The 108,000-nt window shown below is 36.2% G+C and overlaps 3 protein-coding genes, 1 long non-coding RNA gene and 9 pseudogenes across 4 annotated transcripts; 4 read left to right on the plus strand and 9 right to left on the minus strand.

Annotated features, from left to right (window-relative positions):
• Positions 1–1,072: 1,072 nt before the first annotated feature.
• LOC125199703 lies at positions 1,073–3,978 on the plus strand (annotated as a pseudogene).
• A 3,777-nt stretch (positions 3,979–7,755) lies between these two features.
• On the plus strand, positions 7,756–12,765 carry LOC125199694 (annotated as a pseudogene).
• Positions 12,766–13,685: 920 nt separating this feature from the next.
• LOC125199695 lies at positions 13,686–16,168 on the minus strand (annotated as a pseudogene).
• Positions 16,169–18,244: 2,076 nt separating this feature from the next.
• Positions 18,245–21,805, minus strand: LOC125199698. Its single transcript, XM_048097630.1, has 5 exons — positions 21,733–21,805; positions 20,127–20,362; positions 18,759–18,854; positions 18,624–18,672; positions 18,245–18,340 (listed from the first exon to the last, which is right to left on the minus strand). The coding sequence occupies exons 1-5, from the start codon at positions 21,803–21,805 to the stop codon at positions 18,258–18,260; spliced, it is 537 nt and encodes a 178-aa protein (XP_047953587.1). The 3' UTR covers positions 18,245–18,257.
• An 8,918-nt stretch (positions 21,806–30,723) lies between these two features.
• On the plus strand, positions 30,724–31,192 carry LOC125199701. The gene is made up of 2 exons (XR_007172618.1): positions 30,724–30,856; positions 30,990–31,192. It is a non-coding gene; the product is annotated as an uncharacterized LOC125199701 (long non-coding RNA).
• A 269-nt stretch (positions 31,193–31,461) lies between these two features.
• LOC125199697 lies at positions 31,462–32,333 on the minus strand (annotated as a pseudogene).
• Positions 32,334–37,796: 5,463 nt separating this feature from the next.
• On the plus strand, positions 37,797–46,013 carry LOC125199690 (annotated as a pseudogene).
• A 4,116-nt stretch (positions 46,014–50,129) lies between these two features.
• LOC125199702 lies at positions 50,130–51,810 on the minus strand (annotated as a pseudogene).
• A 1,476-nt stretch (positions 51,811–53,286) lies between these two features.
• Positions 53,287–59,824, minus strand: LOC125199691 (annotated as a pseudogene).
• A 10,974-nt stretch (positions 59,825–70,798) lies between these two features.
• On the minus strand, positions 70,799–74,276 carry LOC125199692 (annotated as a pseudogene).
• Positions 74,277–74,849: 573 nt separating this feature from the next.
• Positions 74,850–90,463, minus strand: LOC125199693 (annotated as a pseudogene).
• Positions 82,859–83,663, minus strand: LOC125199700 (G-type lectin S-receptor-like serine/threonine-protein kinase At4g03230). Its single transcript, XM_048097634.1, has 3 exons — positions 83,653–83,663; positions 83,428–83,599; positions 82,859–83,353 (listed from the first exon to the last, which is right to left on the minus strand). The coding sequence occupies exons 2-3, from the start codon at positions 83,587–83,589 to the stop codon at positions 83,048–83,050; spliced, it is 468 nt and encodes a 155-aa protein (XP_047953591.1). The 5' UTR covers positions 83,590–83,599; positions 83,653–83,663; the 3' UTR covers positions 82,859–83,047.
• A 12,379-nt stretch (positions 90,464–102,842) lies between the features above and the next one.
• Positions 102,843–106,376, minus strand: LOC125199699 (G-type lectin S-receptor-like serine/threonine-protein kinase At1g11330). The gene is made up of 8 exons (XM_048097631.1): positions 105,700–106,376; positions 104,586–105,218; positions 104,420–104,518; positions 104,145–104,332; positions 103,850–104,060; positions 103,537–103,774; positions 103,305–103,455; positions 102,843–103,230 (listed from the first exon to the last, which is right to left on the minus strand). The coding sequence occupies exons 1-8, from the start codon at positions 106,280–106,282 to the stop codon at positions 102,925–102,927; spliced, it is 2,409 nt and encodes an 802-aa protein (XP_047953588.1). The 5' UTR covers positions 106,283–106,376; the 3' UTR covers positions 102,843–102,924.
• Between the last annotated feature and the right edge of the window lie 1,624 nt (positions 106,377–108,000).

Genomic DNA, 108,000 nt, shown 5'->3' on the forward strand with positions numbered 1-108,000 from the left:
TAATAAATAGTTAAAGTGGAGAAATAATAAAATAAAAAAGAGAATAATGTAGATAAGACTTTTCTCTATATTATTCTCTTTTTTACTTTATTATTTCTCCATTTTAACTATTTATTATATTTTTATAAAAATAAGTGCAGAAAAGTCAATGGAACTGCTAAAGCGGGACGATGGGAGTATAAAATTTGACGCAGAAATGCGCAACGATTTAACTGATCGGCTAATAAATGGGATATGTGGCGGGTCCCATCCAATATACGTATATTTCAGCAAAAAAGCCTACCGACGGCGCAATCCCAATCCATTTGAACAGTTCTATTTCAACGCTTACGCCACGTGGAATCCTCTCACTGGACCAATTTCACCCTCACTAACAGTAAATACGAAAATTCCACCCAAAATCAGCAGCAAAGCCCCGGATAAAATTACGGCAAGAAAATCATCAAGGCGACGACGGAGAAAGACATTGGTAGAAACTAGAAACACTTTCCAAGCTAGATACAGAGAATGTAATGTTCACATGCATCTTATTAACTGTTTTGTTGTGATGCTGTGAGCCCACATCCATACCTCATCCTCTTCACTTCACTGCTCTCTCCCTCTCTCTCACTACCTATTTAGACACCTCCCTTTTCTCAATTGAGCAAACTTTTTTTCGCAATTCCTTTCTGTATTTTTGTTGATTTGGGAAAATACTAGCCTACATTGCACCACCAGATCTGAGGTGGGCACTGCACTTTTTGGTGAATCTGAAGTGAAAGATTTGTTAATTATATGTAAAGATTGAATCTTTTTAGGGGATTTCCGTTATCAGTAGGGTGTGATTAACTAATTCGCCCTTCTCAATCGGGTTTGTTTTTGTCACTTAGTTCTGCTTTTGGTTGGCTGAGAGTGATCCTTGACAACAGAAAAACTCAACTTTAGCTGTTTCTACTTCTTTTCATCACTCACTTTCTCTCCTTTGATTTTGTATGTTCATGTTCACACAGTTAGGTGAGATTGATGGATTTTGTTCCTTTTCTGAATTAGTGGTGGAGGGGTCCCTTGTTAAGTTGGCTGAATTCATAAAGCTTTTGGGCCCAATATCATGTGCAAAGTAGAAAATCATGCACATAAAAGTCTAAAGCGTCTCCATTGCTTTCAAATATTCTTGTTTTTTTATTCATGGCTTAAAGTCAGTTCATAAACTAATGGCTTCTCTTTGACCATTGTTGGATCAGCAAAAATTTTCTTGTTTCTCTCTGACATTGGATTTTGTTTGAGAAGGTATTACATGTTAAAGATCCATAGCATAGATGAGGTGTTGCTTATTAGTTTTATCATAATAATGTCATCTTTTTGCATATATTATGATTCAGAGGATTCAGTGATGATGCTGATTTTGATTTCTCAGATCATTGATTTCGTTTACTCATGCAGTGTGTAGAAAATTCTCGAGGTAATGAAGCACAAGGATGGGAAGCCGATTCATCAGCATGATAAGGTTTCTAGGAAAGTTCCCATGGCAATAATGTTTGTGGTGCTGTGTGGATTTTCATTCTACTTGGGTGGGATATTCTGTTCGGAGAAGGACAAGTATGCAACTAACGAGGTTGCTAAGGCGGCCGAAATCCAAGGAAAAGCCTGTGATTCCAGCTGCAGGGGCATTGCAAATCAAAGCTGTGAAGTTCGACGAATGCCCTGCTGATTTCCAAGATTACACCCCTTGCACGGATCCTAGGGTGATTTTCATTTTCTATTTTGTGAGATTTTGATAATTCATAATTGGGAATGCCATTGTGAAATTGTGAAGGTTTTTTTGCAGAGGTGGAAGAAGTTCAGCCTCCATCGGCTACATTCATGGAGCGACATTGCCCTCCTGTGTTTGAGAAGAAGGAGTGCTTAGTCCCGCCTCCGGATGGTTATAAGTTGCCTATTAGATGGCCGAAGAGCAAGGACGAATGTTGGTACAGGTATTATTTAGCAACAAAATTTTGTTTTCAGAGCTGTTTATGATGTTGTATCTGTAGGAAACTTGATACGTTTGATATTTGGATCGTTCTCAGGAATGTGCCATATGACTGGATCAACAAACAAAAGTCGAACCAGCATTGGTTGAAGAAGGAAGGGAGAAGTTCCCTTTCTGGCGGTGGCACTATGTTCCCAATGGTGTCAGTGAATATGTTGATCATATGCAGGCCTTGATCCCAGGAATGAAAGATGGGACAGTTCGGACAGCCATTGATACCGGATGTGGGGTGAGTTCGACTTTTATATGCTTCAAAAGCATCCATGCCATAGTATGTAGCGTAAGTCTGGTTTATCAATCTTCTTGCTTAGTTAGTTGCTTAAGATTGTTGTAATTATATCTCAATTCTGCCTTTCAGAATCAACAAATTGATCTTCATAAAGTCTTTTCGTGTCATTCATAAATGTAACAAGATGCAAGTCTTTCTGTTTCATTCAGTTAGTGTTCCCCATTATAGCAATCACACCAGCAAGATCAGGAAATGTGGATGATTTGTGCTTGAGAAATTGTCTAACTATTCTTGCTTGATTCGGTTAGGTGGCTAGCTGGGGTGGTGATTTACTAGACCGAGGTATTCTCACAGTTTCTCTGGCCCCTAGAGATAACCACGAAGCCCAAGTTCAGTTTGCCTCGAACGTGGAATTCCTGCAGTGCTGGGCATCATATCAACACAGAGACTTCCCTTCCCTCAAGCTCTTTGACATGGCACACTGCTCTCGGTGCCTCATTCCATGGACTGAATTTGAATTACCATTTCCTTCTTTTCCATTGCCCCATCCTTTAAATGCATCCATTTTTCTGTTGTTTAGCTGAACATAGTGAGGAACACTGCACCTACTATCATTCTTAGGGGGAATCTACCTCTTGGAGGTGAAACGATCCTCCGGCCTGGTGGTTTCTGGGTGTTTTCCCGGGCCCACCAGTAAACTACGAAACCACTGGAGAGGAGGAATCCCCTATCAAGACCAGAAAACAAATTACGGAAAGTTAAGAGCTGCAAACATAAATGTGTTCAAATTGTACAAAAAAAAGATGACATTGCTGTCTGGCAGAAGTTATCAGACAGTAGTTTACAAGAAGCTCGAAACCCCGGATACATACCCCCTGTGACAGGTACGAACCGGATTTCCGGCTTGGACACCCCATCCGGCCCTGTGTCGTTTTCCTGACCAGAAGAAAAGAAGATAGCACGAACCCTTCCCAAAATGGCCCGAGCGGGCAACTGCCCCGAGCGTGTCCTAGTCCGGGGGGAGCGAGGGCCCCTTAAAGCACGAGACAGAAAAGGGGAAGACGAAAAGCACAAAAGAAGTTGGTCCCCAATAGGAACTGATAAGAAAAATGATGGACATGAACACTCTTTATGGAGGCTTCGCTGCTGCCTTGATCGATGCTCCATTGTGGGTGATAATCCTTTCCCCCCTTCCAACACACTTGGCGTCGCACACAGAGGACTGATCGGAACTTATCACGACTGGTAAAGATACCATTCACATTCTACAATCATAATACTCATCTTTTTAAACCCTGAAAGATGATCTGCCCCTTTTTTTAGGGTGAAGCTTTCGACTTATCCCGTACGACATCTTCTTCACCTCGATGGCCTTTTACTGCTGAGAGCCATAGGTATGCAAAGTCGAACGGGGGGAATTTCATCATTTTTTAGCATTAGTGTTAAACTTGTTTCTTCTATATAGGTGTGAGATGAAGTATGTTTTGCTTGGGTGGACCGGGTTCTGCCCAACGGGGATGCTATCATCCGGGGAAACGAGCATTTTTTGGGTGCTGTGGAAACACTGGCTAAAGGGAGAAAAGGGGTTGTCGGGAAAGGGGGAAACGGGAAAAAGGATCGGGAAAAGGAGAAGATCTGATTTGCCAGAAGAAGCTGTGGTATTCATCTAAGCAGAGCTCAAGGTGATATTTTGGGATCAAAGGAAGCATATTTACATACAGAGATTGGGGGCATTATATTTATCCACAAAGACGAGTTCTACACGCCATTTTGATCATAACTTTAACCCCAAAGGGGGAGGAGAACTAGTCATTCAATAACAAGTTCTAATATTTTAGTTTTTTTTTTAAAATATACGTATATTCTTTTTCAAGGTGGGTTGTATCTCTTTTCTTCCTTCCTTTTCATCTATTTCTACACCCTTAAACTGGGAAATGTGGGGGTGTTGGAAGGGGGAAACGGTAGACAAACTTTTTTTAGTATCTTTAAAGAGATTTTGGGAAATCTTAATTCTAGTGTTTCTAATAACCCAAACCTTTTTTCCATCTAGTTTCCAAAATTTAATTTAATCGTTATTTGGGAGTCTATTGTTTGTGTCGATTATGAGAAATGGTGGTCCATACCGTTTACCTATTTATATTTTAAGTAAAATTATGATATAAATTAATATATTAGAGTTAATTAATTTTTATTATTAACTAATTTTTTATTATTTTAAAATCTTTTAATTATATAAAATAATGATCTAAAATGAAAGAAAAAATATGAATAGAAGTATCTAATATCTATTCAATTTTTTTTAAAAAAATATTATCAAAAAATAAAAAATATACAGGGAAATATTAAACTTTAATCTAAAATTTTTGGGAATCAAACCCTTGTTATATGACACTAAAAAACCACCAAATTAACCCCCCAAGTTAATCTAGTCATGCTTTTCAGCATGTATGATTTAATAAAATTGTATTTAATGAATTAATTGAAGTAAAAAAAAAAACTCATTTAATCTAACTAATACGAATGTTCTGAGACATAAAAAATCTATACACGTTAGGCTGCCTCCTCCAAGTAAAGTTTTTGATAGCTAACAATTTAGGATAGGAGTATTACTTACGAATTTTGGGTTTTTTAAATTTTTAAAACTAGTACTAGTGAACATGAGAAGTGGTCCTTATAAAAAAAACTTTTCAAAAGATTGAAATATTCTAGAATGTAACATTTCCCCCTTGCAAGTTTCAACTTATAAAAAAGGGGCCCAATTTACGGAATGATGTTAATATTTTTTTTTTATGCATTAATATCTGAACTTATTGTGGTAACATTTAATGAATGAATTAAATTTGGTATCTTTTTTCAAAAAGAATAACATGTGGGGGAAAAAAAATTTAGGTAAGCTTGGTTCCGGGTTTAAAAAAATTTGAGCGCTTTAAATAAGGAATTAAAATTGAACACTTTCCCATAAATCTTTTTCCAAACCAAAATTTAGCAAAACGCGCAACCGATACATTGGTTTTGGGTACGTATATCTCTTATTTTTGGTAATTGGTATACAACTCAAATGATTTTGTCCCTTCCAATTATATAATTCACCTTTTCTTTTAAAACAAAACTTTTGCCATTTTAAAGTAAGGGAACTTCTGAAAAAAAACACAAAATGTGATCAAATTCTGCTCTAATTCTATAACTTTTAATTATAGTATAGTTTTGACATTGTTCTTAATTTTTTTCATTGATTTAGATTTTTTTAAAAAATTTTTATGACGGGAAGCCAAAATCTATGACTTAAGCATATTTGTACACCACTCACCAAAATCATAGATTTAAGTCTGAAAAATATAAATTAGACTAATGTATTTTGGCCTTCAAATCATACCCAATTTCTCATAATTCAAGTCAATGGATAATTAAGAAAAATGTCAACATTATGATATACTCCTAATTAGCTATATTTTAAAGTTGTGAGATTGATAATAAATTGGCCAAACTTTATGATATTTCCGACAGTTTAGCCTTTAAGTTTTAAGTTGTATTCTAGTATTACCTCATATGAATTGAATCACATTGTTGCACAAACAATATTTGTATTGTAGTGTCCTCTCAATCTGTTTTCTTTTTAATAGATCTTATATTTTATTTTTATTTCTTCGTGAGCAGATTCTTGTGGATTTTAAAAAATTCTTCTTTTCTCTTACTATTTTAGTTAGTATTTTTTTTAATTTTCCTTCATTTTTTCCATGTCTGACTGCTAAATATATAGTTTTTATTTTATTTTTGGTACATTCAGTCTCCTAGCTATTTAGTGTGGCTACGGTGACTGCTACCAATTAGCCATATATATATACGAAGAAAGATGTGGGAAAATTAGTTAAATTTCATTATAGATTCAGAAAGTGCAAATACGAGAAATTAAATGCAAACTTTGAGAGATTGGTTTCATTACTTTAGTTAAAACTTTGAAAGATTCGACTTCTTTTTCTTTTTCTGGAATTTGGACAAAATAATAGAAGAAGGATTAATTAGAGTATGCGGAGCATCCTCATATTCCTATATATTTATTGGGAAAATATCTAAACTACCAAAATATTGCATGCATTCTAAAATATCACATAAAATCCAAATAGTAATACCTAAAAATTCAAGTCGATGAAACTTTACTTTTTCCTTACTTGGCTGTTTATTTGTGACTTTGTGCTGACTTCATAAAATCAGTTCACTATAATTAAACATCCAAAAAATATCCACATTTATCCTTTTCTTATAATAAAGAAAAACTCAATAAATATTTTGTTCATTTTATTTAGTTAAAATAGATATATTCAGCAAAAACTAACGATTTAATTTTTCAACATTTAAGAGAGATAAAGTATTAAAATACAAAATAAAAAATTTGGATACTATTTGAAGGGCAAATTGCACAAAAACCATGAAGTTGGACAAATTTCAATCAATTATGTAACTTTTAAAAATAAGCGGTTAGTATTATAATTTTAACATTTTTTTATACCAAAAATCAATTTATTTTTATGAGTGATATCTAAACTTTAAAAAAAACATGGATTTCGGCTTTTCTTGTTATACGCACTTTCCATCAATTAAAAGATGAGAATTGAGAAAAATGTCCAATTTAATACTCTTCTCATCTCTCATCTCTCAGTTATTTGTCTAGTTTTTCATTTTATTTTATCCCTTATTAATTATCTCACTTTATTTTTACTGTTTTTGACAGTGAATCTTATATTATACTCTCTCCGTCTCATGAAGATGACTCACTTTCCTTTTAGTTTTTCCCAATTAAGATGATTCATTACTTAAAATGAAACAACTTTATCTCTACTTTATTCTCTTTCTCTTACTTTACTCTTCATCTTAACACACAAAATAAATTTACATAAAATCAGTATCGCAAGAAAGGTCATCTTCCTTGGAACGGATGGAGTACTAATTTAGTTTTACTCACATTTATTATAAGTAACTACTAATATATAAAACTATAATCCACACTCTCCCCTAACTTTTTCCACCCATTCTTTTTCGCATTTCTTAAAACTCATGCAGTCAAATTGGAACATATATTAGGAGATAGATAGAGTAATACTTTTGACTAGTATTTTCCAAAGTTGTAGACTTACCAGAATTTTACCAAGTATCATGATTTTTATAGTAATTTTCCATTATTTACTATTCCATCTAATCCATAAAGTATGTACTCTTTTGGTTTGACATGGATTTTAGTACACAAATGGTAAAGTAAGAGAAATGTAAAAATAAAAATAATTAAAGTATTGTTAGTATAGAATTAGTAACCTTATTAGAGAGAAAAAAAATTTCAAAATTAAAAAGAACATCTCTCATGGACGACGGATTAAAAGGGAAAGAGTGCATAATAATCTTGTGGGATAGAGGGAGTATAAAACAATTTAGGACACGTGATGATAATTGAAGATGTACTCCACATTGTAGATAACTTTCCCTATATATAAAGCATGATCATACTATACTACACACACAAACAAATTAGAGCAATAAACAATGGATGACAACACACCATCTTCCGATCATCATGTCATTCACTTAGGGGACGATCAAAACCACAAGTCCCACTCCTCCGACGCCACCAAACTACGTCGTTTAAGCTTCTCCAAGCCCAAATCCCGCTTCAACGAATTCTCCCGCCTCGAAACCCTCAACGAAACCCCCAACTCCGACGACAGCGACTCCTTCCTCACCTCAGACGGCGACGACGAAGAAGAGGATCGCGACAACGTGGCACTCCCTTCAAGGAGCAGGCGAAACAAGAAGAAGAATTCACTCATCAAGATCCGGTGGAGAATCCTAATGGAGTGGATCCTGTTGATCCTCATCACCACGTGCCTCGTCCTCTCCTTAACCATCTCATCCCTCAAGGAAAAACGCACGTGCGGCCTCGAGCTGTGGCGGTGGTGCCTCATGATCCTGGTCACCTTCAGCGGCCGCCTCGTCTCCGGCTGGATCATCCGCGTCGCCGCTTCCTCGTCGAGCGCAACTTCATGCTGCGGGAGAAGGTGCTCTACTTCGTCTACGGCCTGCGAAAATCGATCCAGAATTGCGTGTGGCTCGGCCTCGTCTTGCTCTCGTGGACCTTCATCTTCAACGCCAGGATCCACAAGAACAACAAGCTCCTTAAAAAGCTCTTCCAGGCGCTCGTGGCCATCCTCATCGCCGCGACCGTCTGGCTGGTCAAAATCATCCTGGTCAAAGTGCTGGCCTCCTCCTTCCACGTGGCCACCTACTTTGACCGGATGAAGGAGAAGCGTGTTCCAGCACTACGTGCTGGACACGCTCCGGGCCGCCCATGGACGAGGCGGCGGTGGCGGTGGCGGTGGCGCGGGAGAGGAGCGTGGGGAGGGTTTTGTCGAGGAGGCACGGGACGAGGAAGATCGACATGGAGAAGCTGAGGAAGCTGAGCATGCAGAACACGGCGACGGCGTGGAGCGTGAAGAGGCTGGTGAACTACGTGAGGTTTTTCGGCTGTCGACTATCTCGAAGACGGTGGATCAGTTCGGAGGGACGGAGTCGGAGATCACGAGTGAATGGGAGGCGATGGCTTCTGCTAAGAGGATCTTCAAGCATGTTGCTAAACCTAGGCCAAGTAAGTAATTATTTTATCCGTCCACGAAATAACGTCCTAATTTGTTATTTTAGGATTTTCAAGAGTCAAAGTCATACCTCCCTCCGTCCTCAAAGAATATGGACTTGGTCGCAAAGGTTTTAATGCAAAATTAATGAAATAAGAGAGATATAGAGAGAAAAGTAATTAAAGTATTGTTAGTGGAAATGAGTCTCACCTCACTGAGAGAGAAATTTCAAAATTAAAAAATGATATTCTTACGAGACGCTAAAAAGAAAGAATCGCATTTTCTTGGACCAGAAGTGAGTATTAAACTAGTAATATTAGGGCTAATTGAACGTGAGGACATGCTCCATATCTTTTCCAAAACCTAATAATTGTGTCTTATTATACCAATTCTTTATCGGACTAGCTACTTGTAACTAATTATAACCGAATTTAATATAAATAAGTATACACAATTTTTATACTATATCTAAATTCTAAGGTAATTATCAATAGTTGTACGCATGCATGATGCAAGATTTGATAGATATATAATGATGTATTTGTCTTAACAAGTGGAAGCAGTTTTATTGAAGTGGAATCCATTTTATTTCCATTTCATCACCTCTTATGACTGCTTATTGAGTAGTACCTAGTACTCCATCGGTTTTAAATAATTTGTCTCACTTTCAGCGATACAGATTTAAGAAAGATAATAAAATTTAGTTAAAAAAATTAGTGAAATGCGGTCCTATTTTTAAGAAAAGTGAATTGAAAAGTTAGTGAAGTAGTAGTTTTATAAAATGGAGTAGAAATAAGTTAGTGGAATATGTGATTCACTATAAAAAAATGGAAAAAAGTGAAACGAGATAAATTATATGACTGATTCGAATGGAAAAATGGAAAAAATTATCTGAGATGGAGGGAGTATATATATTATTTTAAGAACCCTGAAATAGTAATTTTTCTGACAGATTCCTTTTCCTTATTTTCACTTCAAATTATGATAATATAGTATTACTAGCATATTATTATAGGTTATTGATGTGATAATATATTTTCATTTTTTCTTTTCTCTGGAAGGTGTTGTGATAGAAAAATCTACAAATTATGATAATATAGTACTAGCATATTATTATAGGATATTGATGTGATAATATATTTTCATTTTTTCTTCTCTGAACGTGTGATAAAAAAAAAAATGCTCATGAGAATTTTACAATCAAATTGAAGGCATCCTAAGAGATGTTTGATGTGTAACATGTCTTCTCAAACTATTCTCATCTAGTTTCGCACTTTATAAGCTTGGATATTGATTACTTTATAAAAAAATACTTGCTACGGACTCTATTAGAAGTTTCATTTGACCAATTTAATTTAAAAAATTGTTTGACTTTTTTAATGAATCCCATGCATCACTAATTAAATATGTTGACTAGGGAGGAGACAATAGTTTGTGGTTGTGAGCTGTCATATGCACTTTTTTCCAATATTTCAGCAATATTAATCGATTTAGAGGCACGGGAATCATAGACTATAATTTTGCAATAGTGATACTGTGAATCCACTTGACCGTACAAACTAATTGTGGGTGTTGATTGTGACTATTGAAATATGTTGCTTCATTACTTTTAAGAATGCGCACCCAAAATTCCTTCAACGTGACAGCCTCTAATTTATTATCCAAGATATACAAGCATGCTTGTCTTTATTATTCCGTTTAAACACATATGTGAAAATATAGAGAGAAAGTGATTGACAGAAGAAGCTGAGAAATCCAGGATAGCACTACCTGAGAGATGTTACACATTAATTTCAAGAAATTCATTATATCATATTGTCACGTTTTGTTTTCCACTATAGAAGCCCATCACTTTTATTTTTACACTTTGGTCCCAATTTTCATGTCTTGTTGTACGTTATAACATTTCACCAAACTCATGTAAGTTCACCACTAACCTATATAGTCATGAAACATCACACATCCTCACTCGATACATGGCCCTCCCACTAAATTTTTGTCAGCACTCATATTAGTCATCTAGTACTATATATTCCTACTGTCTCCAATTTTGCACCTCCATTTATAGTCATATTAGTTCACTACTACATTAATATTGGTTCTTTGATATTGAGCTTAATTAAATCATGAACTCATATTCATGAACTTACGAACTGATATTGAGTTCTCAATTGATATGTTGATACTAAAAGTATTTGTGAATTGATATGGTTATGTGGTCTGACTTTAAGAATTAAAAGTCCTGAAATGAACCCATCTTCTATACATATGTATGTATATGTATGTTTGAGTAATGATGTTATATAGTAGTATCTCTATGAGTACTATAATAAAAAATGAGCTGATAATAAGTACACTAACACAACACAAAATGCATTCAACCTTAGGGTTTTTTAATTGCAAAACATATAATTAATCATTCATTATGATGGCCAATTTATATTTGATTGGTCTATATGTTACAAACCTGAATGAATTTGAAGTCTCAGATTAATAGTGAAACAATACAAAAATTATGGTTATGTAGAACTAATTAAACAGTATATGAACATTGTACTAACGATTAATGAAGTGATGGAATTTTTTATACTTGTTCTATGTAGGTACATTGAGGAGGATGATCTGATGAGATTCTTGAAGCAAGTTGAGATTCATACCATATTCCCCTCTTCGAAGGCGCGGTTGAAACCGGCAAGATCTCCAAACCCGCCTTCAGAAACTGGGTGGTAAGCCCTCTCTACGCTTCTAGAAGTTCGAATTCTTGTTTTCACCAGTTAGATTCATTGGTGCTGTCATTGATAGGTCCGGGCTTACTATGAACGGAAGTCTCTAGCACATTCCTTAAACGACACGAAAACAGCAGTCCAGCAGCTTCACAAAATAGCCAGTGCCATTGTCAGCATGATCATAGTAGTCATAACAGTCCTAGTGATGGGGCTGGCTTCACCAAGGTGATAGCGTTCATCATAACGCAGCTCCTCCTCGTGGGCTTCACGTTCCAGAACATGTGCAAGACCGTCTTTCGAGTCCATTGTCTTCGTGTTTGTGATGCACCCCTTCGACATAGGTGACCGATGTGTCATTGATGGTGTCCAGGTAACGCACCAAAACACATCCCAATATCAATGATGAGTTAATGTGTGTAGCGAGTGATTCAGTTGAGAACTATCTTAAAATGAGAACTTGTCAGCAGCACAAAATATATTTTGTTATAGCACAAAACATATCAGTTGACCAACTGATATGTTTTGTGCTGCCCATTATAAGTTCTCATTTTAAGATAGTTCTCAACTGAACCACTCCCAACGCGTGTATAACTATGTATGTTTATGCAGCTGATAGTTGAAGAGATGAACATACTAACAACAGTGTTCCTTCGCTACGACAACGAGAAAATCTACTATCCGAACTCAGTCCTCATCACCAAACCGATCAGCAACTTCTACAGAAGCCCGGAGATGAGCGACGCCATCAACTTCACCATCGACGTCTCCACACCAATGGACACGATAATAACACTGAAGAAAGCAATACAAACGTAAGAATCTCAACCGTCATACTAATATGTTTTTCTCAAGAGTACGACAATGAGGCCGCCGATGACTCTGCAGGTACATTGAGAGCAAGCCAAATTACTGGAACTCGAAGCATTCAAATCATAGTGAAGGAGATCGAAAATCTGGACAAGCTGAAGATGGCCTTATGCGTGCAGCACACCATCAACCATCAGAACTACGGGCCCGGGAACATCAGGATAACGGAGCTGTTCCTCGAGCTGAAGAAGATCTTCGAAACCTCAATCTCAAATATCATCTTCTGCCGCAGGAGATTCATCTCACGCAAGTCGACATCAGCTACTAATTGAAACATCCTCTACTAAAGGCAGGGCTAATTAGTTATTTATCTTCTTAAACTACAACTTCTTCAGTTCTAGCGTTGTACCAAATCTTCATTAGTTAAGAGATAAATATTTGGCATGGTGTTCACTTCTGATTATAGTCCAATATTCTGCGCATTTTAAAATCCATAAAAGAAAAATTTTAACTAATGGAAGTTTAAAATTTATGCAAAAGATAACTATATATTTTGTTGATAAGGAAAATTCAAATTTTGAATTTGAACATAATATATCTTCCTTAGATACCATCAAGAGGAGTAAATATAATGTAGGAAAAAAAGCTAAATAGTAGTAGTATATTTTTAACACAACAATATTACTAGTATAATTTAGAAAATGTTTCAGCTCATGACCATTATAAATACCCATTTTTTTTTGAAAGAACATTGAGATCACTTGGTATGTATAACATTGCATGAAAAGGAAGTTAAGAGATCACGTTGACATCTTTCACATAGTATGGTCCTACGTAGGGATGTCAATCGGACTATCCCGTTTGGGTTTGGGCCTAACTGCTTGGATTTTCGAGCTATTTGGGTACGGGCCATTAGTTACCAAGTCCCCTAGGCCTGCTTTTCATTCTCCAATTTGTTGTTTCAATCTTTTATGAATGTGAATAAAGAAATGTTTTGTTTATCAAGTGTTTTAAACCTGCAACAACGAACCTTGGGAAAACACATGGTGTAACATATCCAGCTGAGAAGTTAGTGTTGGGCATCAGTAGTAATCTAGGACAGATTATAAATAAACACATGAAAAGAAATTTTATTGTACTCAACAATGGTTTTCGAAACACCAAAAACACGTGCACAACACCAACACAAACCACACTACAACACTTGAGGACACACCTCAAGACACACTCTTGAAGGACAGACTTCACAAGATACCCGAGACATACCTCTAGCAAGATGAGGACACACCTACCCACTCTTATCAGTTAGCAAATATGACTGTAAGCTCTTGTACGTCACTTGCAAAGGCGTCTGTACCTCCACCTATGGCGAAGTCGTTTGTGCTTCTACCTCTATCATTCGCATGTGCCTCGAACATTTTGGTGAAAATAAATCCAGAAATGCATCAAGAAAGATACTGTCTTTGTATCCTATCCCTGTTGGTTTCCCACCAATGCTTGGCATGCACCTCTCCAAATTTGTCACAGCTACAACATATCAACAAAAGATGTTAACTCAATGTAAAGGCAAACCATCTCTGCATTGTGAGGAGCATTGTTGGAGAAATCGAGACCTGAATCTGACACGACGAAGCTCTCTAGTGCCATCCCCAAGCTGCCTGATGGTGATCTCAACACCAGGCTCGTCTTCCTCTATCCATTCCGATTCAATGTCGCTTACAGACATGTCTCTGGAGGAGGAGGAGGCCGTTATCCTCGATGCTTCCTCTCTGCATTCCAAAGTAACTGCTAGAGTATAACAGCAAGTGTAGCTATCGAATAGCGGATAAAAGGGCACTTACTCCATCCTCGGATCTCCTGGGAGTGTTTATATCCTGCTGATTGAATCTCTGCACATTGTATAGCTCTACTACCCTATCATAATTCTCACTCCACCATCTCTGTGCTTGCCACTTGTTGAACATCTCCCGGCTTCAAATACATAATAAACTATAAATTTATAGTCTGAATGCAAAGTAGGTAATAGTGACTCTGACAATAGGTACCTGAAACGAATTCGTTTAAGGTCATTCCCTCCGTGAGGAGAGAGACAAAGGTGATCTGAACTCCGGGCTCAACTTGAGCAGTCCATTGTTTCGGCCCTTCTTCATCTTCCAGCACCACTTGGGACGGGAAATCCCAAGCCGGAGTGGAGCTTGTGCTCCCTGGTGGCAGTGGATATGCATCTGAAATTGTATCAAAATCGGGATATGATCTCTGGCCTTTCTTGTAACTCCCTTCTGCCTCACCGGGCTTCCCTTTACGAGACACCTTGAATGTCATGTCCTTAATCTGCTCACAACACCAAGTATTTGAGGATTAATCACATCACATGACCTCGAACAAACCAATCAATAGTATTAAAATCATTGTATCGAAAAACACATCTAATGTTGTGAAGTTAACGTCTAGTTTGCCTTCATATTGCCAACACAAGGTAACATTTATCGTAGTTGAATGGGGGAACTTTATGGATCTGCAGACAGCTTCCTAAAGCATAATAGTACATGAGTTGTTTTTTTGAAATGAAAGTTCTGGAAACTAATATATCAGACATATCACACCCTCTCATTTTGAAGAAAATACTAAAACTATATAAATTACTCCAGTTAATATGAACTACAGTTAAGATAACTGCATATATATATCAGCAGCAGTCTGCAGCTAAGGTAAATGGTACTACTATAGTGTATTGATTTCATTGGTTTAATAATGGAATATTCTACTTCATTTTTCAACTACTTAACTTCTTAGGAATATGACTGTCTTCTTACACATTCTTAGTCCAAGATGCTTCCAGCTAGAGGAAATATTCTTACAGTAGCAAAATCTTGACAAAAAACTGATCAAGACTACATGTGATCCACATCATAAAGTTTGTCTTAAAATAGGTATCAATCAAGACTAGGATATGATTCCAATGCAATGCAACTATGTCCTAATAAAAGAAGAGAAACATTGTTTACAGTTATCATAAGAGTTATTGGCATTGTTGGGTGGGGACCATCACATAAATTGCATTTACACAATTCATTCTCACATTAAATATTTTAATTAAGAGGAGAGGACCCAAGGAACTAAAGTTCATATTAGTTCCCATTAGAAGATGCATCTCCCCTTCAATTTAAGTTGCTGTCTCACCCACTAGGCTCCCTCGTTTTCGAATACGGCTATGATAAAATGGAGTGGTGAAAATAACAAAATATCTAAGACTAGACAAGCAAAATATTAAGGTGTTTGTGGTTGATGATAAATGAGGTGGAAATGTTTGTGTTCATGAAATCTCTATTTAAAGCTCATTTTTCACCATACTTACTGTCATCATATTCTATATTTCTATTCCTACCTCTGGCGCAGAAAAATGGATTATGAAGGAGTAATTTTATGGGCCCAAAACCACACAATATTTTATACTCTGCACAACACTGCATGTTACAATTCATCGAGTGAGTATTATCTCGTCCCTAAAAATAGTCTATCATTTATCATTTCAGTTTAGTTCGTCCACAAAAATTAGCCCAAATCTATTTTAGACAAAAATTTGACTAACATTTCACTATTAGTTGAGTTGAGTATGTTTTTATCTTGTAATTTACTCATTTCGTATTAAAAATAAAACACAGCATATATATAGAACCTGCGCAGTTAGGCTTTTGACGGCGTCTTTGGTGCTGGGAGTCCCACGTGAGGCTTCCTCTCCGCCATCTTCCGTTGTCTGCTTTGAGCAAGTTATACACGTCAGCATCGCCTTACCTTCTTTTTACTAGTTACTTCCTGTCTTTTTTATGTTGATGTTTTCTCTTTACCTGCAGTGAAAATGGGATATTTTGAATCAATTTGAATGGAAAAATATTCATGAACAATCGTCTTTCTTTATACAAAAGGATCAGTAACATATGGTCTATTAATTGCAATCAATGCGTGAGCCCAAATAATTGAATGTAAAATTTCCAAAGTGGTCTGCTCTGCGCCAGCTTCAATCAAGGAATATAGAAATCGAGATTTTTTGGCCATAAATTTTAATACTATCATTCAACACAATAATCACACATTTTCTCAGCTTGTGAATCTGTGTTTGAACAATGATTTTAGTTAACAAAATATTTCGTATTACACAAACAATGATTTCGGTGTCACACGACAAAATATATTAAATGAATGCAAAAAAATGATCAAAGCAATGTTGATAATTAATGAAAATTGTGGAATGCCATTTATTCAGTCAGAAGGAGAACTATACCATACTACTCACTGACTTACCTCCAAACACAAACGATATAATCAACAAAAGGACGTGTGATCTCATGAGTTAATCGTAGTCTTCAAAACCTCTATATGCAGAAAAAAGGTTAATGAAATAAGTTAATTTCCTGACACTGATTAGTAGTAATAAATAGATAATCATAGAGGGAGAGATTTGAACAGTATGTAAATGCAGTACTCCTTTGCACAAAAAATTTAAGTCTATATATAACAAAAATGATCGATAGATATACATAAATGGAAATAAAAAATGAGGAGTTGAGACAAAAAGAGAGAGAGAGAGCAATGTCCGACGTTGTATTGCGGTATTTATAGGTGGGAGACGTGACGCCGTCATGTTCCATCGTTATCTAACGAACCGCGAATCGCATCAAGGAGTTGTACGTCGAGCTCCGACGAACTGTACCCAGCTGCAGGCACTATGGTGTTTAATTTTATATGGACATTCGCAGTAAGGGAGATTGAGGTGGACAAACCGGGGCCGGGCCCACCTGTCACGGCCACCAATTCGTTTGGAGGAATGCCACGTGGATTCTTCTAGTTGATTGGAATTAACATGGTCATGCTGGTTGTTCGTGTGCTAAATGGAACGGGAGTGAAGAAATGATTTTGAGAGATCATCGGCAATCAAATCTTGATTTGTTCCCTTAAAATTATAAGACAAAATCTTTTTTTATATAGTATAATATAAGTGAAAATCTTTTTTAATACTAATATAATTTGAATTTGTCTAGCATATATTCTGGCAACTAGATTGCTAGTATTATACTCCTACAAGCATACTCACCCCAAGGCCCAAACCTTAAACCATATCATCATTTAATTTTCTTTATTGTCATACAACATTATATTTACTTCTTATTTTGTTATATACTTAGTATAAAATTAAAATAAATAACTAAATATGACATCAATTAAATACCAAAATTTACATCATTTAAATTACTAAAATGACAAATTCAAGATAAACTTCAATGCTAAATTGTCGGTGGTGACCAAACTTCATCGATGCAATCGATTGGAGGTGGATGTAAATTGTGATTGTATGTTTTAATTATAAATGAAAAAACTTATGGAGACATCATGGAGTCCTCATGTCATGTTAATGCATTAGTTGAATGATCATTATCAATTATAGAGTATTGTGTATCTACTAATTACTATAATACCCCTGAAACATTTTCAAGTTTTATAGATGAAGGAAAATTCTGGCATATCCCACAGCCAGGGGCCACAATTATTAGGTCCTACTATAAAACTTCATCTCTACAAAAGTGCTATTTGTATGGAGTGGGATCGTTGATTGTCACAAAACAATAGTTTTAGCTTGCTCACCGATGCAAGAAGATGCACTAAGTTGCTGCCCTGGAACCTCACTTGCGCCATTTCCATCAATCTAAGCATATAAATCCTGCCACAACAGAATTAGCACAAACTTATTCCATATAATTGTGACTAACTTAAAAGCTCAGCTCCTATTTTGATACAAGATCTTATGCCAAATTGCCACCGAAAAACTGAAGTCATTAACTAGTCTCTTACCTAGGAGCGTCACGGGGTCAAGATGCAGTTTATGAGATCCCAAAACGGCTCTTGAGTGAAGAAATGCTTTTCTCAGTACTTTTTGCTAGCTCGGGAATAGTTGTTTTACATACTGAAACATTCACATATACACAAATACTGTGAGAAATGGAGTGGTATAATTCATAGCTCTTCATGTTCTAAAAATGTTTCGTTGGTGCATGCAAGAACATATGTATCAGTGTTACTAGACCTGGAAAATATTGACTGCCTAGATTGTTATGTTTCTTAAATGAATATTGTGATATAGTAGGATATATTCACCATGAAAAAGGGGAACAAAGATCTTGGTGCATTTAAGTAGGAAGATAATGATTTATTTTGAACTATAGTTAAAGAGTAAGAAACAAGCTTACGACGAGATGCAGTGGTCTGTGCTTCTGCTATAAACTCGGCATATGAAGCCTGAAACAAATTATGTATATCATATTAGACAGATTGATGTCAAGAAACATAGGAGTACATCTTTTTTCCAAGAAAGGGGTTCCCACCTTCATTGCTTCTCTACCTTCATTGATTCGATCAAACATCTTCTTATGTTCTTTATCTGCCTCATCCATGATTCGCTGGCATTCTTGAGTCTGGATCTGTTCAAACAAAAAATATGCAGATACAAATACATGTCAGACAGAGTCTAATACTTGAAGCACAATATGCATCAAATTGGATAACTGAGCTTTTGACACATGGAAAGCGCTGGACATGTAAAAGCGAAGATTCAGTAAGAGTATAATGTACATGGAAGGCGCTGTATGACAATGTTCACGACGATCTACAGATTTAGGAATTAAGAGTGCACACTGTACACATAAGAGAAGATCAGTTAGAGTATAATGTACATGGAAGGCGCTGTATGACATTGTGCACGAAGATCTACAGATTTAGGAATTAAGAGTGCACCACTGTACACATAAGAGAAGATGTATACCAGGCACACAATGGACCTCAAAACCTACAAACAACGCGTCTAGTTCAACTGATAATGGTGAAACTTCACGTCATCAACAGAGATTAGAAGCATCTAAATCGTTCTTTATTTAACTCAAGTAATTTATAAAATACTAAACAACAATTTCAAAATAAGGCACAGTAAGAATCTCAGATTGTTCTGTTCTAAACAAGGTGGCCATTGCTCTTAGAAGAGTCCAGTATTTGAGATAGTGTCAGCTAAAAAGATGATGCAGTGAACATTTTCATCGCAGCTCAATATTCATAAAATCAGTCAAGAGAATATTTGATCTCCAAGTTTGTTCTAGTATTTAGATGAGGTAATATGCGCTATAATATATACTCTCCAACATATTTGCAATTGATAACAATGAAAAAGCAACGTTGATACAATAATGACTATGACATATTTGGATCACAACTTAGATTCTAGTTTTGCATCATTAAGCTCAGCAAGGTCATGTATCAATTTGAAACTACCAGCAGCAGAGAGATTGCAACATGCACGAAAATTCAGAGAAAATGACTCTTAAGTCTTAACAAGTACTCCTAATGGTTACTTTCGTAATTGACTACATATATTGTTCTAGAGTAATAAGCAGATGTAGAGAACCATATCGCAAATGTTAAATCATAGATGAAGAGAACTGATTATAATGCATAACTACGAATAAAACAAACATGATGTACACAGATTATGCATAGCACTTATTCCACACAGAGCTCGTGGAGTTTACAGAAATAAGGAAAAACAGAGTTCTCATTGCATTTCGTCAATGATACGCGAATTAGCTAACATTAACCCTGAGCGTCCTGATATAGTAATTAAATCAATACTTACGGCATAAACGGATTCACGATCTACACGGTTTACCAAAAAAAATTAAGAAAATGGCGAGAGAGAGAAAAACCTTGTAGCGTTTGTGCAGGCGACACTTTGAAGACTCAAAATCCTTCGCAATTTCAGAATGCGATCTCTCCATATGTTGCTTGATGGATTCCATATTAGAAGACGCCAGATCCTTCAGATCAGCGATCGTGTTCACACTTTTAAGCGGCGGCGATGGAGAGAATCCAGTAGGCTGAATTCGCTTCGAACCTGATGCTCTAGAAACGCATTTTTTGTTCTTCAACGACGAGCCGATACCTGCGAGTGCATTGAGATCGAAATCGAACAGCTCTGCCGGAGACTCGCCGGCGATGGACTCATCGTGGCCGCTGCGTCCGGCGGTGGTAGAGGAGATGGTCCTAGGAGCGCGGCTGCTGATGATTTCGTCGATTTCTTCCTCATCTCTAGCTGTCTTTCAATTTTTGCCGTGCTTTTGTGATTGATTTTGGGAAGTTTGCTGCGCTTGGGAATTTATAGTGGCGCGGGATTTTTCAAGTTTGAAAAAAGGATTATAGAATGGGAAGGAAGCTAGTGGAGTATATTTTTGAAAATTTTCAAAATATTATTAATAGAGTATTTATGTTTTCAAAATTTTCAAATTATTCTAGACAATATAAGTAACTTTATATTTTCATCAATTATTCTTATTTTCCATCAAATGGCCACTATATAAAGTTTAATGACAAAAAACTTAGTTTCCCTCAACACATGAAATGCAGTTGATTAAGCAAAAAATAAGAATGATTAATACCATTTTGTGCCCGTGATCTTTAGCAAAAATATCTCAAAAATTTTCGTTTTCCATTTTAAGTTGAAGAAGACATTTTTCTGAAATATGCAGAAGTTGGGAACACAAAATATAATTAACATTTCTCGTTTTTGCTAAAGTGGCGTCGTTTCATGTATTGAAATTTGAAATAAAAAGAACTCAATCTCAAACTCTAACAAGTTGAATACTATCACCAAATTTTGTGTACAAAACATAGTATGGAGTAGAAAATATTTAGAGTTTGAAAATTTTATTGAAAATATGAAAATTTTAAAAATTTAGAATTTAATATGGATTGAGAACATATTTGAATGATTGTTTAGATTGTAATGTATAAAACCTGTATATGCATCATCAAATCACTCGCAGATAGGCCCTAGCGCCGGCCCATTTGCACTTTATGGGCCAATTTCAACCTCATTTTAACAAAAATTTAAAAATAATATCGCAAAATAAGTAAATTGGAAATATAAAATCTTTCATTGTCCATACAAAGGGCCAAATAATGTCACAATTTTTTATTTTTAAAAGCGAATATTTGGAAATTTGACTAAGATTTCTATTTACAATCATGTTCATATACACAAAAAACATCCGTAGCTCGGAAAGAAGTAACAACGAGAAGATGGATGTTGATCATAATAGTAATTGTTGCGAGTTGGACACATCGAGCTTCACTTAATGTCACATTGCATACGCCCAAGATGCTCACGCACCGGTATATTGGAGGAGGTCTAATAAACTTCAGATTTCCCATTTTTGTGTCATCTGAATTTATTCATCAAAACTCATTTATTTATATATGAATAATTCACATAAAATAACATAAAAACTAGTACCAAATTTATTTTATACTTACAATTTGAAGGGGGGTTTGCAGCTTCTTCACCAACCGATGGCATTGGAGGGTTACCAAGTCGAGCATGTACCATCGTGAACTTTGAATACCTATGACATTCAATATAATTACTACTCCTCCGTCCCAGAAAAGATGTCACACTTGGGAAATGACACGGGATTTTAGGAGAGTATTTTGTGTGTTAAGTGGTGAGAGAAAATATAATTTTATAATTGATGTGAGAAGGAATTTTTCCAAAAGATGAAATGTGACATCTTTTATGGACAAACTAAAAAGGAAAGTGTGACATCTTTTGTGCACGGAGGAGTGCTATTATTATGCATCTCATTCTACTAAAATAGAAAATCAAAATAAAGCTTGAGGTAACAAGTAACAACAAGGGAAGATTCAACATTGTTAGTGTGACAACTTGTCCACTTACCAAGAAATTCCTCAAAGAAGATAAAATTGAAAAACTAGTAACACCAACAATATAATTGATTGGAATTTTATAAGGCTGATAGAAGAAATTAATTGGAAAACTTACCAAAAAGAAAGGCAAAAAACATGATAATTGTTAGCTTAGAGACACTCCTCATTGTGATATTGTTAAAATCCTTTCTTCAAGTTTCCTAATTGGATATTTCAATGTCTATGACAAGAGGAGAGATGAGGATTCTTCTTTGAAATGCTCCAACCATATAACTTTGTCATATTTATAAGAAATTAAATGAAACGAATACAATTAATTAGTCACCATCCAACTATATTTGATTCTATTTTGTGTAGATGGTATGACAAATGGCAATAAGTTTAGACTATATTTGATTATTTCTGAAAAAGTTATTATGAAAAATCTATAAATTTTGCAATTTGCATGTTTAAAGTCCTTTTGAAATATTTTGAATATTTTTGGACTACCACAGTATATTAAACCTTAAAATATTTGCATTCATTTAATGTTCTCTCTCTTATTTGCATTGTATTTAATGTCTCTCCTAAGTTGACGTCTTAATTTTGAATATACTTAATGTTTTGCATTTTTCTGAACTTTTTTGGAATCAAATTGACCTCAATCATAAATGTTATTTTGAATTTATGTAAAAAGTATTTCTCTTTCCTATGCATTGATTTAATGCTATCTTTCTATTGCATTGCATTTCTCTTGGGTTGATTTCTTTATTTATAATATAAAAATACTCTCTCTATAATAAATGGAGTAATTTTTTCATTTTAGATTGTTCATAAAAATATTTTTTTCTATTTTTGATAATTTTTTCTCCTAATAAGATGGTTCATTATTCACTAAATGCTGATGTATAATTAATTTTTTTATCTATCTTTCTTATTTTTACCAATGGTAAATAATGCATTAAATTGATTTTTACGAGTTGTTATTGATTTATTAAACTACTTATTCTTTTTCGGGTAAATAATACTCCCTCCGTCAGAGAAGTTGGCATACTTTGAAAATGGCATGAGATTTTAGGAGGTTTTGTTTTGTGTGTTAAATGGAGAGAGTATATAATTTTTATATTCATGTGAGAGAGAACTTTTTCCAAAAGAGAAATATGACATCTTTTGTGGGACAAACTAAAAATGAAAGTGTGCAACTTCATGGGACGGAGGGAGTATGAATTTAAGAGTTACTCGTACGATTAATCTCATAACAAAATTTCGACTTCCAAATCTGTGAAATAATGGTCATGGTATGTCATGCAATGTGCTCCTCCCCATGGATCCAGAAATTTTATATACCTGGGGCAAAAATATAGATAAAGGCATTTAAGAATTTGAAAAGGGGGCATATATAAAGGTATTTTAATTTTTTTACAAATAATGCTCAAAATAGCACAAATGAATTTTTTTGAGGAGGGGCATTTACCCCTTGTGGAACTAATGTACATCCATCCTCCCGCCATTAGGAGTCTCGTTTTTGTGGACAGATTTTAAGAAATGTTAAGAAAAATGTGGGTGGAAAAAAGTTAGTGGCATAGGTCTCACTTATATATTAGTTTTAAATGAAATGTGAGTAGAATGAGTTAGTGGAAGGTGATACCGTGTTACTATTTATGGTAAAAGTGAACCGGACTCCTATTCGGACAAGCTAAAATGGAAAATACGAGACTCTATTCGGACGGGGGAGTACTCCTTATTTACTAACTTTAAGATATGCAAGACTATCCTCATTCGTCATCGAACTCTCACCACTCAATCTCAATCAACTTTTTAATAAAAGTACTCATTTCTCTTTCATCCACATATACAACCCCCAACTCATTAAAACTTTTACTTCTATCAATGACTCCAACTCAACCTCAATACATATTTTTTTTCATATACTTTTAATCAATAAAATTTTTATAATTTTATTCAAATATATTAAAAAACTCATATAAAAATTATACTCCATAAATTATTTCAATAAAACCAAATTTATCAAAACAATAATGAAAGGAAATTTTGTTTGATAAATTTGGTTTGCTTGTGATGAGTTCTATGTGTTAAGTAGGATATATATAGAAAAATGAAGCACAATATAACAAATAATAAATTAAATATAAATAAAAAATGAAGTAGTTCACGTCATTTTTTTTGGAAGAGTTGTTCACATGATTTTTTGGAAGAATAATAATTATTGAATAAAATAAATTAATAAATAAAAGTAATAAAACATTTTAACGTTCAACCAATAAAAGTATGACATGTGGACTTACTCCCACTTTTTCTATGGGTAGACACGTGTAACACCAAACAATGGGGTGGGGGCAGGGGGCAAGGGAGTTTGGAGTAATTGATTTTAGAATTATTTTTATTTTTGCTATTTTATCTTTTTGTGTGTGACCTTGATTCCAATGTTACCGATGAAAGTAGTCTACTGTCTGAATTCGCCAAATTCCAATTACATAGAATTTGATTGCTATATGGTTGACTTTATACTATGGGTTTAGGGTTTAGGATTTAGGGTATTTTTGCTATTTTATCCTTTTGTGTGTGACCTTGTTTCCAATGTTACCGATGGAAAGTAGTCTAACGTCTGAATTCGCCAAATTCCAATTACATAGAATTTGATTGCTATATAATTGACTTTATACGCCTATTTTAATAGTTGCAGTTTATATCATCATAATTGACTTTATAGTACTATAAAATATCAAGCTCGATTTAGTTTTTTGTTTTGTTTTTGAGCATTTCTAATACATCTCATCATTTTTTAATTTTGTTTTGAGCATTTCCAGTTCATCTTTTAGTATCATCTGACTCAACAAAACCTGAAAAATCCAATAATGAGTTGAGTTTTAACCCAAATTTTAAAAAATTATAAATATTTAGTCATTTATTTAAGCAAATACACTCTTTTATAAGTGGTTGGACAAATAACCAAGTGAACAATTAAATAAAAAGATTAACTGATTTTCATTCTATAAAAGAATTTTTAATTAATTTAAGTAATATATCAATATTGGAATATTCTAATACATTTGTATTCAAACTTGTATATATGTGGCATATGGATTCACCTGAGTAGTAATCGTGTTCAAACTTATATCAATACGAAATATTCTAATACATTTGTATTCAAACTTGTATATATGTGGCAATCGTGTTCGCAATAACAAAAACAGCGGTAGCTCCAGGAAAACGCGGTAACATTGAGCATATGGATTCACCCCGAGTAGTAATCGTTGCAGTTGGATACATCGATCTTCACCTAGCTTAGTGTCACACCACATACTCCCAAAATGCGGAAGTAGCATATCAACATTCACATTTTCTATTTTTATGTCATCTACACATATGCATCAAAAATCATTATTTTTTAAATAAGCTTTTCATATAATAATATATAGACACCAGATGGAAACCTTTTTCACACTTACGATTTGAAGGGGCATTTGCAGCTTCTTCACCCAATGAAGGCAATGGAGGATTACCTAGTCGAGCATGAACCATCAATAAATTTTGAATATCTGATTATTTAATAAATATTAATATTATCATGCAAATCATTCTACTTGAACACGAAAAAAGAAATTGAATAAGATGGAAAACTTACCGAAAAGAAAGGCAAATAACATGATAATCATGGGAGTAGAAACACTCCTCATTGTGTTGTATTCTAGAGTTAGGGATGTCAATCGGGCTAACCCGTCGGGTTGGACCAGTCCACTGGTCAGCCGGGCTATTTGGGTGCGTCCATTCGGGTTATGAATTTTCGGGTCATAAATTTTCAACCCTAACCCTAACCCGTCGGTTTTGGGCTAACCCATCGGGCTATTCGGAGCCTAAAAGCTTTGAAAATAATCTCTTGTATCAAAATTTTCTTCTATAAAATGATTTTAAATTTTAGATACTTTTTTCTTTTTAGTTTCGAATCATATAAAATCTTCAAATTTTCATAGTTTTCTTCAATAATACTTGAAAAGAAGCCTTCATCTCGATCAACTACAATATAAATTAAAGCTTGTGTTCGTGTCATTATTATAGCATTGTTAGTAACTAATTCTTATGAAAATTAAAAATCATATCTTACATGAATCATTATTAAAATGATAAATATATTAAGATTTTGATGGGTTAGTTCTTAATTTTGTATTGATTGGCTTTGGAGGTGGTAAGACACTAGTAGCGAGATGATGAGCGATTGCAATAATGAGTTGAGATGAAACTTGAAAGGATATTGTGAGATCGAGTGGAAAAAGTGTAGAATGAAGATTGAGGATTCAAAAATATAAAAATCCCTAAAATTTAATATTTTATAATTAAAACTCACAAACCATCGGGCCAACCCAACCGTTGGGCGACCCGTTTAACCGCCAACCCATTAGGGCCAACCCGTTTAGCCCGTTTTGTATTCGGGTAGTAAAGTTACAGCCCTAACCCGCTTCATATTACCGGGTTGTTGGCCGCCACGGTTTCGGGTTGAATTGACGTCCTATCTAGAGTATCCTTTGTTAAAAAAAATTCTAATTAGTATTTTCAATATCCAGGACAAGTGTAAACATTTATGAATTGGAAAGTAAATTAATTTCCAGTGTAAACATTTAAAGTTTTTATGAATGTTTTGACGAATATTTTGGAGATTACCAAGTATAGAATATTATATACTCCAATATATATAAAGGTTGTACACGATTGATCAGATAAATCGTCTCAATTGGATTTTTGGATATATGTATATATGTTTTTATAAAATTAAATTTTATGGATCAAATCATATTTCACAGTTCGGATTTCAGATTTTTATATTTAAATTTTAGGATAATTTGAATCGGATTAGATCGACAAATTATCCAATCTGAATCCAAGAATGCTCACCCCAAACGAAAATGCAAGGTGGAAATTAATTGATATTCGAGAATGAGGTTGTCTCGTTCCAATCTTGCTAGGAAATTCATGATGATGTAGACAATTACAACTCACACATATATACATATTGATCACTGCCAACCATGCAAGATTTGTTGTATTCATTTAAATACTATGAATGCATAACATATAATAAGCCCGCCGAAAATGGGTTGAATGCCAAGACTTCAAAATTTAAAGACCATTTCTTCTTCCAAAAATTTGGGAAAAATGGGAGATAATAAAGGAAAAGCTCGATTTAGTTTTTTATTTTGTTTTGAGCATTAGTACACTCATCATTTTTTAATTTTGCTTTGAGCATTTCCAATTCATCTTTAGTATCATTTGATTCAACAAAACTTGAAAAATCCAATATTGAATTGAGTTTTATCCTAAATAAAAAAATAATATAGCATCAATATTCAGACTCCAACAATGTCTTTCCGGCGTCATTTGATCTTTATTTCTAGGCGTGAGAGTTATATGACTTATTCAGAATTGTACATGAAACGATGGTTCAACGCCGTGATTCCTCAATTGAAATTGAATTAATTCCTCTATTTAAACCTTGTTAAATAGATCAATAAGCATGATGCTGATTGTGGATTTATTTCCAAAAGATTTAGTTCACTGAAATTTGTGTAATGTACTAAAAAATTACAATTAATAATCTACTGTTGGAAGTTATAAGACTCCATAATTAAGTAAAATTTGGTATACTGGGAGTAGTATTTAAATTAAAATTTTCCCTAATTATATTAGTATATAAAACTCCTCTGCATTCCCTCTAAATTTTCCCCCGCTTTTTCATAATTTCTCCTCCTTTTCTTTTTCTCTGTCAACACAGCCATGAGTCTCTTTGGCCTTGGCAGGTAATTATGTTCTTCAAAACTGACATTTTATCTGATTCTGATTTTTGGTGTGTGAATATTCACATCAGATCTGTGTTCGTGTATTGAATTTCTGATTTTTTGGTTGATTTTTCTGTGATGTTTCTTCACTCAATTGATTGATTCGTATGGGCTTTTGCATACTCTGTTTCCGTGATTTGATGTTCATTCGAGGTTGATTTTTTTTTTGACAAAGAGGTGTATGATGATACGAAAGGTTATTTTCTATTTTTATGTTTTTGTTATTTGGTTCAAGTTAGCAATACTATTGGAATTGAAGTTTAGAGTTTTGATGGGGTGAAAATGCTTTATTGGATAGTTGATTGTGAAGAAAAAAGGATTAATGTTTTTTTCTGATTAGCAAGCCCAATTAACTTTTCTACTATTTCTAAATCACAGTGATTATCTGCATTAGATGTTTCATTGCATTTGTTTATCCGTTTGCAAAATCAAAGAGAGGATAAAAGGCCTGCCATTTTTACCGTAGCTTCATGATCTAGTTTCATTTCCTCACATGTCGGAGACTCGTAGTCACAAACTACTTTCATAGAAAAGGAATGAATTTGAAAAAGGGAAGAGATGTAGCACCAAAAGTTATAGCATTTTTTTATTGCTATTACATTTGTTATTTTCCCCAAATTTGGAAAAAATCAGGACTTGTTTGAAAATGAGGCAAAATGCGTTTCCCATGTGCTTCTTTGATTAATGAAAATAAAATAATTGCTTTTTTAACACAGATACCCTTTTAAATAACGGGAAAAGGCCCCTAACCTGATGAAAATTTTTTGATTTTTTGTCCAATTAGCTTAACTTGTGTAAACCGTTTGGGATGATGTTGTTTCAAAGGAGATTGTCTGATTTTTTAAATGTGGAAGGTTCCCTTTTTTGGACGGGAATAAAAGGACTTTCCCGGCCTAAAAAAAAGTGCCCCATCGGGCAGTAAGGTGTATCTTTTTGGCAATTTAAAATTCCCCCCTTTCTTAACTGTTTTGGTCTTAACTCTGCTTCCTTTCCGGTTTTAAAAGAGCCTCTGCTTGGCACCCACAATAAACATTTTTATATTCAATTTGGGGTTTTCCCAATTTTTGCTTTCTGGGATATTATGTCATTTTTTAAACTATGATTTTGCCCCAATTTTTCTTTTTTTTTATTTCTAAAAGCCTTTTTTTTAAATTAATCATGTAGTGAATGATATTTTTTGACCAGTCGTTGTTTTAGTTTAAATTTGCCTAGCTAATGATGCTATACCAAAAAGAAAAGAAAGTCTGATTTAAACAGTAAGCATGAGGATATAATTTTTTTTCTTTTCCTTTTATGTTCCAAGCCATCTTCAAAGTAAAGAAATTTTTTTTTCAGTTTCCCTTTTTTCATTTTTAAAAATCTTTTCTCTGCTGTTAATTGGTCTATCATGGTTGAGATCCAAGCTGAATAGGGCTTTAAATGGAAATTTTTAAAACCTTGGGGTTTTTTGGTTGGAAGGGATTGGTAGAGAATAGGGGAATTTTCCCCATTCCTGTGTGTAATTCCCAATTTTTGCCAATGGCTGCATCGAATGCATTAACCTCTTCAATATTAAGTTACAAGTTATTGATCATTGAATTTTTTTAAAAATTTTGTTTGGGTGCACAGCTTAGACAGCATATTGATGCCACTTTTGGTAGGGGAAAATTGAGAAGCTTTTTGGGGTACCTCCTGGGGAAGATTTTAATGAATTTAGCTGTTAACAGTAATTTTTCTCTCTCTCACATATGTGGTTTTGTTGTTGGTTTTCCCTTTGGGATCTTAAAATCTCCCTCAAGGGCTTCAACTAGTGCTTAGTAGGATAAACAAAAATTTATTTACTGATTTTTTTTATTAAAATTCCATGGCCCAAAGGTTAACAAACCCCCCCCCCCAAAAAAAGATAAACAAGAAATAAGATTGTATTTCCTCATTGATTGCTCATGATAAAATTTACCAAGAAGCACAATATTATTACTCTTTTATGGACATCAAGATTGTGTTTTATGAAGGCATAAAAAATGATGCATAATAACAATATCTTTCATGATTAAAAACAACAGTTTTGTACTTATTCTTCATCTGTGGATCTAAATTAAAGAAGGTTGCTTGATTTCCATCTTCAGCTGTAGATTTCTTCAACCAGGTGAATCTTCTCTACGGCACCCTCACAGAGTTCTGTACACCAGAAAACTGCCCTACAATGTCTGCTGGTCCCAAGTATGTCTAGCTGATTATTATTTCTGTTTATGTTTTGAGAAACAAATTTTGAGTACTCCTTTAGGCCCTTTACCATTTGAAACTAGAAAGGAGAAAAAATTAAAAGATGAACTCATTTGTCTGATGCTAATACAGTTTCCAATTCATTTCTTGAGTGGCATTCTGTATTGTTAGGAATGTTTGAATCTCATCCTCACTCACTATATTCTTTTAAACCCAAAGGGCAAAACGTATATGTTTCCATATAGTATATAAGTATGCATGATATGTAGACAATCACATTTTCAGGTAAAGTACAGATGGGCAGATGGTGTAACAATCAAAAAACCTATTGAAGTTTCGGCTCCTAAATATGTCGAATATTTGATGGACTGGATTGAGACGCAATTGGATGATGAATCTCTATTTCCCAAAGGCTTGGTAATGATTATGTCTGATTCAACTTATCAGTGCTGTTTACATAGCAAAGTGTTTTCTCTTTAGATAAATGTATTGGCTCAATACTGATGGAGGAACATATGCAGGTGCACCATTTCCTACTAATTTCAGGGATGTTGTGAAGACTATATTCAAAGGGTTATTCCGCGTGTATGTCATATATATCATTCACATTTTCAGAAGATTGTGAGTCTTAAGGAGGAAGCCCACTTAAATACTTGCTTCAAGCATTTTATACTTTTACATACGTAAGTTTTCTGATACTTTGATTTTAATAGTCATAGCCTTTCTTCAAGCTGAGCTAATAGCAAGATTCTGTAGTTTTTTTGCACATAATCGAGCATTGTTCACTAGCTTTAACTCTGAAGCTTTATTGTGCAGGAATTTTCGCTGATAGACAAGAAGGAACTCGCACCACTACAAGAGCTCATTGAATCAATTGTCCCATATTAAGCATCTCGTTTCTACTTATGAAATAAGTGTGTTTAGATTTAGTTCATCTGCAACTGATTTTACTGTAACAAATAACTCAACTGCTGGTTTTGTCCAATATTAATGTTAAATGTCAAAACAAGGTTTGCTTCTGTTATCTTTCTACTAATGTAATACTTTCTACAAAAGATAAATCTACAAAAGATAATTATATTCTTTTAAGAGTCTAGATAAAGCAAAACTCTTACATAGTTAAACTCAATTTGATGAAGCACATGTTTTCATAATTCTTAACACAACTTTATGTTGGCATCATCTTTGCATATACAATTCAATACCAAAAACTATAAGGTGTTAAAATCTATTGTCAATTTTTGTATATATACTTCTACAAAAAAATAGACAACCCCCCAATTTCAGATCAGTGGCTGAATCTGGGATGTGCATAAACATATGCACCAGAAGCAGAAAACAAGAACACCAAAAACTTGAATGAACAGCTGGAGATTAGCCAGCAGCTCGCCACGAGCCGTGCTCCAAGGAACGACATGTGATTTTGTCGATGTTGAGAACACAGCCATCCGGCATCATTGAGCCATAGAGAGTGAAGGCAGTCTGATAGAACCAAAGGCCTTGGAGTGTTATAGCAATGCCACTGGTTAAATCAGCTGGGAAGCTGGTCGGCATGAGTGCTCCCGCGATAGTTGATGCTATACATAGGCCTATCAGTAGTACCAGGACACGGTGGTAGTACCCCTCGAGCCTTGTGCGTAGTCAGTGGAAGTTGAACAAGAGGTACTCTGCTGTGAATGCTGCTGCAGCAATCAGGCACAATGCACCTTCAGACAATGGCAGATGCCTGAAAACAGAATAACAACATCTTTTGCAACAAATCAATGCACTTTTAGCAAACAATATCTATATTTTCAAAAAAAAGAAACTTGCAGACAGACTAAAGGCTACCTTGTTTTCACAGAGGAGTGTGATTACTCCAAAGATGAAGAACATGAGGAGCATTGCTGAGTGCTCAAAGGAATGTGAGAAGGGTTAAATGAAGATTTTGGGGAGATGGGTTGCATAAAAAAACCCCTTTATGCAGAGATCAACAAAGCCTCCAACTGAATGACATAGAGCTCAAGGTATTTAACCCTGCCACCAAATGCTCAACCCGGGGTTCCCAAAACCCTGACCCCGAGGGCCCGGGGATCCAACACATATCGACAAAAGAGCACCAGAGGGCCACATCCCAAAACCCAAAAACAACCCCTAACCATATCCCCCAAACGATCCCATCTTTCCCAATTTCAAAAAACAAAAGCAAAAACAAGTTTTTCTTTGATCTATATCATGATCTTGGATCCATTCTCATCTTCAACAATAGATAAAAGTAGTCGAATTTGAAGAAACAATCATACTTTTACACAGATCATACAGTTGAACAAAGAAGAAAATGACAATACATAAAATAGTGATATTAGAGTTCTAAAAAGCTTTTGGATTTAAGGGGATCGAAGAAATTAATTTAGATGAGATGGGAATGGGTGAAATTAATCACACTCGTCAAAAAGGGACATGATTTTACAAAAGACTTTAATAATGAACACATCATTGAATTAGTTTTTTCTCTCCCCCCTTTGAAACATTATACAAAAAACACGTATATGGGGACTTTTGTGGTAATTTTTCGGGTAGTTGCAACAATGAACTTTTGGGGGAAAAAATCTCATCATTACTCCCGTTATTTACTCAAAAAAAAATGAATCAATATTTTGATTATTTCCTATAACCGTAATCACATGGAAATTGAGTTCAAAAAGTTTTTTAAAATATACTCCATCCCCTCATTTGACTCAAATGATAACAGCAAATAAAGTAAAAAAATAAAAAAGAAATGAAAGGGCCCACCTTTTTTTACTAGTTTTTATTTCTAAAAAAGGAGTAAAAAGGAGAACAGGGTTTTAACCCCTTATAATATTCCACCAACTTTAAAGAACACCTAAAAAAAAGAACCACCCCCAAAAGGAGGGGAGTATTAAGCTAGGATTTTCATGATAACGTTTTTCAGGGGTAGCGAAAAGTACAAATGCAAAATTAGGACATTAATCACTTTTTTTCTTAAACTAATTAAATTAAATGAATAAGAGTAAGAAAAAAAAGGGGGAAAATAGAGAAATAAATTGGCAACAATAACATTAAGCAAAAAAAGGGTAAAAAGCAGAAGCGACTGAAAACAATGTATAACTACTAATAAAATAATACGTGGTGCTATTTTTTTGTAATTAGATTAGATACTGCTGATATGCAAACTTAATTGTTTAGTCATGAAAGCCTAATGGCGTGAAAGGTCGTATCCTTGATCCCATTCCAATTATCTTCATTTCAAAAATAGTGAAACTTTTTTTTTTTTTTCAGTTAGATAGTGACCGTGACAAGTATTATACATACTTTCTCATGTTTTTCATATAAAAAAATAAAACAATTTATATAGATATTACTTGTTTTAATTCGTCAACTTATTTATGATTTAATTATTGAAATATAAAAATATCCATAGAAACAAGAACACGACACCACTATTTATGGAACTCGGGGTAGCTATTCACAAGTACTAATATTTTTTTAGATAATTAATTATCGTTCTTCTCAATTAAACTGAATGAGCATAATTCATTTAAATAATGAATTGATTTGAAACAAGTAACAACTTTTTAAATAATAGTTAAAATTATATTGAAAAATAAATTGTCAAACTGCAGAAATAAAAACATTTTCCTAAACATTAATTCTCTATAAAACATGGAGTAGTATTTAAGTAAAACAATTATATTCATAAACGAAAATGGATTTGATGCTTTTACCACAAATTGAATATTGGGTCATTTGTCCAAGAGATGAGTGATATATGTCACCAATTAACGTGTCATCTATAATTTTCATCATTTCTAATTTACCAAGATTATGACATGCAATAATAGTATAATACCATTCCGCAATTCATTAATTAATGATTGTATTGGGCTCGTTTTTATCTTATTTGAGGTGTTATCACTTTGGATCTTGAGAATATCGTAATTTAATTGATGTCAGATAGGAGAATGAGAGCGTGATCAAGAATATTGATAAAGTGATTTAATAACCTTCATTTTGTGGTAATCTTAGAATTACTTTTAAATTTTACGACCAACATTTAACTTTCGAGATTATTTAATCAAAATACAATATCAATTAACATATTACTGATTAATTTAGTTTGTGACTGCATCTGAGCTAACTAGATTAAAAAAAAGACTAATTTCTTTTACCATTTCAAATTTCAGACTATTTTATAACTGGCGCAGAAAATTAGTCCACCAACTGTAATCAACAAATTTATTAGTACGTTGTCAAAAAAAAATTTATTACGCACATTACATTTATAAACATATACTCCTTCCGTTCCGATAATTCGACCCAATATTCCATTTCTAGCGTCCCACATAATTTGTCCCACTTCACTTTTACCATTTTCGTAGTGACTCGTATTCTACTAACTCATTCTTACTCATTTTTATTATAAAACTAATACTTTAAAAGTATCATCCACATCCCACCAACTTTTTCAACTCACTCTCCATTAAATTTTTAAAACCGTCAAAGTATCCCAAATTATCTGAGATGGAGTATATAATACACCAATCATTGTGGCAAAACAACCTATTCCTGCGGGCTAAAGGGGATGCACATAGATCGTGTCAAGTTTTTAAATTTGTAATTTCAAATTTTCACATGCATACATGCATGTTTATGTAATGATTGCATCTCAACTAACTATATTGAATCTAAACATAAATGTCGTATGCTTTTTAAATATTCCTCCGTCCCGATTAAGAGTCACACTTTTGCATTTCGGTAGTAAGTAGGTCCCACATTCCAGTAACTCACTTTACTCACATTTTATTATAAAACCAATATAAAAAAATGGGTCTCACATTCCACTAACTTTTCCAACCCACTTTTCTTTACATTTCTTAACTCGTGCCGATCAAAATGTGATTCCTTTTTCTTTTTCAAATCGAATCGAATCGAAAATCAAAATTTTATGAAACTAAAAATCGAACCGAACCGAAAAACTAAAATTTCATAAATATATTCATAAAATCCGAAAATCAAAATCCAAACTACAAAAATCGAACTCGAAAACCAAAATTGGACAATATTACAAAAAAAATGATTTTTTTTCTATAATTAACGCAAATATTATATCGTATCAACCAATTACATATCCAAAAATTTACAATTATAATAAAATCTAAATATTAGTATTACATATATTACTAATATAAATAAACATACATAAGTTTATTTTAGGTATAGATCATATATACAAATATTAAAAAATTTTGGTTTTTTGGGATTTTTTTTCGATTTCGAATTGAAAAAGTCAAAATTAACCTTAAGTTTGGACCAATCAAACTGAAAAATTGACTGAATTTCAAATTTTAGTTCGGATAAGGATATTCGGGTTTAAATTATTTTGTGACCCCTAGAATCATGTAATCAAATAATCGAAACATTTTTTTGTTAGACCAAAGGTGTCTACAGACACCAATAATCGTATCATGTGTTGATGTGTAGGCACATTTAAGGGTATATATCTATCCAAGAATTTGAGTTGCTTCCATATCCATCGATAGGACCACCAAGTATTAATTCTAAAGTTGACACTCAATTATAGTGAGATAAACTAACTTATCACCAAGTATTAATTCTAAAGTTGACACTCAATTATAGTGAGATAAACTAACTTATTTTGTACAAGTTACAATCACAATGCCATATACCGATTGATACCCAAATTTAGCATAACTCACCATGGATGTGAAGCACAATCTAACTAGTAGGACTGCTTTTGGACGAATTTAACCTTCTTAATACTTTTAGAGCAAACATATCTTTAATGGCTAATAAAGTTAATTGCCATTCTTGATGACACATACATTTAATTCTGAAAAGCTTACACAATCAAATGACATATTTGGGTATTTCACACAAGGTGTAGAAACAATAACTAAAGTTAGGAATAACTTTTTCATAAAAACACACCAAAGTTTGGAATTGTTTTAATGCAGTCTAGTTCTGTCTAATATCTCATCACCGAATTTATCCTTCAAAAAAGTTGCCTTTTCCTTGCAACTCCAAGTTTGATATTGAAAAGAAAAAGAAGCAAAAATCATTCTCTAATGAGTTGGTCTTTTGCACTAATTAAAATCTAATCATCATGATTAATATTTAATCATCTCAGTGAATGATATTAATACTATGCATAATCATTATGAACAATACGCTCAAGTTAATCGATGTGTTTTGTTTGTCTGAGATTTAAGAAAGTGGCTTTATATAATTATTAGTACTATAAAATAGGAGGAAAAATAGAGAAAATAAGTGAAAATAAAATAAGATACATAATAAAGTAAAAGGAGATTAAATTGTTTGACTTTTTATTAAAATAATGAATGACTATTTAACCTGAAACGGTTCGAAGAGATATACGAATCGATTGTCTAGAACAAAAAGAGCATTGTATATATTTTATGTAAGTAATTCTGTTTGGGGAAGGTAACTCACTTCATAGTTCACTCTCGTTTTCAAACTAAATTTAGTATTTTAAATTGGGTAGCTGCTTCATCATTATATAATTTGCAATCTTAAAATATCTAAATCCTTTTACCAGATGTAGTAACGTTGATTTTATAGCCTAGAGAAAAGGTCAGACCAACCTTAGATACCATCTCAAGAGCCATTTTTTGACTCTACTACACATGATTTGAATAATATGCACGCCGTATATACCAAATTAAACTGGTTTTAAATGTACAACTATTAAAGTAGAAAAAAGTAATGAGTGGATTGGATAGTCCATTTTTAAAATAAAAAGTTTAAAAAATTTATAATTTTTAGGAACATACTAAAATAAAAACAATTATACTAGTGTTATTTTTGAGGAACGAGATAGTACAAAATAATTCTTATATTACAAAAAGGAAAATGAGTGATGGGATTTTTTAAGGGAATATTTACTCATACTCGACACTTATTATGAAAGGAAATTTAAAATTTTAAATCCAACTCCCATTAATAATTAATACTACAAATATTTTAAGAAAATAATCCCTACGAATAAAGACAAACAACATCCACAGTCCATTCTCGAGTTTAGAATTTAAAAACATTTTCTGTTGTTATTCAGAAATAAAAGTCAATAAAGAAAAAAAAAAAAAAAAAAAAACTCCAAATATATTTTGGTATATTCTATTTTTAAATTTGATTGTTATTTTCCTCTCCATTTCAAACTCTCCTTCAATTTCAACTTGCCGGCGTTAGTCTTTATTATTCGGTGGCCTGAAACATATTCAGATCACTAACTGTAAAATTAACTCCCTAATTTTCTCTCTTCCCCTCTCCCGCTCTCGTCTGTTTCTCTCTCTCTCACACAAACACACGCACTTGTTCATCACGCCAGCAATCAATTGCAGATGCGCCTGTGTTAATTGGCGAAGTGGTGAACTCTGAAGATTCTGGCACGGGCGTCACTACTGTATTGCTCGAATCTCCCTCTCTCTCTGTTTGTTATTTTATGTGTTGGTATTTTCTCGTATATGACGTGCTGGAATGTATGCATTATACCTGCTGCCTGGCTTCACATTTTCTCAACTCTAATCTTTTGAGTTGATGCTTTTTTTGAATTTGCTGAAGCAGATCGCTGCTGTTGTTGGCTTGATTAACTTTCTAGAAGTGAGGATTAGCTCGGAGTTTTCGGAACTGTTTTGAATTTGCTGCTGAAACTTTGAAGAGCAGAAGAAGACATACTTCCAGAGATGTCAAACTCGAAGGTGGTTTATGAAGGATGGATGGTGAGATACGGCCGCCGGAAGATTGGAAGATCATTTATTCACATGCGATATTTTGTGCTTGAGTCTAGGTTGTTGGCGTATTACAAGAAGAAGCCCCAAGACAATGTGGTAAATTTCATTTGTAACGATTATTTCCCCTTTATATGTAGTGTTTCTAATTGGAGGTGTTGGAGATTGTGAGTTCTATGATATGAACTCCTCACCCTCTACCAAGAAGGATCATATGCTAATGAATCATTTAAGATGGCTGCAGTTCGAACTTTAGAGGATATCCTACTGTCTAGTTCATATGACTTGGAGCTACCTACTTTTCTCATTTTTAGAGGGAAACTATTTTCCATTTCTATTGATTACAATCACATGGAACTTATTTTATGTTGCTTCTCCTTTTCGTGTGGCAAGGTGCCGACCAAGACGCTTCTTATAGATGGAAACTGTAGGGTGGAGGACCGAGGACTGAAGAATAATCATGGTCATGTGAGATAAAGTTCACATTTTCTAATCTTATATATACTCTTACTGAATATTACCTTGTAGCATTATCTTGTGATTTAAAACAATGTAAACAGTAGTTACTGTTTCACTCTAAAAGGAGACAGGCCAAATATAGAGTGGTGCATATCGATCTTGGATCGTTTTGTTCAACATATCATTGTTTCAGTTATCGTGAGCGTTAATGCAGTTCAGTTTGTTGATCTCACATCGCCAAACTTGAGTCCTATTTCAAAAATATAACATGGGTTTCAAGTTTCATTTTTTATAGTCCAGTTACTAATACTTGCTGAAATATTGGCGTGCGAGGAATTCCTGCTATAAGATGCATTGGTTCTTCAGTAGAGAAAATGTAAAATTGTAAATTAATTTGATCAATAGATATAAACTCATTTAAGAATGACTTGAAGATTCCTAAAAAGAAAGAAAAAACAAAAGAATCAGACAACAGACTCAAGACCTACTCATTCCATGTTCACTGTTTTAACTTGTCTCTATGGAATGTGGACATGTATGGTTGAATACTTGTATTCACTAAAGAAAAGGAGGAGCATGTTGTTAGGAATTGTGTTTGAAAATATTAATGAAAAAGAGACAATACTGTAAGTGTCATATTCTAGGTAATTAGTGTTCACTGAATGCTTGCGATGAATTAGTCATGATTTTGATGGCACTGGATTAATAGCTTATGATATCTCTTAGCAGTCAAGCTTAGAGTTGGGCCTTATAGGGTATCATATTGTGGTACTGAATCCTAGCTCTCTGTAGATCACCATCACATCCCATTTTGTTTTCATGGTGCCCTGAGAGTGTGAATTCACTTCTTGTTTTGGATCATAATTATGCACTGTTGGAATGGTAATGGGTGAATACTGGATAATTTACTTGATTGGCTTTTAATAAATAGTACTAGTATGCAGCATATTTAGCCACAAACCAACAATTTTTAAACAATAGAAGTCTATTGTTAGTATTCCAAGCTGAGTCCAACATCAGGTGTAATTATTTACTAGCTAGGTTTACTATTTCTGATCTATGTTTTTATTACTTGATCGTGAAATGCTGCCTTTTGTCCCAGTTCTCCAAATCTATTGGCCTTTTAAGATCATTCTTTTGGTACATATGCACTAATTGATTTGAATACATGTGATAGTTTTGATGTTTTAACTGTTTGTATTAATAAAAGCTGTTCAGAAATACTTTTGGCTGGTGCCTATTTTTAACATGCTCTGGTGTTTGGCAGATGGTGTACGTTCTGTCTGTATACAACAAGAAAGACAAATATAATCGAATCACAGTACGTTACTTTTGCATCTGGAGATATTTGCTGCTGTTATATTTGGTTAAAATTATTATGCTGCCAGTGTGTCATTAGGAATCCTATCATAGTATTCTTTTGCATACATGTAAGAGAGCCTTTGCTTTAACATACATGACATGAATCTTTCATTTATTTTCCCCTCATATTTTCTTACCTTTTTAAATAATTATGAATTATGATGTTCTCTTTAAGCATATTTTCAGTACTAGTTTTGTAAGTTCAGACTTTTACTGTCTCTGTCTTTACATCTGGTATGCCATTCACTAAAATGATTTTCTGGCAATTTAGTTTGTTAAGATGGCATGGGCAACCTGATAAGTCCTTTAGAATATATTCTTAGTTAAAGCTCTTTGAATATGAGATATTCTTAGCAGCTAGAACTTCAATGAACAAGACTAGATTTATGAATAAACATGACATAACTTGCATGGGACAAACAGAATTTTTAAAAGGAGGATGTGATGCTTCTGGTTTATTTGACGTTCTAGCAATGCTTGTAAGGGCTGATTTCGGCCAAGTTGTTTAAGGACACAAGAATGTGAATGAAGTCAACATTGACATGCACGAATTAATATAATTGTATGTTGTGAGCTCTCTGGATTTTGTTTGAATTTGCTCCCTGTGGTTCCTCATACAGCATCCCAGATTCTATCAACAAAATTTATCCAATGTGTACTCTAAAATAAAACGACAAAGTTTTATTATTAAAAACTTGGGTATGTTGTAATCCCAAAAAAATAAAAGTGGTTATAACTGCAATGTTTTAAAAGTCATATGACAATTGCAAATATAGGTAAGCAATGTGCTATTTCCAGCAATTAACTTTGTAATCTTTGCTGGGATCTTAGTTCTTTGTGAATTCACGTTGTGGTAAATATTGATAATCGTGGTCCAGATGGCAGCTTTCAACATTCAGGAGGCACTGATTTGGAAAGAGAAAATTGAATCTGTTATTGATCAGGTTTCTTCTATCTTTTGACTCCTCCAGTATTTGCTATTTTGCTATTATATCACTGTTGAATTGACTTTTCTTATAAGACACCACAGTATCATTTAGTTGGTGAAAAAACTGACATATAGTTCTCGACATGCAGCATCAAGAATCTCAAGCTACTAATGGTAACAAATACGTTTCTTTTGAATATAAATCTGGTGTGGATAATGGGAGGAATGCTTCATCATCAGAACATGATAGCCAGTAAGTGTTTTCTGAAACAGGCTTTGTTAGCTTTGGTGTGTGTTTTCTGATTGAGGCTTCTGTTAGCTTCATCGGCATAACATGATTGTCAGCAAGTGGTTTCTGATTGTGGATCTTATGCACAGGCTTTCATTAGATTACATATCACTTAAGTAAGGCTTTTGTTAGCTTGCTCATGTAAAAGATAAATGTATTTCTACAATTTTGCATTCAATAATTGCTTTTCTAGATTTAGTAAAATCTTTCTTTAGGTTTTTGCTAAGCATGAGGGTAATTCAGTAGATGGTGGATGGTTTTGTATTGAAATGCTTTGCATCTGAGCAAGTATTATGCTTCACTGACAGCAATTGCTGGGCCTAAATTGTTTATGTTGCGTTGGTTTATTCGGATTTCCTTTCAAGAGACAAGGGAGCAGCTTTAGATGGCAGGGATATTGTTGCTTTGCTGGTTAATCATTGTAGCCATGGGCATGGTAAACTGCATGTCTCCCATGGTGATCGGATCTAAGCATAAGGCAGCTTCAATTGATTATGGTGATTGGATTTTTTTTGAATTTAGTAGGCTTGTTCAATAAAGATGTCAAAAAAACTTTGAAAATCAATAATAATATAAACAACTGCGCTACATTCTGTCAATCCAAGTCAAACCAATCCATTATACTTGAACCCTTGAGCGTGCTTTTTCAGTGGAAACCAAACCATGGTTAAGTTTTGGCATGGTTCCTGAGAAAAAAGTTTGAGAATCCCCAAAGTTTGGCTAAGTCCTGAAAACGCCTGGATTATCATAAACCTTGCTGAGTATCAATTATTCCAGGTTCCGTGAAAATATAAGGAAATTGAATTAAGAATGTCAGTGTCTAAGTTTCTTCCTTTCTCCTGGATACTTCTTGCACTGTCATCCATTTAATCTGATCTTTTAGGCCTTTCGAGGTCATTCTCCTCATTCTTCTCTTTCTTGTCCTTAACTAATTATATACTACACAGAACTATTCCCAAACTAATATTTTGATATTTTCTTTAAAAATCTTGTTCTATATCTTTACATCGATGAACTTCCGTTTGAGTACATTACTGTTGCTTTACGATACTCGTTGAGTATCTAAAATTTCTCATGCTATAGTTGAATTCTATGCCTAGCAAATTTTATTTCATATGTTGGAGGCTTCTGAGCTGTTATTTCTATGTCATTCTGATGCTTTCCCCTTTTTAATTTGTTTGATATTTTTCTTCTGCAGGTTTAGTGCTGCAGAAGATGATGATGATACTAATCGAAGTTTGTTACGTAGAACAACAATAGGAAATGGTCTTCCTTCTTCAACTTGTCAACTTGCTTCATAAATTTATTTCATGCTGAAACTTAACCACTAATTTTTCATGTAGCAGGCCCCCTGAGTCCGTTTATGACTGGACAAAGGAATTTGATTCTGATTTGGCTAATCAAAATTCAAACAACCAGGCATTTTCTAGAAAGTATTGGCGCCTTCTCCAGTGCCAAAATGGTGTGTTGATGTTCATAACTTACGTCGAATTTGATAGATTTGCTGTCAAGTTTTACAAACCTTTTAGTGTGCCATGGGATAATATATGAAACAATATTATCTTGATTAATCGTTTTCTTTATAGGAAACTTTCTAACTCTCACGACTGTATTTTTATATGTGGACTTTTAGGTCTTCGGATATTTGAGGAGCTTGATGAAGTAGATATTCTTGTAAGAAAGTTTCTTCGTATTAATTGCCAACATATTGTTGAAGTGGTTTTGAATAGGCTTTACATGGATTTCTATAGAGTATGTGTTACCTACAAATTTATTTATGTAGCCAAAGAGCTGCAGTAGAGCAATGAAAGCTGTTGGGGTGGTGGAAGCAACCTGTGAAGAAATATTTGAACTAATAATGGGCATGGATACGACACGATGCGAGTAGGTCTCCGTCTCTTTAAATTGGATTTTGAGAATTCCCAAGTTATGAACTTTTGTTGCATGTTGGGAGCAGTTTGTGATAGGTAATGCTCAATAGAAGGAAATGTTACAGTTTACATCAAGGAGGTTACTTTTATATTATTTCCTTGTGTCATATTTGCTATTCAAGAAAGTTACGATAGTGAAGAAAACTTCATGACTTGCTCAATTTTTTTATTTGGTTAAATCAATTTGTGTTTCCTGTTCTGTGAATGCTGCACTTATTTTAATTGCAACCAGTATGTAGAGATGGTCATATTCTTTATGCAGCATACAAAAGGAAAAGTTCATCATGCCACAATTCACAATATCAATACAATGTGTAGAGCAGAACTAATAACCTTTGTTCTTCCACGTTAACAGAAGTGTATTATGCATGTAGGTGGGATTGCAGTTTCCAGTATGGTAGCTTAGTGGAAGAAGTAGATGGACATACAGCTTTACTTTACCACAGACTTCAGTTAGATTGGTTCCCAACGTAATGTGCCCTTATCATATCTTCTTCTAGAATGTGTTAGTATTTACATTACATTTTCTTCAGTGCCGTTTCCTGAGCATTGGTTTAACTGAATGTAGATAAAGCTCCTTCTTAAAGATACTATACTCAGCCGTTTTCTTAATTTCTCTATTATTTGCTAGTTAGCCAAATTTCTTTCAGCAAATAAAATTATGTCTTTGTCTCTTTTTATGGTGGCATTATATGGATTTTATAGTTCAATGATCTGTTCCCTATTGAAAGACACAACTCATTTGTCACAAAAATCCTGTGCATATATTCTTTGAACACATCTGCAAGGTACACCAGAAAGAATCCTTACAAATATTGTAACCCATTACAGGTTTGTATGGCCTCGTGACCTTTGCTATGTGCGCTATTGGCGTCGGAATGATGATGGGAGTTATGGTAAAAGTTTTAGTGCTTTCCTTCCTCTTTTATGTGCTTATAATATTTAGTGCAAATCTCTCTGTTTTAATCCATGTTACTTTGCAGTTGTGCTATTCCGTTCTAGGGAGCATGAGAATTGTGGCCCTCAACCTGGATTTGTGCGAGCTCATATTGAAAGTAAATTCAGCTTAGCTTTATTAGTATATAAACAGCTGTTTCTTGAATCAATTCTCAAGCCATGTTGTCTATACTAATTGAATCTTTTTACAATTTTCATTTTATGTTATAGTCATGCTGTAAGATTTACCTGAACCAATTGCAGGTGGAGGATACAATATTTCACCTCTGAAACCTCGTAATGGGAGGCCCAGAACACAGGTCCAACATCTTATGCAAATTGATCTAAAAGGCTGGGGAGTGGGTTATGTATCATCATTTCAGCAGCATTGTCTCCTTCAAATGTTAAATAGCGTTGCTGGTGAGATCTCTTTTTATGTGATTTAAATTCTTGAGATGCAGGGGATTTTATCCTTTGCACTTTCAAATTTATTTCTACACGGCTTCTCAAATAATTCTGTAATGCCATGTAGCCAAATTAAGTTCAAATTGGTGCTTCTATGTTCAGTTGAGCAATAATTCTTTATTCTCGTTTTCTGTTGTGTAAATTTGGTGTGTCCTGTAGATATGATATTTTGTTTTGCTTCTGTTGTAGGGTTGCGAGAATATTACTCAAACTGATGACAGACCCATGGCTCCTCGCATTCCTGTTATGGTTAATATGACATCAGTATCCAGCTCTTCAAAGAGAAGTAAGAAACTACAGTCATCTTCTGCTCATCATCGCAGTCCTTCACTTGATCAAATACATGCAGCAAACAGAAATTCTGTTTTACTGGATGAATACTCTGATGATGATGAAGATCTTCAGGCTGATCAAGAGGTTCCTGAAAAGACTTATGTTTCTGTATTATACTAGTTATGGTATATACTAAAATTTGGGTTTCTGTAACATCTGCAGGCTATGCCGTCTGCCTTTGAGATTGAAGAAAAAAGAACTGGTAATGATTATCTTAGTGATATGTAATCATGCTAATGCTGCACTGCATTCACTTGAAATGTTTTTTGTTTTACTTTGATAAACTTTAGGATATGAAGAAGAGTCCACAGACCAAATAGATTTGTCCATATTCTCCGGTAACCTTCGACGTGATGATCATGACAAGGCTCGTAACTGTTGGACATTGTCTAATGGAAACAACTTCAGAGTTCGTAAAGGGTTCTGTTATGACAAATCAAAAGTAAAACTTTTTTTGTTTGTTGTAATTTAGATGCATTCTGCTTGCAGTCTAGGCTGCCTAAATTTGCTTAACAAATAGTCTTATGGAATTTCTGAAAACCTTTTTTGTGAAGATTCCTGCAGGAAAACATCTTATGGATCTAGTTGCTGTAGATTGGTTTAAAGATAAAAAAGAATGGATCATGTAGCTAGACGCCCAGGTTGTGCAGCAAAGGTGAGTTTCATTGGTGGATTTATCTTTTCAGTAGATCTGAATTGTTCTGATAATGCAAACCTTTTGTAAGGAATTGGTTTGCCTATTTGATTATTTTTTAGTTTGTTCATTCTTTCTCTTGATATATAACTAATACTGTTTCCTTTTGTTTTAGGTTGCTTCAGATAAAGGACTTTTCTCTATTGTGTTTAATCTTCAAGTGAGTTGATTATGTTGTTCAGTATCATCCTATTAATTTTGTATGGTTGTTTGAACAGTTAATGTTTATTCTCTCCTAGGTACCTGGATCGACACATTATAGCATGGTATTTTATTTTTTGGCCAAGGAACTAGTACCGGATCTCTTGTGCAGAGGTTTGTTGATGGAGATGATGAGTTCCGCAATAGCAGACTGAAGCTTATTCCTTCAGTACCTAAGGTAGCGTTCTTCTGTTCATTTGCAAGGAATCCCAGTCCCTCAGATGAGGAGCTACTAGTGCCTATTGCTAAAAAACCTGTTTGAAACCAACTATGTTTGATGTTATGGAGCTAATACTTCTTTGACTCGTTAATGCCTTTGATGCTATGACCATTAGTAACCTACTGAATAATTTATGATGCCAGGCTTTGTACTGATTGCAGATATTAAAAATCTTGTTCTTATATCCATGCAGGGTTCTTGGATTGTACGCCAGGAGTGTCGGCAGCACTCCTTGTTTACTAGGGAAAGCAGTTGATTGCAACTATATCCGCGGTCCAAGTACTTGGGAAATAAGGCTATTTTCTGTACTTTTAGAGCTTGTTTACCTTGAGGATTTTATAATTTGGGGTAAGATGATTAGTGCTAGGAGGTAGGATATTGTAAAATTAGAAATCTATTCACTGACATTTTGATGCATTGAGAAGAAAGAGATGTATAAATCACACCCAACAATCATTAGGATTTAGGTGGCATAAACATCCTGCGTTTACCCCCTTGAAACCAAAAGAATCATGGCCTTTGGTTATCCACCTATTTGAAATCAAGACAGTAATATTGGATAATGTAGGATGATTCTTAGTGGCCTTAGCATATACTATAACATACTAGAGCAACGTTGCTCGTTTACCTTTATTGACTGATTTCACCACTTCTTTGGTTATAATTTTTTTTAAAAATTTTGTGTAGGTTGATATTGATATTGGTTCCTCCACTGTGGCAAATGGAGTCCTGGGCCTTGTGGTTGGCGTTATTACGACACTTGTGGTTGACATGGCTTTTTTTTTATACAGGTATTAACCCAACTTACAATTGCTCGGGATAACCCTTTGAGGAAGAAACTTAGAAATGGGGGAAATGGAGTCCCCGGGCCTTGTGATTGGCAATTTGGTTATGCATTAGGATTATATGATTATTTAGGATTGAAAATGTTAATAACTAATCTAATTTGTAGTAGTACTAAATTCTGTAGGGCCAAAATGGTTATTATCATCCCGGGTTTTGAGATTGGGGGGTCAGGCCAACAGTACAGATGAGTTGCCGGAGCGGCTGATAGGTGCCGTGGGGTCTCTCATATAGAATTATCATAAACTATTGCCCGGGGTGTTGGAGACGGGATCCTTCGGGTTCTCTAAAAAGTGAAAACTTGGAAACATAAACGATATTACTACTATTCAAGTAAAATATACTACTACTACTATGTCATTCAATATTCAATATCACTAATTCTCACCATGTAGAAATTTTTTTTCCTGACAATTGAGTTAAATGCGGTGAAATTGTCTTGATTTTATTTCAGCATTTTAGCATCCCCCATATTTTTGAAAAATTTATGCTGTTCTGGACTTGGGATTTGAGTTAAGCCTTTAGATTTGGTGATATTGTTCCTCACTGTATGGTACTGTACTCATTCCATCCTGAAAAAAAGTATTCTTTTTTTTCTAATTTTGTCCACAGCCCTTCAAATTAATCCACTTCTTTTTTTTTAGAAACTTCTTAATCGCCACCCAAAATTCCCGATTAATTATATAGGTCCTATTATCCACCAACATTATTTCAACTACTTTTTTTATTTTTTTCTTACTTTATAATTTAGTATTAAAATTTGCATCATCCTAAAAATTTGGCATCATAAACAAAGTTGTTTGTATGAAAAATATCCTTCATAAAATCAATTTCCCCGTCCGAAATTTTTTGTCATGCAAAATTATGGAGTACAATATTAGCCTAGTGTATAGTAGCAAAATGCTTAACCTTATCCAGTGATGCCAATGAAGTCAGCCACTTCTGGAGTTGAGATCAAACTGAATGGAAGGCCCTTCAAGCTTGATCTTTCGTCTTTTTTATCCTTGATGATTCTCCGTTCCACTGTCTCCATTCACCGTGTGCATGAAGCTTGGGTAAAGGGGCCCAAATTGAAGTCCGTTAGCTGAGGTTTTGTTTGATTCTAAAGGGTATCAAATTTATTTAGCAGAAAGGCTCCGCTGACTCTTTCATTTGGCTTCAAGTACTTTCCCTTTTGCCCTCATCTGCAATCTCTTTCACCTGTTTGTAGGGAAAATGAATTGTCTACATCAAAAAGAATGCCCAAACTAGAATTGGGGCTGAGTTTTGTTTCTTGAACAAATTTTCCTCAAACTGTTCTTCTAAGGTTTTTTTCTCCCCCTCAATCTGGCACCTTTAAATGCTTCAACATGGGGGATTTCTCTGTATATAATATTTGAATTTTTTACTTTCAATCAGAGGAATCTTCCAAAAAAGGGATGGATTAGGGTTTAAACCCCCCCCTTGTTCCTTTTTTATGCTCAATGAATTAGTGCTTGTACTTAAATAAGGGGTTTTCTACAAAAAAATAAACAGAAAGCCAACTAATTAGAACTACATGAAGCAAAATGGCAAAATGTTACACAACTTTTGAATGTCATACAAAATTAAGTTGATGTTCTCAAAATTGAAGATCAGATCTCCTAATGATAGATAGTCATGGCTTATTTCTACTTAAAGGGAAAATCACCAAAGTTGTCTGTGTTATGTTGTTTGGAATGCTGCTGTCCAAGCCTATCTTCTGCACCCAAGATGAATCGATTAAAAAGAAGGAAGTTTTTTTAAAATTGACAAATTTTTTTACCTGAAATTTTCCCTTTTTAAGTGATACAATGTGGTCCCGAAAAATTTATCCCCCTCAGAACTGATTTTGGGGGAAATTTTAAAAACAGCATCCTTTTCTTTAAAAACAAACAATTTTGTATTTGTATATTGTTTTAAAATTTGGGCCCTTTTAGATCCCCTTTATGCCTTCCAACCACAACACAAAAGTAGTATTGCCAAATTAGAAAAAGGGGGGAGGATCCATTAAATTTCATGAAATTCTTAATCAACTGGGATTGCCAAATACCCTTCATTTATGGAACTCCAACATAATACTTGATCAAACAAAAAAACTCAAAAAATGAAATTTAAAAAAAACAAGAAATTTCCCCCACAGAGACGGAGACAAGAGAAGTGAGAATGGAGTACTCTTAGGGCCACCCAAACTTGGTGACAGCATCGACAAAAAAGATTGCAAATCAGCAGTCCACCCCAGCCGGGGCTTTGGGGCTCTGTCCCGAAGCACGCCTCTGCCGGTATACATTCTATCCACGCCAAAGGAAAATAAATGCCTATTTCTAGGGACGGAGGGGTATGCCAAAATATATTTGTGTTTACATAAGTTAAAACCCTAAGTTTAGAGAGGGAAAAGAAAAGAAAGATGAGATCAGCCCTTTCCCTTTAAAATTTAAAACCCGCCCAACAACAGACCGCCCCTGATTTTCAACTTTCAACTATTCATGTTTGTAATAAAATACAAAAAATGCATTCATTGTAAAAAGAGTATAGACATATATATAGGCACACAAAATATCATGATTCACGAATTTTTGGACTTATTTACGTGGGTTTTTTGGGGGGACTAAAGAAAAAAGGGGATGGGGGGGATAACTTCGGCGAGGAATCTGAAAAACATGATTGCCGAATATAGTAATATAAAAATGAAGAATCTTGATCTGGTGTGACGCGGAGTGGGAAGTCTCCTTGTTGTTTCAAGTCGATGAGAGTGTGGAACCATTGACACGTGAAGGCCGCGCGGAATATCCGCCGGCAGATCTGAGAAAACGAATATTCCTTTCAAATTGAAGACAGCCATTGGGTGTTCATTGCCTGTCAATTGTCATAGCTTATCAAATTCCCTTGTATTAAAATTTTTTTATGTAATGCACCATTTGGAGTCTTCCCCAAACAAGATTTTATGCAATTCACCATTTGAGTCTTCTCCCAAACAACAAAATGATACTTCCTCGTCCAAAAAAAATAAATATAAAAATATTTGGAATAACACAAATTTTAATGTATAATTAATAAAATAGAAGAAAATCAGAGACAAATTTATTGGAGAATAGCCCACCGAAGAAGTTGAAAAAACTGAAGTGGACTATTTTTAGGGGACATACCAACATGGAATGAGTTTATTTTTCTGAGACAGAGAAAATAATAATAAAAATAAACTAGTAATAATAATTTTTGTACATTCATTTATTATGTGTTAAATTCAGCTCAATAAATTTGTTTTTATAGGCACCATGCGTATTGTAACAAATTACGCATTAACGTTATTAGCTGCTCCATACATGGTATGGAACATTTTAGAACATCCAAAAAAAACAACAGCAGCCAAGAAGCAGTCATTGTTGTTGCTCATTAATAAGACAATTAACTCATCAATTTTAATTTTTGGTCTAAATCCTGACCCCCTAAATTACAAATAAAAACAAAGATATAAATATTGAAACATAGGAACAAGACAGTATTTGGTCTTTAAATATTGGCATTGCCCTCCTGTCCTCATAGCTAACAAAAATGCTTGGTTTTTTTCTCTTGGACTACAGTATCGGCATCTCTAAGGCTTGCAAAACATCCTTGAACTCGAATCCGCGAGTTTGTTTGTTGAAACGCTCGACCAGTTTATACCTGACATCATTCAGGTAGAACGAATGTGCAGCCTCCATGAGCCACTTTGCTTCTTCATCACTCAGCTTGCTAGTGAAGACAATGTCGCCACAACAAGCACTAAGTCCTTGCTTTCTGCAAATTTCTGTAATACGCTGTCATGTATGGAGCAGCTTGGGTTCCTCTTGCTTTATAATCTTCAAGACCAGTGAAAAGCATGTGTGGCATCTCAACTGTAAGACAAACAAATTCGATGCACAAGGAATCACAATACGGATATTATGAACATCTAAAACTATGTGTGGCATTAAGCTAAGCTCAACTCTTGTCCTACAGACACACCAACTCAACGCGGGTTCAGTAAAATCTGCATACTGTGATTTGTCATACAGACCATTAAAGAAGTTGGAGTCATTTTACTTTAATTTTTAACAATTTAGGCCGCCTTAACATAATGGCACAAAACACAAAGAAGTAATCTCTTAACCTTGCACAAACATTGTGGTGTACCCACTTCCTTTCCACACTGGAATCACAAAATATCGGCTGCAAAGAAAGCGACAAGATCATTAATCTTTTGACAAAGACATATAAGAAAAACAAAAACAAGGTAGACTACTACCAATCTGAAGCTCTTTGTTCCAACAGATGGTACAATTTTGCTTTCATTGATATACCAATATGACCCCTACCCAAATGAAACTGCAAAGCAAAACCAGCAATTAACACCACCAGATTATGAGCAGAAAGGCATGTAATTTCTATGCAAGAAAAGATTATCAGGAAAACTACTAGATTTCACTTTGACAATTTATAAGTGAGCACGTGTCAGTAAGTGAACACAACATGAATATTATGATATTATGTCATCAAGACTGAAAATGAAATGCTCAAGTACCATTATTACATGGGTAAATAATATCCTAAAAGACTCTTGAGATTTAAAATTATTCAAAATCAGGACATGCTTCCACATCTCTAAAACATGAATGATTCAACCTTTGGCTATAACAGAGGTATTGTGTATTAACATAGCAAGCAGCCACCATAATCCTGAACCATGAATTATAAAAATAAATATTCAAACAAATTTCAAACTGCACCCATACGCGGTAAGAAAAATAGCAGAGATGCAGTCACAGTACAGTGTTTGAGATATACCACGGGAAGTCATAATCAGAATTTGTAGCAATTGTCAATTATTTTACGCTTCTTATATGAAGTAGAGATGCACAGAGAAAGCAAAGCTTGAGAAAGGGGTCAGGACAAAATTGAATTTGATTTTTAGAAACATACATCATCCCAAATGTCAGCGAGTTCTTCAGCTGATTTAGTCTTAGCCCTTTCAACATCAAGGATTGTCTCCAAAGGCTTTTTCTTCAAGGGTGCAAACCCAGTCGCAAAGCTCAATCTCCTGCAGAACTCCTGTGATCCCCAGTTCCAGAAATTTCTGGGTGTTGGTTGCATACTCTCAAAATTCCTTTGCAGAGTTGGTACTACACTAAAATAATGTTTTGTGGCCATGGAAGAACATGGGGCATTTCCATATAGAGCTCCAACCGAATACAATATCCTCCTCAAGCCTTGGACATGAAGTGATGCATCATGTATATTTATTCTGAAATTAACAGTCAAAATTTACATGAATGAGATTGAAGAACCTCTTACAATCACATTATCGAGACACGAACACTACACACGATAGAAACAACACGTAATCCAAATCTCAAATAAATGAGCAGTTCAGTTCCATAATGACATAACAATTTCAGGCAAACAGGAGATGACTAGTTGATCGTGGTTCCAAGAGCTAATCAGAAATAGAGTTCGTTGAGGACATTCATCGAACAGTTTGTGAGAGCAAACATGAGTAATATATATAGTGCAAGTTCGCCCTATTTAAATTTCAGGGTAAAACTCTTGGCCAACATTATACGCGTTGAATTCACCACCATCCGCTTGATCCTATCAATATAGAAATAACCGCAAAATACGATTTTTCACGTAATTCAAGAAATGATCACTGATAAACGGACAACATTTGTTGGTTTAATGAGCAAAACTGTATTACAATGCATTACCAATCTATCCATTTTCAATAAGACCAAGGGCGTATTTTGAACGCGGAGAGAAGAGCAGAATTCAGATCATAGATTGAAAATATCTCTCTCCATCTTGGGAGATAATTTATCTCTATATCTCATTTGTTAACAAAAGAAATCAGCAATTACTGAACAGAATTCAGAATAGATCATAGAATTTAAACAAAACCGGCAGAGATACCTTATATCTTCTGAGTCTACAGCATAAATGCAGCTTCGGTTGCCGAGTGTGAGGAAGAAGAGAGAGTGAGAAGATGGAAACTAGAATGGAGGAGAAGTAGGTGCAAACTGAAGACTGAAGAGGAGTGAGCTGCCATATTAAATTAGGTGTAGTAATTTTGTCTGAAAAGAAATTTTGATTTATTTACAATTAAATTAGATAATTTTCAAATTTTCATTATTCTTTTTGTTGTTCTTTAAATAGAAAACTCTTCCCATTAAAACTTAACACAAGACCTTTGTTTTGTTGAATAACAATTTAGAGACTATTTGGTGTATCCATTAAAATTGAAACGTTTTTCTTTTAAATTGTTCAATTAGAAATGAAATATTTACTCAAATGAAAACAGCATTATCTCTACCTTTTTATCTCTCTGTCTTTATTATCTCTTCATTAAGTCACATAACAACACTACATAAAATCTCATGCCGCAAATCAAATGTTTCATGTCTAATGAAACTCAAAGGAGCAGAAGGCAGAAGCGATCATGGAGTTTCCGGTTCATCTCTACTTCTCTAGGGATTTATACATATGCTCCGACAGTTTCAGATGCCCGTCATCATAGAGGACAGCATGAGATCCGGATGATATCTCCTCCTGAACTTCATCGTGGTGGAAGATCGGAGTCAGCCAAGGATGATGACGGCTACATTTTTACACATCAAGATCTGTAGTTTGCGCTAGGGATATACATATGTAACAGAGGGGGTAGTAGGGAGAGAGAGTTATGTAAAGATTAGGATCTATCATTTGTTTTTAAAATTAGGAAGCATGAAACAAGTAAAAATCATGGAGCATGAAATGCGACAATGGCAGGGTAAGCTTGTGATGTGGTTGAACAACGATGTACAAAATGATCCCTCACTTCTCATGACTTTACATTAGGCTAAACTATCCGTGTTGCTTTTGTCTCTCGTATTTCTTCAAAATGTCACCTCGATGGTGTTTCCGATGGCTGACTGCTCGACGCGATGCCGTTCTCCTGAGACGCTGCCGATCCACTGCCCCATTTCGCGTCGCCATCCGAGGGCTCCATCACATGAACTGCGCCGTCACTCATGCCTAGGCCAAATTGGTTGCCATCCGACGGATGCGCAGCAATAACCACGGGGAAGGTGCTGCACAACAACACATGTTTAAACAGTCAAATATTCTGATTATGTTTCCCTTGCCTATCAGCATCATGTTTTACCAGAGTCAAAACCGACCCGAGCTATATTCTAGAATATCATTAGTCTCATCAAGTTGAGTACCTGGAAGCCGGGGAAGATATGTAAGCAGATGGCGCTATCCTGCATCGGAGGCTTAGGCTCTCGGCATCAAAGATTCCAACAGCACCATCACAAAATCCAGCAAATATCAACAGACCATCACATGAGTAGATACCACTTGAAATGGGGGCCGAGAGTGAATCTCTCGGATACCACTGCAAGAATTATAATGACTATAGCTTAGTTTCTTTCAGGTGAGAGTTATTTTTGTCGCTAATATGATACGTATAACATAGTTATACTGATAATGAGCAAGAAACTCACCGCACGTAAGCATTCAAGTTGAGCATCATAAACTGCTATTTGGCTTTCATGAACAACCAGCAGATGAGATTGGTTGTTATGGAACTGAACTTTGGTTTCTCCAACCAGGGAGTTTGTTGGCCCGGAGGGGGTTGGATAGGCCGTGATTTCTTCTTCTCCCATCCATCAATAATCCAAACACACAGCTGCATTCAGTATATAAGGGCATATTGTCTTAGATAGTATAACCGAAATCAAGGGTTTATCTAGAAACATGCTAAAATAGGTAAAGATAGCTCTATCCAGTGAATACGTGCCTGTGCATCAGCTCCTGATGATACCAATATGTTCAAACTTTGTGAAAATGCAAGCCCTGAGATCCGTTTCTGGTGACCCTTGAGCTTGGTTTTAACCTATTGAGTATCGCACAAAGAGATGGGTAAACCAATAACACTAACAAATTAATCAGAAACAGCAAGCATTAGTAGTTAGGCAAGTGACGATCCCTAATGCAAAACATGATTACTCATAAGAATCATGACATAAGTTACATAACATTATACTGTCATTCATCCACCTAGTACTAAAACAAAAGAGACTATTTTTCCAAATTGTAATTTTTTAGGCCTTCAAAAAGACTATTTGTTTGCATAAACAAGTTCTTGAGACTAGGTTGACTTTACCATGTAACCTATCGATTATAGTAGTAAGTAGGAGTATAACATTTCTTCAGACCCATAAAATATTTTGCTAATCAGAAAACAAAAATTCCTAAAACTCATAAAGGTTAACATTTAGCCATTCCATTGCCAGAAAGGTCTTGATAAAGGGTAGTAAAAGTGAACCTCATTGTAGAGATGCCCAAAAGATTGACTTGGAAATTGGAATAACTTGATAAACAACACTTTTTGACAGTATAAGGTTCGGTAATACAATTTTCCCCAGTTGATTGCTATTATGAATGTAATAAGCGGTTAGCTCTATTTTATTAAAAAAATCTCTTCATCAAAGGTCAGAGAGAGAGAGTTTACCTCATCGACCCTAACATTGTAAATTTGAATTGTTGAGTCTTCCATTCCAATAGCAATTATATTGTTGTCCTGAGGATGAAAAGCCAGGTAAGTTGCTGCAGGAGGTGGTGGCATGAAAGTTGTCATGACCTGAAAAAAGAAATCGAACAATATTAGTAACTCGAATAGCAAAATAATCAAACTATCTAAAATCATGAATAGTTTTGGTTAATCGATGAAAACGGTCCAATGCACCTTATAATATGCTTATATACCTTAAAAGTCATCATGTTGAACAATGAGACCTTTCCCCTGAAGCAGACATAACATAGGAATCATTTTTGGATAAGGCAATGCACGCAACAGAATCATCAGCTGGCTTGGCTTCATTTACATCATTAGACATGAGAGCCCCATTATAGGCTGCCACAACTGTGGCACACTGGTCGCAGAAGACTGGAAATACATATCAAAGAATCCAGATTAAAGATGAACGAATTGGCATTGATTCATGATGAAACTGGAAATAAAATTAGACCTTTCCAGTGGGATTCCGGTCATTGCGCTGCCACTTCCAAAGCTTATGGACAGCGTTTGAAGCCAATGCAAGTACAGCTAAACCAGAATTTGTGTATAGGAGGCTCACAATCTACAATATTACGCTTGTTAATGTCAACAAGAATTAAAGGACGATAGGAAGCAAAGGAACACGGGCAAAGAGTGTGTCATCATATTCATCGACAATCAGAAGCAGTTTTCAAGAAAAGTATATTAACATGCATTACAAAATAAAACATTACATCAAACATGGCCCAAAATGGATAAAGAAGACAATTAATATCTTTCCCATTCAATAATAATTTTCAGATTCTTGAGATCAAAGAAATATTATTAGACTTAAAACAAATTTCAGAACATCATACTTTGCTAGGTGGGAGAGAGTCAGGCAACTTCAGAGTCTTGAATTGAGATGAATCAGTGATATCTGAGAATTTCCAGCTTTTGTTTTTTTTAGTAGTATCAATCCTTGGTTTTACATCTGCAGCCCTGCTGCTATCAACAGTGGCCTGTTTCATGCAAATGAAATGAACAAATAAGTCCATGATCAAGATTGTAAAATGCACCTACTGAATAGGAAAGTAAATAAACAATGAATTGAACATTACCAGATTGCCAAGTGACATAGACTGTGGAATTCGATCAGTTCTTTCAACGACATGGGATGCAGAGGAGGAAACATTAGCAATGGGTCCTAATGCACCAGTAATTGCAGGCTGTAGATATAAAGTAGCATAGGAGAAATTGAAATCACATATAAGAAAGAAAATGGATAAAACACTAGATAGACAGAGAAAATAATTTTTTACTTTGGTATTTACTGCTTCAGAATGACCACGAGAACCATCAAATGCTCTGGTTTCCAGCATTCTCAACATGCGCTGCCCATCAAAATTGGCCAATATCTTAATTCCATTGTCACTCGTCGTAACAGCAAGCAACGAGCCTTCCTTGTTAAATCTTAATCTAGGGCTGGCCTAAAGCAAAGCATCAAAGGAAAAGTTTATGATCGTTTAATGTACCACACAATAACTCAAAGCTGTACAGGACTATCATAAATACTAACAGGAAGTCCGCCATCACCGTCCGTATAAGTAAGCATGTTAGTGTTATCCATATCCCAGAACTTTATCTGAAACTCATCACCAGCAGCTAAGAAATGATTCCTTGTAGTGTCAAATTGCACAACTCCTAAAGAACGTTTCCGAAAACCAGAGTATGTTCTCTTGATCGCGCCTTCACTTTCATTCCACTCAACTAGGTGAGATTCACCTTCTTTGCTAGTTCCACATGAGAAGAGCCTGGAAGGAATATTCAAATAAATAATTAACCAATAATATCTATTTTCAACCTGAAGCGGCAAACTTTCAGGAAAAGAATGCTCATAGGATACGTTGCAATTACCCTCAAAAAGTGACAAAATAAAGGAACAAAACGGGAATTTCCTGTGGGAAGTCTAAGTGCAGAAACTGAGACATAAATCTCAACAAAAAGATGTTTATTTAAATTGGGTGTCTCTGTCAACATTCTACAATGCATTGCATCTAATACTATAAACTAATAAAAATTGCTCAACCTCATAAAAAACCCACCGAGTCTTCCTTATCACCAAAAAACTTGGAAATCTAATAAATTTTGGGTTCCAAACTTAAACAATACTAAGTTGCAGTTGAAATCAAACTTAAGATATACTCCATTTAGTCTCCAACCAAATCTCTTTGTTGAATTTACTGAGTCAAGTTTATTATTCAAATTAGGTATTCCTTGAGAAAACTGCAATTTATAGGGTATGTTATTTATAGGCATAGTCCACAGACATTGGAGCTCTCCATCCACAAGATATTTTGCAGAACAGTGAGCCCTTCCCTACCTAATTTCCCCAAACCTCATAAAAGAAAGAGATGTATACAATGTATCTACCATACTGACTCTATCTCAATTTCAGATTGTCAGAAAGAAAAGTTGCAAATCTACTGACTGTCACGGTGTCACCAATAAAAAGGGAAACAAAGGATAGATAACTATGATAATAGTGCTGGACTTAAGGTGCACCAGGATGTCTAGAAAAGGAAAGATCGGTAAGGGAATAACCACCTTGTTCCATCAGCACTGTATGCCATTGTTGTGCACCAAAGTCCAGGGGCATCATAATCTACTCTTGATCCCAAGGAATCATATAGCCATGCCTTTATTTTTCCATCAATGGCTGTAGAGAATATAAACTGCAGAAAAATAGGAATAGTTAACTTTTGTTGTACTATTATATGGAGTATCAACTATCAACAGACACCAAATACCAATAGAGTATTTGTAGGATTCAACAAATACCAATAAGTTAAATACCAATAGAGTATTTGTTGTACTATTTTATGGAGTATCAACTAACTATCAACAGACACCAAATACCAACAATAGTACAACAAAAGTTAACTATTCCTATAATGTGGAGATTTGACAGGAACATAAAAGGAAGTCAAATGTAATCATATACCTGAATATTCTCTTTATAATGTGGACAAACAGAATAAACGGAGCTTCATGACCTTCAAATGTATATTGTTTACGGCCAGCAACTGCATCCCATACCTGTGACACAACTTACCAAGTAAAACACCAAGCATCCTGTTGCAAGACTTTACGAAAGTCAAATTTATATACCTTAATTGTCTTGTCATCTCCACATGTAACAATGCAAAGCTGCTTATTTGGATGAGCAAAGGCGATATCGTTAACACCGCCTACATGAGCATCAATCTACAAGATCGAATAAGTCATTAGTAATACTTGATACTACATAAAAGATAATCTGAAATTGGGTTTTGCTTTGAAAAATGCTCACTTCTAAATGCTGTCTTAATTCTCCAGCGGACTATATGTATATATCTGAACAATATGCTTGGAGAAGGCAACACCTTAAAAACAAAAAAATTAACGAGATAAATCAGCAACTGCAGTGGTAGATTTTAAAAATTTACAAAAATAATTGTGCCCTATTGACATGACAATTTTCTGTACCAAGTATAGATCCATCTGGGCCCCACGCACATCTATTGACAGATATGGTGGCATCTTTAACCAAGGTTGTCTGAATAAGTCAAGTGGAATTAGTCTTTAAGAAGTCAGGAAAAAATGAGCTTTAAAAATTAAGGACAACTTGCAATTGTGCCACCTAAGCACATTATATAAGCAATAGAACTCACTTGGAATGGCATTGAACAAGCTGATATGTCCCAAACCTTAAATGTTTTAAGAGCTAACCGTTCACGGGAACCAACTTCCCATATGCTAATATCACCAACATTTGTTCCAACTGCAATGAAGATTGCATTCAGTTATATACTTGAGCAATAGAAAATTCGCTATTATACAACCAGCACTTCATGTCATCATGGAAGAATTTAGCAATATAATAGGTAAAGATCTTTAATGAGGATAGAATCGAGGATTGAGGAGAGCAACGCAAAAGACCGATCAACAATGGCTAACCTAAAAGAACTGTCTGTTGTAGTGGATGGAAGTCCATGCTCATCACATTTGACCCTGACTGAGACTTCGCACAACTGTTTTGGGAAGGTCATCTGGTGAACAGATATTAGGCAGATGAGTAGAACCAGAAAACGAAACCTAGTAAAATCAACAGTGTGTCACAATTGAAGATGGTTCAAATCAAGAATTTAGTATGCAAAAGAGTTAAGTATGAAAGTTGGACAGAAAATATCAGACAAATTAATTGAACAGCAGTTATATTTTCCAACACCTCATCAGGTTGTCCAGCTCGAAGACGTTTCAACAAATGCTCTGAGTCAGCAGTCTGGTATTCCATACCAGGACCACCAGGAGGAGTTCTTGGATGTTTCAGAAATGCAGCTGAGAATCATAAGGGAGACCTTATCTCATTATGACATCATTCTTAACTAAGTATCCAGCTCTAACCATGTTATATATAAATTTTTAACTACTGACCAGAACTAGATGCCTGAATGAGACCAGGTGAAGCTGCAGCACAGCTCCATGAGGCATGAAGGGTTAGGACTTGACATCCAACCAGCAATAGCTTGGAGGAGGAGAGACAACTGGCTGGAAAGCTACAAAAAAAAATAAATAAATAAATAAAAGTTAGAATGCAATGAATGTGCACTAATTCTTAATATAAATTAACGAAACCATTCTACTTACACCATGACCCCAAGAGGATGAAAGCACCACCAGGTTTGGGGACCGTCCGCAAGAGGAGCATTATTAGAGGTGGCCCTCGTGTGCCATTGCTTGAAGCACAAGAATGATCAGTAAACAGTGTTTTGATATCTGGATTGGGGCGTGGATTCTTACAAAGCTGATGCTGCCAGTTAAGACTGAAAATGGCAGATCAATTGGCATGATCGGTACCAAGATTTTTAAAGAAACTAACATAATAATCAAACCCAAGAGTGCAAGAAGCAAACAACAAACTCATCTATCCAGATGAAATGTAGATAAACAATCTACATTGAAAGCTAGTCCATACCTTTGATTTATTAGAGTTCTTAATCTTGAAGCCTTAAATGCAGGCAATGTGAGCTTGTCACGGAACAATGGATTTGCCTCTATAAGCTTTTTAAGTTCAACTAGCATAATGTTCCGCGCAGACTTTGTGTCCCCATATTTGGAGAGTTGTTCATTCTGCCTAGAAACATGTAAACCTTCTTTCACTTTACCAAAATATTTAAATTACTTATAAAACAAATAAAAATTTGTGCAATGAGGTTGAGAACTACATATGGATGAAACTCAACTTACCTAAAATTGTCAAGAGTCAAAAGCTGGTTATCTCTTTGAAAAGATCTTCGTTAAAAGAGGCAAACACCTTGAAGATCCTTCACGAGGATCTCAACTGCTTTGGTCTGTCGTCTCTGGAAATTTTAGAGACAATTGCAAAAGGATCATTAATAAATGCACAAAATAATAAAGCATTTCATCATAATTCTGAAGAAGTGTACCTATCAAGAGCTTCAAGATATTTTTGCTTTCTAATCTCAAAGAAAATTTTCATGAATATCGGTTATCCTCAACCTTGTAAATCCACTTAAGTAGCGTTCAACTTCATCCCATTCACCTGCTTGAACCTATCCTCAAATGCTTCATATTGAAGAAGAACCAGATTCTTGTTCCAACCTAAAACAATACAGCCAAGACTTACTAGAAATTATATTAACATGAAATCCAACTGACTCTCACAGAAATATGACATGACTTCAGGGCAGCAGCCATTACTGCTTTCCTCTAAATGAGTAAAGACATCATTTATTGTCCAGCTTAGTTAAATACACTTCAAATGGAATCTGTGTACCAAATTTTAATACTTAAAATGTTACAACCTTTTTCCATCACACGAATGTGCTGATGCTATAAAAGAATTTATCAACAGATGAAAAAATGTTTTACTTTCCCTAATTGAAAAGTTTACGAATTGCACAATCAACCATAGCCAGATAAAACCAACATGCTTAAATCATGGCTTTAAACCCCCAAAAATGAACTTACTTATGACAGTCTCCTTGAACTTCTCTTCATCCAAGAACTGCAGTATCAAGAACACCAGTTCTCGACTCAAAGAGGACATCGTGACAGTCCCGGGCACGCCCAACAACTCCAGCGCAAATCTCCAATGGTGGTTAAATCACATATATAGTCAAAAAACAAGCACCTCGGCTACGTCACCAACTCCCAGATAAACTACACACCCTTTCGTCTCAGATACACAACGTTCAATTCTAGAACACCATAGCGATATTAATTTTGAAAAGATAACACAATTCAAATCGCGTTGTGTGCCTAAACATTCATACTTCCACATTTACCATACTTGTACATACCAAAAAGTAGAAACAAATAAATATTGAAAATTTAAATACCCCAGAATCAAAGATTCAAACTTTCTTGCAAAATAACCTTTCACTATCCAAAATTCATCATTTCTCGAAACCTATCAGATAAACCTCACTGCCTAGCCCGTCAAATTACCAACCCACAAAAACTAATAGAATAGATTACTCCTAATAGATCTGGATCATAATTCTCATTAGAAAAAGGAAAAGGAAACAAATTAGATTCAGTCCTAATGGCTCCACAAGGTAGGGTTTTTCTTGGAGGTAAAGAAGCCTCCTTTTCTTTATACTGTCTTTTCTCTTTCTCTCAGATACACTCCCACCCACATTCCTCCTTTGTACTATCTCTCACTCTCTCTCTACATCTACATCTACATCTACATTTTACATCTTTATATACTACTCATGTTTCTCTCTCTGAAACAGCAACCGCTTGTTATATATGCGACATAATTACTACTTTATCCCTTCCTAAATCACGACATGCCCACAGCATAATTACTGATTAGAGTTTTTTTACCTTAAATTCTGCTAATACAATAAATGGGGTTTAAAGTAACAGAAATGAGTAGACAACTGTGGATAGGTTTTGTCTTCTTGCTAATTTTGAGGGTAGGTAAAAATCACTTCTTTAATTTCCTCTTTTGTATCAGCTGGAATTGGGACATTGGGTGAGAAAAAAGTTTAGTTTGAAATTTCAACTATGTTTAGTAATGGGTCATGTGATATTACAAAACGATAGATATGGATAAGAATTCTTGTGATCAGACCAATAAAAAATGCTGGCATATGTTTCCATCTTCGGTCGTGCGATAGTTACACAAACACAAATTCCAACTTTTATTGATGTCATATATAGGATTAAAATATCATTAATTACATGACTCGTTCAAAAAAAATTGCTTCGCAATGAATTTTGTAGTTTTGTTTTAGAATAGAAGGGTTCGGTCCTCAATCTTTTAACCCCCAACTAAGAAAAAAGGTTTTATAAAAATAGTCGTGACTTTGAAATTTTGTTGATGGTTGTGATGCCCTTTCACAAATCCATTTTATTCGTAGTATTTTATTGTAAGCATAAATAAACATTAATTATCTTTTGAGTCGTATGTTATAAAAAACACATTTAAGTCTTCGCTTTAAAAGCTTACATAGTTACATTAAACTTATTTCAAATTCCATATATTTTGTTCTTTTTGAAAAAAATGATACTGTATCTTATTATTAATATAGAAATATAGCATGGAAAGTTTGCATGTGAATGTATTCCATTTTGTCATTTTAATCCAATTTTTTCCGATTTCAGTAACTACTTTGAACATATTCCATTTTGTCATTTTAATTCAATTTGTCCAATTTCAGTAACTAATCTTTGTAGAGCAAAAGTAGAATATGAAGCCAATTTAATCGATGTATACAAATCTGAAATCACCATGTACAAAGTGGAGTTGTTTTAGTTTTGCCGATTTTAAATTGGTGATGTAAATGCCAAGTTTGGGTAAAATTATGTTTTTTAATTAACCTTAGTTAAGTTAAAAAGAGTAACATATTTTTCGACCCAAAAATATCACTTATAAACAATGCTTCACCGAGTCAGTAAATCCAAACTTGGGCCAAAGTGGGCCTAGGGTTATTACCAGTGCATTCTCATTTAATTTTTCTTTCTTTTAATTCTCTCATTTCTTTTTATTTATTAAAAAAAATATTCTAATTTTTCAATTATAATAACCTTGTTTCTCAAATGAAAATAAGATCTCATTTTTTACAAAATCTCCGGAGGGCCTGCATAGGCATGTTTGTTAGTAGTACTACTAATTTGTTTTGTTAAGTACCTATAAAACCAAGAAAAATATGTATTAATTTCTATTTTGTCATGCGCCTACAAAATTTGATTAACATATCATTAGATTTACAAAAACTCAATTGTCTTTATGACCAAATTTATTTTATTTCATTTCAACTTTTCTTGTTTGTTAGTTAGATATTCAAATCGTCACTTTAATATACGAATTACCAATTAATTATTTACGATCCAAACTTAATTAGAATTTGTCCAATCATCCTCATTTAGCTATTTTATGCAATTAATCCTAAAAAATACTACTTCCTTGATTCACAAAAAATAATCTTATTTTTTCATATCCATAAGTATCTCCAAATCACACCCCAAAGTATCACAAATAATACTTCACACCCCACTAATTCCATTTTCTGTACTGACTAGCGATTGAAAACCCTCTCTCTCTCGCTATTCGACTCACCCCATTGGAAGACGAACACAGAGATGATGCAGAGATGGTGCTGGAGGTTCCGCTCCATGGCAGCCCTTGCTTCCTCTAATCAGCTCCACCACCTCCGTCCCTCCCCCGTTTCTCGTCTCATCCACACTTCTCCCAATTTATTCCACAAACCCCCAATCATCACTCGTTCCCTAATTGCACCCGACTTTTCCTCCCACATCAGCGCCTCCGCCTTTCCCTCTCCTATCTCACAGTCGCCTCACTCTGTAAGTGTCTCGCTCTTTTATTGTTTTTTTTGTATATGCGTTACTGGTTATTGAAAGCAGGCATTTATGCTTGATGTTGGGTCATTTCCATCTCAGAATATGTATATCTTTGCGAATTTTATTTGACATTGCTCCCCATTGTGAATTGTCTTTTACATTGTACCTTGTGCAGTTTTTGTTTGAACACTAGGCGGTAATCTAGCGTGGGTTGTTATTGATTGAAATTTTAGGAGATGTTTATCGATATCAAGTAGTACTACTTGTTAATGCTAATTGCAATATCCATCATCGGCTGAAGGCAGAATGTGATTAATTTTTCTGTAAAGGTTGTTACTTTGTGTTGGAATATGCTCATGTCAGCTCCTCCAACTCCATTGAATTCTGAGCCCATATGAACTTCTAATCTAAGGTTGACATCAGATGAGGTTTCACAAGTTTCCGACACTTTTTATGCGTATTAATTTGGTATTAGTTTGCTGTGTTTTCGCCAATTTTTTCTCGCTGCTGATATATTGAACGAATTTGTTTATTCTCATTTCTCATATTGAAATTATATTTTTTAGTTGATCCAAGTCGGTATATCACTGCCAAGCAGAGGAAGAGGAAGTTGAAGAGTAGGAAGCCAATGACTCCAGTAGTGTCAAAAGTCAAAAAAGTCAAAATCAAAGGCTACTCGTATGTATATAATGCCTTCTATAGATGCACTATATTTCGTCAATTTTCTGGATCTGGGAAAGAAACACTGATAATGCGATGGTTTTTTTATTAGGTCTTATAAAGGAAGATTTAGGCTTATGAATGATGGGCAGATCAGGCGATGGAAGGAGGGGAAGAGGCATAATGCATTCTCAAGGTTTGCGTACTAAGCATCTCTTAGATATTTAATATATATACGAAAAAAAGAGTAGTATACCGATAGGAAGTTGTCGAACAGGTTACTTGAGACGTCTTTCCTTTTTACCAGTAATTTACCGCCTAAACATGGATTATCCTAGCTCTAATAGAGCACCTGAGTAAATATCATATGATCATAGATCTTCTCAACTTTGGAGAATTGGAAGGTTTTCTGTTGAGTACGTTTTCACACTATATAAAAGAAGTTTTAGCTATAATTTCTTTAATAATATTTCATGTAGAAGTCTAATTTGGTGTATAAAAATTTTAGCTATACTTAATGCAAGGTTTAGCTATAATTATCTACTAAGTTTTAGCTAGAGTGATTTGATGGAGTATCATTTTAACTGAACATTCTTGGTGCCTATCATTTAATAGTAGCAGCAATTATGCGGTTTGTAGTACAGTTTGGTGGTTTTCTTTCCAGATGTCTTTTCTCTAGAATGTTCTCTATGGTCTTGTGTTGTAAATACTACCCATGTACTGAATTATCTCATAAACAAGGAAACTAATGCTTCATGAGAACCAACTACGTACTAGATGAGTTTGTGGAGTATTCTTTAAAATAGGTTTTTCTTTAACTGATCTAGTATTGTTCCATTTTATTTTAGGTTGATTTCACCTTCCCTTTTCTGCCAAAATCATTCTCCACTCTGATTCCTCTCCTTTGATGTCTCCACTGGAACCTCTTCAAATATAAAAAACATACTAATAAAATTACTTGGTTGTTATGGCAGTCTAAGAAGTCAAAGCGACGAGCTGAGACAACCTGGTATTGTTCCTGCGGCTTATGCAAAGGTAATGAAGAAGCTAAATTTCTGCGCTTGAAGCAAAGTTCGCAATGCAGTAGCCTCGATTGTCGCTAAGAAGGCTGCCCTGTCATCAGAGCATACTTCATCGCATAATTTCCATAGATGCTTGTAAGTCAGTTTTCAGAGGCTCCTCTAACTGATTGATAGATTTAGTCCAGATTTGCAGTTTGCGGAATACTGCATTTCGTTTGAATTGGTGATGGTTCAATTGTGCTTTCCTTAACAAGACAACTGCTCAAAACGCTGAGATGTGTAGGTGGGTTGCAGTATATTTTGTGCTTGCAACATTGACAGCTACCTTCATGTGGATCTTATTTTGGTTGTACCTTTCGTTGTATTCTTAACAGGATCAAGAAAGTTTGTTTTTGTTTCTATCTCAGAGGTTTACTTTTGGCATGACAAATGCATCTTTGATTTTAGGATTTTTCTTACATCTAACTGTATACATCCCAAAACTTCCTGTAAAAACAGCTACAAATCTCTAAATTAGTTGACAAAACAACAATTCATACACTTGTTATCCTAAAAGTTTCTTCTGATCACATCATTTGGAGAAGCAACACAGGTTTACTTTACATGCCACAGCCTCTTTTACAAAAGAATATGAAATAGATCCAAACTCATCAAGTACATCAAAAAGAAAAATGAAGAAGAAAAAGAGCAAACGACAAATAAATGAAAAGGGCGAAACAGCCTTTAAACTTCAGCCTCCTTTAAGACCTCAGATAAAACAGTAGCTCTTGGAATGATCAGCAACAAATTCAGGGAGCGGGGGTTCTTCCCACTTTGACGACATGCCCGGCTGCTTTCGCTCCTTTGAAGCTGCTGATATTTCCGAATATCAGAATAACCATCCCCACGAGCCCTGCACAGAATGATGCTCCAAACGCTCTGCCAACATTTCCAGGTATGGAAGTTGCTACGCGAATCCTGCACAAGCTCCTAGTGCTCGTGCCCATGAAAACCACACAGAAAATGCACCTTCTTTACCTGCCGGGGAACAATCCAACCACAGAACCTCCCAAAAGCATGCAGGAAACCTGTCAAAGTGTATCATTTTTCAGCATATACACATTGTGCATAAAGCAGCAGGGACTCAAAAAAAGATCGGTATGCACCTGTGGCAGATCCCTGTACAGCTGCGAAGAAAAACAGATTGCCTTTAGTCCACATGGCTCCTTTATAATAGAAACCAAACCCTGATGCCAAAGTAGACAATATGAGCCAAGAAGCTGCATCTTCTCCGCATCTAATTTCATGGCTGCTGAAGTGGATGTACCAATGGAAGAGAAGCTATAGGAACCATGAAATATGTTAGCCATAGAAACAATATGTTCTTTGTTTGGAAGCAACTGTATCCATGGCATGAAGCAATGCTGCTCCGAAGATGCACATTGACATAAAGATGATAGGAAAACTCCAGCAAGACTCCCTGCAGCATGCGGGTATCTGAAGATGGACACACGTGCGTTATGGGCGCAGAATGTGATGGTGCATGTTGTAGTTGTCGTGGCTCTGTCTGTGCTGAAAATGTGGAGCAATCCTAGACCCCAAACAAGGCCGCTGAATATGGAAACAACCCACATCGCGGTGAAGTGGTCCTTGTGGCTGAACATGTGGTATGTGAATGAAGACATGATTGCAGCTCCCAAGCAGCCCGCTGCAGTTGAGTAGAGGACAGCCGGCTGGTGAAAGGATCTTCTGTTTGCAAACTGTTGCTGCGGTATGACGGAGCCTGTGAATCCGCGGATCATTAGGCCAAGGTGGCGGGCATGAGCTGCACCAACAATGGTGTTTGCTGCCACGATGATGGCAATGTATGGCGGAAAGATCCACGATTCTTGAAAAAGCCGGCTGGGAGGCAGAAGATGGCTCCAATTATGGTGGCTGCACCAGCTATAAGCTGCTGATAGTGGCTATAATCAAGGAGGATCGAAACAATGCCCAATACAGGCGCTGAAAGAATTAGCCCCATGAACCAAGAGATCGAAGTCCATTCCAGCGGGACAATTCTTCCCACCCAGTTTAATTGCCCTGTGCACCAGTTCTTCATATCTGCAATTATCCGTGTAGATTATTAGCTTTAGTCACACAGAATACCAGTTACTATGCTACAAACATAAGATTTCAAACAAAACATGATTCAATAGTTAATAACTCAAAATTGCTTCCAAATGTTTGAAAACATTTCACAACTAAATAGCTAGGGCTTTTTGCAGTTTGCTTTTAACTAATCAATGTCTTTTGAAGCAAGAACAGATCTAAACACCGTTCAAATCCTTGAAAACAATTTTTACAACTTTAACTCCAAAAATCCAGCCTAAGCTGCCTACTTATCGGGCCACATTAGGCTGTTTTTCTTCAAAAACATTCCATCTCAAGGTGATTTTGGTGTTCCTTGTTCTAATTCATGCTGTATTTTGAATTTTTGACAGTAAAAATGCTCAAAAAATAGTAAAACAACTAGAAACGAAGAAAAATCTACAAAATCAACAAATTGCATGGTGTAGCAGCAAAAACATGAGTAAGAAAGGGAAATGAGTAGTTTTGAGAAGAAAGGAAAAGAAAATTAGGGCTAGGGTTTGGTAAGTTGACAGCTCTGGAAAGAAGATAAGTATGTAGAGAAGCTACAGTAGCATTTCACTGTGCTTGCAGGTGACATTCTGGTAGCTCCTCTCCCAGCCCTGCGGCGGGGCCGGCGGATCTGAGACGGTCTGGCTGATAATGAGCGGGAAGACGATGGGGATGAGGACGGTGTGGAGGAAGTAGGAGCAGAGTCCGTACATGTACCAGCCGAGAAGTTCAGGTTTGGAGGGTTTGTCCTCGAGTCCTCCTCCGCCGCCGGGCTTGTACATGTCCTGCGCGGCGACATTGTGAGAGTCTGGGGTGGTAGTAGCCATGGCTGCTTCCTTTTGGTGCGAGCTGATTTCTGCCATGGATAGATATATAGCGCAGGAGGTGGTGAGGGTGGAAAGGAGAGGGTTTGTTGAAATTGTGGAGTGTGGCAGTAGCAATAAGAGTGGAGGAGGTCAGGGGCAGGGGCAGAGGTGTGGAGAAATTTGCAGAGAGTGATAGCTATGTAGCATAGTAGCGTCACAGCTGGTATTGTGGTGTTTTCGAGGGTTTATGATTTGAATTGGTTTTAGTAGGCATTAGGCAACGGCACATAATCCTATCTTTTGTGTTGTTTGCTTTATTCCACCCTAGTGTCATAGCTACCACCATATTATATACAATAAATGTTACTTTCATTTTCTACGTAACGCCACATTATCTTAACTTTTGTAATTCCATGCACTCCATCTCCAAAACGTTTCTGTTTTGGAATTAATTTAGATAATGATAGTTTTAGTGAATAAAACTGTAAGTGGGAAACAAAGAAGTACTGCACTTCTTAAAATAATGTAAGATATAAATTAGAATAGGCAAAGATAGAGAAGATTAGAGTAAAGAGAGATTAGTTCCAAAATAAGCCATGTCTCATTTAGGTTATGACTTATGATATTCTAAAATTGAACACCCACCACGTAGGCTAGGTGAAGGGAGTATAATACTCCGTATCAAAGATAGAAAAATATACTCCTCTCGTTTGTGAAATGTTGTTCAGTTTTGACATTTCGATCCATCCACAAAATATTGTTCATTTTGTTTCTTTTCTATTTTTGGTAAATAGTCTCCACTTTCCACTAACCCATTAAACTCACATTCTATTATAAACCCAATATATAAATATGGGACCTACAATCCACTATTTTTCTACTAACTTTTCTTAGCATTTCTTAAAACTCATGATCAAACATGGAAAATATTTTGCGGACGGAGGGAGGAAAAAAAAGTGAAGTAATAAAAATTTGAGAGATAATAAAATGTGAGAGAAAATAATAGCAAGATAAAAAAGTAAATGACTCAATAGGATGACGAAAAAATAAATATGACTATTTTTTAGTGAAGTTCAATATTTTTACTTTATTTTTTACTATTATATTTTTTATTCCTTTTACACATAATTAACAATGCTTTACTTACTTAAACTTTTTAATATCTCACATAATGAACGGAGGTGGAGTATTATTTGTTAGCACGTTGTGTGCGTACACTATGTGAGAAGAAGAAAGAGGCCTTTGAATTCTTAAACCATTTCCTCTGCTTGAAATAAGACATGCTAAAGTGGTAATTCGCCTTAATTAAACGGGACAGTTTACATGGTAACCAAAAAATTCCACTTGATGATAGTGCTTTGCCCCATGCAATGTTTTCCCTAACAAAATTTTCTTTTCTTTTCTTTTTCTTTTCTTTATTCCCAACTTTATCTTAAATTTAGCAATCATCAAGATCATGGAGTGTATTTCTATTTGAATTCTAAGGAGTAGTACTTTTTAGTTTCATCAGTTCAAAGAAGGTGAATTCTTATAAAAATAGAATAAATAAATCAAAGCATGGAGTAAAAAAAATACTGTATTTGACATTAGTGATGTGGGGTAAGGTTAAAGCAAGCATTACTTTACCAATAGTTCCATGATTTGTGCCGTTAGAGGATGTTAACTTTTGGACAACATTGTTGGAGTGAAATTATAACCAATTTCATCATTGGGAAACATATGATATGATTGTTGAAAATTGGATTTACTTTTTCTTTTATGTGACTGTGACTTAATTTGATGGATATCTTCATCTGGTCATTTGTTGACCACTTTTGTGGTACAGTCGAACACATTATTCTGTTTTCTGAATGGCCAGAACCCATTGAAAAAAGACCATGGCCCATTTTATTTCTAATAAAAATTGAAAAATAAATATAAACTCTAATTTGATTGGTGAATCCTAATTAATTACTGTATTTAAAGTTATACTAAGACAGTAATTTGAAAAAAAAATTACTATCATGATTCTCTCAATAAATCTATATCTGAATCAATAGCCTATAAACCATGCATGATATCAAACTATATCTAAGCAACTAAATTATCGAAATTAAGTAAGTGGAGAAGCAAGGTTTATTTTTCATTTTAGAGGAAAAATTAGGGATTAGGGATTCAATTAAAAAATAAAAAATACCCCATATTGAATGGTACAGAATGTTGGTAACTGAAAGTTTTTTTGGACATATTACAAAAGGAATAATATTGTAATATTTGGATGAAGAACAAAATACACCAAAAAATGGAAAATTATTCTTGGTTCTATCTTCCTTGCATCTGAGAAAGTGTGACTTGATTTTCTGATGACTGCTGTGGTGTAGCTTTATCAACTTGTTGAAACACACTATTTCTTGTGATGAATGATGGATTTTTGGGCATTGGCAGAGTTGCTGTCTCATTTTTGAGCATGAATAAAACATCTTCAATGTTTGGTCGATCCACTGCATGATTTTCAACACACAGAAGCCCAATGTGAATGCATTTCTGCAGCTGCTCTAACACACATGACTCCCTCAACATTGGATCCATCAGTTGCAATGCATCATCTTTCCTCCACAGCTCCCACGCCTGCAATTAAACACGTTCGTCTCCAAGAGTTCGACACAAATTGATGAGAGATAATGAAATCATACGAAACTCACGTATTCCACGATGCTCAAAGGGCCTTCAATCTCATGGAAGCTTCCGTTTCTCCTACCGCTCACAATCTCAAGTACTAAAACACCATAGCTATACACATCGGATTTGACCGAGAATATGCCTTGCATTGCATACTCGGGGGCCATGTAGCCACTGCGACACATTACATACGGTATTTGTTAGTTATAATGTAATTGTGCATCGAAAGGAATGTGTGACTTACTAAGTCCCAACGCGTCTATTTGTGTTGACTTCACTAGCGTCTTCTTTGAAGATTCTTGCAAGGCCGAAATCAGAGATCTTGGGAGTCATGTTTTGATCAAGTAGAATGTTGTTTGGTTTCATGTCACGATGGATGATTTTGAGGCGAGAGTGCTTATGAAGATAAACAAGACCTTGAGCAGTCCCCTCAATGATGTTGAACCGTTTCTCCCAATCTAACCGCTCCCTCCCGGACGGACCTGTGTTTGTGCAAATTTTGTATTCACAAAGCTAACTTTTTTGGTGATTGAAATTTGGATGAGGAGACTTACTGAAGAGAAAGCAATCCAGACTTTTGTTAGGCATGTAGTCATATATAATCATTTTGTCATCTTTGTGAATGCAAAATCCTATAAGCTTAACAAGGTTGACATGCTGGAGCTCAGAGATGAGTATGAGCTCATTTTTGAACTCAAGCAAGCCTTGTCCTGACTTTTGCGAAAGAAGCTTCACTGCTATGTCTTGGCCCTCTCTTGTTCTGCCCTGTAAATTAATGTTGTTGATTGACTGATTCACAAAGAAAAAGTAAACAAGTAGTGGTGTCCCAGTTATGAATGACCTGACCTTATAAACAGGGCCAAAGCCGCCCTCTCCGAGTTTGTTTTGGAGGAGAAGTTGTTAGTGGCAGATATGATGGATGCATAAGTGAAAAGCTTAAGCTGATGACCATTGGCTCCTTTGATCTCGAGCTCGTAACTTCCTGTGTATCCCTCCAGTGTGAGGAGTTCTTGCAATTCTTCCTCCCTTTCGCTGATGATCATCCAAATATAGCATGAGAATTGAGATTTATTGCTTTCAATGTAATGAAAAAGAGAAATACAAACATGCCATGCTCACCCTTACGATTTCGCATGATCAAAAGAACAAGTGCCAATATAAGCAGTAGAATTGCACTGAATACACCCAGGATTATTCCTATATACTTCGCTTTTGCTGTCACAAAAATGTTAAGTTAGGTCACGAAGAAATGGGAAATTAATCCAGGCAAAATGATAAAGGTATACTGAGAACTAAATAAATTGATTGCATACATATACAATCAATATGTGTATTAGATTGAAAAAATGAAACTATAGCAACATGAAATCATTCTACCAAGATGCTTATGTAAATTCCAATCATAATTTGTATCATAGTATCAGAACAACTAACGATCCAAAGTAGAAAACGTTCTTATAGCAAGATACCTTTTGGTGAAGATTGAATAACATAACTCTTCTCCCAGTTGCCTGAATTATCCTGTACCCACTTCAAATCTCTACCAATCCAATAGCTGCAGCCGTAGCCGTCTCCTCCTTGATAGCCCCATTCACAATCATCCCATTTCCAGCAGGCATCCCTGCAGTCACTCAGGCTAAGGTTTGCGTTGTTGTCGTATGCTCGACCCACTGGTGTGTTGTTGGCATGCGTAAAATATCCTGACCTCAGATCAACCACCTGATGCTGTTTCAAGCACTGGCTGCTCCCACAACTCACACCCTTTGTCGTATAAATCATCACCAGAGTTGTAACCATAGCAAACGCTGGCCATAACCAAGGTGATACCCCTGTCATCGATGGTCGTTATGTTCCCCACCTCGTCAAGCTGCCACCCTGAAGTAACCTTCCGGCTGTCCATCGTCAGCCCTTCAACTTGGATCACTGTATACATGAAGTAGTCTCCTTCGCTGGTTAAGTTATAGTTGAAGTTAAAAGGATCAATGTCCGAATAGAAATTCTCGAATATCTTGACATTCTTAAAATAGTTGGAGTCATAGTCCACGAGGCGTCCGCTCCTCCAGTAGGCCATCCCTCGCCGTCTAATGACCAGCTCGCCTTGATTCGGGTCCCACTCCAGAGTGAAAGGGCCGGGCGCGGGATTAGACGGCGTGAGCCATGAAGTGATCTTGGTGTTTGCTGATAGCTTCATTCCTGATAGAAGGGTGTCTGTGGGGTGATCATAGCTCTGCCATAGCACTTGAGTACCATTTGAGAGAAATATGAAATTCCCTGTATCCGTGAGTGTGGCGGTTATGTTATTTGTAGTGGTTTGGGATGGGACGGTGTAGATGTAGATGGGATCGCCTCCATCGCGGGTGATGGTGAGGTCGCCTCTGGTACCGAGGGTCAGCACGGGAGTGGAGTTTGTAAAGACAGGGTCGTCCCGGTTGGCAATCCAGACTGCTTTGTGATCAACAGGAGCGTTCTGGCCCGGTTGAACACGACTGCTATGTAAGTGTTGTTTGAGAGCAGATCGGCTTCAGGGGTGTAGAAGCGTAAGGTGAAGAGGCCGTTGCGGGAATCGAGTTGAGACGTGAGTTCAGAGTGTCTCCTTGTCTCAGAGTGTCGGTGGAGGAAACTAGTTTGATGATGCTGAGACAGAGTGTGAAAATATCCATACCATAATTGATCTGCAGGATGAAGCTTTGTTGGGAGTCTTCATCATGGGGGTTTGGAAATGACGAGGATTAGTGCTTTTTGTGAGGTTTGGACTTTGGATAATTGGATTGGAAGTTTGACTTGCTTTCTCTATCTCCTTTTCCTTCTCATTTTCTTTGGCATTTTAAGGCCAATAAATGTGTGATTAGTGCCGTGTGTGATTGTCCTCACTCCTCAATGCCCCATCTCTTTTTAAGTTTCTAGGAAACAAGCTCTTAATTAGGTTCCGTCTACTCATTATACGTTGAATGGCAAACATAAACTTCAACAAGCAAATAGGTGTGGAAAGAAGAAAATGTGAACAAATACACCCTCCAATCCATCTCATAAAAATACAGATTTTGAGAACGACATTAATTTTAAACCACAATTTATAAAATACAAAAAAAAAGAAAATATAATTAAAATTTTATTAGTAGAAAGTTAGCCCAAAAATAAAATATAGAGACAAACATAGAAAATAAGTCTATATATATTAAAAATAATATGGTAGGGGCTTTATCAGGACTATTTGCTATAGTCAAATAAGCCTATATATTGAAATAATACTTCTTCGGGCTGTTATTAATTGCTTGATTTGACTTGGCTAAGATTTTTTATGTATTATCTATCAGCTTCAATCAGACTAAAAAAATGAAAAAAAAATATTTTTATGGAAAGTATGATCTAATAAGGTAGTATTGATATATTTGTTGATATTTTAATGCGAATTCCATGTGTTTAGGTAATTATAACATAGTACTTGATTGTATTGTATGCAAAACTAGTTTTAAATGCAGAACGCATAACGCGGATAATTCGTAAATGATTAAGCAAGGTTTATTTTTTCATTTTAGAGGCAGATGGTGAATTGGCAAAATTTAGGGATTATGAATTCAATTAACCCTCCAAAAAAATTAAACAATGTCCGTATTGAATGGTACATAATCAGGGTAACTGAATTTTTTGAGTTCATTACATAGTTTATGAGGTAAAACATCAAAAACTGGACAGTTATGTTCTATCTTCCTGATAACTAGAAAGTGTGACTTGATTGTCTGATAACTGTTGTGGTGTAGTTTTGTCCACTTTTTTGAAACACACTATTTCTGTAATAAATGCTGGGATTTTTGGGCATAGGCAGAGTTGCTGTCTCATTTTTGAGCATGAATAAAACATCTTCAATGTTTGGTCGATCCCTGCATAATTCTCAACACACGAAGCCCAATGTGAATGCATTTCCGCAGCTGCTCTAACACACATGACTCCCTCAACTTTGGGATCCATCAGTTGCAATGCATCATCTTTTCTCCACAGCTCCCATGCCTGCTTTTCCCGTTGTCTCCAAGAGTTCGACATAAATTGATGAGAGATAATGAAACCCACGAAAATCACGTATTCCACGATGCTCAAAGGGCCTTCAATATCAAGTACCAAAACTCCATAACTATACACATCAGATTTGACTGAGAATATGCCTTGCATTGCATACTCAGGGCCATGTAACCACTGCACCCCCAGTACTTCTATTTGTAAGCTATGAATAATCACGTATTCATGTGTGACTTACTAAGTCCCAACACGTGGTTTGTGTTGACTTCACCAGCGTCTTCTTTGAAGATTCTTGCAAGGCCAAATCAGACATCTTGGGAGTCATGTTGTGATCAAGTAGTATGTTGTTTGGTTTCATGTCACGATGGATGATTCTGAGGCGGGAGTACTTGTGGGGGTATAGTAGCCCCGAGCAGTCCCCTCGATGATGTTGAACCGTTTCTCCCAATCTAACTGCTCCCTACGGTGGACCTGCAGTTGCGCAAATTTGTATTCACAAAGCTAACTTTACTGAAGAAAACAATCCCGACTTTTTTTAGGCATGTAGTCATATATAATCATTTTGTCATCTTTGTGAATGCAGAATCCTATAAGCTTAACAAGGTTGACATGTTGCAGTTCAGAAATGGTATGGCTCATTTTGAACTCAAGCAAGCCTGTCCCGACTTTGAAAGAAGCTTCACTGCTATGTCTTTGCCTTCTTGTGTTCTACCCTGTACATTAATGTTGTTGATTGACTGATTTTTGAACAAATAGTGGTGTCTAAGATATGAATGATCTGACCTTATAAACAGGGCCGAAACCGCCTCTCCCAGTTTGTTGTTGCAGGAGAAGTTGTTTGTGGCAGATGTGATGGATGCATAGTGAAAAGCTGAAGTTGATGACCATGGTTCCCTCTATTCTCGAGCTCGTAACTTCCTGTATACCCCTCCAATGTCAGGAGTTCATTAATTTCTTTCTCTTTTCACTGATGATCATTCAAATACAGCATGAGAATTGAGATTATTGATTTCAAAGTAAAAAAAAAGAGAAATACAAACATGGCATGCTCACCCTTACGATTTTGCCTGATCAAAGAAACAAATGCCAACATAAGCAGTAGAACTGCACTTATTAAACCCAAAATTACTCCTGTATACTTGGTTTTGCTGTCACAAAAATTTCAAGTTAGCTCATTCAGAGTTTGTTATGTTGGAACGAAGAAATGAGGAAATTAATCAAGGCAAAATGATAAAAGTATACTGAGAATTAAATGAATTGATTGCAAACAACATAAATCAATAGGGCAAGACGAGAAAAAGAAAAATAGAAACAGGAAATCGTTTACCAAGTTTGGAAAAATTCTATGCCCAAAAAATGACTTGGGTCATAGAATTTCATCCCTGAATGGGTTTCTACCCTTACTAAATATGCTCAAATATACTTTTTTTATCATTGAATCAGAAAATGGTAATAGCAAGGTACCTTTTGGTGAAGATTGAAAAAATATATCTTCTCCGAGTTGCCTGAAAGATCCTGCTCCCACTTCATATCTTAAATCCAATAGCTGCAGGTACCCCTTCCTCCTTGATAGCCCAAAATTCACAATTACCCCAAAGAGGTGTCCCTGCAGTCACTAGGCGGGCCCGCGGGCCGGTACAGCACTTGTTTTTTGGGATAGGAATCCCGACCTCAGATCAACCACCTGACCCCTTTTTCAAGCACTTTGGCTGCTCCCACAACTCACCCCCTTTGTCGTAATCATTACCAGGTTGTAACCGAGAAACATGGCCATAACCGGACGAAACCCCTGCCATGACTGTTATGTTCCCCGCCTCACCAGCACCCACCCGAAGTAGCCTTCCGTCTTTCATTGCCCATTTGAAGATCACGATACATAAATGTCTCCTTCGCTGGTTAAGTTATAGTTGATTTTCAAAGGATCAAAAAAGAAATTCCGAAATTTTTGACATTCTTAAAGAGTGGGGTAAAGTCCACGAGGTACCCCTCCAGTAGGCCACCCCTCGCCGTCTGATGCTAGCTCGCCTGGGCTCGGCCCCCACCCGGAGTGGGGCCGGACCCCGGTTTAGGGGTGAGCCATGAAGTGACCCTTTTTTAGCCGACAGTTTTTCCGAGAAAGAGTGTCGGTGGGGTGATCGTAGCTCTGCCATAACACTTGAGTACCTTTTGAGCGAACTATGAAATTCCCATTTTTCGAGAGTGGGGTTTTTGGGTTGGTAGGGTTGGGATGGGCCCTTTAGAGTGGATGGGATGACCGCCATGGCGGGTGAGGGGAGGGTCCCCTCGGTGCCGAGAGTCAGCACGGAAGTGGATTCTTTTAATGGGTCGTCTCGGTTGGCAATATACACTGCTCTGTAAGTTTCCTTGAAACGACAGCAGTAGTGTTTTTCAGTGGACCGGCTTTCGGGGGCGGGGGTGTGGCGAAGGTGAAGGGGCCGTTGCGGCAATCCAGTTGAGATGATGAGTTCAGACTGTCTCCTTGTTTCAGAGTGTCGATGGGAAACTACTTTGATGTTGCTGAGACAGAGGTCATACATATCCACTGCAAAATTGAAGGAGTCTTTGGGTTTTAAGCATGAGGATAAGTGTTTTTGTGATCATCAAAATTGATATTTGGGGGATGGGGATTAGTATGTCTTCAAGCTTTACTTTATCTTTCTTCCTCCCATTTTTATTTTTTTTCACATTTATAAGGCCATATTCGTTCTGTTTGATAAGGGTAGGGGCAGACCTCAATAATCAATCTCATTAGAAGTTTTTAGGAAACAAGCTGCCCTTTTACAATAACATATTCAACGAGGAAAGGTAAATGAAAGAGGATATACCTTATTTACTTTCACAAAAGGAAAAACTTTTCCGTCCAAAAAAAATCCCCTTTTCAAAAATACTCACTTCCAAATTTAAAGGGAAATTATATTTAAATAGTTAAAGTAAGAGAAAATATGAGAGAGGGAAAAAAATAAAGAAAGAGAGAAAAAAGAAAGGGGGTAAAAAAGAAGAGTTAAAAAGGGAAAAGGTTTTTATGAATCCCCAAAAAGAAAAATTGGTCTAATAATTTGGGGGGGGAAGATGAACTTTGAAATGACCCAAATTTTTTAAAGCATTTTGATAAAGAAGAGAGAAAAGATAGAAAAAATTTTTTTAAAATTTTAATGGGCAGTCCAATCTAAAGAGAAGAAAGTTTCAAGATTAATTTCTCTTTAACATAAAAGGGAAAAAGGCACTTTTAGGGGATGGAGTAATAATTTTAAAATTAAAAATTTAAAGAGGAAAGGTATAAAAAAGGTAAATTAATTTTAAAATAAAAAAATAGTACAAATGCATTCCCAAATTATAAAAGGTAATATTTTTTAAAAACCCTTTTCCTTTAAAAAATTTTTTTCCTAAAAAAAATATTAGAGTTAGGATTTTTCCCCTCTTTGAAGATGAAAATACATCTCTAAAAAAGAGAAAAGATATAAACTTCTCAAATCCCCCTTTAAAGATTTTTATTAAAAAAAAATAAATGTGGGTTTTTAGAAGACTTTACCCTTTTCCCTTTAGCTCTCCGGGAAAATGCTAAACGTTAGGGGGCTCAAAAGGGCGGGGATACATCAACTTCATCACAATTATGTGTAGAAAGTAGATCTACATATCCGTCCCATAAAAAAATTCTCTTTCTATTTTCTTTTTTCACAAAAAGGATTCCATTATTTGGGAAAATTATCCAATTTTTTCTCTATATATTAACTTTTTTACAACTTAAACCACCCTTACACTCACTACTAATAATGTGGGTCACACTATTTATAATATACTTTACTAATCTTCTCCCCCCTTTTTTACTTTACCAATTTTGTCTTAATTTTCAGCCATATCAATTGCTCTATTTTTAGGGGCAAGGAATTAAATACTCCCCTTTATCCCACCGGGAAAAGATTGATTTCCCTTTTTTAATTGTCCCACTAAAGTGATTTATTTTCATTTTTAGTGAAAACAAAAAATCTAATCTCGCATTTTTTACAGCTCTTTCATAAGTATTTTATATTTTCTCCTACTTTATTTCTTCACTTAATTCAATAGATATCATTTTTTAAAAATCTTGTGACAAAGAAATCAATCACATGGGGTGGAATATGGTGGGATGAATGAAGTGAAGTAATATTTATGTATATATATAAGAATTTATGTAAATTTATCCCGAATCATATTGTATGGTGCTAATAATGATTTTATTTTGTAATTATACTCTCTCCGTCACACAATAAGAGTCACACTTTTCATTTTGATCATTCCCACAATAAGAGTCACATAATTTATGTAATTTTAACCCGAATTATATTGTATGGTGCTAATAATGATTTTATTTTGTAACTATACTCCTCCGTTCCACAATAAGAGTCACACTTTCATTTTGATCCGTCCCATAGTAAGAGTAAGTGTTAGTCTCATATTCCATTAACTTTTTCAATATACTATTATTTACATTTCTTAAAACTCGTACCCACAATAAGAATGACTCTCACGTGGGACTAAGGGAGTACTACATAATACGAATGATATAATAACTATGCATTGTAAAAATTTATTTTATATTTTAAAAAAAATATCTTTATCTTATCTTCGCATAAAAGGTAGTAAAAAATTACTACTACTAGTTATTTTGTTTATCTTATTCTTTTGGAGTTCATTATTTTTAAAAGGTACAATTATTTTTATGAAAAGAAATGGTAAATATACCTTCTAAATTTATCTTTCTCCTCATACTTAAAAGTAAAATGAAATATTTACGTGTCTATCTAAATAAGAAAATGTGAGACATTTTATAAGAACGGAATGAAGTATACACTACTCATTCATATATCTCGTTGAACAATTACTGAGTCGAATACGGAACCAGCCACCAGGAACCGCCCTTATGAATTGTTCGTGCTTTTGGTATTTTTTGACCCAAGCATTTTTGCAATTATAATTATTTCTCATCTCATGTCAGCTTCAAAGTAGGATATTTTTTGCTTTTGATACTTTCTCTCCCGTCGGCCGTCTCACTTCTTACTATCTGATACGGACAACATGAGACAGCCCAATGATGAGCCCGACAAGAATCTATCTATTGCCCAAAGGAAGGGTCGATGCCAAGACCAGCCGCGGCCACGACGTTTGCAAGATTAATTAGAATTTTATTTATTTATTGAGTGAACGCCAAGAAATACAACTCATAATCGCCTCTTGTAGCCATTGTCTTGTCCAAGATACGAGTTGTACGAGTTGTTCGTATCACTATCTTTATAACATATACATAGATATTGCATGTGTAGTGAGGGGTGTCCATGGAAATATTTAAACTATGAGGGACTACATATGCAATATTGGAAAAGCAGAATAAATTGGTTGTAACGCTCATAGCTAACGCTTTGTAACTGATTTGGAGCTAACGGCTTAGCTCAGGAGATGATACAAAAGAAGAGAGTGAGGAGCTCACTTTGAGATAGAGATCATCTGGAAGAGTTTTGCCTAGTAGTATGACATTCTCTTTGAAAGGGATGGGTAGGTAGAGAGACCTTCAATAAACGAATTATTTTGGTTACTAACGAAGAATTAATAGTTAAATGCCTTGTTTTCTAAAAAAATAAAATCATATCTATACTACTTAAAAATGACAGTTTATTAAAGTTACTATAATACCCTTTTGAAGAGAAAATGGTAAAACCTAATGAATTTTATGTGTCGAGATAGAAAGAGGGAGGGGACATATTACGTAAAACGAGAATGGGGATTGGGAAAAATGGTCTTATGAAATGATAGACATCATTGCAAATGCAGATATTTAATGGGATGAAGGAGTACAATTATTGATTTGATACTTTCTCTCTGCTCACTTACTATATGATACGACAACATAAGAAAGCCAAATGATGTGCACAATCCGAGCCCGACAAGAATCTATCTATTGGCCGAAGGAAGGGTCGATGCCACGACTCAGCGACCACGACGTTTGAAAGATTAATTACTAGTACTACTACCATTTTATTTATTGAGTGAACATCAATAATCGCCTCTCGTAGCCATTGTCTTATCCAAGATACGAGTTGTACGTATCACTATCTTTATCACGTATACATTGTCACACCGCATTTTCTAAGGATAGGGATTAAAGAAGCGAAAGAAAGGGAATCAACAAAACTTGACCATAGATCGAAATAAAAGGAATAGCTCGAATAAAGTCGAGAGTATTATTTCAACAATCAACAACTCAAAAGAATAATATGCTTCAACACATGGACTCAAAAGAAACAACATTTAGCTAAGCATTCGGAGAAGAATAATATTGTTATATTCAGAATATTTAAAAGTAAATACAAATCTTCACTCACTCCTCAACCCGAACATTTTTTAAAACAAATGCGGTCAAGCACTTGATGCACTCGACTCATGCCGAAAACATTTTATATAAAAAGAATAAATATCATGCCACCATTGAGTGACCTTGGGGTTTTAACTTTAAAAATACCCAAGACACTAAAATAATTTCCATCATAAAATTTGCGATTGCTAGCTCATTTTCCCATGTAATGCCTACCATATCCGATTCATTGATGATAAGAATGTGGCCGCATTCCAAGTCACTAGACCGGATGGCTCACGTTCCCATTAGGGACACTAGCCTGAGAAGGACTCACTCCCTAATCGATCCGAATTCGATTATCCATAATGACAAAAGCTACAGAATAGTTCCATGATAAAATAAAACACGTAGGACAAATATTCATATCATTTTCACGTAAAATATACTTTCATTGCCCTTATTTAAAAAGAAAGTCCACCTCAATCATTAAATTTTCTGAATTTGAAATCCTTTCCGCTCTCGAAAGCGCATGCGGAAAAGCCTTCGTCAATTAGAATGTTCCACTTAGCCCATCTCTTTTTAATTTGTAATCTGCCCATGAATTTATGAATTCCAATCCAATAAATCCTTATCATTATTAATTTATAGACTCAAAGCTTTAACTAAAGACAAGGCCCAACAAAATAAATAAACAACACAACAACTTCGTCATCTCTTCTCCCTCCATCCAACTCTCTCAAACACAACGCCTACCATCTCTCTTTCTAATTTCTAACTCTTTGATTTTTCTTGGAATTGATTCTGATGAAACGTGCACTCATGGGGGAGATATGTATACATAGAAAACCGATTTCAAGAAATCTTTTCACCTTGTCGGTCGGATTTTGTGGAACAGAGAAGGGAGTGGTGGTTTCACGTTCAAAATTCTTGCTGACTAGGTTATTGCTCTAAGATGGGCTCAAAGAAGAAAGCACTAAATAAAAAGTCTTGGGCTCATAATAAGTGGGTTTTAAATTGGCTAGAAAATAATAATTGTTGAAGCCCAAGTTTGTAAAATCCTTCTCTCGACAAAAGAAATAAAGACAAAAATTTTCAGGTGCACAAACGACGCCCTTTCAAGAACAAATAAAAAGGTAGTAAAAGTGGGGGTTAGGTACATACAAGATTATTTTGTATGCAAAACTAGTTTTAAATGTAGAACACATAACACGGATAATTCGTAAATGATCAAGCAAGGTTTATTTTTTCATTTTAGAGGCTGATGGTAAATTGACGAAATTAGGGATTATGAATTCAATTAACCCATCAAAATCGTACAATGTGCGTATTATATGGTACATAATCATAGTAAATGAATGTTTTTTTGAGTTCAATAGATAGTTTAGGGGGAAAAGAATAATAATATCTGGAAAAATAACAAGACTCAAGAACATAAAAAAGTGAACAATATTCTATGTTCTATCTTCCTTGTATCTGAGAAAGTGTGACTTGATTTTCTGATGACTGCTGTGGCGTAGCTTTGTCAACTTGTTGGAACACACTATTTCTTGTGATGAATGATGGATTTTTGGGCATTGGCAGAGTTGCTGTCTCATTTTTGAGCATGAATAAAACATCTTCAATGTTTGGTCGATCCACTGCATGATTTTCAACACACAGAAGCCCAATGTGAATGCATTTCTGCAGCTGCTCTAACGCACATGACTCCCTGAGCATTGGATCCATGAGTTCGAGTGCACTATCTTTTCTCCACAGCTCCCACGCCTGCAATTTATCATATTCATCTCTAAGAGTTCGACACAAATTGATGAGAGATAATGAAACCATACGAAACTCACGTATTCAACAATGCTCAAAGGGCCTTCAATCTCGTGGAAGCTTCCGTTTCTCCTACCACTCACAATCTCTAGCACTAAAACTCCATAGCTATACACGTCTGATTTGACTGAGAATAGGCCTTGCATTGCATACTCAGGGGCCATGTAACCGCTGCGACACATTACATACAACCTATATTTGTTAGTTATAATGAAATTGTGCATCTAAAGGAATGTGTGACTTACTAAGTCCCAACGCTCTGTTTGTGTTCACTTCATTAACATCCTCTTTGAAGATTCTTGCAAGGCCGAAATCAGAGATCTTGGGAGTCATGTTGTGATCAAGTAGTATGTTGTTTGGTTTCATGTCACGATGGATGATTTTGAGGCGAGAGTGCTTATGAAGATAAACAAGACCTTGAGCAGTCCCTCGATGATGTTAAACCGTTTCCCCAATCTAACTGCTCCCTCCCGGATGGACCTGTGTTTGTGCAAATATGTATTCACTATACTAACCTTGTTCATTTGATGATTGAAATGAGGATGAGAAACTTACTGAAGAGAAAAGCAATCAAGACTTTGTTAGGCATGTAGTCATATATAATCATTTTGTCATCTTTGGGGATGAAAAATCCTATAAGCTTAACAAGGTTGACATGCTGGAGCTCAGAGATGAGTATGAGCTCATTTTTGAACTCAAGCAAGCCTTGTCCCAGTTTCGTGAAAGAAGCTTCACTGCTATGTCTTGGCCTTCTCCTGTTCTACCCTGTACATCAATAGTAATGTTTAGTACTAATTGATTCATGAAGTAGACAAGAAGTGGTGCATTAAAATGTGAATGATCTGACCTTATAAACAGGGCCAAAGCCACCCTCTCCCAGTTTGTTGTTTGAGGAGAAGTTGTTTGTGGCTGAGATGATGGATGAGTAGGTGAAAAGCTTAAGTTGGTGACCATTGTTATCGAGCTCGTAACTTCCTGTGTACCCCTCCAATGTCAGGAGTTCATGTAATTCTTCCTCCCTTTTCACTGATGATTGTCCAAATATAGGATGAGAACTGAGATTACAGATTTTGAGGTAATGAAAGAGAGAAATACAAACATGTCATGCTCACCCTTCCGATTTCGCATGATCAAAACAACAACTGCCAACAGAAGCAGTAGAACTCCACTTACTACACCCAGGATTATTCCTATATACGATTTCGCTTTGCTGTCACAAAAATTTCAAGTTATCTCATTCAGAATTAAATAAAACTGATTTATATTGATTGGTTCTCTTGATAACTTTTTTAAAAGGAGAACCTTGAGAGTTGAAAATCATATCAGCTCGCAAATACAGTAACTGATATTCATGAGTCAGCGAACTAATATGTTTTGTGACAACTGGTACTAATGTATTTGCGAATGCATATGCTTGTGTTCTAACTTTAAGAAGAGTTTTAAAATGAACCATCTCCTGTGAGAATATTATCAAACATACCGTTCGGTGGAGATTGAAGAACATATATCTTCTCATCGGAACCTGCATTATCCTGGATCCACTCCAAATCTCTGCCAATCCAATAGCTGCACCCAGAGTCTCGTCCTATATAATTGATAGCCCGCGCATTCACAATCACTCCATTTCCAACAGGCATCCCGGCAGTCACTCAGGCTAAGGCTTGCGTTGCTGTCGGATGTTCGCTCCACTGGTGTCGTGTTGGCATGCGTAAAGTATCCCGACCTCAGATCAACCACCTGATGCTGTTGCAAGCACATTGGCTGCTCCCACAACTCACACCCATTGTCTAATAAATCATCACCAGAGTTGTAACCGTAGCAAACGCTGGCCGCAACCAGGGTGATACCCCTGTCATCGATGGTCGTTATGTTCCCCGCCCGTCCAGACGCCACCCTGAAGTAACCTTCCGGCTGTCCATCGTCCGCCCTTCAACTTGGATCACCGATACATGAAGTTGTCTCCATCGCTTGTTAAGTTGTAGTTGAAGTTGTCAGGATCAGGGCTGATATAGAAATTCTCAAAATTCTTGACATTCCCCAAAGTGTCGTCATGATAGTCCACGAGGCGTCCGCCTCCTCCAGTAGGCCATCCCTCGCCCTGATGACCAGCTCGCCTTGACTCGGATCCCACTCCAGAGTGAAAGGGCCGGGCATAGGATTGGACGGCGTGAGCCATGAAGAGATCGTGGTGTTTGCTGATAGTTTCATTCCTGAGAGAAGGGTGTCGGTGGGATGACCGTAGCTCTGCCATAACACTTGAGTACCATTTGAGAGAAGTATGAAATTGCCTGTATCCGTTAGTGTGGCGGTTATGTTAGTTGTAGTGGTTTGGGATGAGCCGTTGTAGACTTGGATGGGATCGGCTCCATCGTGGGTGATGGTGAGGTCGCCTCTGGTGCCGAGGGTCAGCACGGGAGAGGATTCATTTGAGACAGGGTCGTCTCGGTTGGCAATCCAGACTGCTTTGTGATTGACCGGAGAGGTTTCACCTCGATTGAACACAATTGCGATGTACGTGTTGTTTGAGAGTGGGTCGGCTTCGGGGTGTAGAAGCGTAAGGTGAAGCGGCCGTTGGGAGAATCGAGTTGAGACGACGAGGTCAGATTGTCTCCTTGTTTCAGAGTGTCGATGGAGGAAACTACTTTAATGATACTGAGACAGTGCAACACACATAGACACTTTAAAATTGATATGGATGAAGCATTGGAAGTCTGCATCGTGGGGGTTTGGATGTTTATGATCACTAGAAACGGCAGCAGCTGGATATATAGATGGATGGAGATTTGTAATGTACTGTTGAAGCATTACAAAGTTTAACTTGGTCTTTTAATTCTTCCTCCCTTTATCCTTTTCTTTGACATTTCTAAGGCCACTGTAACATAGATGGACAAAATGCTTGATTAAGCAGAATCAACACGGAACTAATCAAGCAGCTTAATTAGGTTAGGTCAACTCATAATAAGATTGCCATACATCAACTTCAACAACCAAAAAGTGAAGAAAGTACACGAAAGATGCAATCAAATACGTACGTATATCGGATTTTATAGAATTGTCTCTTATTAAAATATTATATGGTGCTAATAATTAAGCGACAAAAGAAGAAACAAAAACACGAAGTAGTCTATATTAGAAGAAGAATACGTTTCAAACCGGATAACCGACTCATCCTACTACCGTAAAAAGATACGATGAATAACAATAGTAGTTATAGCAGCGAGAGCAGTGATTAAATGATAATCCTGTAAAAACCCTAAACTATGATTTGACCGTTAAAAAGTATTAATATATGATAAAATAATAGCAATATAAAATGTCAACACAGCATCAATCGCTTGACACGTTTGATATTTCTGCTACTATTTTGTCATCCGTTGACATTTTCTAACGTTCAAATCAAGTTTGGAATTTGTATTATTTTTAGAGTTTGCATTTGATCACATCCCTATTAGAAGATCTAGTGGTTGATATAATGTAAGTGTTGATTATATTTTAAATTTAAATAATTATTAAATAAAATAAAAGGCTATTAATGTCAATTTCTCTTATTAAAATTATCTCAAAACTTTGAATTTATGTAACTCTCTTGATGTAAATTATTTTTTCTCAAAAATTATACTATCAAATTAAAGGTAATTTTATAAGGATTCTAACGATATCTCAATTGCTTATATTCCGACGACGTTCAATTGCTTATATTCGACGACGTTCGAATGATGAAATTGATAATTTTTATTTTCATTTCGTATATGTGATAAACAGATTTTTTTTATCAACAAATACATTAAATTTTTTAATACAATGCATGAAAAATATCGTAAAATCGTGTTGATATTTTTGTGTACTTGTGTTGATATACTCATGTCCTTGTGTTATATTTGTTATATACTATGTTGATATAAAAAAATATGAAAATTATGATGTGATAACATAATGACTATCTTAAAATTGTTGCTATTTTATCTATTATTTATTAAAATTTGTAAAATATAATCTCATCCATTTATTTTAAAATCTAAATATATAAATTTGAATATGATAAGAGTAACTACGAGTAATATTATGCTAAATATCAAATGATGTGCATCTCTGCAAATTCTGCTATTGTGCCACGTAAGTTGATAATTAATTATGCATTATGTTACTATCACTGTGAATTTATTGTTGAAGCAAACTCAAAATAATGCATAATTATATATTGTCATGTGACTCATGTTGCAATATAACTAGTCTACTACTACCATTTATTATTATGTAATTTTTTTAACTCAACCAAATATTCTTGCTATTGAAATAGCCGCAGTAACATAAATTTCAACTGGGAAATATTCAAACTGAAAATTCAAACAAAATAACCGACTCAGCCTACTGCTATAAAATGGTATCCAATGACTGCTTTCAGTCTCACTCAAATTATCTCTTTCAACACAATCCAACAACCATGCAATCTCTAGCATCACTTCTCCTCTTAATCTCTCTCCTTTAAGACTCCTCCATTAAGGCAAGGAGACAATCTCAACTCAACATCTAACTCATCTCCAACATTGGCGCCTTCTCCCTCCGTTTCTACACTCCTCCAAACTCCAACTAGGAAAGAAAAAGTACTAATAAATAGTAACTCACTCTTTTTTTTTCTTTCCGTCGTGTCAATAGAAAGCTGAAACTAATATATAATTCCCATTAGCCATTCCTCCTATCACCAATTGGTTTTAGGATGGAATACATGGATTTCTATCAATAATAATATTTGGATGAAAAACAAAAAGTGGACATTTATTCTATGTTCTATCTTCCTGATAACTGAGAAAGTGTGACTTGATTGTCTGATAACTATTGTGGTGTAGTTTTGTAACACACTATTTCTTGTGATAAATGCTGGATTTTTGGGCATCGGCAGAGTTGCTGTTTCATTTTTGAGCATGAATAAAACATCTTCAATGTTTGGTCGATCCACTGCTTGATTCTCGACACACAGAAGCCCAATGTGAATACATTTCTGCAGTTGTTCTAACAAAAATGACTCCCTCAACACTGGATCCGGATCCATCAGTTGCAATGCATCATCTTTTCTCCACAGCTCCCACGCCTGCAATTAATCATGTTCATCTACAAGAGTTCGACACAAATTGATGACATATAATGAAACCATACGAAACTCACGTATTCCACGATGCTCAAAGGGCCTTCAATATCGTGGAAGCTGTTGTTTCTCCTACCGCTCACAATCTCAAGTACCAAAACTCCATAACTATACACATCGGATTTGACTGAGAATATGCCTTGCATTGCATACTCAGGGGCCATGTAGCCACTGCAACACAGTACTTCTATTTGTAAGCTATGAATAATTATGCATTAAGGTCTACAGGAATTAATCATATATGACTTACTAAGTCCCAACGCGTCTGTTTGTGTTGACTTCACTAGTGTCTTCTTTGAAGATCCTTGCAAGACCGAAATCAGAGATCTTGGGAGTCATGTTGTGATCAAGTAGTATGTTATTTGGTTTCATGTCACGATGGATGATTCTGAGGCGGGAGTACTTGTGGAGGTATAGTAGCCCCTGAGCAGTCCCCTCGATGATGTTGAACCGTTTCTCCCAATCTAACTGCTCCTCCTGGATGGACCTGTGTTTGTGAAAATTTGTATTCACTAAACTAACCTTGCTAATTTGATGATTGAAATGTGGATGAGGAGACTTAGAGAAAGCAATCCAGACTTTTGTTAGGCATGTAGTCATATATAATCATTTTGTCATCTTTGTGAATGCAGAATCCTATAAGCTTAACAAGGTTGACATGTTGCAGTTCAGAAATGAGTATGAGCTCATTTTTGAACTCAAGCAAGCCTTGTCCCGACTTTCGCGAAAGAAGCTTCACTGCTATGTCTTTGCCTTCTTGTGTTCTACCCTGTACATTAATGTTGTTGATTGACTGATTTTTGAACAAATAGTGGTGTCTAAGATATGAATGATCTGACCTTATAAACAGGGCGAAACCGCCCTCTCCCAGTTTGTTGTTGCAGGAGAAGTTGTTTGTGGCAGATGTGATGGATGCATAAGTGAAAAGCTGAAGTTGATGACCATTGGTTCCCTATTCTCGAGCTCGTAACTTCCTGTATATCCCTCCAATGTCAGGAGTTCATGTAATCTTTTCTTCCTTTTCACTGATGATCATTCAAATACAGCATGAGAATTGAGATTATTGATTTCAAAGTAATAAAAAAGAGAAATACAAACATGGCATGCTCACCCTTACGATTTTGCCTGATCAAAGAAACAAGTGCCAACATAAGCAGTAGAACTGCACTTACTACACCCAAAATTATTCCTGTATACTTAGGTTTTGCTGTCACAAAAATTTCAAGTTAGCTCATTCAGAGTTTTGTGTATGTTGGAACGAAGAAACGAGGAAATTCATCAAGGCAAAATGATAAAAGTATACTGAGAACTAAATAAATTGATTGAATATGTGTATCAGACTGAGAAAAATGAAATTATAGAAACATGAAATCATTCTGCGAAGGTGCTTAGTGATGGAATTCTACGACCAAAAATGTCATTTTTAGTCATAGAATTTGATCTTTGGATGAGTTATATACCCTACCAAACATGCTGTAAATATATTTTGTATCATCAAATCAGAAAACGTGCTAATAGCAAGGTACCTTTTGGTGAAGATAGAAAAACATAACTCTTCGGCGAGTTGCCTGAATTATCCTGTTCCCACTTCAAATGTCGGCCAATCCAATAGCTGCAATAGCCGTCTCCTCCTTGATAGCCCGCGCATTCACAATTATCCCATTTCCAGCAGGCGTCCCTGCAGTCACTCAGGCTGAGGCCCGCTGGTATTTGTATTGTCGGGACTGGTGTCGTGTTGGCATACGTAAGTATCCCGACCTCAGATCAACCACCTGACGCTGTTTCAAGCACTTTGGCTGCTCCCACAACTCACACCCTTTATCTTGTCCGTATAAATCATCACCAGAGTTGTAACCATAGCAAACGCTGGCCATAACCAGGATGAAACCCCTGTCGGTGACCGTTAGGTTCCCCATCTCGTCTCAATATTGATCATTGTATACATGAAGTAGTCTCCCTCGCTGGTTAAGTTAAAGTTGAAGGTGTTATCATCAGGGTTGATATAGAAATTCTCGAAATTCTTGACATTCCCCAAATAGTCGTCGTGATAGTCCACGAGGCGTCCGCTCCTCCAGTAGGCCATCCTCGCCGTCTGATGACCAGCTCGCCTTGACTCGGATCCCATTCCAGAGTGAAAGGGCCGGGCGCAGGATTAGACGGCGTGAGCCATGAAGTGATCTTGGTGTTTGCTGATAGTTTCATTCCCGAGAAAAAGGTGTCTGTGGGGTGATCATAGCTGTGCCACAACACTTGAGTACCATTTGAGAGAAGTATGAAATTCCCTGTATCCGTTAGTGTGGCGGTTATGTTAGTTGTAGTGGTTTGGGATGAACCGGTGTAGACGTGGATGGGATGACCGCCATGGCGGGTGATGGTGAGGTCGCCTCGGTGCCAAGGGTCAGACGGGAGTGGATTCTTTCGAGACCGGGTCGTCTCTGTTGGCAATCCACACAGCCTTTTGAGCGGTTTCACGTTGTTGAGCACAATTGCTATGTAAGTGTTGTTTGTGAATGAATCGGCTTCGGGAGTGTAGAGCGTAGGTGAAGCGGCCGTTGGGGGAATCGAGTTGAGACGTCGAGTTGAGATGGTTTCCTTGTTTGAGTGTCGATGGAGTAAACTTCTTTGATGTTGTCGAGACGAGTGTGATGCATATCCACCGCAAAATTGAAGGAGTCATTGGGTTTGGAATGTTGACTAGTATAGTCGACATATTAGAGAAGAGATTAGAGAGAAGAACAAGAATTGTATTGAATTGGTTGATTATTCAATAGAATATGGATCCCTTTAAATAGGGACGAATATACACCGTACATGGCATGTATTTCATATGGAAAGCAAATAACTCTATTCTATACAAAATATTAAGTCAATCATTGATTGTAGAGAATTGATGCCCTTAATTATTCTTTCCATCTTGACACTCCCTCAAATTGAGTAAGGATCTCCGACACTCAATTTGCAAGAACATCTCTAAAGCTTTTTGAGTTGCCGTTTGTGAATGTCCCAACGATCTTAACGAACAAAGGGAAGCTCGATGATACCTTTCTCAATCTTCTCTTTGATGAAGTGTCTATCTACTTCACATGTTTGGTTCTATCATGTTGTCCCCGAGATGCTTATCGCAGCTTTGTTATCACGTACAATTGGCTCTTCCCGGCAGAACCATCTCACACATTAGTCTTCTTAGCCATAAGATTTCACAAACCACTTTTGATACCCCGAAACTCGCCTTCGCGGACAATGCCACCACCTTTTGTTCTTGCTCCTCCATGTCACCAAGTTGCCCCACAAAGGTGAAATATCCTAAGTCGATTTTCTCATTCTGATTTCTCCGCCCAATCCGCATCCGTATAACCATGTATCTCTAGGTGTTCATTCTTGGCAAACATCACTCCATGTCCTAGTCCTTTTAAGTATCTAACAATCCAGGCGGCTTCCATATGATCAATCTGAGGCTGATGCATAAATTGACTCACAATGTCCACTTGCATAGGCGATGTCGGTCTAGTGGGGAAAGGTAGATAAGTTTTCCAACTAACCGCTGATATCGACTTCTGGCTGCTAACTTTGCTCCATCTACAATCCGTAATCCATGATTGAGAATTATCGGTGTCTAGCGGTTTACATTCGAGTAAACCTGTCTCCTAGGATGTCCAAGATATTTTTTTTTCGTCTCAGAAGATTCCTCTAGATGATCTCGGGACTTCAATGCCAGAAAATACTTGAGATCACCCAAGTCTTTCATCTCAATCTCTTGGAATAGATTCTTTCTCAGCTCCTTAATTTTTCCTCATCATCACCGTGATAATCATATCATCAACGTATATAATTAAACACGTGATCTTATCCATTTGCTTCTTGAGGAACAAGGTATGATCGACATTACTTTGCTTGTACCCATAAGTAGTCATCGCATCGTAAATCTCCCAAACAAGCTCTTGGAGACTGTTTCCCATATAGAGTCTTCTTAAGGACAACCTTCACCTCATTTGAATCCCTCGAGAAGCCCGGAGGAGCCTCCATATACACTTCTTTCTTCAACTCACCATGCAGAAAAGCATTTGTCACGTCGAACGGTAAAGTGGCCGGGCTGGTAGAATCATAGTAATACTTTGGACGTCTTCATCATTGCCACCGCGAACGCTTCGAGTAATCCACCCCATATGTCTGTATATCCTTTGGCTACTAGCGTGCTTTATATCTTTCTATCGAGCCATCGGACCTTCGTTTGATTGTGAAGACCCATCGACACCCATCGCCTCTTTCCTTCGGTATCTTGCACTTCTCCCAAGTAAGATTTGGATTAGCGCATCAATTCCTTCTTCATTATCGTTGCTCCAATGCTTGTACCTCATAGCTTCTTCCCATGTTTGTGGAATATCTTCTTCCTCACATAAGGCATCTAAAAAGCTTGAGAGATGTTCTTTGCAAATTGAGTGTCGAAGATCCTACTACTCGATTTGAGGGGGGTTTCAAGATGGAAAGAATAATTAAGGGCATCAATTCTCTACAATCAATGATTGACTTAATATTTTGTATAGAATAGAGTTATTTGCTTTCCATATGAAATACATGCCATGTACAAGGTATATTCGTCCTATTTAAAGGGATCCATATTCATTGAATAATCAACCAATTAGAACTAGAAAACATTAAGATTTTACGGTCTGATAATGGGGGAGAGTTTGTCAATTCCAACATGAACAGTTCTTTCGAGAGAAGGGTTAGTTCACCAAACCACTTGTGCCTATACTTGAACACAAACAGTTCAAAGGAAAACCGAACCCTCTTAGATATGACCCGGTCTATGCATATTGAATCTAAAGTCCCACAACATTTTTGGCTCCGAGGCCCTAGCCACTCCCCTACCTTCTAAACCGTTACCTACCCGAATCCGGACTTTCAAACCCCACTAGATGTTTTTTCTACTATGGCGAAATTCCCTCCATCCTCGGCCTTGAACCCGTGTCTTTGGATGCTCAGCTCTTTGTCCATATTCCTAAACATGAACGAACCAAGTTGTCACCATGTGTTGTTAAATGTGTGTTTGTGGTTTTGGAGTTAACCAAAAGGGGTATAGATGCTTTGATCCGAAATCTAATCGCATGTTCACCACTATGAACTCGTGATGTTCTGAAACCGAATATTTTTTTTGCCCACCTTAGCTTAGGGGAGAGTAATAACATTAATAATAGTGACCCACTAAGTTGGATGTCAATGCCAGTAACTCCAAGGCGGATCTACAGAGGAAGAAAAGCGGTTCACTGAGGGTCTGGTTGCATCCGAAGAAACGTGACACGACCCAAGGTGTCTCCCCCATCCCAATATCTGATGTAAGTCTCTCGCCCCGAGACGATGATACCTTGTTATTGACTAAACTGAGACATAGAAGAGATTGAAGAACGATACAAATGAAGTGGAGGATTCGGGAATCGAGATTGATGGGATCGATCAAGATACTGGGAAAGGGACATACTACCTACGAGAGAGAACAGAGGATACCACCCAAGAGATATTCACCCGAGAGGATCAATTAGAAAGCTCGATACCATGTTGACTAGTATAGTCGACATATTAGAGAAGAGATTAGAGAAGAACAAGAATTGTATTGAATTGGTTGATTATTCAATGATATGGATCCCTTTAAATAGGGACGAATATACAGTACATGGCATGTGATACGGCATATTCCCTAGGATTATCTCCTACCTCTTTATTTAGTTAGTTATTGATTCCTATATCTTTCCATATATTAAAGGATCTTTATTTTCTTGTTCCCTAAGTCGAGTAGTATTATAAATAGAGATATTGTATTCTTCTATTTCAATAAAGAAATATCAATTATCATTTTTTTTTACTTTACGCATTTATCATATATTCTGGTTTGATCGCAAGAAAGCTCCTAGCGCTTTTATTCCATAATTTGAGCCGATTGATCGAGGGCAAAAACTCCCTTGACGTTCGAGCGATTCGAGTTAAGGAACTTCATCCTTAACAAATTGGTGCTTTCATCGTGATCTCTTCCTCCCATCCATGACTTGAGAAAGAAATCTATCTATCTTACCTATGTGACCAAATATTGGTTGCCATCACGAATACACAAGACGGACGATGACGAGTTTCCCGTCGTATACAACTCCGGGATTTTCTACGATGCGGCTCCCCCGGCCATAGAGCAGGGCCCCCTTTTTCCGCCATGGTACCATCCTCCCAGATCCGACCCGCCTTATGCCGAGATAGAGTCTCATCTCTCCGTCCCCCGATCGTTCGTGGGCAACCTCCAATCCCTTGATTTTCCTGAGCCAACGACCAATGTTCACCGGATTGGCAGCAGCCAACCTCGTCCACCAGCCGCCGCCTCAATCACCTTCCGAGCCGCTCTAACTTGCTACCTTGCCGCCTACTCCCTAAACCTACCAAAAACAGCCCTTTCGATCTAATAAAAATCGAATAAGGTAATGGTTCTTGTGATGCAGAAGTTGATACAAATGAAGAAGGATAAGTCTTTTGAGTTGAAAATTACAAAAGATAATAATGATTTATTGAAGGAGAATAGCGTAGATGACGTAGGAAATTCTTAAGTGGATCATCATGCTGCAAATGTTGATATTTTTGCCTTAAAGAAGTCGATGAAGTTTCGCATGGAAAAGTCATGATTATTTCCTCCGGACTATTGGAGTCAACCTCATGGTGGGCACTTTTTCAACTATGGGCAATGAACTTTTCGCATTTGGGACTCATGGTCCAAGCGCCAAGTAAAAAGTTAATGCGCTTCTTGAAGGAAATTTACTTCGTAGCTTCTCTGAAGCCACTTGAGTACTCAAGTGTGCAGAGGAATATGAAGGGAGACACTTGATTATTCATTGTCCATTTGATCCCGGAGGAGATATATCCCATTTGGCTTATGTTATCAACGACTCGTTTATTGCTTTGCTTCGTGATTTCCACCTTGAGGACAAGGTGGATTTTACCCTGGGGAGTTGAACGGCATATTCCCTAGGATTATCTCCATATCTCTTATTTAGTTAGTTATTGATTTCTATATCTTTCCATATATTATTAGGAACTTTATTTTCTTGTTCCAAAATCGAGTAGTATTATAAATAGGAGATATTGTATTCTTCATTTCAATCAAAATATCAATTATCCTTTTATTTTACTTTTACGCATTTATCATATATTTTTGGTTTGATCGACTGCAAAGCCCCTGATCTTTTTATTCCATAATTTGGCGGATTGATCGACGGGAAAAAGCTCCCGACGTTCGAGCGAATTATTCAGAAGGAACTTCATCCTTAACAGATGTATTTCATATGGAAAGCAAATAACTCTATTCTATACAAAATATTAAGTCGATCATTGATTGTAGAATTGATGCCTTAATTATTCTTTCCATCTTGACATGGAAACGATGTGGATTATGTTTTTCGATAAATGAAATTGATAATGGAGAGATTAGTATGTCTTAGTTTAACTTTCACATTACTAAAGCCACTATACGTTTTGTTTGATAGGAGTGGGGAGGACCTCAATAATCAATCTCATTGAAGTTTCTGGGAAAAGACTTTCACATTACTAAAGCCACTATAAGTTAGAGCCGGCATACATCAACTTCATCAAGCAATTATGGTAGAAAATATATACTGTCGACCCCCTATAAAAATATTGCACTTTCTATTTTCTTACTGCCCCAAAATATGTGCATTCCATTTTTATAAAGTTATCCCAATTTATTACCTCTATACATCAACTTATTTACAACTATACCACCCTAAACAACTACTAGAATCTAGGTGGGTCGCACCATTCTTCATCATTTTCTTTACTTTACCAAATTTTCTTAATCTGTCTATATCCATCACCCATATTTTTATGGACGAAAGAGTATTAAATCTCCTCCTTTTACCGAAATAATTGATTTCCTTTTTCAATTGTCCCACTAAAGTAATTGATTTTCATATTTAGTGAAACCAAAACATCTAATCTCGCCAATTTTACATTCTCTTTTTCCTTTTCTCCTACTTTATTTCTTTACTTAATAAATATTACTCCTCCGTCCTAGATTTATAATCACATTTTTTGTTATGGGACAGTTTTTAGGAATTGGGGGTGTAATTAATAGTGAGATGAAGCTGTAATAAATTAAATGAGATGGTGGAGTGAGATGATGGAATGTTAATAAATGAATGGATGATGTATGATAATAAATTAAGTAAAGAGGTTGGGAAGTGGTCCCTTTTGACTTTTGGGTTTTTTTTTTTTTGTTTTGATTTATTTTAATATGATAATGGCCTTTGGGTGTAATTTTAGTGAATAATGGGTAAAATTTTAAGTCCCAAAAATGGAAAATTCTAAATGTGACTATAAATATGGGACGGACTTTTATAGCAAAATGGGCTATAAATTTGAGAAGGGAGTATTTTTAAAATTTCTGACAAAAAGAAATTATTTACATGTGCGATGTGGTGGGGTGAATGAAGTGATATCCATGTATATAAAAATTTATGTAATTTTAACCCGAAACAATTGTATGGAATAATGATTTTATTTATATTATGCTCGTAAAGTAACCAAAGGAGAATGAAAAACACGAGAATAAAAATACAATTGCCATATGAAAAAAAAAGCTATCCTAATCAGACATGACTTTACTCATTTTTTTTATTGCTTAATTTATGCTGATTGGTTACCTACGTCACATGTGATAATATATACGAACCATTGAATTTTAGTCAAAACACAAAAAGAGTATATTTTCTAACGCCCGGTATGGTAGAGACAGTGGCGAACGCACACAATAACAAGGTGGTAAAGTTGTATCCCCAAACTCTTTCTATTTAATACTTCATCCGTCTCATAAAAATATGTGCACTTTCCATTTTCGTCGATTCCAAAAGAATATGTGCATTCCATTTTTGGATTCATATATCAATTTAATAATGTAGGACCCACTATTCATCGACACTACTTTAACTATCATTCTTCTCTTTCTCTTACTTTACTATACCATTCTCCTCCTCTCTCTTAGAGCATCCACAATAGCGGACGTCCGACGGACATCCGACCAACGAGTGGGTTGTCCGTCCGGACGTCCACTATTGGGGCTAACGTCAGGTCGACGACATCCCGGATGGATGAGAGGTCATCCGCGGTCATGCGCGCGTCCGTCGCCCGCCGGAATGTCCTAGTGTTTTTTCCGCTATTGTGCACAGAATGTCCTAGTGACGTGGCGGTTCAATCGAGATGTCCTTACGTGACATGAGGTGTTTGATACGGACCGAACAACCGCCAAAGCAGCTAGTATGAGATGGAAGAGCCCACGAGCAGCAGGGAGGTTGCGAGGTGCAGCGAGAAGTCGTCCATCGCCACGTCGAAGCCGAAAAGGATGCAAACCGCCCATCGACGGGCTTTGTTTCTAGATGGGCATAGTGATTAGTATCTTTTATTATCTATTTTGGATATTATTATTTTGTTTTATTTATTTTTTGTAAGTGTCGAGCGTAATTATAAGCTCCGTCGGGTTTTCTTTATTGATTTTTTCCCCGATGTTTAGGATTAATCAACCCTAGGGTCCTTAGTATATAAATAGGGCTATTTGTTCATACTCTCCATATGAATGAATTTATTATTTGCCCAACATCTCGTGAGTTCTTTGACAAAAACTAAACACTGCTCGCCCGACGGGAAGGATCTCCGCGCACAACAAATTCAGTCCGTCACCTATATCGGGCGCCGGAAGTATCTACGGTCGACGTATTCAGCCCCCCGACCTGCGTTGAGGAGAAGCCCTTTAACGTGTTTTTGTGATGTCCTGACTTGTCCACCAGGATATCCACCATTATTGTGGATGCTCTTACTTTACCAATTTTATCTTAATTCTCATGTCATACTCATTGCTCATATTTTATGAGACGGATGGAGTACTATTGGTACCGTATCCCACAATTATAGTCACTAGCCAATGGTAAGAGCTTCTCTTTTCAAACGCATCGCGACACCCGTTGGGGGTTCGATCGGTCATTCGACCGCCCCGCGACGTGTTGGGACCCGATACTAGGCTAACACTACTGCGACGGGAAAACCGCAGCGGTGAAGATGGATCCCCACGGTTTGACGGGGCCGACGCACAAACTGGATATTGAGAGCTCAATAATACTTCAATCATCTCATGATGCCCGAGGCCCAACACCTTCACTACGCGATGATCTTATTTGATCCCCGACATCAAAAAATTGCAATATAACGCATGTAAAATCTCAATAAAACTTTGTTGATATTTTCGTATACTTGTGTTGATGTTTGTAATACACTATATTGATAAAAAGAAACCACTAAAATTATGATATGATAAAAGTAATGACGATCTTACCCCTTTGTTGATATTTGTCTAATATTTATTGATATTCGCAATATTTAATTCTATCCACTCATTTTAAAATCTAAAGATATAGATTTGATCTTAATTTTGAATTATAATGCTATAAGTAATATAAAAGAACCTTCTTAATCGACATTTAATTACATCATCTACTTTATTTTTAATATACTTATTTATTTGTTTTCATGGACTTGACTTGACTCAATGCATTAACTTGACTTGGTCTTTTCAATTTATTTTTGTTTTAATTCATACACTACCCAATGTCGTTACAAATTGATTTTGTTTTGATTGTTGCTTTATGGCCAGCAATTTAATTTTGTAATATCTTTAATTTTATTTTCATTCTTTTTTAATTTATCTTGTTTTTAATAGATATATATGTAGCTAATATTTCAATAAATAGAAAAAGTTTATGTGATTTTTAGTACTTATAAAATAAAATATTAAGAAAATTTAAATTATACTCCCTCCGTCCCGATTAAGAGTCACACTTTTCCATTTGTCTTCCCAATTAACATACACTTTATGTTTACCATAAATAGTAATAGGTCTCACATTCCACTATCTCAATTCTCTCACATTTTATTATAAAATCAATATAAAAAATGGGTACCACATTTCACTAACTTTTCCAATCAATTTTTCTTTACATTTCTTAAAACTCGTGTTCAGTCAAAGTGTGACTTTTAATCGGAGACGGAAAGAGTAATCTTTAAACAGAATCTATTATGAATTTTAAATCCAATTGCATATATTCTTAAAGTTTTCCCGTCGGAGACAAAAGATGATTTTTAAGTAAAGATACTTGGCAAAAGTTTAAAACAAGATTTGCATATTATAAAAATCTAAAAATATTCATTTCAAATAGAATAAAGATAACAAGCCTTTTAAAGATTGAAGTAATTAAATTATTTATAATATACTTGGCAAAAGTTTAAAACAAAATTTGCATATTATAAGTCAAAGAACCATTATTACAGACGATAGAAATCATTCAAATAATAGCACTATAAATTGAACTAACATATTAGTATTATTTATAATGAAGGACTGACAAAGATTATAATCGTGAAAATATAAGAGCATCCGCAGAAAGTGTTTAAAATCGGCAAGGTTCGTCCGTCCCAGAAAGTGCCAAAGGTAAGGACGAAAGCTCGTCATTACGCATGCGAGTCCGTCTACATCCGTATCAGCCGCACCTGGGCGCTAAGCTCTTAGAAAATTAAAAAAAAATTAATTTTAAAAAAAGTTTTTAAATAAAAAAAATATGGGCCCCACTTCCCAAAAAATTATATCCGTTTTCTATCCATCCACTTTTAATTTAATTTTCAATTTTTTCCCCCAAAATTCACATTTTCATCTATAAATACCCCCCACGTCCAACACAAAAAAAATCACATTCTCATCTATTCTATCATCTACATTCTTTCATATTTTTTTTCCTCATATTCTCTCATCTAAATTCCCACCACACTACACAATGTCCGGCCTCGGCGATCACCCCTCAGAGCAATCGCGGTTGGAACCACGATTGGTTTGACTCCGACTCATTCCCTAGTCCGGAAACGACAATTTACGGCGCCCTCCTCAAACCCAAGGTTCGCAAGTTATGGGTGGCTACCGTCCTTACCCGGTGGACGACCAAAATGCCTCCGGGTTCGGGTGGGCACCCGAACCTGGATCGGGAGGGAGTAGAAGCTCTACTCATTACTCCTACATCTATTCCTACTCCTACTCCTCCTACTCGTGGCACCCACCCGCACCCCGTACTTCCTCCGGGTGAGATGATGGCGAAGTGTGCAAAGCCTACTTGGCAAGTCTCCGAAGATCCGGAAGTTGGCACGAACCAAACCGGGAAAAGATATTGGTGGCGACATCACTCATCTTTACAATGAAACCCGATCGGGGGTAACCATCTATCGTATGATGTGTATGGTGCGCAATTGCATCTTCAGTATGCAACGACGCAATCGGTAAGTTCCATGGGTATTACCTCCAAGAAGAGCGGGCGGCGGGGCGCAGCAAGAGCGAGCTCGACATCATAAGTGCCTTTGTTAGAGTTTGTATACCTAGAAATCGCGTTTCGAGTGATTGAATACTTACTGTGAAACTCTTATTTTTATTTTCCAAGGAATAAGACAAATTGTTTTTGTCATGTTGTTATGTTTTTACATTTAATGGATGTTAATTGCATGTTTAAATGTATAAGTTAACTTAACAAAGTCTAAGTCTTTGTTTAAGTAGCAAAGGCCCAGGTTGTGGGCGACGTCCACTTTCTAAGGTAACACGGTCGATCTTATACAAGAAAAAGAAAATTTTCACGACCTAGATGGAATTAGACTATCCATCGTGAGAGGTTTCAATGTCAGTCCGCATATTTCTAAGCCTTGCTGAAATAAGATGACATTAGTGTGGTAAAGCACGACGTATCTAACAGCAGACTTGTCTATCTACTGAAAGGCGAGGTCGTGATAAATATTTGTTTCTTAATCAATGTAGGTTAGCATTGAGCATCCCGTATTGATTATGCATTACTTTGACTTATTATGTCGAATAGTGCGGGTTCCTGTAAAATAATCTACATTATATTAATTGAAGTGGTGATTAATATCTAGCGGTGCTAGGATTGCTATTATATTGAATGGTGCGCGAGGTGAGTCTTGTTTGATAATGTCCTCAAGAGGAGCACGAAACAAGATTTTATTGAACCTAGCTAGTTACTGATATTCTGGCAGATAATAAATAAGCATTTCATGCTATGATCCACTCTGAATTAATAAAAATTAATTAATTAAGTCCATAGGAGACATTAATTGATTAATGAACATTTTTATCTTAAGCGGCAAATGAAAGTTAAAACGAAAATACGGATTAGTTATAATTTCGATTTGGATGAGGAGAGTTCAATATTACTTCGTAGTAATATTCCAATTAAAGCTCATATTAAATTGTGGGTTCAATTTAACTAGTAAAAAGTAAATTGGATGAGCCCATATCCAAAACCTCCAATAGCTTACGCTGCCAGTTCCTTCAGCACCGCCCTGGCGACCTATCAAAGTTTGGAGTTGAAACCGTTCAAGTACCTCGATTGTTGGCAGGAAGGGCGCCAACATCCGAAGTATAGGCCTCCAGCCCCTCTAGCAAACAGCCGAGGTCGGTAGCCCTATCCGACGGCGCTTCCCGATGATGTGGCTGCCCAGCTTGCCGGAACTAACTTGGGGTAGCCCCGACGCTAGCCCGAGCAGTTCCTCGCCGGCCGCAAGCGAAAGCAAGAAGGCGACGGCCACCCGCTCGTCACGCCTCGACTCCATCCGCCCCCGCCCCCGCTCCCTTTGTGCCTCCTCCACCCCCGAACAACAAGTTGTGGGCCCTCTTGGGTCAACTCTCTATTTGAACGACATACGTCTAACATGACTCCGGATCAACTTGCAACACATGAGGGAACGATCCGGGGTCTCAAGAGGCAATTGGGGATAGATGACTAGTCTTCCACGTGTGTAATTTTTAATTTGTAGGATTTTAATTATGTATTTTTATTTTTAAGATTTTAATTATGTAATTTTTATTTTTTAGGATTTTAATTATGTAATTTTTTTTAAATATATTTTTATAATGTAGAAATGTTTTTAGTAATTGAAGTATTTAAATTGAATAATAGAATGGTGGGACCCTTGAGCTTGTCCTTAGCTAAGAGCACGGATGTAGGTGTTGTGCTCTTAGCTAAGGACAAAAAGTAAAAGTGGGTCCGGGCACACTTCCGTGCTCTTAGCTAAGAACATGGATCAGGATGCTCTAAGAAATAGAATTAGCCGATTATTTAAACTCCAAGTATAATTATTTTTCGCAACCCAGTATCGAAAATCATGGATCCGCAATTGGGAGATTTGATTTTTTTAAATGTGAAGAGAATTTCATTTGTTTGAGGTAATATATTAATATAACACGAATAATTATATTTGGATGAAAAACAAAAAAAGTGGACATTTATTCTATGTTCTATCTTCCTGATAACTGAGAAAGTGTGACTTGATTGTTTGATAACTGTTGTGGTATAGCTTTGTCCACTTGTTGAAACACACTATTTCTTGTGATAAATGCTGGATTTTTGGGTATCGGCAGAGTTGCTGTCTCATTTTTGAGCATGAATAAAACATCTTCAATGGTTGGTCGATCCACTGCTTGATTCTCAACACACAGAAGCCCAATGTGAATGCATTTCTGCAGTTGCTCCGTCACACATGAATCCCTCAACATTGGATCCGTGAGTTGCAATGCATCATCTTTTCTCCACAGCTCCCATGCCTGCAATTAAACATGATCATCTCAAAGAGTTCAACACTAATTGATGAGAGATAATGAAACCATTGGAAACTCACGTATTCCACGATGCTCAAAGGGCCTTCAATCTCGTGGAAGCTTCCGTTTCTCCTACCGCTCACAATCTCTAGTACTAAAACTCCATAACTGTACACATCGGACTTGACCGAGAATATGCCTTGCATTGCATACTCAGGGGCCATGTAACCACTGCAACAGATTACTTCTATTTGTAAGCTATGAATAACTATGCATCACAAGGTCTGTAGGAATTAATCATGTGTGACTTACTAAGTCCCAACGCGTTGGTTTGTGTTGACTTCATCAACATCCTCTTTGAAGATTCTTGCAAGGCCGAAATCAGAGATCTTGGGAGTCATGTTTTGATCAAGTAGTATGTTGTTTGGTTTCATGTCACGATGGATGATTTTGAGGCGGGAGTGCTTGTGGAGGTACAGTAGCCCCTGAGCAGTCCCCTCGATGATGTTGAACCGTTTCTCCCAATCTAACTGCTCCCTCCTGGATGGACCTGTGTTTGTGAAAATTTGTATTCACTAAACTAACGTTGTTAATTTGATGATTGAAATGTGGATGAGAGACTTACTGAAAAGAAAGCAATCAAGACTTTTGTTAGGCATGTAGTCATATATAATCATTTTGTCATCTTTGTGAATGCAAAATCCTATAAGCTTAACAAGGTTGACATGTTGCAGTTCAGAAATGAGTATGAGCTCATTTTTGAACTCAAGCAAGCCCTGTCCCGACTTTCGTGATAGAAGCTTCACTGCTATGTCTTGGCCTTCCCCTATTCTACCCTGTACATGAAAATTGTTGATTAACTGATTCACAAAGACAAAGTAAACAAGTAGTGGTGTCCTAGTTATGAATGATTATTAGACCTTATAAACGGGGCCGAAACCGCCCTCTCCGAGTTTGTTGTTGGAGGAGAAGTTGTTAGTAGCAGAGATGATGGATGCATAAGTGAAAAGCTTAAGCTGATGACCATTGGCTCCTCTGTTCTCGAGCTCGTAACTTCCCGTATATCCCTCCAATGTCAGGAGTTCATGTAATCTTTCCTCCCTTTTCACTGATGATCATCCAAATATAGCATGAGAATTGAGATCTATTGCTTTCAAGGTAATAAAAAAGAGAAATACAAACATGCAATGCTCACCCTTACGATTTCGCATGATCAAAAGAACAAATGCCAACGTAAGCAGTAGAATTGCACCCACTTCACCCATGATTATTCCCATATACGATTTCGCTTTTGCTGTCACAAAAATTTCAAGTTAGCTCATTCAAGATAATAATGTTATGATGTGCATATAGCAAGGTACCTTTTGGGGGAGATTGAAGAACATATATCTTGTCATCGGCACCAGAATTATCCTGCACCCACTCCAAATCTCCACCAATCCAATAGCTGCACCCATAGTCTTGTCCCATATAATTCGAATATCCCGCGCATTCGCAATCACTCCATCTCCAGCAGGTATCCCTGCAGTCACTCAGTATAAGGCTCCCGTTTCCGTCGATAGTTGGCATAACCGATCGCCCTCTCACATCCCTAAAATCTCCCGACCGCTGATCAAACACCTGATTCTTGTTCCTGCACTTGGGCAGCTCCCACAGCTCACACCCTTTGCTGTAACCATCACCATTAGACCTGTAACCATCGCAAACGCTGGCCATAACCACCCTCAGACCCTTGTCATCGATGGTCGACACGTTCCCCGTCTCGTCCAGCAACCACCCTGAAGTCACCTTCCGACTCTCCATCGTCCCGCCCTGGATCACTGTGTACATGAAGTAGTCTCCCCCGCTAGTTAAGTTATAGTTGAAGTTGTCGCGATCGGGCCTCATATAGAAATTCTCGAAATTCTTGACATTCCCCAAATCGTCGTCATGATAGTCCACGAGGCGTCCGCTCCTCCAGTACGCCATCCCTCGCCGTCTGATGACCAGCTCACCTGTATTGGCAATTGAAACGAAAAATATAAATATAGCCAGGGATATTATAGCATATTTGGAAACTAATATCATGAAACTTTACAAAAAAAAATCCACAAATTTTAAACTTGGTACTGTATATAATATAGCAAACTTAATTAGTTGTTTATTTTTTCCACCAAAAACAAAATTCGGCTACATTTCATTTGTTAATACATCACATAAATATGGTTATCACTGAGAAATGACAATAATGTGATAACAAAGTCCCTAGAAGTCAGATATGGTTATCCATCTCATTTAAATATAGTTGGAATTTGTCGTCGGTGGGAAAAATTCAACAACTATGTGAGTTCATGATATTGTGTCAAATTCAAGGTTCGTAAGAAAAAAACAAATTTTAGAAAAAATTTGTGATATTAAGCACCAATATGCCATATAACTATCTCATATCAATGTAAAAGAATACTGAAACCATCATATAAGTGGATTCCTATCAACCTGGATTGGGATCCCACTCCAGAGTGAAAGGGCCGGGCACGGGATTAGACGGCGTGAGCCATGAAGTGATCTTGGTGTTTGCTGATAGCTTCATTCCTGAGAGAAGGGTGTCAGTGGGGTGATCATAGCTCTGCCATAGCACTTGTTGTGGTTCATGATTCGAGCGAACGATGAAATTCCCGGTGTTGAGGAGTGTGGCGGTTATGTTAGTTGTAGTGGTGTTTGATCCTCGGGGGGTGTAGAGTTGGATGGAATCGCCTCCATCGCGGGTGATGGTGAGATCGCCTCGGGAGCCGAGGGAGAGCTGGGGGTCGGAGTTTTTGAGGACGGGGTCGTCGCGGTTGGCGATCCAGATTGCTTTGTGTGAGACAAGAGCGGAGGCGGCGCCGCTGTTGAACAAGATTGCTAAGTAAATGTTTAGTGTGGATTGGTTGGATCCAGGGGTGTAGAAGCGTAGCGTGAAGAGGCCGTTGGGGGAGTCGAGCTGAGACGAGGAGTCGAGATAGTCTCCTTGTGTGAGAGTGTCGATGGAGGAAACTGCTTTGATGCCGAAACAGAGCAACACACATAAACACGGAGTCATGGGGGTTTGGAAACAATCAGGATTTAGTGTTTTTTCATTTTTTTGTGAGGTTGGTTTAGTGGTGAGGCTACAACACGCTTGACTTTTGTGTGATTGTCGCTGACCACAAATGAAGTTTCTAGGAAGCTACTACTGCTACTTAATGAGGTGGTTACGACACATACTTTAACAAGCAAATAAGAGTAGAAAATAGACAAAAGATGAAATCAAATATAGGTGGTTTTCGTATATAGTTTGAGAATCGAAAATTATATCAATTTTCTAATACATTAATAATTGACAACACAAAATATATTATTAGTATTGAACATCGATGTTATTGTTATCGATTATTGAGCTCATAGTAGATAATTTTGATTCTTTTCGAAATGGGAAAAGATAAAATTAGTAGGGTTATTATTGACCAATTATTTATTGCATCACAGCAATTAAATAAAATTTTATTAATATGTATTTAATTAGTTAATACTCTATATAGGGGTGCGTTAAAATGAGAAAACCTCTTAAAATACATCATACCATCATTCATAGCCAATCATTTGTACACGTGAACGAATAATAAGCTGTCATATGACAATAAAAAAAATACTCAAGTGCAAAAATCTCGGCCAACAATATACAACACTGTATACAGCAATTTTTTCTCGGCCTGCAATATCCAGCACGCTATTGAACATCGATGTTATTGTTATCGATTATTGAGCTCATAGTAGATAATTTTGATTCTTTTCGAAATGGGAAAAGATAAAATTAGTAGGGCTATTATTGACCAATTATTTATTGCATCACAGCAATTAAATAAAATTTTATTAATATGTATTTAATTAGTTAATACTCTATATAGGGGTGCATTAAAATGAGAAAACCTCTTAAAATACATCATACCATCATTCATAGCCAATCATTTGCACACGTGAACGAATAATAAGCTGTCATATGACAATAAAAAAAATACTCAAGTGCAAAAATCTCGGCCAACAATATACAACACTGTATACAGCAATTTTTTCTCGGCCTGCAATATCCAGCACGCTATATTATGTAGCGTTTATAATATTGCTAGATGTGTTGTGACACGGTGTCACTTTAAGATGTGTTATCATTTTAACACAAAGCCTCTCTATATTCCATAAAAATAAAGACCTTTTACTATTTTACTTCATCCTATAAAAATAGCCTGTTCTTTTGATAACATTTTTCTTAGGGCTGGCAAATCGTGCGGATTGGGTCGTTATCGGGTTGACCCGATAACGACCCAACCCAATAAGGCCAAACCCGAACCCAACCTGTTAAGGAAACCCCAAACCCAAACACGAACCCAACCCGCCACCTTCAAACCCGGACACGACCTGGACACGACCCGAACACGATAACTACACGAACCACTTTGGGTTGACCCGACACGATAAGAACACGATATCGACCTGGACACGATAAGAACACGATATCGACCTGAACACGATACCAACACGAACCACTTTGGGTTGACCCGACACGATAACAACGCGACAACAACCTAAGCACGATAACAACACGATTACATATTGCTTCAAAAAATGATCAAGCTTTAAAAAGCCATATAGCATGAAGATGTTCCATTTTAAACAACAAAACTCCAACAAAATCCAAAAAAACCCAACAAAATACATAACTTTTGTTCCAAAACCCAACAAAAAAATTTGAAACAAGATAAAAGAACTAAAGAAGTAAAAAGAACA

This window comes from Salvia hispanica, unplaced genomic scaffold, assembly GCF_023119035.1.
Source record: "Salvia hispanica cultivar TCC Black 2014 unplaced genomic scaffold, UniMelb_Shisp_WGS_1.0 HiC_scaffold_631, whole genome shotgun sequence".
NCBI lineage: Eukaryota > Viridiplantae > Streptophyta > Magnoliopsida > Lamiales > Lamiaceae > Salvia > Salvia hispanica.

Coding starts and splice junctions, on each gene's coding strand:
- LOC125199698 (XM_048097630.1), bottom strand. CDS start 21,805: ATGGTACATGCTCGACTTGGTAACCCTCCAATGCCATCGGTTGGTGAA. Junction 20,363..21,732: donor TGCAAACCCCCCTTCAAATT/GTAAGTATAAAA, acceptor ATGCACTCGCAG/GTATCGGCTCGTCGTTGAAG. Junction 18,673..18,758: donor AAGGTAGAGAAGCAATGAAG/GTGGGAACCCCT, acceptor AATTTGTTTCAG/GCTTCATATGCCGAGTTTAT.
- LOC125199700 (XM_048097634.1), bottom strand. CDS start 83,589: ATGTGTCGCAGCGGTTACATGGCCCCTGAGTATGCAATGCAAGGCCTA. Junction 83,354..83,427: donor CTTTGAGCATTGTTGAATAC/GTGAGTTTCGTA, acceptor GATAAATTGCAG/GCGTGGGAGCTGTGGAGAAA.
- LOC125199699 (XM_048097631.1), bottom strand. CDS start 106,282: ATGACTCCGTGTTTATGTGTGTTGCTCTGTTTCGGCATCAAAGCAGTT. Junction 105,219..105,699: donor GGAGTGGGATCCCAATCCAG/GTTGATAGGAAT, acceptor TTGCCAATACAG/GTGAGCTGGTCATCAGACGG. Junction 103,231..103,304: donor CTTTGAGCATCGTGGAATAC/GTGAGTTTCCAA, acceptor GTTTAATTGCAG/GCATGGGAGCTGTGGAGAAA.